Below are 122,282 nucleotides of genomic sequence, written 5' to 3' on the forward strand. Positions count from 1 at the left end.
ATCAACACCCCTATGTATTGATGTTATTACTCGCAACTATGACTCCTGAGATAATAATATGATACTTGCATTTTAGCTCAACAGGTCACCTCTATTTTTTAAAGCATGCTAGGAAGGAGAGTAATTTCGTTGCGGATTCTTGGGCTAAATATGGACACCAAGTCGGAATAGATTGTTGGTTCAACTCGGTACCTCATGTTGTACAAATGCCTTTTAATTTGACCGTATCTCTTTTTCGTCTGTAATTTTATCTTATTTAATTGAAAAAAATAACCCCTACGTAACTTTTCAAATTTTCATGGTAGGTGATAATTAGCAGTAATTATCATAATAAAAGAGTCTTACTGCGATGCAATTGAAATTGGGTTAAATCTCCCTCTTTCTTTTATTAGTGTTTGATTAAATTGGGACCCTCTCCCGACAAGCCCACTCAACTCAAGAGCGCGCGCATCCCCACTTTTGCCGCCACCACCACCACCACCACATCGGCGGGTGCTCCGTCACCGGCAATACGCTTTGGTGATACACAGATTTCAGGTATGGATCATTTCACATATTCGTCCCTTTAACCCGAGAATCAGGGATCAATTTGTTTCGAAATCCTTCTGCTTTAGCTTTATTTATCGATTTTGAGATTCTTGTAATGATCGAGAGGTCATAAGGTACGATATAACCCATTATGTTAATCCTTTTGAGATTGAGTTTTTTTTCACCAACAGTCCCTCAACTCTGGTGTACCTACCAATGTGATACCTCAACTCTTAATCGTACCAATGTGATACCCAGACTCTAGTATTGCTATCATTGAAGTACTTCCGTAAGTTTTTTTCAACTTCTCCGTCATCTTGGTGACGTGGCAAGTACGTGAGGCCCACAAAGAGGGTTAAAAGACAAAATTAACCCCATCTGAGAGGAGCAATGTTTTTCCCGCCCTTTACCTTGAGAAAGACACCCAACAATTCCAATTTTGGCGCCAATTTTCCCTACCTACTACTTAATTTGTGTCTCTTATCTAAACTAAAGAACTACCGCCAACCAGTCGACCACAATCTGATAAAACCTAGATCAATCTCATTTTTTATTTTTACCCTAGCACTTGTTAAACTAACAGAATAAATATAGAAATTTATATGGAACATCTCATTTCCACAATCTCATAAGAATATAGAAACACATAACTTAACGAAATTCAACTACATGTTTAAGTACCATTAGTTCTTACAAGCAAAAATCATGGCAGATCAACATAAAAGGTGGGAACTAATGGTACTTAAATATGTATTTGAATTTGCTGACGTTGGAGGATGGAGGTTACAAGCTTGCAGACGTTTCCGATGGGCTGTGCTCCGAGATACCAAGATAACAGAAAGCTCGGCTGACGAGCTCGCACACTGCAGAGAAAAAATAAACCCAGGAAAAACAGAGCAAAGCTCTGATACCAAGAGGAAATATATTGAATTTTCTTGATTGAATTACATACAACAATCATCTCTATATATACACCTATAAAGATTGCTCCACTATCATGGTGCTCCAATACCCGTTAGTGCTCATAATGATTCACGCCAACATTCATGAATCGAACGGCAGGAGTTCCCCCAGAGTTTAGGGAACCCGAACCTTCAACCACTAAGCCACTTTCCTTACCAAGCCACCTACAGCGATCGCGAAGTAATTAGTTTTCTCTGTTAATTTTGCTCTATCCCTAAGATTTGGGAATATAGCCCCATTCTACCCAAAAAAAAGTGTGATAAGTATCCAATGACGGCTACAATCTTTATCAGTTGAACTGTTTAAACATTGAATAATTGTGTTATTATTTTGAACATTTTGAAATTTTGATACTTGTGTGTTTGTCTGTTACCTCTGTCATATATAGATTAATCTACTGGAAGTATATGACCAGATGCTCAGATGGGTGTTTGGTGATTTCAGAATCCAGACTACTGGAAGATGAAAGTGCAAGACATCTTTTGTTCTATGGGTTTACAGTATTTTGATTTTTAGTTTCTTTATAAATTATGGTTACATGATCGATGGAAGTTGTCTTAACAGGAGAATATTGCTCAGAAGAAAGTGTATACAGCCCCCCTACTCAAATTATCAATAGGGCTAGAGATAATCCTTCAGCCTATATTCATGGAAAAATAATACGCATACGTAGATACACATATACATTGGGATGACTTAAATAAAACAAGTTTACTATCTACTGATGTATGGAGACTTGAGCATCAGCTGGCACATGTATTTTGTACGTTTTATGTTGCTGCGCCGCCTGCGCGCATTGCCATATTGATCCAGGTGACATTTGAGTGAATTGGCCACAACTGAGTTAATTGAGCAAATGCACTCCCAATGCCGCAACACATACATATTGTGCATGCATGAGCTACATATGGTGAGCATATTATCATCTATACTGATTTTTAATGAGATAAATTGAAATAAAATTTAAATTCAATATCAGCATTAGTGTCGTAGATCCGTACATGGATTTATGGAGTTGATCGGCCAATTTGTGGAGGCTTCTCTCCGGGCGGTGGGCTGCTTAATTCTTTCAGACGGCATGGATCTCCCCAATTTGTGGAGGCACCATGAACCTGCAGTCTTAACAATCAGGCCAGTAGTAACTAGAACCGTCCGAGACGCCAATAGCGTACGTGAGAATCACCTAGTGGTAGATTTTCTAATAACTTGATATCCTAGCTTAATGAACAAGGAAATTACAGTAGTTTCTGACTTGTTATGTCAAAGGGAAAGGGAGCACACACAGTAATGGAAATGGTGGGCATGTAGATAGATTAATTATAAGAGATCGATACCATAATGAGAGAAAATGAAAATGAGAGGATAGGGTTTGAAATACTAAACAGATAAAAGTGTTGGAGTAAGTAATATGCAATCACACAAATTCAATCACACAAAGACATGAGTTTGTTCACTACAGTGGAAACTAAAACAATTGGTAAAAATCACTACGGGACTTTAACGTAGTCTACACAACCATTTACTATGAATGAGTAGAGACTCTTCTGAGATCTCTTTACTAGCCAACTCGACTAACTTGAATCACAGAAACTATATTCTGAAACTCATTCAGAAGCCAGCATCTTCTTGCTGTAGGATTTTACGCACACCTGCATGGACAAATTAATTTCAATGAGATAATTATTTCTATGAATGAACACAGTTGACATCACATAACACTCATACACTATCACACCTATATATCTCAAGCATATAATCTAAAAGCTCACCTTTACTAGTCCATGCTAGTGCTATATATAAAGGGACTAAGACAAAGAGAATTAGATCTCATTTCATGCCACGAAACATGGATCGAACCAATCAAAGATAATTGATAGCACAATATATGGTATGATATAAACATAGACCGGGTCAGATATGGATTTAACAAAATAGCTTTTTTAAAACAGCAAATGACTCAACAATTGAAAATCAAATATGTGTAAAAGATAACTTTACCGAAACAAGATTTTTCTGATCAGATTAGAAAATCTATGTGGATTGAGAAACGCCAACATATGGGAGGAGATTTGTATAGGGACGCATATATTCAGTGGACAAAAAAAGAATCGGGGAACAGAGAGAGAGAGAGAGGCCCATTGGGCCTTAATAATAATATTAAAAATTGTGTCGCGTTCTCCTGTGATCAGAAACCCTAGCATGGTTATAACTTATAAACACCCCTCATCACTTCCGATTCTTTCTTCTCGATCTCTCGTGTAGGCACAGCCGCAACTTCAATCTAGCTAGTCAACAAATTATTCATCGCTCGATTCCTTGAACGGCAAGGTGGTCGATATTTTTCACCCGTCGATCAGGGACGGAAAGCTTCGTACGTTATTAGGGCTTGCTAGCAATATATTAAGGTTAGTTGATTGTTTTTGAATGACCTTAGAAAGCTATGAAGCTGTTAGAAGTAGCAATCTGGACAGATTTAGTAATCTTCCTGATGAAGTTGCCCATGAGATTATGTCTGTGCTCTCCTTCAAAGACCTCACTCGCGTCGGTTGCCTGTCCAAAAGATTCAAAAATCTTCAACTCTCAGCTCCGTTCATCTCTTTTGACGTGCATGAAGGCAAGAATGTAGGAAAGATGTTGGATTCTTTCAGCAAGTTCATGACCCAGCGCGGAGATAATAAGATACAAAAATTTGCATTCACATTATATGTCGGAGGTAGGACTTACAAAGCGTTCTACGAAAAATTATTGGAATTGCGCGCGTGGATTACTAGCGCTACGAGGTGTAACGTTGAGAAGCTTGAGCTTTCTAATAAGGTATATCCTTCGTGTGATGCATTGTTCTCTTTATCTTCTCTTTTTCTCTGTGAATCCTTGAGGTCTCTGGTTGTGCACGCGAACTGTGTGATAATTGGTGAAGTATCATCTTTCACTTCTATGTCTAATCTCGCATTCTTGAGCTTGGCAACTGTTTCAGTAATAGATGAGAGCTTCTGGAAGTGGATTTCATGTTGCTGCAAAAGCCTTCATACCTTGAGTCTTATGGATATTCATGGGTCAAAGAATATAATAATTGAAAGCTCGTCTTTGAAAACATTTTCCATCAATCTGTTTTGTGGCGACGGCGACTGCTGCAATATTAGCATCAGGGGTAACAGGCTTGAAAATATAACTATTGGTTGTACTTCTAAACAAGAATCAGTGCAAATTTATGCTCCAAATGTTAAAGGGTTCAATTGGAGCGGGACTTTTTCAAGTCACCAAAATTTTGGAGAAATGAGGTGCCTAAACGAGGGTAGGATTTCTTGCTATGGTGAAGTAACCAAGTCTGCTACCTTGGTTGATGTTTTATACAGCATGCGCTGGGTTAAAATTCTTGAAATTAATGACCGTACGATGAAGGTATGACATCCTAGCTAGACTTGATAGATTAAACATGAACTGAATTAGGATTTTTATTTAATCGAATGCAACTTTCATTAAGAAAAACAGGCTGAGCCGCGCCAGCCACCGAATTAGGATATCGTTGTAGTCATCTTTTTCTCTTGTTCTTTAACTTTGCAGGCTCTATCCAAAGATGGTTTCACGTTTGCCCCGTTATATGAAGTTCGTTGCTTAAAAATGACATGTCTCTTAACAGATGATCTAGTTCCTGGACTGATCTGTCTTCTCAAAAGAACACCTGGTTTGAGGTCTTTGTGCATATACTCTTACAGGGATACATGGACTACTGCTGCTCTATCCGATGTAAGTTGCGCGTTGCCCGTAGATATATATCTTTAGCTCTTTGGCATACGTACATGATACATCTTGCAATCAATTAATTCAATGAAAATATATTATAGCTAGCATTTGCAGAGTTGCAACTTATATGTGATATTCGAAGTTAAATTTGATCTTTTGGCATGATGCTTCACTTGTGTTTCAGTCTTCAAGATTCGATATGGAATGGTGGAAACTGCAAAAGCTTGCCATCGTCGATCACCTCAAAAATATAGCCATTCCTATGTGCAAAGGTTCTAGTGTTTTTGAATTTGCGAGGTATATACTCAAACAAGCTCTGAATTTGGAAAGGATGGACATCTTTTGTAATCCCAGTCAATATGATGGTGTAATGAAGTTACCAAATGAGATGATTTCCAATGGCACAGTAATCTTCCATCAAGTTCAGACAACCACTCAGTATTTCGAGATGATATCTAACACTGTGAAGCTTTTTTATAAGTAACATATATCAGTTCTTCAAGATTGGATCAGCTCATTTTCTTAAGTCTACCACTGAGGTACTGATGTAATGTCCGCCGGTATGATATCGATTCAGATCCTCTGCAGTTTTTAATTACTAGAGTGTGCTAAAATTAGATGAAATTTTGTAGAGATATCTTGAATAGCATATTTAAATATTGAATCGCTTATGGTGAAAAAATTTGACCGAAAAGTGTGCCAAAATTGGAACTTCACTCTGATTAGGAACTATATATATAGAGGAGCCTGCGGTATTGATAACTAATAGACTATGCATGAACTTTTGTATAAATGTTTATTTGAAACGCAAGGAGCTTTTGAGATTTTTTTTTTACTTTAATTACTCGGAAGAAAACATAATCCCAATTTATGGCTCAAAAGATTGATCGACCACCAATCGGCTTATCTTTGGTTCTCAAAAACGATGGTTGCCTTGCTCTAAGTTGGAGACAACTTTTGTTTTTTCTTGTTTTGTTCCATGCTTTTAGGTTGCTTTCTGCTCTCCTTAGTATATACAACTTGAGTGGAATGTAATTTGTTCCTCAAGCTTCTAATACTATTCTCTCCAACGCGCCGTCTCACGTGTAACTTAATTTTTAGATCTGCACGTGAAACAGTTTAGCCCACACTGTCAGATAAAACAAACCCAAGACCGGCCTCCAACATACACTTGGTGACAATCAAGTCGGAAACCTTCCGATGATAATAGAATAGAGCCCAATTCGGGCCCATGACAAAGTGACACCCAAATTCGGGCACATGACAAATTGGAGGCACGACTGAACATGGATCCGCTTTGATACAATGTTAAACAACGACAAGCGTGGCCCGTGGACCAACGGTACCGATAATGTTCCAACTTAGCCACCTCACAGGTGTTGGATTTAATCACAAAAGGCCTCGATACAATTGTGTATTATCCACTCATTTATAAGTTATATTTTATTTGTGTTCCAGGAGAATTAATATTCTACCATTGTGTGTGTGTTAGCCTTATTATGTTTTCTGTTAGAGATAGATTCGCAACTCTATAATAGATTAGGACATTGAATTCTACGGGATTGTGGTTATGTAATGCCTATATATAAATCTCATTATCAATCAATAAACAGTTACGTTATGTTCCATTACGTTGTTATTATTCTCGTTTTGTTCGTCCTCGAACACGTTATCAGCACTTTGCTCTAAAGTGTCTGAGCGACGAGGCCACCACCAGAAAATAATTCTTAACCCTGAAATCGTATGCTCCAGCAGCCCTCATTGCCGGAAAAATAGATCCAACCCGACAAGTAGTGGTCGGCAAAGAAACGAAAAAAAAACCCAAAATTGATCTTGTTCAGCGCACCCATAAATTTTCTTTGAGCACCCAAGCTCCTTCTCCGATAGCTTCATGGCCGCAGCTCCGTCTTCGTTGCATGATGCCGCGCCAAGCTTTCTGACCCAGCAAGTAGTGGTCGGCAAAGACTCGAAGTAACAGCCCAGACCGCCGCGATGGAAGTCCTCCATCGACGACCAAGCGCTGCAGTTTCCAACTGGCCTCGACCCGGTTTTTGCTCGACCCAACGCCGCCAAGTTCTGACGCCGGTTGTCCAACCCAACCAGTTTGTGGCATCGACGACGACCCAGCAGTGCCGCACAACCTCCTCTGTCATTCAACCCAGTCCTCCAAAGCTTCAAGCCCGACGACTCCTGATAGAGCGTTTTGTTAAAACGTCTATAATAAACCATGTAAAACATCATCGTTAGTATAGAATAAGCAGGGATCGTTCTTTCCGGGGAATTGAAGGGAACTCTAAACTTTTAGTGTTAACAAATAATGGGGGGTTTGAGATTGATTATTAACTACTAAAATAAAACCTAAATTATTATTTACATGATCGACTTCTCTTTAACAAACTTAAACCAAATTTACCATTACACCACATAATTACAAGTTCGAACCTATCATGCATTCTAATTCAACCAATTACATACTCTTTAGACACCAATACAATTAGAGCCTTAGGGGATCATCTAATCATGCAAGATTTCAATTAACATTTAGATTGACTTAGGGCCTAATCTAAATTTGCATGCAATCAAATTCAATAACACTTAGAGTATAAATCAAATTCAATTACATTTAAGCACCAAATCTTTGTTGGAGACATGTTTCATGTATGGCGTCACCCACCATGGTTTTACATGCAAATTTCCAGAATTTTTACCACTTTTAATCAACACAAACCGAACCTACTTAGGGCATGATTCGATTTGTGTCAATATGGTTGATGAATCTAGCACTCAAACACAATCTTAGGGACTACATCCAAGCACTAAATTCATATGCACATATCTGAAAATTATCTAAAAGTATGAGAAAGATGATTAGAACACAACAATATAAATATAAACTCATTAATTATAGGAAACCATTAATTTGGCAAAGAACCAAAAATCCAATAAAACAATCTGAAAATTTCGATTCTTAATACAAAACAATAATCTCACACAAACATCATACTACAATCTTCATAGACAAAGTATTGTAAAAAATCAAAAAGAAACAAACCCACGGAGAAGAGTTGCGAGAATCACACGTTGTATGAACCTTGAAAGTGTGTCTTCAATAGTGATTTCGGTGGAGATGGAATTGCTATATGGGGGAGGATGGCTTGCTGTTTTGATGAAAGATGTTTGAGGTAGTATTTTGGTAGAGTTTTGGCTCTTGAATGTAAATGAGAAGTGATGATATTTGAGAGGTGAAGCCATGTATATATAGAGGAAAGATGGAGGGTTTGAAATTCCTTCTTTCTTCCTGTAATAATGTCATGCTTTAATCCCTAAAACATGCCATGTTTTATTCCCTAAAACATGCCATGTTTTATGCCTTTAATGATCATCTTTTATTTAATTATTGCATGACTTGGCTCCATCTTTTTTTTTAATTATCTCTTCAATCCAATCTGAAAATAAGAAAATAAAATCATAAGTAAGAGATAATTAGTTTCAAAACCTAACAAGGATTCCTAGTCAAACTAGGAATATAAACCAATTATGCGTTTTAAACTCATGTAAGCACAAAAATGCATCCAATACTGCTCAAGACTCTTACTACGACTCAATGACTCAATAGTACAACAATAAGGGCTAAGCAAAGTACAAATTGAGGTAAAAACATGTTAAGAACGTCGCACAAAGTGCTCCTATCAACTCCAACGCCTTGCTCCCCATAAACCGCCGATCTGGTTTCCTCTGACGTTGAGCCCGGAATGACAGCACAGGTCCTCAAGCTTCCTCTACGACTACCTCGCCATGACCCAGCACGGTCGTCGTTTGACCCCTAGGGTCGCGGGCGCCCTAGACCGCCGCTACACTTGCTCAACTCCGACTTCGCCCCAGACTCAGCCTTTTGTCGTCGATCTAGAACTTAACCCGAACTTGTTGAGTCCGACCCGGCAAGAAGAATTCAGCCCAGCAGCCCATTCTGGGCCTACGGCCTGCCAAGCCCAATTGCCTATTTGGCCTACCTCTTTATTTTACTTTTCTTATTGATTTATTAAATCGTTTATTTGCACGTTTTCATTTTCTAACTATGTTTCACGTGCTTGCATAGGAAAAGTGATCACTTGTCATACTATGGTGATGACATTCATGCCGAGATGGATGATACTTTTATCATCTACACGCGATTTCGATCGTATCCTCACAAGATTTTTATGTCATCGGACGGAGATCAAAAATGAATTCATCAAGCAGCTTCCTACATGACGATCGATTTGCAAAACAATTTAATTATATGCGGTCTATTTGGCAAACCAACAAGTATGTTTTTCGTAAAGTTGCTGCTTTTGAACATATATATATAAATTATCAGGTGCTAATTCTTCATGTCTATTTTCCGGCCTTTCTTATAACGCCAATGAGACCAAAGAAGGATATGATTCCCCTCTTGGTCGATGTTTTTGTGTGACAGTCCTGGGGGAGTCACGTTATTATCTAAAGAGAAGAAATTGATTTCGTGTGGTCGCCTGAGTGCACCGTTGTTTTGGGTGCGATCATGAGAATCGCCGATATGCATCGATTATTTTGTGACCATATACATCACAGCCCTTCTAATTCTGGTTACATACTTGAATAGTTTCGATTATTCGAAACCTATACAACCATCATTTTTTATGGATGCGTCGCCATCGCGACTGTTATTTGAATGTTTGAGTTTTCTCAAACTCATGTTTATAAACGATAATTCCAAGGTCTACGTAGTTATTTATTTGAGTTGAAATCCATTACTCTGAAGCAGCACTATTTGCTGCAAAAGATCCAAAAAATAACACATTCTATAGGACACACTTAAAGTGATTCAATAACCGTCTATGATGTTGTATTACCAGAGTTGACCTTGATGCATGCTCTACATCCGAGAAACACATGTCATTTTTGACAACTATATCTATTGAGGGAACATTTTGAGATGGAAACATAACATTCTTCCATCCTCCAATAAGCAAAACATTCACGTGGTTTTTAAATTGGCTGCTTTTGGGTTACATGAGATCCCAATAGTACTACATTGTGAATTTGGACCTTAAAAGTTGGAAAACGGACCTCGTAACGTCAAAATTGACGTTGTTTTCCCGGTTACTATTCCGGTGTTTCCGGAACGTTTTCCGGCGTTTTGGCTGCCTTCCGGCCACTTGCCGGTGTCCCCTGTTGGACATGCAGCTCCGGCCTCCTTGCCGGCCTGTTTTCCGGCAATCGGCGCTGCCGGTTTCTGGCGATTTTTTCGGTATATTTCCCGCAGTTTTTACTATCATGTTTTCCCACTCCAAATTTCACCCGGTTTTGAGTTCTTTTGACATGATTTTCCGATTAATTTTCCAGTTTTCTCCAAGTCGGTTCATAGCTCAAACGATTTTATTATTATTGGTGACCACCCGTACCAATTAGATGGTTTTTACCACCCTAATTGGTTTTTATTCAACTGCTACAATACCATGTTTTTCCAACTCTTAAGTAGAAGAATGTAGTTCTATTTCTATGTGATACGCTTGATAGGATTGCAATTTGTTTCAATCTCCCCTCTTACAATATTCTACGGTGTATTGTCTAGAGAAGTTCACCGTGTCGTTGACTCTCTTAATTTTATTTTGAGAATGTCCCGCCATGAAATCGAGTGTCTTTCTAATTGCATAACCACCCACACTGTTCTACGACGCAGGTAGTTGTTTTACAGATCTCGTGCGGAGATTGTGTTTTATATCTTCGTGCCTTGTTAAGTTTTAAAGGCCATACATGACAATGATAAATTTTCATCTTGATATTTATGTTGAGAATGGAGAGGAATAAATCTGTCAGATTTCATTGACAGTAGCCTGCTTTGTTAGCATGCAGTCATAGCTTTGCTTGCCTGCAACAATAGATTTATGTAACTCAAGATTCTTTGAATCATGGGTTCGGTTTTATTGTCTTCTCGGTTTTAAAATGATCATTTTTGGTCATTTTGAATGAGATATGATTGTTAGAGTTCTTTGAAATTCACATGATCATATATTTTTCATGTTCACGAAGCGATTGGAGGACTACCTCACCCGTGCTCCACACGGTGAGACTGTGCCTATCCGTGCCAAGCTCGGTGAGGCCGAGCCTGCCCCTCTCGGCAGCTCTATGACATTCAGGCCGTCGGTGGCAGCATCCCCTCTTTCACAAGAGCTGTGATGCCTCTCGTGTTTTCTTATGCCTCCATGGAAATCTCTGATGTCCATCGCTTATTTTGGAAAGCTTGTTCTCTTGATAGATGTCAAGGAAGTCCTTATTTGCTATGGCTCTAACTGAGAACATTCCATTCTTACAAAGTATTTAAGGTGACATTAATGGACCCTACCCAACCGAATGCGGACATTTTTCGGTATTTTTATGGTATATGTTAAGAGCATCGACGCGTTGGTCACACGTCGCTTTACTATCCACAAGGATTGCTACATTTGCTAAGTTTTTAGCTATGATCATTAGACTAAGGGCTCACCACCCTTCCCATCCTTTCAAATCTATTTGATTGGATACCGTTGGAGATTTCACCTCCAAGACCTTTGATAATTTCGTTTTGCATGTCTACTGGGATTGTCGTTGAACATATTATTCCTCATGTTCATTCACTGGACGATCTAGCAGAGCTCAGACTTGGTTATGTGTACTAACCTACCGATCTTTGCATGGAGATATGTAATAAAGTTGCATGCAGCGACACTTATTCGCTTCAGACCCACAACTCACCAACCGTTTAGTGCGTACCAGATGGTCAATGAATACGATCCCAACGTTCTTTTCACTAACGCCTATTTGGTTGAGTTGCTTATGTACCTCTCTTGTAGTAATCTCAATGGGTCTATATGAAACGATTAAGTATTTTTTTTTTGTTCTGATTTATGAATCACCAACACTTGTTCGCTATTTCCAATCTACAACCGTGAATCTCTATCATGCGATATCCGCAGACGGTCAGTTTAATGAGATATACTTCCTGTCATTAGGGGGAGATATGGAATGTTCACATTCCGGTTTTAAGATCTCGCACTACTCAAAGTGAGCAAATGTGTAATGCATTATCAACCTCCAGAAAGTCAAAGATTCTATGCTCAATGACTTTACCGATATTGCGAAAGTGATAAGATCGCACATAAATGCTGTGATGTACCGGTAAGGTTGGAACTCTCAGAATATGGGAGAATTTCATATGACCTGGTCCTAGCACCGTTGGCACCATCCCTGATAGTGGGAAGGAAGCCGGCGATGGCACCATTGTACATTGTGGTGTTGTCTGTGCCCGTGGTATTGCACCACAAAACAAGGACGGAAAACATAAAGATTGACTAGTAAAGGTCATAGCTTTGATCTTGGCTCCTACCTAGATTATAGAAGACCATTATTCTCTAGAATCGAAACCAGAAAGAAGCGAGGTGCGTAGGCACAAGTATTTCGGCCATCATCAAGAGATATTCTCTAAATATGTGTTATGTTAGTCATTGTTCGTAAGTGTAATGAGAATGATGAAGTCATGCGATATTTGCAGGACTTGTGGCGCAGAGATTGTCGCATTATCCTATTATTTACTACGATGAGTTATATTCTCTCGTTATGGACATAATTATTTACCCCTACTTGATCAGTAGTAGTATCCATGGAAACTGATTTGCAGCATATGATAATGATTATAGCATATCTGTAAAGGGATCTTGACACATATATGAAAGTGCCAGAAGAACCTTAATTACTTGATTAAATGCCTCTAGATCACAGAGAGCTTATGTAATCAGATTGCGACGTTTGAGAGAACGTAGTACAATCGGTTGCAAGAACTTATACCCATATGTGTTCATATGAAAAATAATTATTAATTCTCTATTCCATATAAGTAAAGATGATGAAAAGACTCAATGAGCTATAGATTCATATATGTAGTGTTGTTGTGACACTATTACTTTCATTATGATGTGATCAACTATGCGCCTATGCATTGTTATTAGACTTGCGTTTCTTCTTTAACATGAGTTTAGTTCTACACTTAGTGAACCAACACAAATCCTATCCACACTAACGCTGCCAGCAGCTCCAGCAACTGGTAGCATAGAGGATGCGTACGGTTCTATCTCGGACCCAAATAAGTCCTTCATTGGTCAATTTCCCCATTCCTTTGTGAAAGACACATTGAATGTGACAAATCAGAATCTGTCCAGTTTCGTAGGTCAACTTCAACGGGACCTACATGACAGCTCGCTCAATTAAATATGATGCATTTTATACAATTGGAAGGTCTATGTGTCCATTTTCCAGGGACATCAACCATTTATTCATATCTATGATATTGAGTGAGTTATGGTCGTTTTAGCAAAGTATGACAGTTCTGTCCGGAAATTTGCAAATCAGTCAACTTCGACAGAGCACTGTGAACTGCTCCAATCGAATTAGGTTTTGAACTTTATGTCATTAGAACGCCACATGTGTCTAAATTCCAGAACATTTTACATTTTTCTGATACCTATTGTGATGAAGAAGTTATGGCCGTTTAACTGATTGAAGCTCATTCTACCTGAGAATTTGATTTTCATTGCAAACTCTTGTTTTGAGTTGTTATGCAATCTTGTTTCCTAAGATCTAAATTTGGCTATGTATGGCATGTATGATCTAAGGATGTATAGCTAGATTAATGATTAATCATTAGTCCAAGACTACTTTTGAGAAACATGTAATGAACATTGGATACATTGTTCTTTGTACTCCATGATTATGACACTAATCAGGGGAAGTTGTTTAGTAGACTTTAGGGGGAGTCTACCTCACATGATGCTATCAAATGTAGACGGTGCGTTGTGCTCTTTTTCCCTTCGATCAAGTTTTTGTTTTCACCCAAGAGGTTTTTACCGAGGTAACGATGTGTTCACCATGCAACCTAGGCATGCGACACAATGGGGAGTGTTCCAGGAGAATTACTATTATACCATTATGTGTGTCTTAGCTTTATTAGGTTTCTTGTTAGAGATAGATTCACATCTCTATAATAGATTATGACTCCGAATCCTACGGGATTGTGGTTATGTAATGCCTATATAGGCCACATTATCAATCAATAAACAGTTACGTTTTGTTCCATTACGTTGTTATTATTATCGTTTCGTTCTTCCTCGAACAATTTGCCAATTTTCAAATGTGAGATCTCTCATCTCTAAAAAAACTGATATGTATTATCAAACATGAGCAACAATTATCGGCAACTTCATATTTTCAAGCTTGAGAAACAATTGTATTTGCCGATCGATGTAGTTTTTGTGATGATCTCGATGTAGTTGCCGGATCCTTTAATTGTCACCTTTAGAAACCTTGTTCATACCATCATGTCAGCATTGTATAAAAAAGAATGCAAAGAGTGTCACGCCCTGAATTTTGAATGATAAAATTCAAAAACACGCACATAATAATTCGAATCAAACTCAAACAAACTCAAATACTTATTTTTACATTTTGTACAAAACTTGATCTATACAGTAAATGTAATAGTACAAAGAACTAGTTACAAGAAAATTCTCAAATTTCAAATGTTCTACCCTTGTCACTAGTTCCCCAAACTCACTCACCGCAAGCATAAACATCAACCTGCACAAATAACTGTATACCATGAATTAGTGCACCGAGTTGTAAACAACAAACCCGGTAAGTTATTGAAGCTCGTGTGAGTAAACTTGACTCAAGATTAACATGCTTATAAAATATAAGCAACAACTTTTAAATCCACATCACACACTCGCATAAAAATGCATGATAAAAGTTAGTGATTCATGCGTAAAAACATAGTTCAAGAACTCACATCAATATACAAAAAAATTAAGAAAACAAGAAAACCAACACTTGACTTGGAACAATGAAACCTCCATTTAAAAACCAAGATAATAACTCACATTGTTTTCTTTTAAAACACAATATTTATTTCTCAAAAGGGAAACTCATGACAAAATCATATCTTGGGAATTTAACAACTCAACAACCAACACAAACATAACACAATTAAATTCCCATTCATTAATACAACATACCGGAAGATACATTTTCTTCCATTCCAGTCTCTTCCTCTAGGGGTGTGCATTTCTTACCGGAAATGCGGTACTGCACCGTATCGCATCGGTTTAAATCGGATAGAGGACCGCACCATTTAATGTGGACTGGATTATGATTGTGAAAATACCAAACCGCTTATAAATGGACTGGATTAAGATTAGACATTTTTCAAACCGGATAAAAACCAAACCGCACCAGTTTAAAATAAATTATTATTTTTATTATATATTTAACAATAACATGTTAATATAGTAATACACCAATACCCTAATAGTAATACAAACTTATCTCTAAGTCTCTAAGCTGCAAGATTGTCTAGATCTATTCTAAATTGACTAAATTATATCTCTTTCTACCGCTTTGTCTTTCTTTCTCTCTTTGATTTTTATCTCATAATATATTTCAAAACTTGAAAGACATTATTATGTAGTATTATTCAAAGATTTGTGTCTTCAAAACTTGGTTAGTATTTTAGTTTATAAAATTATTAAGAGACTTGATGACTTTATTTATTTCAATTTATGTGGAAACAAATGGTTTATCTGATACAACACCGAAACCACATCAGAAATGTGGTTTAGCGGATATACGGTTTAATCAAATCGAATACTGGATCTGGTTTGCAAAATGACCAAACCATTTAAAGTGGGTTGGATTAGGTTTTGCCTCCAATCCGCACCGCACCGCACCGTGCACACCCTTACCTTCCTCCAGATTAATATATAAACACATTCAAGGATATAATATATAATATAGCAATGTATATATTATTATTATTATTACCATTGAGCATACATATATAAATAGACTATATCATATCAATATCAACATGCACAAATCAATTTCTTACTCAGCCATTAACCATAGTCTATAATCACCAAAACCTTCTAAAATCATTTTATTAAAATATCATTTTACTTACGTATGAACCATAGATGATCAAATTCACGTAATTTAAAACCAAAATAAATTTTTAGAATAATTTTTATAACTTAATGATACATAGACTATGGTAACAACTCAAATTAAATTTGTAACAAGTAAGGTTTACTCACCTTATCTCCCGCTTGCGTCTTCTACAACGCCAAGTAAAGCTCACCCACTTGCCCAATCAATCACCTAAGTAACATGGTCTCCACTTGTTGATAAATAAGCCAAATTAAATTCAACTAAACCGAACTCTCTCTAACAACTCCCTAAGCATTCGTCAACTCCCCAACTTACTAAACAAGTTAACAAGTTTTCAATGTTTAGATTCCGACCAAATCGAAAACTTCAAGAATCGCTCCAACCTTAACTCCACTTGCAACAATTTATTCTAACTCTCCGAAAATATAAATACGCACTAGAATCAATGTGTACAACATTACAGAACACAAAATCTACTCCAAACTAATCGAACACGCCATCGCAAATAGGCACATCCAACCACAAGTGGGCCCCACACACCAGCGATGACCTGAGCATTTGGGTCGGCTTCCCTACACCAAAATCTTCTCCGCAACCCTCCCAACAACTTCTTCAACTAGCAAAACAACCAAATCTAAAGTAATTAATCAGAATTTATCTTGCAAATTCGAAGTCCACGAAGTGAGATCTTCCTTCACACTCCTTGTCGAGGCGCTCAAAACCCAATAGGTTTCAAGCCGAGACGTTGTCGGAAATACCCACACATTCACCTTTGACAAAGGCAATAACTGTTGAGTTTTGCTTCACTATGTACACTTGTTTCCAAGGTGTGAGGCTGGTATATATAGAAAAATGAGTTTGCCAGCTTTCCAACGGTACCAACTATGTTCAATTCCATCGCTGGAGGCCAAGATATGGTCGGAAGAAGATTAGAGGTTAGTTTTAGGGGTTGTTGTGGGTTTTAGGAGAGAGAAATTGTTTGTCTTTGATATTTTTTTTTTATGTTTAGGGTTTCCCAATTTGTTTCTATTTATACCCCTTCCCAAATTGGAAGTCAACTTTATATTGACCATAACTTACATACGATCTCCAAATTACGAGTGTCACGTGTCTATGAACTCGTATCGATGAACTCTACGACTTTCATGAATGACGTTTTCTAAGAAAAATAACAAGTTAAAAGTCATCTCTTACCCCTCATTATAGCGTCTCAGAGTAGTTATTCGCTTGAACACCTTCAATTTCACTATCATACTATAAAATCGGACCACTACCAAATTAATAATATCCGAATAATACTTAGAAATTAATTATAAATTTCCGAGATATTACAAAGAGTGTCAATTGTATCATCGATTTCTCATCAATGTACGTAATTAGCAAGTGGATGTAGCTACAGTAGTTGCCAAATTGTTGCAAAAGGTGTTATAAAAATCAATGATATATTGCATACATAATTTAATAAGCTGAATTATAAATAATTATAAAACAGAAATGAAGAACACGAAAAGAAATTCAACAAAAATACCGAACGATTTGTGATGGAAGAACTAGTCTAGACGTGTGTAATACCACACTGTCCTTAAGACGTTTACGCCTCCTTTACTGGTGCAAGGATGCTTGGCGCTTGTCTCCTAGGATATAACGACTAAACAATTCTAGAAAGTTGCACTACTAACTAGAACCCTCAACGAACTCGAAAGGTACCTCTATCTATCACCAGAGAAGAACTAAGAACTTTGAGAGTGTGAGAGAAATGTGTTTCGAATGAGATTATTTTACAATGAAAGGATGGTGGCTATTTATACTGTGAGGATTTGCAATCAGCAAGAAATAAGATGGCGGTTATAGAAATCAAAAGATCATAACATATATGAGTTACATATGTTACAAACATTGATTTCAATTCTGTTATAATTCTCCATAACACACAATAACTCAGTTGTTACAAGAAGAATTTGAACAGTTAAGAGAATTTGAAAAGTCAAAACTGAATTTTCGGAAATGCAAAAAAATTCTGCGTTCCGACCCTCAATTCGGTGTTGCATTCGTGTCTGCAGGTCGCACGGGTTTCCCTTGCGACCTAGGATTTGCACCCCCTGCACGTGCACGAGAGGGTATAAGGGGGCTTACACACTTTACAATCCATACACAATGGATTCTATATAAAGGCTTTTCAACACTTCTCTTTTCCAATGTGGGACAATTACATTTCCCTCATTCTAAGTAGCCATCTTTGAGTGACAATTTCTTATTCACCCACAAACCAAATTACACAAACAAACATATGATTTTGTAGCCCTCATTATGGAGAACTCAAATCTATGTTCATCTTTGATTAATTATAAGTTTAACTTAATTTAATTAATCAATTAAAATTTGGTTTTAAATGGTTTTTCCAATCATTTTCCAACAAAAGGTTCATGGAATACAAGCAATACTTATCAGCAATTGCATGTTTTCCAGGTAAATTAAGTTGCTTGTAGAGTTGTACTTGCTGAAGGTCCTTTTTAGAAACCTCGTTCATGTGGATAGTTTATAAATTGGAATGAAAAGACTCAAAAGAGTCGCATTTGTATCAACTCGATCAAATGCCATACATGTTCCAGTAAGTACGTAATATTATTGTTAAATTGCTAGATTGTTTCTAAAGATTTTTGATCCATCGGGGTTAGTAAGATCTACATAAGATAGACTTGAGAATTCAATTGGCCGGTCAGAGTGATAAGCTTCACCGGGTGATGCAATTGTGTTTTATGTTTATTCAGTAGTTTCATTAATTAGCTGCTCCAAATGTTTGAAATTGTTTATATATAATTTGGTTGTTAGATGTTTTCTGAATTAGTGTTTGTATATTTTGGTGCAAGCAAATAAAAATTTGAAAAGAAATTCAACAAATATTTGAATCTCGAATCCGCCACTTGAACACATGGATCGATATTGATGTATTGTGTAATATTGTAGGTGCTCGATTTAGTATCCACTTGAGATGTGTAGAGGCTTCTTTGCGTTTAACATAAATGAATAGATTTAATAGTGCATCACATAAGTACCCTTTTTTCTGATAACTCGTATCTGGGATTTTGGAATCACTTCTGTTTCTTGATTCCTTGAACCACATAGGGATCGACAGCACTGCACATTTTCCCGCCAAAAGTTGGTAGGCATCTTGGGCTTTTGTTGCTTCAGTGGGCTTTTCGTTTTCGTGGGAGCAGATATCTCTCTCTCCTTCCTCGCGTGAGACTCAAGTTTCTTGTTCCACCGAGAAATCAGAAATGCTAAGAAGTATCGACGCGCCTTGAATTTCAATTTATCAGTTCAGATATCCGCATGGCCCCTAAGGGCTTTGGCTTAGCTTCAGGTCTCGCTCAGCAGGTTGGGATTTTACTGCCCCTTTTTTCTTTTTTGCATTGTTTAAACTTTTTGTTGAGACCTTGTTGGAAACCCATGAACTCGAAGCATAGTTTTGGCGTGGATGACTGTTAGTGTAGTAAGAAAACCCCATAATTCATATGATCCAATAATGTGGGATCAAGTAATTCAAGGTTTAGGGTTTGATGAGACCATTGGTGAATCTATGTTGTGAGTTTCTCATTTTTTAAGAGTTAAGAGTTAAGATCTATTGGAAATTTAAATTAAAGTTTCCAATCTATTTTTTACTTGACCCGTTGAAGTGCAACTTTTGTGTAGAGTTGTTTTCCTTTGGTTGTTTTAGGCTCCAGTAGACTTGAATGTTTGTGGGAATATGACAATATGCCGTGTTAATCATCCATAACTAATCATGGTTATTCGCTGATTTCAATCGAAACAATAGTATTTGATGTGCCCCCAAAAGTTTATAGTTCATGATCTTATGAACTTGAAGTGTTTACTTGTCTACTTGTATTAAATCTAAGTTTTTAGATTGGATACTGCACTGTGCATTACTAACCAACTACTCTGTCTAGTTCTCTTTGTTATGTTTTTCTAGTTGTCATGCTTGTTTAATAATGCACTCCCACAGGCACTTGTGATAAGATTTGCTCTCTTTTTTGTTTTGATATTGTTCGCTCATGAGTTGAACCTTTAATTCCCCTTTTCAATGATGTAATTTTAGTTTTAAATTTAAAATATAGCATCTGCGTTATAGTTGTTAGGATTGATAGGAAGTTAGTCTGGAAAATTCTGCACTCACTTTTTGGTTGTGTGTGTGTGTATATATATATATATATATATATATATATATATATATATATATTGTAACATCTCTTGGTCTTTTAACGTTGCAGGAGAATCACAAAACTTGTAGCACCATCCCAGTTCCAACGGTCCTGTAGGTTGTCTTAGAAATATAGTATCACTCCAATGGTGCGCAAGTATAAGCTCCGGCCAAGGCCAACTTCTAGAGTAGACAGATTTAGTGTCCTTCCAGATGAAGTTGCTCATCATATTCTTGCATTCCTCACATGTATAGATCTTGTTCGAGTGGGCACTGTTTCTAAAACATGTGTAACGACTCCAAAATTTCGAGCTTAAAAACTCAAAATTCTAAAGTCGTTAAACACAAAATAATCTCAAATAAATTAAAATCATTAAAGTGTAACAACGGATCAATTCTGAGTTCTCAATACAACTCAGACAACCAATTATTACAACCCAAATTATAATCCATACACAAAATGGAAATGTAATAATCCTCACAAATCACTCACAAATCACACAAATGAAATTACACAAATCCTCACACACGAATCCATGCTAAAGTCTCACCACCATTCCTGGACCATAAGTGAAGCTACTACGCCTCTCGGTTTCCTGCTCAAGGCATCAGCCACCACATTTGCCTTCCCCGGGTGGTACTCTAATGTGAAGTCATAGTCCTTGAGGAGTTCCATCCATCTCCTCTGCCTCATATTCAGCTCCTTCTGTGAGAACAAGTACTTCAAGCTCTTATGATCTGAAAAGAGTTGAAATTTCTCACCATACAAGTAATGTCTCCAAATCTTCAGGGCAAATACAACTGCCGCAAGCTCTAGATCGTGTGTCGGATAATTCTTCTCATGAATCTTCAACTGTCTCGAGCCATAAGCAACAACTCCTCCATGCTGCATCAACACACAACCCAAACCTTGGAGTGAAGCATCACTGTAAATGACATAACCACCACCACTAGAAGGAATCGTCAACACTGGAGCTGTGGTCAGTCTAGTCTTTAGTTTGCTGAATGCTTCCTCACATGCATCCGTCCACACGAACGGAGTATCTTTCTTGGTCAACTTGGTCAATGAAGATGCAATACTAGAAAACCCCTCGATAAACCTCCTGTAGTATCCTGCCAAACCGAGGAAACTACGTATCTCTGTAGGGTTCTTTGGACGACTCCAATTCTTTACTGCCTCCACCTTAGACGGGTCCACTAGTACTCCATATTTTGAGACCACATGACCAAGGAATTTGACCTCTTCTTTCCAGAACTCACACTTCTCTAGCTTGGCATACAGTCTCGCCTCCTTCAAGGTCTGCAACACTGTCCTCAGATGCACCACATGTTCTTCTTGTGTCTTGGAGTATATCAGAATGTCATCTACAAACACCACAACAAACTCATCCAAGTACGGGCTAAATACTTGGTTCATCAAACTCATAAAGACAGCTGGTGCATTCGTTAGACTAAATGGCATGACGACAAACTCATAATGTCCATACCGGGTCCTGAAGGCTGTCTTCGATATATCTTCTTCCTTCACTCTGAGTTGATGATAACCGGATCTCAAATCAATCTTAGAGAACACCGTAGCACCTTTGAGCTGATCGAACAAGTCATCAATCCTAGGTAAGGGATACCTATTCTTGATGGTCACCTTGTTCAGCTCTCTGTAGTCCACACACAACCGCAGAGAACCATCTTTCTTCTTTACGAACAAAACAGGTGCTCCCCAAGGTGAAACACTAGGTCTAATGAACCCTTGGTCTAATAGCTCATCGATCTGCACCTTCAGCTCCTTAAGTTCATTCTGCCCTATTCTATATGGCGCCTTTGACACAGGTGCTGTACCGGGTACTACATCAATGCAGAAATCTACCACTCTTCGAGGAGGTAGCCCCGGTATCTCTTGGAACACTTCACCAAACTCAGATACTACCACGATGTCTGCGATAGATACTTTCTGATCCACTGACTCCACATGTGCCAAAACTCCTGATCTCATGGCGTTATCCAACTTGAGATAACGATAACGAAACACTGGCTCTCCGGGTCTATGAAAGGACACTACCATGTCAAAACAATCAATCACAGCATGCTGTGGTCTCAACCAATCAATCCCCAAGATCACATCATAAGTGTGGTCCGGAATCACAATCAACGAAGCAGAGAACTCTCTACTTCCAATCAATATAGGACAAGCTTTGCAGATTGTCTCTAACTCAAGTGACACTCCAAGGGGTGAAGTGACACATAAGGCGTCCCCGAGAGGTGTAGGAATCAATCCTAGCATCTCCACTACTGAACTAGCAATGAATGAATGTGATGTTCCCGTATCAAACAACACTCTAGTAAGGTAGTCAAAAAGTGATAATGTACCTTCCATCCCTGTGTCTCGCTGACCCACTGCGAACACTCTAGCTTGGCCCGCTGGTAGCTGTCTCTGCGGCCGCTCCTGTCTACCCGGAAGTGGTCGGGTACAATCTCGAGCTATGTGTCCCACTTGCCCGCACCGGTGGCAGCCTGCTCTCTTCGGTTTCGGACATGCTGAGGCATAATGTCCCATCTCATTGCAGCTATAACACCTCACTGCTGCTAATGGTCTGACTGGTGCTGCTCTGATAGCTAGGGGTGGCGCCCTTGTCGGGGCCTGATAGTGGGGTCTTGGCCTCTTCCATGACCTATCCTTCGGCCCATGGTCTTGTACTCTTGTTTCAGCCCACGTAGATACTTCTGAGCTAAAGCAGTCGTACCCATAGGCCTGACATACCGATACAGCTGCGAGAATCGAGCATCATACTCTCTAATGGTCATGTCTCCCTTTACCAATGCCAGAAACTCCAACTCTAAGTCCTCCTGTACTGAGGCTGGAAAATACTTCTCTCGGAATATGGTGGTGAAACCTCCCCATGTGAATGTAGACACATCCACAGTCTGTCTCATGCTCTTCCACCAATCTAGAGCATCACCCTTGAGAAAGAATGTAGCTATCTTTCTCTTCTCAATCTCTGTGCACTCTATCATCTCAAAATAAGTCTCCATACCCTCGATCCAATGGTCAGCTACCATATGATCTAGTCCCCCATGAAATTTCGGAGCTGACAGTGCACTAATATCCTTGATCAGCTTCAACACTCGACCGTCATCTCTAACCGCAGGAGCTGGCTCATCCTGCTCCTCCTGCGGAGCAGCCTCCTCATAGAGGTTCTCCACGTTGCGGACTCGACCTGCGGCCCTACCTCGACCTCGGCCTACCTGCTCTACCTGTGGAACAGCCTCCTCATAAAGGTTCTCCACGTTGCGGACTCGGCCTGTGGTCCTACCTCGACCTCGGCCTCTCGCCCATCCTCGGCCCTGTCCTCGGCCCTTATCAGCGTTCATCACCTTCAAACAACAAAACACTTAGTCAATACTTGTGAAATCTCGAATTCAACTAAAACAGATTCAATAGGTATCAACATGAAATTTCAGGATAAGATGAATCATCGAAGTATCATCCCGATACTTCTCGGAGGACCAAACCATTAGGTATGGCTCCTAAAACACTCTCGCGTACCCGACGACATATCAATACCGAGGAGCATGTGATGGGAGCCCGCCTGCAGTCGGATCATCGCTCCCGGATGGTATTGATAATCGCCAAATACGCAACCTGGCTCTGATACCAACTGTAACGACCCCAAAATTTCGAGCTTAAAAACTCAAAATTCTAAAGTCGTTAAACACAAAATAATCTCAAATAAATTGAAATCATTAAAGTGTAACAGCGGATCAATTCTGAGTTCTCAATACAACTCAGACAACCAATTATTACAACCCAAATTATAATCCATACACAAAATGGAAATGTAATAATCCTCACAAATCACTCACAAATCACACAAATGAAATTACACAAATCCTCACACACGAATCCATGCTAAAGTCTCACCACAAGTAGGATACGAACGACTTCGAGCGTCTGTAGTCGTCACTCAACCTCCACTAATCAGCACATGCGGAATTATCCCCTATACCATCGAATTGGTGCACCGGGATTGTAAACACAAACCCGGTAAGCTTATAGCTCGTATGAGTAAAATCAAAATATAATTCGCATATCAAAATATACGAAAGATCACAAACAACAAATATAAATGCCCTCATGAGTCATTGGTCAGCCCATCTGGTCGACCAAAAGAAATATGAAATGAAACGCTCATGAGAAAATTAAGTAACCCTTCTGGTTACCCAATGCATTTATAATACGGGTACCAAGAACGCTGGTACACATCTGTTACCCCTCTCGTAATACACCGCTGATATTGGATAGCCACCCGCTACCCAACATCCAAAATAAACTGAGTACCCATGAGCAGATAACCACCCATTAACTCTCATGCAGTACTAAGGCAGACAGACTAGAGCTCTAACTGTATCGTAACTTTCGCCCGGCCAAAGGCTAGGTTTCGACTTGCCAAACACGTACAATAATCTCACATCATATTGTACCAAAAATCAGGTCCGAAGACAATTCACATTTTAACAATCTCAATGTTAAAAATCACGTACAATAATCTCACATCATATTGTACAATTCATTTCACACGCTCAATATAATCACAATAAAATCATAACAGTATAATATATAGCAAACTATATATATTCGTACTTATTTACCATTTATACAATATATATATAGTCCCCTATATCTTATACATGTCATATTTCACCACACATGCTCAATTCACAAACTTCCGTCATCGAAATGACTATTTTTTTAATGAATTAACAACAGTACGTAATTTAATGAACTATATATATATATATATGTACTTATTACCATTATACCGTATATATGTAGTCCACTAAATTATATACATGTTGTAATTCATTTGATAAACACACTTGCAAAAATGTTGAATCACCGCGAGGGTAGATTCGTAATTCAGTGAGATTTTACTCACCTTATCGACTTGAGCGTGATCCCACAATTTCCCGAAGATAATTCCTTTCCTTGATTTAACGATCACCTTAAAAAGATAAGAAAAGAATTTAAAATCGTTTCGTAACCTTTAAATGCCGAAACAGTAATAATCGGTTATTGTTCAGCAATTTTCGGTTTTACGAAGTTACTGTTCAGTGGTACTATTCACTGTTACTATTCCCGGATACTGTACAAATATGCAATTAATACGTATTTCTGTACGTATAAATATTATATACGTATTTCTGTACGTATAAATATCATATACATTTTTCTGTACGTATAAATATTATATACGTATTTCTGTACGTATAAATATTACTACGTATTTCTGTACGTATAAATATTACTACGTATTTCTGTACGTATAAATATTAATACGTATTTCTGTACGTATAAATATTAATACGTATTTCTGTATGTATAGATATTATATACGTATTTCTGTACGTATAAATATTAATACATATTTCTGTACGTATAGATATTATATACGTATTTCTGTACGTATAAATATTAATACGTATTTCTGTACGTATACGTACGATTTAAATGTAAATACAAATTCAGTAAATAAAATTTACTAAATTACCCTTTTACAAAATTATTTTTTTACATTTACTGAAAGTAATTTATATTTACATTTACCGAAGGTAAAATTTAATTACATTTACCGTAGTAAATAAAAATTACATTTACATTTACCGTACACAGTAAATTACCAAAATACCTTTCTGTCAAAACTGTTCCCACCGCCGCACGTGGCGGCGCGTGTGGCACACGCGCCACCTCCGGCGGCCGCGTGTGGGGCCCACGCGCCGAGGCTAACCACGGCGCGTATCACGCCACCGCCGCCTCCAAACTCTCCCCCTCCTCCTCCTCTACCTTCCTACGGCCTCCGACTACCCCTAGGCTATCCCTAGCCTCCTCACGCGCCGCCTCTAGGCGGCGGTAACTCCTCCTCCTCCCACACCTCCGATCTCCTCAATTCGATCCCAAAACTCCTTAACAATCACAATCAACCATCAAATACTACAAACCATACCTTAAATCGAAGCTAGAACCTCCGATCGACGTTGGGAAAAACTCGGATTGTCGGCGGAGCTTCGATTCCTCGGGGAGGATTCGAATCGAGCGATTTGGCCCCAAATCCGATGGAAAGGGGTGTGAAGGTGAGAATCGACGTCAAGCTAGCCTCCTCCTAGCCCTTGCGTTGCCGGAGCCGAGCGGCGACGAGTTGCAGGGGCTTTGTGACGTCGTGTAGGCCTCACGGCGGCAAGGAAGGCGACGTCGTGCTCGGGGTTTGGAGAGGAGAGCCGTGCGGTGCTCCTGGGCTAGGCGGTGTGGCTCACGGTGCGCCGGAGGCGAGGTCGCCGCTCGATCGTTTCGGAGGGGGAGGGAGAACTCGAGAGAAGAGAGAGAGAGAGAGAGTTCGAGGGAGAGAGCGGCGGAAATGAAAGGGTTTCCTGTTATGGAAACCCTAATAAAAAAAATTCCTTTTTATACTAGTTTTCAAATCGGAAACTAACTTCCGACGAGGATAACTTTTACGTACGATGTCCGTTTTGAACGCGTCACATACTCACGAACTCGTATCGACGAGCTCTACAACTTTCGTGAAGGAAGTTTTCGCGACCGATCGACTAAATAAAAGTCGATAAATTCGTACGGAAACGTAACGTTTTCTTATTAAACGTTCTCGGAACGTTTCCGTTTCCGTTTCGTAACGTTAGCAAACAAACAATTTCTTTTTTTAATTGAATTTCATAACTTTATAGAATTCAATTCAATTTTCAAATATCGTTTCAAAATCTAGGGTTATTACAACATGCAGGCGATTTTATCTATCAGTATCCTCATTGGAAATCAATCGATATGATCTTTATGCTAGAAGAAACCAAGAGGAGGTAAATCCTGTGAGTATAGATGATCTCTCTGCTAGAATAGATCAGAAGGAAGAAGAGTTGTTGGATTGTCTGGACAGATACTTTTCTAATCTTATGGATAATAGGATACAACATTTTAGTATCTACTGGAATTTCTATCGGAAGCCTTCTAATAAGCAGATTCAAGTAAATGAATGGATTCAAAATGCAATAAGGTGTGGTGTTGAAGTTCTCAAAATTGATTTCGGTGCAGTTCCCCCCTTGTTTGTGATGCCATCGTCTGTCTTTGTTTCTCAATCGTTGAGGTCTCTATTAGTGTGCTTGCATGGGGTGATTCTTCAAGCTCCTTCGTCATCTCTTTTATGCAACCTGCATTTCTTGAAGTTAAATAATATTAAAATAGTAGATGAGAGCGTTTTCAAATGGATATCATGTTCCTGCAAATACATTCAGGAGTTGGTACTTGATCAGATTACAGGGTTGCCAAAGATCACCATTGAAAGCTCATCTTTGAAATCATTCAAGGTTTCGAGTAAGGACCTCTTCCATCTCAACATCTTTGGTGAGAAAATCGAAGATATACATATAACATGGAGAAAACTTCATCCACCGCCTAGCACAAAATGTTTAAACATATCTGCTCCAAATCTTAAGAACTTGAAATGGGAAGGCAATTTGATGAATATCCAAAATCTTGGGAAATTCTAAGTTTGGAAAAAGCTTTGGTCTTTTTAGAGTCTGCTGTAAATGAATCTGAAAATGTATTTAAGGTTATTTGCAGCATCTGCAGAGCTAAAGTTCTTATTCTTAACGAATGGACCATTAAGGTAAAGGTACCTTGTTGGTTAGACTATCTGGCTTGATTTGCAATTGATCTGATTACTTTTCTACAATACTTCATAAACATGTTTCAATAATTGTGATGTTATTCTAGAAGTACTCTCTAGAGTAATGATACTGATCAATGATGTAGCCTTGTCGGCTGATATATAGAAACAATTTTTCTTTCTATATGCCATGTATGTAAATGGAGTTGAAAGCTCATACTTGTAGAATGTAGGAAATAATAGAGAGAGGGAGAGTGGGAAAGATTTATCTGCTGGATATATTAACAGATAGAGAGGGAGAGGTTTTTTTTTGCTGGAGATTTTAATCTGGATATGATGGTATAGGTTTTTAATTTTTAATCAAATTCGTTCATTCTTATTGCTCAGTTAAACAAGTCTGTTCTTATTGTTATAAACTATTCCTTTAAAAATTTTGCATGCAGGCTATGTCCACTTTGACAAGGGAACATATCATTCCCACACCTTTCAACGATCTTTGTTGCTTCAGTGTGGAAGTTAAGAACTTGAATGATGACATTGTTCCAGCAATGGTCTATCTACTTGGAGAAATGCTTAATCTGAATACTTTGCAAATACAGTGTACTGCTCGCACAGGTGTTGCCAATTCTCGAGTAAGTGAAGTTGTATTGCCTCTCAATTGCCCTCTTTTAAACATGTTTTTTGTGATATTATTCTGCAATCATTTGCATTTTGCTGATGCGTATTTCCTGGATAATATATTTTCTTCCATTAAACTTGTGGGTTGAGCAATTCAGGATCTGTAAATTCCCCTTTGTTGGTTCTTATGGTTTGTTTGACTTCACTTTATTCTGTTGCCTTTTCCGCTTCCAGTGTTCTGGGGTTGATGTGGAATTCTGGAAATTGCAAAACCTTGCTTTCATATACAGGCAGCTCAAGGAGGCAACGTTATGGCTTTCCAATGGATCCAATGGGATTGAATTGGCAAGGTATATCCTGGAGCAGGCTCAGAACTTGGAGAAAATGGTCATATATCATTTGTTTAAGGATTCTGATGCCGTAAGAGAGTTAAAAATCAAGATGATATCGGACGCCACAGTTGTCTGTCATGTCAGAAAGGATGAAAGATTAACCTCATTTCGTTTTATTTGTTAGTTATCATTGGCTTGTTGGAACTTCTTCTCAGATTATTTAAGTTACATTGTGCCATTTTTACTTATCTAGAGTGATAACTCTGATGTTTAGTGTACTTCTATTTTATAAATTTATCATATTTAGGTTCCCTCAGATATAACATTTTTTCGTAACATTCTCCTATTATGCTTTTGTTCAAAATAGTTGAATAAGAAATTATCTGGACAGGTGAAAAGTGTTTAACAGTGCATTATAAATATCCAAAGGGTATAGTTATGTATTTAATGTGGTGGTAAAATCACTTACTTCAACATGAAGGATTTTGATGATAAGTCATGGAAAGAGTATTCTTCTTGTAGAATGAAGAGAACAGAGCAAGTGTTTTGGAAATAAGTTCTTATTGAAAGCTTCTACTCTCTCTACACACAAACAACAAGATTACATAAGCTTATATAGGAACAAGACCCGACTCTAAGACTTCTTAACTTATCAGAAAACATTAAACACCCACTTCATGCTAATGAAGATGGATGGACTCATAACTGATGAAACTGAAAATACTGGGAACTAAAAGACTGTAACTGACAGCAGCATTATCCTAGAGAAAACAAAACAGCAAATTTGGTTTAATTAGCCAACATAGCCTCCCGTAAACCAAACTTGCTTTTGACACCCAACTTTGCAATATCTTCCTTGAAAACTTGTCCACCAAGAGCCTTAGTAAAGACATCAGCCATCTGATCATTTGTTCTGCAATACTTCACTTCAATAACTCCTTCTATCACCAGGTCCCTTAGAAAGTGATAACGCATACGAATGTGCTTTGTCTTCCCATGAAGAACAGGATCTTTTGCAACTGAAATGGTGGAACTATTGTCACAAAACAAAACTGTTGGACTGCTTTGCTTATGCTGCAAACTTTCCAGAACACCTCGCAGCCAAAGAACTTGACATCCTGCATTAGCACCTGCAATGTATTCTGCTTCAGTTGTTGAGAGTGCAACAATTGGTTGCTTCTTTGAACTCCATGAAATTGCACCACTTCCAAGACTAAAAACATAACCAGAAGTACTTTTACTATCATCGATACTTCCGGCTAAATCACTGTCAGTATAACCAACAAGATTCACTGGAACATTTGCTTGATAGAAAATACCATAATCAATAGTTCCAATGATATAACGCAGAATTCTTTTTGCAGCCTCCCAATGATTAGCATATGGTTTCTCCATGAACCTGCTCACCAAACTCACTGCATACATGATATCCGGCCTTGTCGCTGTTAAGTACATCAAATTTCCCACCAAACTCCGAAACATGGTGGAATTCACAGCTTTCCCTTCACCTTTTTTGCTCAATTTTACACCTGTAACACATGGGGTTGCTACTGAATTAGCATGCTCCATCTTGAACTTTTTAACAACCTCCTTTGCATAGCTTTCCTGGGAAATAAAAATGCCTTCCTTGGACTGCTGAACTTCAATTCCAAGAAAGTGATGTAATTCTCCCAAATCTGTCATCTCAAATTCCTCCATCATAGAAAGCTTAAATTCATGCAACATCTCCAAGCTATTTCCAGTAAAAATAAGGTCATCAACATAAAGACTTACAACCATAAAGCCTCCTTGTGAACTGCTCTTGACATAGAGAGTGTGTTCATATGGACATTTCTGAAAACCATGCTTCTCAAAGTAAGAATTGATGCGACTGTACCATGCCCGTGGTGATTGCTTCAGACCATATAATGCTTTCTTGAGCTTGTAAACTTTATCTTCTTCTCCTTCCTTGACAAAACCTGGAGGCTGCTCAACATAAACTTCTTCTTGAAGAGAACCATTCAAGAATGCAGACTTCACATCCATTTGGAACAGCTTCCATTTGTTATGAGCAGCAAGAGAAATCACCAAGCGTATGGTGTCAAGTCTGGAAACGGGAGCAAACACATCTCTGTAGTCTTCTCCTTCCTTTTGTTTGTACCCCTTTGCCACAAGTCTCGCCTTGTGCTTGTTGATAGACCCGTCTGGATTCATCTTTGTCTTGTACACCCATTTTACACCGATGGATTTCTTGTGTGGTGGCAAATCTGTGAGCTCCCAAGTCTGGTTCTTCTCAATAGCTTTTACTTCTTCCTCCATAGCTCTCTTCCACTTTTCATCTCTACAAGCTTCATCAAAGTAAACTGGATCCTCTCCAGCAAAGAATGCAAAATAAACAACATCATCTTGCAAACTTACTTGTTCTGTGGAGTCATAAAGATCTTGCATGCTTCTGAATTTCCGGGGAGGACTTTCAGTTGAGTCATCTTCACCAGATTCATTAGTATTGGATGTTCCACACTCATCTCCAAATGCTGGAAGGCTGGCTGTGTCTTTCTTTTCTTCATCAAAAACAACATACTCATCAAACAATACATCTCGGCTTATAATGATCCTCTCTGTCTCTGGATTGTACAGCTTGTAAGCCTTGCTCCGGTCACTATATCCAATGAAAATACACTTCTCTGACTTGTCTTCAAGCTTGTTTCTAATTTCTTTTGGAACATGGGCATATGCAATAGACCCGAAAACTCTTAGATGCTGCACATTTGGCTTCACTCCATACCAAGCTTCATGAGGCGTGCAATCTTTCAAGCATTTTGTTGGTGATCTGTTGATTAAATAGACTGCACATGACACTGCTTCTGCCCACAACTCCTTCTGCAAGTTCTTCCTTCTGAGCATGCACCTTACCATCTCCATTATAGTTCGATTTTTCCTCTCACTTACACCGTTTTGTTGAGGTGTATAGCGAGTTGTCAGCTGGTGCTTAATTCCATTATCTTTGCAAAACTTCTCAAACTCCTTGGACAGAAATTCTCCTCCACGATCAGTTCTCAAAACTTTGATTGATCGGCCAACAACATTCTCAGCTTCTGCTTTAAAATCTTTGAAGGCTTGGAATGCTTCTGATTTTTCTTTCAGAAAACATACCCAAACTTTCCTTGAGAAATCATCAATGAACGAAATAAAATACCTGCTACCTCCAAATGATGCAACCGGCATAGGACCGCAGAGATCGGAATGCACCAGTTCCAGTGGATATTTTGCTTGCCAAGAGGAGTGCTGCGGGAAAGGATTCTTGTGCTGCTTACCAATCTGACATTCTTCGCACACACCTTCTTCTTCAATGATCTGTGGTAGCCCTTCAACCATGTTTTTTGTTGCCAGCAGCTTCAAACTTCCATAATTCAAATGACCAAATCTGTCATGCCATAATCTGGAATTTTCTTTCTCACGACCAACAAAGCATGATAGATTTGTTGTTTCAAGCTTGAGAGGGAATAAATTATTTCCAGCCACTCCAATCTTTGCAATAAGCTGATCATTCTTTGATAAGAAACAAGCATAATCATGAAAGTGAATATCATACCCTCTCCTCAACAGATGCCCAGCACTTAGCAGATTGCTTTTCAAACCAGGAACATAATAAACATCTGACATCTTTTCAATGCTTCTAGCTTTTGATTTAAATGTTATTTCTCCAACTCCTTCTATTTTGTAAGCTTTAGCATCACCAATAGTTACTTCACCATGATCCACTAGTTTGAGAGTGGAGAAAAGATCTTTGTTACCTGTCATATGTTTGCTTGCTCCACTGTCAAGAAACCACAGCTCCTCCATGCAATTTCCATGACATGCTGCCACTAATAAAGTGTCTTGCTTATTGTTACCAATATTGCTTTCATGCACAAGACCAGCTCCGACTTGTTTCTCATCTCCATGCTTGCGCCAATAATTGTTCCTGCCATAATTTGGTCTGTAATAATGGGAGTCTCCATAACGTCCTCTTCCACGATAGTAGCCACGGCCTCTTCCTCTGCTTGAAAACGTAGTGTCTGCACTTCTGTCATCTTCATGTTGATTGCTTGATGAGCCTCTTCCAATTCCTTGAAAAATATTTCCTCTTCCATGAGAATTAAAACCACGTCCTCGTCCCCTTGCTCGACCAACTCCTCCATTCCAACGTTGAAATCTGTGACCTTGATTCCAATTGCCTCCCGTGGACATGACTTGGGACTTGAGTGCTTGATCAGGTTGAGAAGAGGCAGAGTTCCTCTTATTAATCTTGAATTCATGAGCTTCCAATCTTCCTTGCAGATCATCCAAACTGAGAGTAGACAAATCTGTTGACTCTTCAATAGCAGCTTCAACATAATCAAACTTCGGTGTCAAGCTCCGAAGAACTTTCTCAACCACCCTTGCATCTTCTAAAATCTCTCCATTTGATGCCATTTTGTTGACCACAGAATTCACTCTTGTGAAATACTCCCTGATGCTTTCTGTCTCCTTCATCTCCAGCTTTTCAAACTCTGATCTTAGAGTTTGAAGACGAACCATTTTCACCTTTTCTTTTCCTTTGTAGGCTGCATGAATGATGTCCCAGGCTTCCTTGGAGGTCTCGGCTTGAGCAATTCTTTCATACACAGACTCTTGAATTGTCTGGTAAATATAGAAGAGTGCCTTGCTATCCTTCTTTCGATTCTCCCTCAAAGCATTCCGTTGTTGTTGTGATAATACGCCTTCATTCTCCGGTTCGATATAACCTTCTTCGACAATGTTCCAAATCTCCAGGGACTTCAACAATACCTTGACATTCTTTGCTCTGATACCACAATGTAGAATGAAGAGAACAGAGCAAGTGTTTTGGAAATAAGTTCTTATTGAAAGCTTCTACTCTCTCTACACACAAACAGCAAGATTACATAAGCTTATATAGGAACAAGACCCGACTCTAAGACTTCTTAACTTATCAGAAAACATTAAACACCCACTTCATGCTAATGAAGATGGATGGACTCATAACTGATGAAACTGAAAATACTGGGAACTAAAAGACTGTAACTGACAGCAGCATTATCCTAGAGAAAACAAAACAGCAAATTTCACTTCTGGGCTAAGTTTACTTAGTATGAATTCTTAGTTATGAAGAAAATGTGGCTTTACTTGTAGAGTTGTAGGCTAAGTATTCTTAGGCATTAAGAATACTTGAAATTAGAAGAGTTCAAGTTGGAAACCACCTCTTCTTCCACTTGCCATTTGCACCTTTCTTATTCCAATGGCCACTCTGCAGGAAAATATTACTGAAAGTACTGTAGACAGGTTTAGTAATCTTCCAAATGAAATTGCTCATCATATTCTTTCCTCCCTCACCTTCAAAGATGCCACTCGGGTGGCCTGTGTTTCCAAAAGATGCCGAGGGCTTCATCTGTCATCTCCCTCGGTTAATTTTTGTGACTTTTCTGATGTGAACAATTTATCTTCATGTGAAGTACGAACAAGCTTGTTGGATTCTTTTGGTAGGTACTTGATTCAGCGTGGGGATCAGAAGATCCAGTGCTTTCGTTTCTCCTGGTGTGCACACTTTCAGGACATTTTTGATAATGAGGATGTATGCTACTGTGATGAAGGCCATTTACAACTGAGCTCGTGGATTGACATTGCAGTAAGGTGTGATGTTGAAGTTGTACAACTTACTTATCTTTCTCCATACTGGTTGGAGTTCCTTCCGTCTTCCCTCTTTATCTGTGAATCTTTGAAGTCCTTGATGGTGGATGTGAAGCGTTTCATTGGCGAACTGGCCCCCTCTTTATCTAATCTTGAATACTTGAAGTTGAGCAATGTGATTGTTGAAAAAGAGTTCTGGAAATGGTTTTCAGAATCCTGCAAATGCATTAAGGAATTACATCTTGACAGAGTTTCTGGAGCTGAGGATATTATCATTGACAGCACTTCGCTTGAATCGTTTAGATTTGATGAGTCTCTGTTTGGTGGGGATTGCCGCAATATCAACATCTCAGGTGATCGCCTAGAAAAATTGGTCATCAAGTGGGGTGGTCAACCGAAAACTTCGGTTAAGATCTCGGCTCCAAAACTTAAATATCTAGAGTGGTTTGGTAATTTTGCAAGTGAACAACAATTTGGAGAGCAAGTGGCTCACCTTTCTTCGTTTTTTGAAGTAAATCACTTGGCCTTATTTGATATACTTTGTATCATTCGTCGGGTTAAAGTTCTTATTATGAGTGATTCTATCCTGAAGGTATGTGACATGCACTGTTCTTATGAAATGTATTGAATTGATTTCTTTCTTCTTCTTCTTGTTCTTCTTTATAAAATCACATTGAATTTTACTATTCAGGCGTTTCTGAAAGAAGGTTTCATGTCTCCTCGATTAGATGGTGTTGGTTGCTTATCGCTTCAAAACCTTGTCTTGACTGATGACTTGGTTCCTGCTATGATCATGCTTCTTGGAGCAGTGCCCAACTTAGATTGGTTGTTTATTAAGTCGATGTCTACATTAGACTGTGATGAGTCAAATGTACGTACCAATTTTTGTTCGATTTTGCAATGTTTACTGTTATTGTTTGGTAATGATCAGTTGAATTGCTTTTTTTTTTCTTTTTTCCCAGTGTTCTGGATTTGATATGGAGTTTTGGAAACTGCAAAACCTTGATTTCATCAAGACGCTCAAGGAGTTTACCATAGATGTTTACCGGGGTTCTAATGTCCTTGAATTTGCCAAGTTTGTCCTTATACATGCTCACAAGTTGGAGAAGATGCTCATTTTTCACTTACCCAGTCAACGTGAAGATGTGATGGAGGAGATACAAAACAAGAACTCCAATGTCACAATTCGTTTTCGTCAGTTTGACTTGTTTAATCCATCTTCTTGGACCTCTTGGTAGTATGATTCCCAACGCCCATGCATGCATTTATGGTAATCCTATTTAAATAGTGTAAATGAGCCGAGTCGAACCGAATATTAGGTTGTTTATGTTTGACTTGTTTTCATTCAATCGAGCTCGAACTGGGTTAAAAATTTAATTTTTGTGCTTTATGTTCAAGCTTGGCTCTGTTTGAAAAAGCTCAAGTTGAGTTCAGACCTGCTCATTTTATTAGACGATGTCGAACTCAAATCGAGCCGGTTTATATCATATGAATTTAAAATTTTAAAACTAATAAATTAAAAAGAAAATTCAAATTCTAATGTCATAGCATTACACAAAAACATTTTTATTTATAATAAATTAAAAATAACAAATCAAAATTGTTATAAAAAGAAGTCTTTCAACTCTTTCGAACATATATAATATTTTTGCACACCTTTTTTTACATTTCACACACTCTTCTTTATTTAATGATTTCTTTTGTTCCCCTCATGTTTGTTTCCCACATTACCCCATCATAAGTGACTGTATGACTCCCTCATCTCTCCTCTTTTACCCAATCGGTCACTTTACTTTCCCAACTCTCTATCTCTCTTTGTAACTCGATAGATTAGAACCCAGACATATGGCTAAAATTTGGATATAGATGTTTAACTTTGTTTCATGATCTCCAGTACTGTAAATTTCAGTTCATTTCTCTTCAAGGTATGAACTTCTCGATTTGTCATGCCTTGACTTTGTTTGGTTAACTGGTTGTAGTCATACCCATTTTGGATTCTAGTGTTGATTATTCTGGGTTGTTCCTCTTTCAAACTAGTTCAAGACTTCTACTCATAAGTTCTTATTTACCTTTTAGTTGTTGCCACGACTCATTCACTCTGGCTAACCTCCTATGCTTTCCTAATAGATGAAGTAGATAACGACGACTGCAACACGCACACTAAACCATCCTATGACAACTTCGATTGATTATAATCCTAGTTAGTGTCCGTCGGCAGGTTCCTTGCATGCGGTAAACTAGATGACGCTGGAGGTGGTGGCGATGCGACCGGAGTTGTCGATGTGGTGGAGTTGGTAGTTCAGTGGTACAGAGGAGAAGGAGAAGTGGAGACACAGTAGAGTTGGTCGTTGGAGAAGTACTGGTATGGTGTTGGTTAGCGGTACATGACTAGTTGTAGGAGAGGTAGCTAGCGATGGACGACAAAGGGGGAGAAGAAGAGGTAGTTGGGGGTGGCGCCGTGGGAAACAAATACAATGAGAGAGGGGAAGGTTTTGACAAGGGTAATGTGGGAAACAAATATAAAAAGACCAAAAGAAATAATTATAAAAGAAGAGTGTGTGGAATGTAAAAAAGGGTGTGCAAGTTTCAGTACCATATTTTTAATATTATTTTTCATATAACAATTATACTTTATATATATTATAAAAGTTAATAAGTCAACCTTAATTAATAAACGAGCTGAGATTTTAACAAGTCCGAACTCGCTTGCGAGCTAAATGAATCGAACGAGCTGAAAACATATTGTTTTAGCTTTGCTTATTTTCAAGGTCGGGCTTAATATTGAGCTAAAACTCGGCTCATTTAACTTTACGAACTCGAGCCGAACGAGCTAAAAACGAGTCGAACACGAGCGGCTCGAGCCTATTTACAGCCCTAATGAGGCAGTCCACCAACCTTTATGTAGTTTTTATTTTCAAACTAAAAGAAAATTCCCCCTCTATTTTTTTAAAGAAATTAATTGTTACGAGAGTTCTGCGTTTTGTAGAATTGTTTAACTATGCAAGTTTAACATGTCTCCTCATCTGTAAAATTTTTAAATAGAACTTACAGAAAAACAAAGCATGAAGTTATTGACATACCATTATATCATTAATCTAAGATTAGACCTATAATGACTATTTTTATCAGTGGAGAAATATATATTTTTTCCATATCATATCATTTTTAAATATTTCCGGAACTAAAATTGAAGTCTTCTTCATCGTGATCTGACTAGAAAATACCATACTCTATTGTATCAAAGAGAACAGAGAAAAAAATCAGCATCACAAATTTTTAGCAATTTACAGAAACATCATCAGATTAAAAAAAAAAAAAGGAGGCAAATGACAAATATACTTTCCCGCCATAACTCAGCGGGCCTCTTCTTCGGCCCAGATTTAGTGGGCTACTTTCCCCTTCATTCATTTGTCTCCGGTTTCTCGACCCGACCTTGTTTAACGGGTCACGTCATTCTCTCCCATATATAACAAACTTCAGAAACCCCCAATTCGGCAGAATCAGGGTTCGTTCTGCTTCCATAGTCAACTCTTGATTCATCCATGGTGGTACGTAATTTTAAATCTCTTTTTTTTTTTTTTGCTTCAACTTAACCCAGATTATATAACCCCCCCAAAAAAGAAGAAGAAGCTGAATCCAGATTAGATCTATAACGATTCATATACTTGTAGTCATGGCGTTAAATTCTTACGCCCTATGTTTAGTGATTTTGGCCCCTCATTTCTATTACTATTGTAGGTTTAGATAGAAGCCAAGTTAATGGAACAGAATCCCAAGTCATTGACTACTGGAAGTTGTGAGGGTGAAGGACCCTGTACTGTGAATATGATAGATAGATTGAGTAATCTCCCCAAGGAGCTTATTCATCACATTCTTTCAAATGTTTTGATTGAAGACCTGGCTCAGTTAACCTGTGTCTCCAAACGATGGAGAGAGTTATGTTTGTCGTCCCCGTCGCTCGAATTCTGTGGATTCAAGGACTTGATGGATATGGCTTGTGAGCGTAGGTTGAAGTTGATGAATTCATTGGATAGGTTCTTGCTTAATCGTGGGGGTAATCAGATGAAGAGCTTTCTTTTATTTTGGGATGGTCACAATGACGAGGAGCTTGAAGAACCTTGCTTCTGTGTTAATGAGAGATTCCGAATAATGACCTGGATCCAGAATGCTGTGAGGTGTAAAGTCGAGAAGGTTCATCTGTTGGTCTATTTTTCTGGTTTCGACGACGATCCAATTGCATTTCCGTCTTGCGCATTTCGTTCGTCATCATTGAGGTCTTTAGTGGTTGAAATGCGGCGTACAGTTGTTAAAACACCCTCGTTCGATTTTTTCTCTAATCTCGAAAAGTTGGATTTGAGAGACGTTATTATACAGGATGAGGAGTTTTTCAAGTGGATTTCCTGTTCCTGCAAGTCCTTGAAGGATTTATCTCTAACAGAAATTCGTGAGATACATACAATTACTATTGAAAGCTCATCTTTGGAGAAATTTCATTTTCTTGATTATGCGGCTGATGAGACCTGCCACATCAACATCTCTGGTGAGAAACTTGAAGAAATAAATGTGGACTGCAATTATTCAAGTGGCACCGCTGTAGTAAAAATTGTTGCTCCAAATATCAAACATTTGCTTTTGGAGGGGAATGTTAAAAATTACATGAATCTGGGAGAATTGAAATGTTTGGAGCAAGCTGCTATACTTATGGAGCCTATAGTAGATGACTTTGACAAAGTAAATGAGGTTATTTCCAGTTTGCGCAGTGTTGAAGTTCTTGTTCTAAATGAAGCTACCATCAAGGTAAAATGAATTGAAAACTCTGAGATTGCATATCAACTCGGCCACTATACGCTTCTTACAATTTCACCATTACTTTCAATGCAATTCTACATTCATAATGGTCTCAGGTGGCAGGAATGAATGTGCATATTTATGCCTAAGTTTTGTTTTAGATTGGAACTAAAATGTCAAACATGATATAGGTTCGGTCTTGATTATGTTGCAGGCTGCATACAAGGAGGACCACATGCAAGCTCAGTTAGATAAGCTTTGGTACTTGCAAATGAATATTGGTAGCTTTACTGATGTTCTAGTTCCAGCAGTCGTCTGTGTTTTAAGAGGAACACCGGAGTTGTGTACTTTATACATTCGATATAAACCAACTTCACCCGACCCTAGTTCTAATGTAAGTTAAGTTTGTGTCACCCTCCATCTTATCGTATCTAGAGTCAGAAGCATATGGTTCGTGCTTTGAAGATATTGCAGTTTTCCCTTCTATTATCTATCTCGATTTAATTTCTCCTATCATTTATTGTATTTGGTGATTTAAAAGGTAAATATGAATCTGAGTTGCCTGTTGTCATCTTTTACAGACATCTGGGTTTGATATGGAGTACTGGAAGATGCAAAACCTGAAGTTTGTTTCTCAAGTTGAGAATGTTACCATAGAGCTTAGTGGGGGGTGTAATGGAATTGAGTTAGCAAGGTATATTCTTGAGCGTGCTGGGAGCCTGGAGAAAATGATCATTAGGTACTTCGCGGAGCATTCTAATGTTATAGGGAAGTTAAAAGAAAGTAAGATGATCTCCAGTCCCTCGCTTATTTTCGAGGAATATGAAAGGCCCTATAGATAGTTTTGACTTTCTGCTCATGCTATTTGAGACTAATTTTTCTTTTGTTCTTGTGTTTTTTTTAATATACTCCCAGTTTAATGTTTGCTTGATCCGGTTTGGAATTTATTGAATGAGTTTAAAGAATTTTGCCTGGTTCCAAGTTTTTGTGTGGATGATCAATTTTGGCTTTGGGTCTGTGGTGGCTCGGTTTGGAAGTCTGTTATGGTTGGTTTGGTGTTCATGATTAACTTTGCTATTTACAATGTAATGAATTGTCCAGAACCTCATTAAATTTTAAATCAAAAGTTCAAAACTAACCTCAGACATGTAAAATCAGCGGAGGATCAATATGCATGATAATAACTTGTTAAGGTTTAACCAGTATCCAAGTTGGTAAAAGTATATCCAGTGTCATGCCGACGTTAATTAGAGTTGAAATCTTAATATGTTATTGGTGGCTAAGAGAGAGGAGCGCTTGGACGAAATTGATTTACACAACTCATATGTAAATTGAACTTGGGACCTTAATATCTCTGTGCCAATAATCGTAACAGTGTCGTTCACTTTCAGAGTTTAAGGATGTGCTCTTTAGATCGGGACTGATAATCGTAGCAGAGTGCCGTTCATTTTCGGAGTTAAGGGATGTGCAGCACTCTAGAACGGGACCGATGATAATTGTAAAGTTCATCTTCGTTGGTTTTGATGTAATATTTCTTACTTGGTCCCAAGTTTTGACCCGAACCCATGTTTTAACGGGTCAAGTCAATCTGCCCCGGACGGATCACATATAAAATGCCCCTAACACCAGGGAGAAAGAAACGACCAAATTTTCGAAATAGGGTTTAGGAGGGAACCTTTCAGTCTCAATCCGTCAGATTGCAGGATCTGTACCAATGAAGATGGATCCCTTCAATTCCATTTCAGCTTCCGAATCCTCCTCCTTGCTACAGTAACCTTCATTTTCATTTCGCTACATAAATTCTGGTACGTGCTCCTACAACACTTCTTTGCTTTCACTCAGATTCTTAACGCATTGTGATTGATGATATCATTTATCTAAAATCCACACCCCATCATTTAGATTGCAGCAATAAAAATAAACGATAAGCATGATAGTGTGATTCAATTTTAATGGAAACCATGAGTGAGGTATTGGATAGTAGAAATGATGAGGTTGACATGTTCAGCAATCTTCCCAAGGAGATCCTTCATCACATTCTCTCTCGTCTTTCGATTCGCAACCTGGTTCGCTTCGGCTGTGTCCAAACCATGCAAGGAACTCACTCTGTCTACTCCATCAGTGATTATATGTAGATTTGGATCATTTCATCTGGAAGAGATGACGTGTGAGCTTCGGCTGAAGCTGGTGAATGCATTGGATAGGTTCTTGCTCAGCCGCGGGGATAATAAGATGCAAGAGTTTTATCTTGATTGGCAGGGTCATTATGAGGACGAGCTGGAGGAACCATGCTTTTGTATCAATGAGAGTTTCCGAATGATCACCTGGATCAAGAATGCGCTGAGGTGTAATGTCGAAAAGCTTAGTTGATATTGCAGATGAGGGTTTTTTCAAGTGGATTTCATGTTCGTGCAAGATCCTTAAGAAATTAACTCTTGCAAGAACTAAGGGGATATATATTATCACCATTGAGAGCTTTTCTTTGGATTATTTCTTGAGAAAATTAAGAATAAACCCAATATTAGAGGCACCCTTTTAAACTAAACTCACACCCATTTGTTTTTTTAAATCTACACCCAAATTGAATATTCCAACCTTCTATTTCTATAATTAACATTTTTATTTTTCTTAGTTTCACTTTTTTACCTTTTAGGTTGAAAAAGAAAATCATCTCTATAAAAGTAGCTACAACTAATAATCAATTTTCATTTCCTTAAATTTATCCTCGTTTTATGTTATGATATGAATACACACACACACATATGCTCATTACATAACTATTTCATTCCTAATACAAAATTACAATACTTACTCAACGAGGCCAATTGTTACTTCTCGTCTATATCTCCTAATGATAGTTAAAGAAAGATACATAGAGAAAAGAAAAATTTTGAATTCAAAGATATACTAAAGTGTTCCTCATTGCAAGGTATTCATTTTTTTCTTAAATTATTTTTGCCGTCCTTGTAGGTATATGTTCTTCATTTAATATATCTCTACACCAAGACATCAATCTAAAACGTAATCTCTTGATAAGATATTTAAAAACATATACAATTCAAGTATTTTACTTATACTCATATGTTATGTAATTTACCAAACTCCTAGAGATTAGGTATTTTATCAAACATCTTCTATTACGTAGATTTTTTAGAAAAGTATGGTGGAGTCATACAATCCTCTATGTTAGGTATGTTATTAGTATATATTTTACAAACTAATAAATTACCTATGATGTAGAATAATTTTGAATTCAAGAGAGAAATATTTAAGAAATTTCACTAAAATAGCAATCAACTTATTTAAATTTAGAAAATACACCAAAATTGCATGATTGTAGCGATATCAGTAATAAGACTAATAGAAATGTAGAAAATTAGGAACCTATAATTAAGATGTTAATAAAACGAGCTATAATTAGGGAATTCTAAAAGATTAATTTTTGTTAAAAATAGGTAAATTAGCGTGAGTAATTATATGTACTTATTCTTTATTCCAATGGCAATTTCTGTAATTTTAATAGAAAAAATGTATTATTATTAATCCTACATGATGACCTAATTAATATGTTTTGCTGAATTTTATAGGTGGGTCTAACTTAAAATGTGTCTACAAAATTGGGTGTAGAACGAAATACCCCTTATTTCTTTTACATTCATAATGACTTGTTAGACACCTGCCATATTAACATTTCTGGTGAGAAGCTTGAAGAAATACATATTGACTGCTGTTATTCACCTAGAAGTGGTGTGGTGAACATTATTGCTCCAAAAGTCAAATCTTTGTGGCTGGAAGGTTTATAAATAACCGGAATCTAGGTGACTTAAATTGTTTAAAAGAAGCCTCTATTCTTATGGAGCCTATAGAAGATGAGTTTGACAAAGTATATGAGGTTCTTTCCAGTATGTGCAGTGTGGAAGTTCTTGTTCTAAATGAAGCTATCATCATGGTAAAGTGAACCAACACTCCTGTCACCATGTATTAAGTTGACTTGTTCATGTTTCTTACAATCTTGCTGTGTTGTTTTTAAATGCGGTTATAGATAGATAATGGTTTCCCGGTCTAGAAAAAGTGTCCAGGTTTATGTTTAATGTATTGTGGAACGGAACAAAGTAAATTGAGAAACTTGATAAGGTGTGCCCTTATAACATCGCAGGCTGCTTACAGGGAAGAATGCATACAACCTCAATTAGTTGAACTTTGGCGTTTGCGAATAGATATTGATAACTTTACTGATGATATAGTCCCGGCAGTTGTCTCTCTCTTAAGAGGAACACCAAATTTGTGCACCTTATACATATCTTATGAACCAGCTTCACTTGACTCTAACGCTAATGTAAGTTAAGCTCTCTTTCTCATGCTCTTTAGATGACACACTTTTCCTTTTCTATAGTTAACACTGACTTCTGTGCTGCTTCTTCGTTACAGACATCTAGGTTTGATATGAAGTATTGGAAGAAGCAAAACCTTGATTTTATTTCTCAGGTTGAGGACGTTACTTTAGAGCTCAGTGCTGGGTCTAATGGAATTGAGTTTGCAAGGTACGTACTTAAGCATGGGAAGAGCCTGGAGAAAATGGTGATTAGGTATTAACCTGTGGATCTAGTGTAAAGAGGAAGTTAAAAAAAAGTTGCAAGATCTCCAATGCTTCGGTCACTTTTCAGAAATATAAACCAGTTTTTTGATATTATGCTGAGACGGAAGTGTAGGTGTTGATTAATGTTTCAAACCTTTTTTGAACCAGTGTAATGGTATTCTCTCATTGTTCACCGGCCATCGTGTGCTGCTGGCTAGCAGTGTTCGTTTTGCCTTGCGCTTTATTCGAAGTTATCTGATATGGTCGATGTTAATGACATAGAAAGAGTAACCACATAACTTGCTTTTCGATTCGATGTGTTGCAGAAGGACAATGATAATGATGCTGATGCTAATGACTCCAAAATGACTGATCCCGACTCTGTTCCTGTTGTGGTACCAACTATTGTGAAATTATGGAATAATTTCAAGGAGAAGAAAAATAAATTACTATCAAGTCCTACTAAGAATAATTAATATTCTGAGAGTTTGAAGCTCACCCATGTGGCTAATAGCCTTGCTTCCAAATCTTCTCCATCAAAAGTCAAGTTGCAGCCTAAAGTTCCTATGCAAGATGCTTCTAATGTAGGTGAACCTAGTGGCACAAAATCGGGAAAATTGCTCTAAAAAGTGAAGAAAGATTCATCATCCAAAAAACAAACTCATGTCTTTAAGAAGTTTTCCTTTGAGTGTGTGAGTTTTGGTAGTTTGGGTAGTGGATTTGATGCTAATTTTTGGCACTTACCTCTTGAGGAGTTTTATGTAGAAACTGGTAAGGATTCTTCTCTTGTTGTGGATTCTGACTCCTTTGCCGAAGATGTTTTTGCTGAAAATGACAAATTGAATTGTGATGATAATGTCTTCTCCTTGCTGAAAAAGCTGGTTTCACTGATTATAGAGTGGTTGAAGCTAGAGGTTTTTCTGGTGGACGTTGGCTAGTGTGGAATAAAAACAAAGTGCATAATTATTTTGTTGACGATAATTTTTCAGTCTATTTTAGTGTTTTTTCAACTCCCTGGTAAACCTAAATGGATGCTTACAGTGATTTATGCTATTCTTAATCATACCTCTCGAGCTTCTCTTTGGGTTTATTTGGATCAACTTATTGTTATTCATGATGTTCCTTGGATTCTGAAAGGTGATTTCAATGAGCTTATTTCATGTGCTGATAAAAGTAGTGGCTCTCTGACACGTAGATTTGGTGGCTTGAGAGATTTAATCAATAGAAATGTTGTGATGGATATGGGGTTCATTAGTTCTTGTTTTACTTGGAGTAACAATAGAATTAAAGAAAGACTTGACAAAGCTTTTTGTAATGTGTTTTGGAGAGCTGTTTTTAGTGAAGCCTTTGTTCAAAATCTTCCTAAAACTAGATTTGATCACTGTCCCATTTTGTTGCAGTTGAGTTCTAATAATTTTTTCAACCGTGCTGCTTGTCCTTTTCGGTTTCAAGCTATGTGGTTTTCCTATGAAAGCTATGTTGAGTTTATTTCTTCAACTTGGAATAACTTGTCTGGTGATTTCCATTCCAAGATGTGTTCTCTTTCAGCTGCTATGAGGAAATGGAATAAAGATGTCTTTGGTCATTTGTTCCAAAAAAAGAAGAAATTGCTTGCTAGAATTGGTGGAATCCAAAAGGGTTGTGAAAGATTAAGTAACCATTTTCTTGTTAATCTTGAAGCTGAGCTTATCCATGAGTATGAGCAAATTTTGAATCAGGAGAATATGTTCTGGAGGCAGAAGTCCATGAATTGCTGGTTACAGGGTGGGGACAGAAACATAAATTTTTTCATATTACTACTGTCGTTAGACAAAGAAGGAACAAAATTAAGGGTTTATTTAATAGCAATGGAATCTGGACCACTGTTGCTTCTTCCATGAAAAATATTGCTATTGATTTTTTCACTGATATTTTCTCTATGAATTCTCTTGATGATAACAAGTTCATTATTGTGAACCTTTTTCCTGAGCTTTAGCAGGAAGATCAGAATAAACTTTCTAATCATATTTCTCTATTGGCTGTGAAAGACGCTCTTTTCTCTATTGGTCATCTTAAGGCCCCTGATTATGATGGTTTTCCTGCAAGCTTTTATTAGCATCATTGGCAGTTGTATTCTGGTGATATTTACTCCATTGTTTGCAATGCTTTCATTTATGGTTGCATCCCTTATGGTCTTAATCATACCATTATCTCTCTAATTCCAAAAGTTGATGGTCCTCAACACATGGTTATTTTCAGGCCAATTAGTCTATGTTCTACCATCTATAAGGTCATCTCTAAACTCATTGTGACAAAGCTGAGATCTCTTATGATGAAGCTTATAAGTCCTAACCAGGTTAGTTATGTCCCTGGAAGACACATTTCAGATAATGTTATGATAGCTCATGAAATGTTGTTCAAGTTCAAGAAGTTTAATGGAATTATGGGTTTCTTAGCTTGGAATGTGGACTTATCTAAAGCTTATGATAGACTTAGTTGGAGTTTTATTGAGCATGTGCTTTGTGAAATTAAGCTTCCCTATATGCTAATCAAATTGATCATGAGCTGTGTTTCCTCTACTAGTTTTTAAAATCTGTTTTAATGGTCAACTCACTGGCTCTTTTAAGGCTCAAAGAGGAATTAGGTAGTGGGATCCTCTCTCTCCCTACCTTTTTGTGTTGTGCATGAAGAAGTTATCTCACCTAATTAAGTCTGCTGTTGATTCTGGGAGTTGGAAAACTATTAAAACTTCTCAATCTGGGCCGAGAATTTCTCATCTCTTTTTTACAGATGATTTGATGTTGTTTGTTGAGGCTTCCTCTATACAAACTTCTGTTTTAAAGAGCATTCTTTATACATTATGCTCTTTGTCTGGCCATGTTGTTAGTTATGAAAAATCTCTTATATTTTGCTCTCCCAACACTGATAGAAGGTTTGCTAATGATATTAGTAGGACTTGTGGCTCCCCCTTGACTGCTGATTTAGGAAAGTATCTTGGTATGCCTTTAGTTCATTCTCGAATCAACAAACATACTTATGATGGTTTGTTTGATAAAAGCTCAAGGTAGATTAGCTAGTTGGGAAAGTAAGACTCTTAGCCTTGCTGGTAAACTCACTTTGATCCAATCTGTTACTTCTGCCATCCCAATTTATGTTATGCAGACTACTAGATTTCCCATCAATTTTTGTGAGAAGATGGATAAGTTAAATCGAGATTTCCTATGGGGGACACTGAGGCTAAGAAGAAGGTTCACTTAGTCAATTGGGATGTTGGTTGTTAACCTAAGTCCATTGGGGGCCTTAGTATTAAGAAAACTTCTGAGATGAATCAAGCCATGTTGGCTAAGGTCAGTTGGAGATTTCTGCAAAAGGATGTTGGTCGGTGGGCTAATATGTTTCAAGAGAAATATTTAAAGGATATGGACATCACTGATCATGATTTTAGTGCTCCTTCTGATTGCTCTTCAGTTTGGAGAAGTATTTCTCATGGTGCCCATTTATTTAGGAAAAATCTTAAGTTGAGAGTGGGGAATGGTAAAAAGATTAATTTCTGGCATGATGTGTGGGTTGGTTCTCTACCTCTTATTGATTGTGCTCTTTCTTATGCTCCTATTGATCATAATGCCCTGGTTTGTGATTTCTGGTGTGATTATGGGTCGAATATTTAGCTTTTAAACTCTATGTTGCCTTCTTATGTTGTTCTTCAAATTGTTAATGTGCCAACTGGTTTTTGTTATGATGTTGTTGACCGACTTATTTGGGGGCCTACCTCTAATAACAGTTTCTTTATCAAGTCTGCTTACAACTCTCTTTTTGAGATAAATGGTACTCAAAACCCTCTGTGAAGATTTGTTTGGAAGGTGAGTTGTCCTCCCAAGCCGAAAACTTTTCTTTGGTCTGTGATTCACAAGAAAATTCTAACTAATGTTCAAAGAGCTAGAAGAAGGTTTACTACAAGTGCTACTTGTCATATTTGTAACTCTGCAGATGAAAGTCTCCTTCACCTCTTTAGAGACTGTTACAGATATAAGCCTATTTAGAATGATATGAGTCCTCCTGTTTCAATTGCTAATTCCTTTTTTTCTTGATTGGAATAGCTGGTTGGCGGCTTAGCTTCACTGCCATTTGAAAGTCTAGAATAACATTCAGTGATGCAATATTTTTGCCTTTGTTTGCTGGTTTATATGGAGGTGGAGAAACCAGTGTGTTTTTGATACCTCATTTATCATGCATGTTTACACTGCTAAAATCATCTGGGATTATGCTGAAGAGTGGAGTTGCTCTCTAAGCAAGGCTAAAGTGAGTTCTTTTTATAGTTATACTATGCTTTCATGGGCTAGGCCTCATGCTGGTTGGTATAAGTTGAATATTGATGGCACTAGAACTTCTAACTCAGGAAAAATTGGTGTTTGAGGGGTGATTAGAGATCAGCATGGGCATTGGATCATGGTTTTCAAATGAACTTGGGGATTGGGGAGATTTTAGATGTTGAGGCTTGTGGCTTATTTTTTTGTGTAAAACTCATTGTCAAGCATTACAATAGAAATGTTGAAATTGAGTGTGACTCTACCATTCTTATCCAACTTATGCAAATGGATAACACTTCTATGTATCCTCTTGGGTCACTGCTTGTTAGTTGTGCTTCTATGATTTCCAAACTACAGAACGTGAAACTCTCTCATATTTTTAGAGTGTAACATGGTTGCTGATGCCTTAGCCAAAAAGAGTATTTCTCATAAGTTGGAATTGATTGAGTTTGCTGATCCTCTGCACATGATGCGCATGCTTTCTTGAACGATCTAACCAGTGTTAATAGATGTAGGCGCACATGAGCTTGTTTTAATATTTAGTCTCTATATTTTTTGTTTCTGGACCTTTTTAAGTCTCTAACAAAAAAAAAATGATGTCAAACTTCTCGAAAGGTTTTAGTCATTGAAATCTCATTAATCCATTGTGGGCCGTCAAATCCACTATGGACCCGATATCGCCAGTTACCAAAACAGCGCAAATACGGGAGCATTTGAACTCCCTCAACCACCCTCAATTAAAAGTGAAAATCCTAGTGCTCTGCATCGCGAGGGAAAATGGGATTCCCTCAGATTCCAGAATCTAGGGCTATGAAGATGGGGCGCATCCACCTTGGGTAATCTTCAATTCTGTTGAATTCGGTACGTACTAGTATCACCTCCTCACTTGTCTTCGTTTTTGGTTAGGTTTTGAAATGAATTGTGAATTGTGAATTTTGAAGGTGGAAGAAGATTGTAGCTAGGTTGCAATTGAAAGGTTTTAGTAAATTGAGTTTAGCATCATGGCCCGGCAGGGTAAGAAAAGGGCTATTGCCGGAGGTTGTAGTGAGAGTAAGAGCATCATAGACAGACTTAGTGACCTTCCGGATCAGGTTGCCCATCACATTCTTTCGTTCCTTACTGTGACGGACTTGGTTCGAGCGTGTTGTGTGTCCAAAAGGTGTAGAGAGCTTTCTCTGTCGGCGCCGTCTTTGAATTTTGATGAGATTCCTGTCGGTTGTAGATCGACATGTTATAATAGGCTGCAGTTGATGACTTATTTGGAGAGGTTCTTGTTTCATCGTGGGGATAATAAGGTGAATTCGTTTCGTGTGAACTGGGAGAGGCACTATATGGATGAAGATGAAACTGTGTGCATATGTGCGAGTGAGCATTATCGACTCATTACGTGGATCAACAGTGCAGTGAGGTGTAATGTTGAAGAGCTTGACCTTAAGATGGTTTTGTATGATCCTGAGGAGGCGTTTTTTCCGTCTAGTGTCTTTCTCTGTGGGACTTTGAAGTCCCTAGTGGTGGACATGAATTTCACTATTCTTAGAACACCCTCGTTTGGTTTTTCTTCAAATCTCAAGAAGTTGCAGTTAAAAGAGGTTGTGATAGAGGATGAGCAGTTCTTCAAATGGATCTCGGTTTCCTGCAAGGTCATTCAGGAATTACATCTTCATGAAATTCGTGGAATTCGAACTATCAGCATTGAAAGCTCATCTTTGAGAAAATTCAAGTTTTTTGATGCATTCAACACCTACCATCTTAGCATATCGGGAGACAACCTTGAAAGCATAAATATAGGCTGGTATGTTGGATTACTCAACAGTTCTCTAAATATTTGTGCCCCAAATCTTAAGAGTTTGTGTTGGCACGGGCAGTTGATGAATCACCTATCTCTTGGAAGGTTCAGATGTTTGAGAACTGCTGTGCTTAATCTACGTCCTGAGGCAAATGAAGCAGACAAAATGTATGAGATTCTTTGCAGTTTAGGCAAGGTTATAGCTCTTTCCCTAGGTGAAGCAATCATCAAGGTAAAGAGAAAGCAGAACCTTTTAAGCTGATTTTGTTTTGTATTCTTTACTTTTCTTATGTTTATCTGGCATCAACTAGATTTTTTTTTGAAGTTAATCTGTAGTACGGCAACGTAAATGTTAGTTTATTTACATTTCTTATATTTTGGTGTTGTTGTATTATTGACTGCGTTTAACTATTTAAGTTGCATGGATAATCGTCACACCAACAACAATGTTTATTTATTCTTTTGCTCAGTTTAGTTGAAAATTAAAAAGTCAATTGACAAATAACATTTCAGGCTCCATTCAGTAAAGGATCCATGCGAGCTCCAATATCTGATATTCACTGGTTGAGTATGGATATTGGTCGCATGACTGATGAGTTGATTCCGGCAATAGTTTCTCTCTTCAGAGGGTTGCCTAATATCTTTATTCTTTCTGTACAATGTAAACCGCCTCTAAATGAACTTCATGCTAATGTAAGTCTTTCTTTCTCCCTCTCTCTCTCTCTCTCTCATTATAAACTTTGACTCGTGTAAAATTTGCACCTGACTTTCTTGTCATCATTTCCCTTTCCAGACATCTGGCTTTGATGTGGAATATTGGAAGCTGCAAAATCTTGCCGTTATTGATCATCTGATGATGGTCACATTAGACCTCTGCAATGACTCCAATGTAATTGATTTTGCCAGGTACATTCTTGAGTGCGCTCCGAATCTGCTGGAAATGGTTGTTATATATCCACCCCAGGATTCAGACACAGTCGTGAAGAAGTTAAAGGAAAGCAGAATGGTATCTGGTGCAAAAGTTGTCTATCGTGAAAAACAGATATGAGGATAAAGAACTCCTCCGACACTCTTCAAAAGTTATCTGTCACAACAATGAAAATTTAGCATCGCTGTTGAACAGATCCATGTTGCGTGTAAATTAGATATGCTATTTCTGTATGTTAATGGGCAATGTACCATGCGTACTGCTATATTTTCTGAATTTAAGTTCATGTACTCAGACCACTGGTTGCACATTTGATGAGGCCTTAGTTATCTTGAACATTGAAAATCATCTGTTCCATGTGTACTGCTATCTTTTCTTTTCTGCAAGTAAAATACTTAGTTTTGTAAAAGAGTAGCACAACGGAGCACTACACTCGCTATGTCAAGATTTTCGGGTCAGGCTATATTTGACGGGTCACAAATTTGGCCTATAAATAGCGATTTAAATAGGTGGAGCGCCAGACACACCCAAATTCAGAAGATTAGGGTTCTATGCGCTCTGCTTCGATCGGGTGCCGCCATATATCAAATTCCAGAGGGAGAGAGAAGCTTGCTAGCTGGGTAGGATGAATCTCTCGGTTACATGAACGGTACGCATTATTAAGATCACTTCTTGTCTTTCATTTCGGTTCAGTGTTGAAATTTGATGTAAGCTATTTTAGTTATCTAAAACACAGTAGAATTGTAGTGAAGGTACAATAGACTCATCTAATTGCTGAAACCGGATGGGTTGAAATATAAATATCAAAATCAAACTTATGTTGCAGAAGGGAAAAGATACAGTTAGTTAATATGGCAATGAGCCAAAGGCGTAAGTTGGGGGATGTTGCAAGTTGTGGTGACGATGAGAGTGGGATAGACAGATTAAGCGTTCTTCCGGATCATGTCGCACATCACATTCTTTCGTTCCTGGCTATTCCGGACATTTGTCGTGTTTGTTGTGCGTCCAAAAGGTGTGGGTAACTTTGTATGTCTGCTCCGTCGTTGAACTTTGATGAGTTTCCCTCGGAGATTACATCCGCCTGTTCTGGGCGGCTGATTTTGCTTTCTTATTTGGAGAGGTTCTTGTTTCATCGTGGGCATAATAAGATACAGTCGTTTCGTGTGCGTTGGGAAGGTCATGCTATTGACGAGAATGTGACACCGTGCATGTTTGATGATGAGCATTATCGATTGAACACGTGGATCCAAAATGCAGTACGGTGTAATGTTGAAGTGCTTGATCTTAGGACTACTCTGAATAATAATGAGGTGGTGTATTTGCCATCTTGCGTGTTTCTCTGTTCACCTTTGAGGTCTCTGGCGGTGGACATGACACCTATGGTCCTCAGAACTCCATCTTTTGCTTTTTCCTCCAATCTCAAGTTCCTGAAGCTGGAAAAGGTTTATATAGAAGGTGATGATTTTTTCAAATGGATCTCACATTCCTGCAAGTGCATTGAGGATTTACATCTTAGATACCTGGTTGGGATAGAACAGGTCACTATTTTTCGGTCATCTTTGAAAAGATTTAGTTTCGCTCGTGGCCCTCTGGATCAAGTGAACCATATTGATATCTCAAGTGAGAAACTTGTGGACTTTGATCTTTGCTGGACATTTGACTCACCTAGCAACAAATCCTTAAATATTGATGCCCCAAATCTTAAACGTATTAAATGGATTGGGAATTTGATGAAATACCCAAGCCTTGGAATATTAGAATGCTTAGAGAGAGCTATAGTTTTTCTGCAACCTGAAGTAGATGACTTGGACAAGTTACATGAAGTTCTTTGGAGTCTACGCAGGGCTCCAGCTCTTTTTCTGAATGATGTGGTCATTAAGGTAAACCAATTGAGACCTTTGAACTGTTATATATATATATATATTTGCAAAAGTTATGACTTTAAAATTGCATTACTTTTTCTATATCTAATACGTAATTTTTGGACTAAATACAAGTCAAAAGTTTTGATTTACAAACAAAACTTAAATATAAGAAGGAAAGGAAAGTTAAAAACATTTTTGACAACATTGCAGGCTTCATTGAGGAATGGATCTGCACCTGCTTCATTGTACGATACTTCTTGTTTGTGCATTTCCAGTATTGAAAGCTTTGTTGATGAGCTGGTCCCGGCGTTTGTCAGTTTTTAAAGAAGAACACCTAATTTGAGTGTGTTATACATAGATTCTAGTCCACCACAGAACCCACAATCTAATGTAAGTTGAAGGCTTTCCTCTCATTATCCATTAACCTCAGGAGTTTATTTATCATGCTTTTGAGATGATAATTTTGAGATTACAAAGATGTACTTTAATTCACATTGATTTCGTTTGTTTGTTTTTTTTTTTTGGGTTAGAATTGTTCAACTAATTTGCGCGTTGACCTTTTTACTCGTTCAGACATCTGGGTTTAATATGGATTACTGGAAGCTGCAAGACCTTGCTTTTGCAAATCAACTGGAGCATGTTACTATAAATCCTTGCTGTGGTTCTAATGCAGTTGAGTTGACAAAGTTTTTGCTCAAGTATGCTCCAAAGATGCTTAAAATGGATGTGGTCTGTTTGCCCGAAGATCTGAAGGGAGTTAGAAAGAAATTAAAAAAATCCCAAGATGGTTTCCAATGCTGTACTTGTTATCAAGAACAACTGAAAAAAAGGCACTAATAGACCCTTTTATTGTCATTTGATCAATGTTTTCATTTTCTGTTTAGAGCTTTATTTATGTTGTAATATGAATGTTGTTTGATCCATAGGCAATTATGTGGTCTCTGCTTTTCACGACTGATATTCCTTCTGCGTTTAGTACTAGTGCACAAGATGATTTTTACAACTGATTTTTTAAGCACTGGTTCTGCACTTGCAAAGGCAAGTCTGCATTAATCGATTTATCGGGGCAACTAGATAAATGGTTCTGCACTTGCAATGCTATTATTTCCATGTCGTAGATCTTGGTTGAAATTGTGCATTCTGCCAAATATAATTATCAGTCGTCGGGATCGGGGTTCAAAATAAAGCTTAACCATTGCTTAGCTTCTAACTTCAACCAACTTCAAGGTAAGATATCTTGATCCCATTATGGCTGTCTATATCCGTTGGCTATTGTTTCAGTATATTCATTTTCATCTGTAGATAATATATTGCTTATCAATCAAGTACTGCACGACGGTCTGGCACTATGAAAATACGCATCTATTAAAGCATAGTTTTAATTGTTCTGGAAAAAAAAATTCTTTAGAATGACATTTTAGAACTGGATCTCTGTGTATTTCAATACTTTTATTTAAAATTACTGCAGTATCAGGTGAAGTTAAGATCAAAATGTGTTGAAACCATGAAAAAAAGAAAACAAGAGTATGGTTTTTAATAGGACCCGAAAGCATGAAAAAGAATCGAAAATGGAATAGCATTGCTGCATGAAAGTATCCGAAGTCATTTCAATGACAACACAGCAGTTTATCATTATCAATCTCACAACCATTTACATACGGTTTGGCTTTAATAGACACAAAGCTGGGTGTAGTTGAATAACTGCATAAGGTGGTTATTTAGAGATATGAATGGTTACTTAGAGATATAAATGGATTGTTTATATATTTCTTATTCTGAATTATCTGTTTATTTTATAAGTTATTATTATATCATTCCTTCAGTCCCTATCCAGAGTGAAGCTTCACTCTGAAATTTCAGAGTGAAGTTCCAATTTTAGCACACTTTTCGGTCAAATTTTTTCACCATAAGCAATTCAATATTTATGTATGTTATTCAAAATCATCTCTACAAAGTTTCATCCAATTTGACAATGGTTTGAGATTTCAAAATTGAGATTTACACGAACGGTTCACGTTGAACAGTTTTAATACATTCATTGATTTAATCTAATTTCAATACCTTAAAGATGTCCGAATTATGTGAAATTTTGTAGAGATGATCTTGAATAGCATACCTAAATATTGAATCGCTTATGGTGAAAATATTTGATCGAAAAGAGTGTCAAAATTGGAACTTCACTCTGGATAGGGACTAATCATTCTTTATTTTATGAGTACTAAACTACTAATCTTTTTTAATCTTTCAAGGTTAAAATGGTACATTTTTTTAGAATTGGCTAGCAATCCATCTTCTGGTTATTAGAGTATAGATAAGAGACTTTTGCCAAGGTGTCTGTATAACTACAATAAAGTTTATTGTTATCAATCTCAGAATCATTTACATATTGTGTGTCTTTTTTTGTTTCTTTGACTATATTTTTTGGCTCTAATATGCATGTGAGTGATTCCAGCTGCAGATAATTGATGCCCTTTGGCAACAACGTGCAGGTTAACCAACTGGAAAAGAGATCGTGTGTGGGAAGTAGTTATTCCAGAAAATGTGGAGAAAAATTGTTGAATTCTTTTAGTTTTTATTTATTTATTTATGAAGTGACTATTTTATCCTTCATGAATATTTCATTTCAAAAGATTTTTTAATATTTCAGGGATATATTGGTAAAAATTTCTGTCACCAAAACAAACTTAGTTTGCTTTATTAATAGTCATTACACACATGCGGGTATGTGTAGGAGTTTTTTTTATTTTTTATTTTTATTTTTCATTTTGGTGGAGGAAAAATAAAATGTGAGATTGTAGGTAGTTATGAGGAAGTTATTCCCGAGTTTTTCAATATTTTCTTTTAAATTATAATTATTTTGTTATTTACCGTTATAATATTTATATATTAAAAACTGTTTTAAACTGTCATATAGTTTAAAATTATTTATGTAATTTCAAGTCGTGTTTTAGTTGACAAAGTGGATCCGGATGATTATAGTATAGATTAATAGTAAGATTAGACAACTAATTGGTCCCAAGTTTTGACCCGAACCCATGATTTAACGGGTCAAGTGATTCTGCCCCGGATGGATCACATATATAAAGTTATAAACTCCCCCAATCTAAAAGAACGAAAGAAAGAGACTCCCAAATTTCGAATATTAGGGCTCACTAGGCTCCTGGAGGGAACCTTTTGCTTCATCAAATTGCAGCGTCTGCACCAACGAAGATGGAGCTCGTCAATACCATTTCGGCTTGCGAGTCCTCGTTGTTGCTTAACTAATCTCCAATTTTCACTTTCGTTCGTGAATCGTGGTATGTAGTCGCATCACTGCTACTCCTGCTCCTTATCCAAATAATCTAATCTGAATGCATATGATTGATGTCATCTGTAATGTGAAACCCAATCCCATTCTTTGTAGTTTAATTTGCAGTAAAAATTGATAAGCGAGATAGTGTGGTTCAATTTGAATGGCAAACAAGCGTGAGTTAGTGGATAGTAGAAATGGTGAGGTTGACAGGTTCAGCTCTCTCCCGAGGAGATCCTTCATCCCATTCTCTCTCGTCTTTCGATTCGCGACCTGGTTCGCTTCGGCTGTGTGTCCAAACCATGCAATGAACTCACTCTGTCCACTCCGTCAGTGAGCTTTTGTAGATTTGGATTAATTGATGTGGACGTGATGACGTGTGAGCTTCGGCTGAAGCTGGTGAATGCATTGGATAGATTCTTGCTCAGTCGCGGGGATAATAAGATGCAAGATTTTGATCTTAATTGGCAGGGTCATTATGAGGACGAGCTGGAGGAACCGTGCTTTTGTGTCAATGAGAGTTTCCGAATGATCACCTGGATCAAGAATGCACTGATGTGTAATGTTGAAAATCTTAGTGTTAATATGACATTTTATGAGGGGGAAACTCTACAATTTCCGTCTTGTGTCTTTAGTTGTGCATCATTGAGGTCTCTAAGGTTGGAAATGACATTTGCTGCTGTTAAGGCACCCTCCTTTTCGTTCTCCTCTAATCTTGAGACCTTGGAATTGGCCGAAGTTGATATAGCAGACGAGGGTTTTTTCAAGTGGATTTCATGTTCATGAAACATCCTTATGAAATTAATTCTTGCAAGAATCAATGGTATAGATAATATTACCATCGAGAGCTTGTCTTTGGAATACTTTTTTTTTTTATATTCATTACGACTTGCTGGAAAACTGTCATCTAAACATTTCTGGTGAGAAGCTTGAAAAGATAGATATTAGCTGCCGTCATTCACCTGGAAGGCTACTGTTGAACATTATTGCTCCAAATGTTAAATCTTTGACTGACTTAACTTGTTTACAAGAAGCCTATATTCTTATGGAGCCTAAAGTAGATGAGTTTGACAAAGTATATGAGGTTCTTTCCAGGTTGTGCAGTGCGGAAGTTCTTGTTCTAAATGAAGCTACCATCAAGGTAAAATGAACCAGAATTCCTGTGGCTGTGTATTAAGTGGACTTGTTCAATGTTTCTTACAGTTTCACCGTTGTTTTTAAATGTGGTTATACATAAACACGGTCTCGAATAAGTGTTCATGTTAATGTTTCAATTTATGTGGAACAGAACGAATGTAAATTGACAAACATAATAAAGGCGTGCCTTTATAACATTGCAGGCTGCTTACAGGGAAGAACACGTGCAAGCTCAATCAGATGATATTTGTTGTTTACGAATAAATATTGGTAGCTTTACTGATGATCTAGTTCCAGCAGTAGTCTCGCTCTTAAGAGGAACACCAAATTTGTGCACGTTATATGTGTGTTATACACCAAGTTCACTTGACCTTAAAACTGATGTATGTTAAGCTTTCTTTCTCATGCTCTTTGGATGATGCACTTTTCCTTTTCTATAGTTAATACTGACTTGTGTTGCCTTCCTTTTCACAGGCATCTGGGTTTGATATGAAGTATTGGAAGAAACAAAACCTTGATTTTATTTCTCAGATTGAGGATGTTACTTTAGAGCTCAGTGCTGGGTCTAATGGAATTGAGTTTGCAAGGTATGTACTGAAGCATGCGACGAGCCTGGAGACAATGGTCATAAGGTATTTAACTGGTGGATCTAGTCTTAAGAGGAAATTAAAAAAAAATTGCATGATCACCAATGCCACGGTTACTTTTGAGAAATACGAAAGATCAGTTGACCTATGGGTATGGTAGTGTTTTTTTTCCTTATTCTTGATCACAATTATCTGATATGGATGATCTTCATGAGATAGACAGGATAACCACATAACTTGCTTTCCTACTCACTAGTCACTTATGTTTTGTTATAAAATCCTAATCAGCAAGGATTGCTCTGTCAGTAGTTACAAGTGGCCATGCTGTTGTGCACATTTTGTTTCTCCCATCATTTCAGGTAGAACCTTGTGTATGGATCACTAGATCAGACAAATTTTTGTTTGAACAATTTAGTTTACCTGCCATAGGGATAAAGCCAATTTCAGTCCATTTAGCATCCATTTTAAGTGTAACTTTTTAAAACTAGTCTGAGCATGGGGACAGTGTTGATTGTTGAAGTATTTTTGTCCTAAAAAAGCTAATTTAATTTAATTTTAATTTCTTTTTTAAGTTTCTTTTTATCCAGTATGTGTCTAGTTCTAATTCTTAAACAGGATGTCGATGAATATAAGACGCAGGAGGGTCTTAGGAAAAGTGTTGGTACAATGCTGTTGCATTATCTAGCAAAATAGTTTGTGTAACTTATATGTTTCTCCTGTCTTGCTTGAGCATCAACTTTGAAAGTTCACTATCAGGCACTTTCCAAAGATCGCTGTCATACCATTGAAAGTTTAACATTGATGACAGTCATTTTGCGTATTTATTAGATTTGTTACTTTTAGATATTAACCAGCAATGCTCCATCTATACTGTTATATCCTCCGGACTGGTTGCACATCCAAGTAGGCCTTTAGTTTTTTTTAGCAGAGTTGGCCTCACAAAGAACATGAGTGAAAGAGATTGCTTCAAAAGTAGCCGCAGGGTTCTTGATGTCGTTGATGAATGAGCCTCCAGGGGATTCTGAGATTTGTAGTGGCACATCTACATGACTAGCGATGAGTCTCCTTTAATGCAAACTCTGGTGAAATGAAGCTAAGGTGTGTATTCACACAATTAGTTACTAGAGACTGAGTCTCCTTTGTATTCACACAATTAGTTACTAGAGACTGAGTCTCCTTTGATGCAAACTTTGGTGAACTGAATCTCCTCTGCTTTTAGCAGGCTGTCCCTAAAAACTATTGCTGGTAATGGGAACATTTGCTTTCCTAATCTTTCTAGCACAAGTAACAATGGGACATCCGTCAAGCAAAACCAATAACAGTATATGCACCTCGCTTTCCTAAATACGACATTATTTCGTTTCTATTAGATCTGTCAACACAAAGTAGTAAGGTAAACACAACTTTTTTTTTTAATACGAAAGCTAAACACAACATTTACCACCGTTACTGATTGCTCAAAAAGGAGTGTCTCGAACGGGGCGGTCTGACCCAACCCATACTTAAACGGGTCAAGTAAATTTAGCCCATCAATCAACCAAAAGCCGCTATTCGGATTTAAATTTCACCCCCAAATTCTCAAGATTAGGGTTCTACGCGCTCTGCTTCAGCCACGGTGCCACCATTGATCAGAGTCCAGAGGAAAAGGGAAGCTTGCTCGCTGGGTAAGACGAAGCTCTCGGTTACGTGAATGGTACGCAGTTTCAAGATGTGATCTGGTCTTTTTCTTTTTATTCAGTGTTGACTCTTGGAATGAAATGTAGGATACTCTAGTTATGATCAATGTTTAGCTGTTAGAAATTTGTAGCGAGATTACAGTAGACTGATTTAGTTTCGGAATCTTGAAATATAAATTGAATCAAACACTTTGTTGCAGAAGGGAAAATATACAGTTGGTTAATAAGGAAATGAGCCAAAGGCGTAAGTTGGGGGATGTTGCAAGTTGTGGAGATGAAGGAGTTTGTGGTGAGACGGAGAGCGAGATAGACAGATTTAGCGATCTTCCGGATCAAGTTGCACATCACATTCTTTCCTTCCTGTCTGTGCTGTCTGTGCCGTACCCTTTTGTCGTTTCATGTGCGTTGGGAACGTCATGATATGGATGGAGATGCAACACCGTGCATCTGTGATAATGAGAATTATCGATTGAGCCCGTGGATCCAGAATGCAGTTCGGTGTAATGTTGAAGTGTTTGATCTAAAGATGACTTTTTATGCTAATGAGGTTAAAATTTTGCCATCATGTGTGTTTCTTTCTGCAACTTTGAGGTTTCTGGTGGTGGACGTGGAATATATGGTCCTCAGAACTCCATGTTTTGCCGTTTCCTCAAATCTGAAGTACCTCAAGCTGGAAAATGTTCATATACAAGATGAGGATTTTTTTCAAGTGGATCTCACATTCCTGCAAGTGCATGGAGGACCTACATCTTACTACATGGGATAGAACGCATCACCATTTTTGGGTCATCTTTGAAAAGGTTTAGTTTCCTTTGTGGCCCTCGGGATCATATTAGCCATATGCATATCTCAGGCAAGAAGCTTGTGGACTTAGATCTTTACTGGAAGTTTGATTCACCAAGCAACAAATCGTTAAATATTGATGCCCCAAATCTTAAATCTATCCACTGGATTGGGAATTTGATGGAATACCCAAACCTTGGAAAATTAGAATGCTTAGAGAAAGTTGCATTTGCTCTGCTCTCTGAAGTACATGACTTGGACACGATACATGAGGTTCTTTGGTGTTTACGCAGGGCTCCAGCTCTTTTTCTGAATGAAGTGGTCATTCAGAGACTTGATTGGGCTGGGAATTTGATTCACCTTGCAACAATTCGTTTTACGTTTCTGCTCCAAATCTTAAAACCTTGTATTGGGCTGGGAATTTGATGATTGACTCAAATATCAGAGAGCTAGTACGCTTAGAAAATGTTGGCTTTTATCTAGAGCCCGGAGATGAGTTTGACCGTGTACTAGAGGATCTCTTCAGTACTCCATCCAGGTCTAGCTTTCTTGTTCTAAACGAAAAAGCCATGAAGGTAAGAATAACCCTCCTATTATTTTTCTCCCTAGATATCTAATTTCTTCTAGTTAAAAAGATTAAATCTAACTAAAAATTTTGAGCCTTTTATTTTTGAATTGCAGGAACTGTATAAAGTAGGAGTTTTGCCATCTTTTGTTTGGTAGTATTTGCTATTTGGATCTGCATATTGGGAGCTTCAGCGATGACTTAGTCCCATCAATGGTGCATCTTTTCGTAGCAATGCCTAATTTGAGTACTTTATACATCAAGTCAACTCCCCTTCTACTCGACTCCGGACCTAATGTGAGTTTGTACTTGAGTAAGTGAGTTTTATGATGTATAATATACATTTTTGTCATTGGTAACTCTCCGAAAAGTTTCGGTCATCGGTAACTCCCCGATATGTATTGATTGATTAGCATGATGTCTTTTTTGTTTCTTTCCCAGACGTCCGGTTTCAAGGTGGAATACTGGGAGCAGCAAAAACTTGGTTTTATTTGTAAGCTTAAAGAGGTTACTATCGAGCTTTCCAATGGCTCTAATGGAATGGAGTTAGCAAGATATCTGCTCGAGCATGCAGAGTGTTTGGAGAAGATGGTCATAGTTTATCTACCCCACCAGTGTGATATTGTTATTTCTAGGGGAGCTTATTCAGTGCACTTGTATCAATTTAAATGAATGGTTAGATTTCATTAATTATACATTTTTATTATTAAAAAATTATTATTAAATATCAACAGTAAAGATGTAATGGTCCACTTGCACCTTGGTGCATTGAATAAGTTTCCCATTTCTATTTACAAAGTTGTTATCAAGGAAAGGGATGTAAATGAAAGCTGATATGATATGTCTCAAATCCAAACCTTAATAAATGTTGATGGATTCATTTTGGACTAGAAAAATAGGATCATTGTCTTTGGTAGTCTCTAGGAGTTCATGATATAAAGGAGTCAAGCGAACCACCCATTACTTTCTTTACTTCCTTTAAAAAAAAAAAACTGGGTCGTTAAGGACTGCAGGAAGTGTGACCAAAAGATGAACTATGTTTGCAATGAGATGAGAACCTCTAGTGTAGTACAATATATTTGCAAGGCATATTTTGCATTGAAAAGTCCAATTGAAGAGAAGGTCGTATCTTCAATGAAAGATTGTCTTCGGGAAAAGAAAAATAATTCCCTTTTCAAAATGTTGGTCTCAGCACAGATCGTTTGTATAATACCCCGAATTTTTGAGTTAAATTCGTATAATTTCTTTTAAATTATTAGGTTTGGTAATTTGAGTAAAAATAGTATTTCTAAGCCTTTTCGTCGATGTCTTTGCGAAATGAAACTGATTTCGGAAATTTAAGGTTGAAAAACATTACATTTTTAGTGGGTTGAGAGTTGACTTTTATTATGTTGCTCATCTCTGAAAATTTCCTTCACGAAAGTTGTAGAGCTCGTCGATACAAGTTGGCACACCTTAATCGGATGTCGTATGTGAAAGTTGTTAACGACAGAAGTTTAGTTTCCAATTTCTGAAAGATATAAAAGGAATTTTTGGGAAATCTTAATTTACCCAAAACAGAAGCCCCCCCCCCCCGCCCACAGCTTCTCTCTCTTCTCCCCCGACCCCGGTTTTTCCTAGAAACTTTCTCCAGCCCGGAACTCAGCTGTCCGGCCGCAGATCGGAGGGCCACCTGTGCCATTCTCTCCGCCTCTCCATTCTCTCTCGATTGAGCTACGGCGCGGAGCAGCAAGCTCGGCAGTCTCCACCATCGATCGGCGCGGAGCTTGCGACACTTCCTTCTACAGTCCCTCATACCTTTGATTCCAATCCCAAATGATTTAAAGCTCGAATCGAGCCATTTCGTCTCTGATCTTCAACTACCGATCCGAGATCTTGCGGCGATGATTCTGGTGGTCTCCGGCCGACTTGGGGCGAACTAAAGATTTGGTTACGATGTACTCCTCATGATCTTCATCTTTTATATTGGAAGTTTGTTGATTTGATGAAGTTTGGGCGGAGGTGGTGGTGGTGGTGGTGCGCGTGGACCTAGGTAATTACAATACATATACATGAATTGCTATATTATATAATGTTACTGTTTTTATTTAAATTATGAAATTTTATTGTTTGTGATTAAAGCGTATGGGACCGGAAGGGAGATAATGTACCTTCTAGTATAATGGATTATTGTGGTGACTTTATATATATTCATGTGCAAGAGTCGCTTGGTTGTAGTACATAAACACGCGTGAATTTTTACATTGTACGTGGTTTTAATATTGAGTCTTGTTAAAACATTTTCTGGTCTTCAGACGTTGTTGGCATTAAATCGGAACCAAGCCTTTGCCGGGTGTCGGTTATGATCAGTTAGAGCTCTAGTCTGTCTGTCGTTGTACTACATGAGAGGTAACAGATGGGTTGCCTGAGTCTCATGAGTACACATGTTTTAAATAATATTGGGTAACCAGATGTGCTGCCTAGTGTCTCATGAGTACACATATTTTAAAATAATATTAGATAACCAGATAGGCTGTCCAATCTCATGAGTTCACATGTCATAAAATGTTATTTGTTACATTTCTTTTCTTATATGACGTATGTTATAATGTTAGTTTACTCATACAGGTTGAAAAGCTTACTGAGTTTGTGTTTACAATCCTTGTACACCAAATTAATGGTGTATGAGATAGTTCTGCAGGTGGGGATTAGCAGACTCGGAGAGTTTATTCGGAGGATTACTGAGGGTTTCCTTCTTCGTTTGCTGTGAGGATTGAGTGAATATTACATTCCCAATTGTTTTAATATTTGAGTGTATAAACTTGTAATGTATTATTCAAGTCAACTGAGTCGTACTGTGAACTCAGTTTTGATATACTGTTGTTGTAAGATAATTTCATTATATTTAAAATTGTTTTAGAGATATCATGAATTCGAATTCGAACATTTATTATTCGAAATTTTGGGGTCGTAACACTTGAGGTACTAGTTCAGGAATGTACATACCTTTCATACATTACTCTTACAAACGACTTGCGAGATTACTCATCAAGGTCTATCATCTGTGGAAAAATGCAATACTTGTCTGGTTTTCTATAATTTCATCAAAATTAGTTGGTTGCTTGGTGTTTGTTTTTTCAGGTTCGGCTTTGTTAGAAATGCTTTACGTCGTCACCATCAAGCCACGAGCCCACGACCCCCATCGAGACATGCTGACCACTCAAAAATCTGAGCGGGTTTACTCTTCAAATTTTCCATCTTTCAGAAGGAATACTCGTTTTGCCATCAGAACGGTTTCTAACCGATGAGCAATAACCAGGACACGTACAGGACTTGTCCAAAGGTATAAAAGAAAATCCATCAAAATGAATCCCGGCAAGACATACTTGATTCTACGCTCCATTGCTGGCTTTTAAGTAGCAAACAGATCTACAAAAATGCTTGTACTACAATTAATAGTATCAAAAAATAACAAGATGCATGCCCCATACCGTGTGGTTTTCCATCAAACATTTGACAGCTTGTCTCACCAAAATCTCAGACCTGCCATCTAAAGCAGAAGTAGCTTCATCCAAAATCAATATCGAAGAATTATGATAGAGAGCCCTTGCAATAGCCAGTCTGCAATAGCAGAAGTTTGTTAGCAAAATCTTGGAGTACGTAATATCTTGTGAATTGACACTTGCAGTTTTGCACCATGAAAGTTCATTTCCCATGGATGGCCCTAGAAATTAAGCTACTAAAAAAAAGCTAAAATCAGGGTTTCCTCTCCTTTGCTTCTGACCTCCACTCAAGGTAGAGCCCCTGGGTCCTATATTGGTGTTGTATCCTTCTGGTTATGTACGATCATTTATGTTGCACAGACACACGGACACGGCGACATGACACGGCACAACATGACAAATCTCAAAAACTCATTTTTCGACATGGCTCCAACATGGTAAATAAAAATTATTTATATATATTTGTAAAATTCATCAATTGCATAACAATGTTTAATGTCAGACAATACTTTCGGTATAGCGAAAATCTTTTTCTTATGATCGTAAAATGTATGATAATTTCTCTTTATACAACTCAGAAAAGCTGACTTTTGCCTTCCCAATTTATTCTTCAGAGGATCCCACTTGATTTTCTAGTTTCTACAAGGTGAAAAGTTCCGAGAAGCAGCAAATAACTATATCAGGCCTACAGTACTTCTTTGCCTGCCTATATTCAGTAAGGTTCCCACTTGATATCTTACAAAATTAATACAGTTAAGACTTAAGAACCTTTCTAGTTATCTATTTTGACAATGCTCTTCGATGTTTCAGGGAGTCCTTCATTATTCTCCGATCTTTCTCCTTTGTACGATAACCCTGGAAAGGTTAGCTTTACATCCTTATTAATCTTTTGATATAGTTTAATTTATTGTTATTATGAAATAGAATGGTATTTTGCCCGTCATCAACTTTTGTTTGTATGTTTAATCTTCAAACTTAAAAAAAATTTGAATTACCTTACGGATAGGGAGATCTAGAGCCGTTGGCAGAGTTGAGGGAGAGAGAGAGAGAGAGAAGTTGCCGCCGTGACTAGAGAAGCCGCCGCCGTAACTAGAAGAGGAATCGCCGACCTGAGAGAGTAGCTGCGCTACTGAGAGTCCGAGACCAAAGAGTCGTCGTGACCAAAGATTGTGAGTTGCAACTGAGGAAGAACGACGAGAAAGAAAAGTCCCCTCTTTTAGATATTTAGGTTTTTTTTGTTTTTTGTTTTTTTTTTAAATTATCTAATTGATCATGTGGCGTGTCCATCGCCGACGTGGCATGTCGGTCAATGTATCATAAAATCAAAATTTTACGATACACCACATGACATGTTCGAGTGTCAGACACAGCGACACGCCTCCAATTGACATATTTGTACAACATATAGTGGCGGGTTCAGCCCAAAACTTACTTAGGCTGGAGACCATACAACAATTTTCACTCCAATTTTTTTTAATTATATATAGTGTTAATAGAAAAAGAAAAAATATATATATATTTATACATATATGTATATAATTAGATTTTTAATATGTATTTCTTCTACATAAACGTATTCTTCTTCTTAAATCATCAAAAATCTTCAAGTATGTGTCTTTTAATATTCTTACTACTCTATATAATTGTTACGAGTACAAAATCCGAGATATCTTGTTCACGCAACTTGTATCTCTCTGAACCAAATTACCTACACAAATCCGAGGTTAAGATCAAGGGGTAGTGGTATACCGGTCTATGACTCTCCGAAGCTTAAGTTAGAACTGAGTCAGGACTTGAGCTCACAGGTTACGGACTTAGAAATATGTTACCTGTTTTAGAAGATTTCTGGCCACTCTTATAGATGCATTGGGGGAAGTGTTGCTTCCCTTTCCCAATATGGGAGGTTGCTCATACAATATGTTTTTTTACTGCTCTTGTGAGTTATTTGGGTAGCGACGAGAACAACGCTTGAGCTAGAGGTGACATGACTTGTCCTGCCAGCTTAGTGCCCCCCCCCCCCGCGGGTTGGGCTTATTCCAGTAGGTCTGGTGGCCGGAACAAGGGGGAATCCCGCCGGAAATTATCTCATCCAGGAGAGGTGTTAACAATAATTAATATGAAAATGCAAGTATGAGCTATTTAGTTTCAACTTAATTAATTTGAGAAATAAATTTGTTATAGTAAATTTCTCATTGATATTCATTGACACTTATTTATATTTTTAAAGACTCATTGATGTCTACATTTTGCATGGTTATATGTTTGTAATAACATTTTTTTTTGCTTTCGGCCAAATTCAAGCCCACTCTGGCAACATAGACTGTAATATCCCAGAAATTTATAATCATTTTCTAATAATTGTTCGGAGATTTAGATTTTTGGTGATCTGATATATAGTACGAGGGAGAAAACGAAAGTGTTCGAGCGTTTATAATCAGAAACGTTACCGTGAGTAGTCAAGAGTTGAATTTTATCCGTTATGAATCTCAGAAAACTTCATTCATTAAAGTCGTAGGGTTCGTCAATACGAATTCGTGGACACGTGACACGCCTAAATAAGAGTTCGTATGAAGAAGTTACGAATCAAAATGTATTTGGATATTTTTAGAAAATAGTATAAATAGAGGAATTAAAGAGAAAAATAGGAGAAAAATCAAAAATTTGAATCAGTACTGTTCACTGATAATGTTCACCCGAAAATCAAGAAATTTCCTTCCGAGCGGCCGACTTTGGGCTGCCGGATCTCCGTCGTACGGCCACCATAGACCGGCGCACCGGTCTCGTTTGAAAGGTTGTTGCGTCCTCTGTCGATTGGTGGCAATGCCACCCGCCATCTCACCGTCGTGTGAGAACGGTGTAGCCCGGAAGTTCCCCCGAAAGTTCACAGTTCGCCGAATTTCACATCGCCGGATCTCCCTCCTCCAGCCACCAATCGGTGAGATTCTTGTCCCATTTTGAATGTCTCATTCCATACTACAAACCTTCTAAAAAAATTAACCCAAAATCTTTTTGTGCTAGGAGAATTGAAGAAAATAAATCATAGGTTTAAAATAGGGGTTTTCGGTTTTTGTTAAATTAAAATATTTAGACTTGGAATTGAACTTTGTGGTGAACTAGAAAGTTGTTAGGAATGTCATTTAGATTGTGGTGGTGAAATTTGGTGGTCATTAGTAGTGGTCGGGAAACGGTGGCAGCACATGAACAGTAACTGTGAACATTGTTCATGAACAGTGTTCTGTAAACAGTGAAACACAAACAGTGTTCTGTGAAACAGTATTTTATGAACAACATTTAGCTATAATGAAATCGTCACTTGATATTTTACGTATCGTTTTCTAAGAATTTTATCATGCTATTAGGTGACCGATGAAACGAGTGAGGGAATCGTTTTCGGTGTCGTGGAAGTTGCACGCAAGAAATAAGGTGAATAAACCTCACAATGATCATCATGATCGAAGTAGTGTTATAATTATTGAATTTAGTTTGAGTTGTTAACATAGTCATTGCATCACTAGCTTATAAAAATTGTTTTAAAAGTATGTTTTGATTTAAATTACGTGAACTTGATCATCTACAGTTCATGGGTAAAACGTTATTTTAATAAATAATTGTAAAAGGTTTTAGTGATTATGGACTATGGTGAATGTGATTAAATCTCACTATGACGAGTCTACCATTGGCGGTGACTCATATTTACGTTTTCTTTAAAAGATCGAACTATGACATGTATATAATATAGTGGGTTGTGTATGTGTATAAAATGGTAAATACGATACATATATATTGGTTGTTATATTATATATTGTTACGTTCTTATTTCCAAATGAGTTTGTATTGTGGCAACTATATTTATATTATTGAGCAAGAGTTGCTTGGTTGTTGTACAATAAACATGCGTTGATTGTTATATTGTACGTGGTTTTAACAACGAGTCTTATTAAAACGTTTTTTTTGTATTCGGACGTGTTGGCAGTAATCGGAACCAAACCTTGGCCGGGTGTCAGTTACGATCAGTTAGAGCTCTAGTCTGTATGTCGGTGTACTGCATGATGGGTAACATATGGGTTGCTTGGGTCTCATGAATACCCATATTTTTGAGTGATATTGGGTAACATATGGACTACCCAGTGTATGTCAATGTACTGCATGAGGGGTAACAGATTAGTACTTGGATCTCATGAGTACCCATGTTTTTACATGATTTTAGGTAACCAGATGGGTTGCCTAGTGCCTGTCGGTGTACTGCATGAGGGGTAACATATGGGTTGCCTGGGTCTCATGAGTACCCATATTTTTTTTAGTGATATTGGGTAACAGATGGGTACCTGGGTCTCATGAGTACCCATGTTTTTAAATGATTTTGGGTAACAGATGGGTTGCCCAGTGTCTAATGAGTACGTTTGTCTTTAAATGTTATTTGACATATTTCATTTGTGTGCGATGTATGTTACTGTTGGTTTATTTAGACGGGCTGAAAAGCTTACCGAGTTTGTGTTTACAATCCTTGTGCACTAATTCGATGGTGTAGGAGATAGTTCTGCAGGTGGGGATTAGCAGATTCAGAGGTATTACTTTAAAGATTTCTTTCTTCTGTTTGTGGTGAGGATTGAATTAATTTTACATTTTCATTGGTTATAATATTGAGGTATAAACTAGTTATATATTATTCAAGTCGACTGAGTCATGGGTTAGACTCAGTTTCGATATATTGTTATTATACGATGATTTCAATATATTTGAGATTATTTTAGAGTTTTCATGACTTCGAATTCGAATTTTTATCATTCAAAATTTCGGAAATATGACATAGACTATCATCAATTTATTTTCAAAGAAGAAAATCTCATTCTTTAAATGATTACATCAACATATCAGTGGTAGATAAAGAATCCCACTATTCTCGAACATCACTCTAGTTACAAGATTAGCCACTAGAACGAAAAGATATGAGCTAAGAAGACCCAACGGTGAATAAACTAGCAATTTCATGTGCTCACTCAATATATAAAATAGAAAACACATTGACCTGCCCACTATGGAGCCCTCGCTAGCAAGACACTCACCTAGTTTTTCACCATATTTATTGCCTGCCACACAATCAGGTTCCAAAATGATGGTTCCAATTCTGTTGGGCAGCACTAATGCACTATCTAGCCTTTTCATCACCGCAAGCAACTCAGATGCCAAGGGAGAAAACTCGATCATCAAATTGGATTTGGATGAAAATGATATGTTAGAAACCAGAACGGTGTCAAACTGTCGTTCACTTCTGCAGACTGGTACAGAAATAACTAGGTAACAATCCACTTTATTTTATAGTCACTAAAGGAGGCTTTTGTTAGCTCCACCCTTGTAGTTTTTCAATTTGTTCTACCAGAGTATATATATAGTTTCTATTCAGAGTTAAGATTCACTTTGAAATTACTGAGTGAATTTCATTATTTGATTCACTTTTCAGTTAAATTTTCACATCTCCACCGTATATATCGTAAAACATAATGTATAGATCAATCACTCATGTATAATTTTATACAATTTGATGATCATTAAGGCATTGAATCATTATTAAATCACTGAGCAAACCGAATCTGTTCAAAACTGAACCGTTCGTATAAATCACGATTCCGGAAGGCTAAACGATGATCAAATTGGATGAGACTTTACATGAGTGATCTATACATTATGATACGGTGGAGATGTGAAAATTTGATTGAAAAGTGAGTCAAATAACAAATTTTAGTCTTTAATTTTAAAGTGAACATTTACTTTGAATAAAGATTGATATTTATATATATATATATATATATATATATATATATATATATATTCTCAGGTAAGGAGGTCCGCACCAATGGATTTGGTGTGGATTTCCATTTTTTCACCACTTTTCGATTGAATTTCCTCATCTATACCGTTTAGTATCTAGATAATATTGTGTAGATCATCTCTGTAAAATTTCAGCCAATTTGGTAATCGTTAACGCCCTCAAAATTGCGTTTTTCTGTTAAAAACATGAACGGTTCATGTTTGATATAATTCAGTCTGTCCATTTGTTTTTCGATTTTGAGGGCCAAATTGGCTAAAATTTTACATAAATAATATACACAATATTATCTAAATACTAAGCAGTGGTAATGAGGAAATTCGATCGAAAAGTGGTAAAAAAAATAGAGATCCGCACTAAATCCATTGGTGCGGACCTCCTTACTTGAGAAAATCTGTATATATATATATATATATATATACATATACACACACAATCCATTTTAGGTGCGGACATCCGCACAGTGCGGATTCGCTCGTTCCAGCAACTAGTGACGAGCAACGACAACACGGAAAGTGTCAGCCGCACTCCCTCCTCCCGGCGCTCTTGTTTTTACCGGCTATAATCTCGAAAATCTTGCACATTTCAAGTTTTTCGGCATCTTCTAGAATTTTTGAGATTCCGACCACCGTAAGCCGGGGTTACAGCTCCGATCGGCACATATATAAGTGCTGGGAGGAGGAGGAGGAGGAGGAGAGCACGGCCGGCACCATCCGCGCATTGTTGCGCGTCGTAGGTCCCTTTTACATGCGAATTATTGCACTTGATAATCCTCCTATATATATATATATAGAGTTATAGACAATGGTTGCCGAACATAGTTTTCTAACAAAAGTTGGGAGAAGCTTTAGCCTATTCGATGGACTTTTCTGAGTGATGCATATGCACCTATAGAAAAAGCACCCTTGCAGTTATTTTTTAATGGTGCTCTCACATGGCTCCTCAAAAGCAGGCTCTAATAGCATCGTGGATTCACAAATCTATTCTACATTTATACCAAAAGAAGAGAAACCAAGTGATGCTGGATGTTGGATACTGTGTTTAAGAATCATTCACCACCAGATAGATCTGCGCAGACTTAGGGTCCTCTGTGCACTTCTTCGAGTAGGAGATTAAGTCAAGTTCAGCGGGGTACATCAGGTACGTAGCTAACTAGCTACGATCAAGATTTGTACTTCTCTAGTTTGGTTAAGCGTATTATACTACTGTGACACGAATGCAATCATGTTTTGATTTGATGTTTAACATCCCTTGTCTTGTAGTAAACTGATCGAGACTGCCAGCTTCTCTGTCAAAAAGAGTTGGTCAAGGGCTGCTGCAAGTTCTGAAGGTGAAGGAAGGAGGTTGTGCGGAGCGTGAAAATATGATAGGGACGTTCCTGGATAATTTTCCGGACCCAATTCTGCAGCACATCGTTTCTTTTCTTGCTATCGCTGACCTCACTCGTTTTGGCTGTGTTTCCAGAAAGTGTAGAGAACTCTATCTATCAAGTACATTTGTGAAGTTTGATGAAATCTCCTTGGCTAAATATACCTCCTCATGTTATAAGCGGATGAAGCTGTTGAGGTCTTTGGATAAGTTCTTGATTCATCGTGGGGAGACTAAGATGCACCAATTTTGTATTTGTTGGAAGCCCCGTGAGTACTTTCGCCACGAGAAACCATGCTTCTGTGGCTGCAATGTGAAGTCTCAAACGATGGCGTGGCACAATGCAGTAAGGTGTAACGTAGAAGTGCTTGGTCTTGAGATCTCTATATTTGAGGCTGATGCACCATTAGCATTTCCTAGTTGCATCTTTCTGTGTGAATCTTTCAGGTCTCTATCAGTGAACATGTACTGTAAGATCCAAACACCCTCATTCAATCTCTTCTCTAATCTCACGGACTTGGAGCTCACGGAGGTTCAAATAGAGCAGTCATTTTTCAAATGGATCTCACACTCCTGCAAATGCATTGAGGTATTGAATCTGATGATGTTTATGGGATAAAACATATCAACATTGAAAGCTCGTTTTTGAAATCATTTTGTTTTGAACGCGTTAATCAGACTAGCATTTGCCATCTCAAAATATCATGTGGGAAACTTGAAAAAATACTCATTGACTGGAGATTTGATTCACCTTGCAACAATTCGTTCTACGTTTCTGCTCCAAATCTTAAACCCTTGTATTGGACTGGGAATTTGATGATTGATTCAAATATCAGAGAGCTAGTATGCTTAGAAATGTTGGCTTTTATCTAGAACCTGGAGATGAGTTGGACCATGCATCAGAGGATATCTTCAGTACCTCATACAGGTCTAGCTTTCTAGTTCTAAACAAAAAAGCCATGAAGGTAAGAATAACCCTGCCATTATATTTCTCCCTAGCTATCTTATTTCATCTAATCTGTTTAAAAGATTAAATCTAACTGAAATTTTGGAGTCTTTTATATTTGAATTGCAGGAACTGTATAAGATAAGAATTTTGCCTACTTTGTTTGGTAGTATTTGCTATTTGCCTCTGCATATTGGGAGCTTCAGCAATGACTTGGTCCCATCAATGGTGCATCTTTTCGTAGCAATGCCTAATTTGAGTACTTTATACATCAAGTCAACTCCCCGGTCTCCCCCCTTCCTCGACTCCGAACCTAATGTGAGTTTGTACTTGAGTTTTAACATTCGGTCATCGGTAACTCCCCGATATGTATTGATTGATTAGCATGATGTCATTTTTTTTCCCCAGACGTCCGGTTTCAAGGTGGAATACTGGGAGCAGCAAAATCTTGGTTTTATTTGTAAGCTTAAAGAGGTTACTATCGAGCTTTCCAATGGCTCTAATGTAATGGAGTTAGCAAGATATCTGCTCGAGCATGCTCAGTGTTTGGAGAAGATGGTCATAGTTTATCCACCCCACCGGTGTGATATTGTTGTAAGGGATGTCAGATAGAAGCGACATCATTTCTAGTGGCAAACTTGTTTTCACGGAAAATGGATGTAAATGAAAGCTGATCTGATATGTATCATATCCAAACCTTAATAAATGTTGATGGATTCATTTTGGACCAAGTTATAGGATCATCGTCTTGCTAGTCTCTGGAGTTCATGGCTTCATGCTAAATAAAGGAGTCGAGCGAACCACGCCTTAGTTTCTTTACTTTCCTTAAAAAACATTAAAAAATAAATAAAAAACCTGGGTCATTGAGGACTTCAGGAGGTGTGACCAGAAGAACTATAATTGCAATGAGCTGAGAAACGCTAGTGTAGTACAATATATTTGCAAGCCATATTTGCATTGAAAACTCATCAATTGAAGAGAGGGTCTAAAATTCAATGCAAAGTAGTCTTTTGGGAAAAGAAAATTACGCCATTTCGAAATTTTAGTCTCAGCAGAGATTGCTGATGTATTAGCTCTGAAGTGTACATACCTTTCATACATTGCTCTTAGAAACGACTTGTGAAACTGCTCATCAAGCTCTATCATCTGTGGAAAAGTGTAATACTTGTCTGGCTTTCTATAGTATCATCAGAATTAGTTGGTTGCTTGATGCCTGTTTTGTCAGGTTCGGCTTTGATGGAAATGCTTTGATTGATGCCAAAAGTTGATTGATGGAAATGCTATGTCTTCACCATCAAGTCACGAGCCCCATCGAGACATGCTGACCACTCAAAAGATCTGAGTGGGTTAGCTCTTCAAGTTTTCCATCTTTCAACAGGAATACTCGTTTTGCCATCAAAACGGTTTCTAACCGATGAGCAATGACCAGGACCTGTCCAGAGGTAGGAAAATATATCAAAATGAAACCCTGCAAGACATACTTGATTCTACAGTCCATTGCTAAAAAGCTTTTATGAAGAAAACAGATCTAAAAAATTGATTGTACTACAATTGATATTATCAAAACATAAGACAGGATATTATCAGCCATACTGTGTGGTTTTCCATCAAACTTTCGACAGCTTGTCTCACCAGAATCTCCGACCTGCTATCTAATGCAGAAGTAGCTTCATCCAAAATCAATATCGAAGAATTATGATACAGAGCCCTTGCTATAGCCAGTCTGCAAAATCAGATGTTTGTTAGCGAAAGCATTTCCAGTTTTGCACCATTAAAGTTCATTTCCCATGGATGTCCCTAGCAATTAAGCTACTAATAAAAGCTAAAATCAGGGTTTCCTCACCTTTGCTTCTGACCTCCACTCAAAGTTGAGCCCCTGGGTCCTATGTTGGTGTTGTATCCTTCTGGAAGTTTCTTGATGAACTCATCTGCATTTGCAGTTCTTGCTGCAGCTTCTACCATTTCCATGTTAACATTTGTCATCAGATCCTTATATCCAATGTTCTCGGTAATGGTGCCTGAAAATAACGTCTAACACAAAAGTTACCAAGATTATAATATGAAGCAAAAGTAGTAGCTAGTATCACAGAACATTTGTTTACTTTTATAGGACACATTCCTGATTCATAATGCAGCTATTTAGTCTGTTTGCGCATCAGGAGTTAACTAGTGACCACATAACAAATTAACTCAGAACCATTTTTCATCCAAGTGAGTATCATACAAACGAGAAGTTTTTAGAATTCAGAATTTTTTCTCAACAAGGATTTAGATTTAGCATGAGTAATGATATTCAAATCTCAGCAGAATAATTTGCATAACAAAAACTCAAAACTACAAAAAGCACAAACATCCAAGTCCAACTGCTTAGATTTCGCTCAATATTAGGTGCACAGAAAGTAGATTTCGTGTTTGATCATGGGCAGTGGAGTTTATTGAATCTTTCTTAATCTGGAAAGAAAAATAATTCATACGTCACTCACTATCTCCTGAGAAACGAGGCCAATATGACTCCTCAAACTTGCCAACCTGAGGTTTTTAATATCATGGTTATCAATGAGTATCCGACCTACACACATGAGAATGTGAGTCAGATATTGGTCCATAATTAAATGAAAATTCAATTTCTAAACTTAACAACAAAAGGTTCAAGAAAATTTGCAGAAAACTCTCTCTCTCTCTCTCTCTCTCTCTCTATATATATATATATATATATATATATATATCTCGGAAATAATAAATAGCTAAAGGTATGGGAACTTGCGGGCTTAACTCTTGGCATAAAAGGTGGAATTGGAATTTCCCTGTTTTTCACTTTGTTTTTCTCTATTTTCTAGTCATATTAGTATATACCACAAAACACTCACCAGATAAAGGATCATAAAGCCGAAGAAGTAGTTTTATAAGGGTTGTCTTTCCACATCCCGAGGGTCCAACAAGAGCAAGTGTCTCTCCAGGTTTAATATGCAGATTCAATCCTTTCAGAATAGGAGGCACATTGTCTCCATATTTGAATGATACATCAGAAAATTTCACATCCCCAGTAACGCGGTTTAAATCAACAGCATTTGGATGCTCCATCATCTGTATAAGAAATTGACACATGACCAAGCAGCTTGAGTAGTACGGACAACCACTGAACAATCACAACAGAGTATAAGAAAAAAAGTAAATGAAGAAGAGAGAACAAACAAAACTAGCAATTATATTCAGCAAGAAAAAAATAACTGAAGAAGTGAGAACAGATCAGCAACTGTCTTTTAACTGAAAGGGTTGCACCATATATGGATACAAAATCTTGTATGTTAGGCATCAGTCGCATGACTACTATGGGTCTCTACATATTTATTATGAATCTATAGTGTGCATATATTCGGTAGGACTTCATGACATGCAAAGTTGTAGGGATTCATTAGTCAAGCTCAACCACAGATTTCTTGAAAATTAAATTTGTCATTCTACTGGAACAAAGTGTTTGGAGAATCAAAGAAATCTTATTTGCTGATCATGAGAAGAAACTAAAAAATGAGTAGTAAGATATTACTAGTAATGGAGCATTGAAATCATACAAGGGATACACTATTGAGAAACAGGATCACAAGTAAGATATCCTTTATTCCTCTTAAACTTCTATTACTATGCCTACTATTTGCTCTTTGATGTAAGTCCTTATATCAGAACAAGTATCAACCTAAGAATAAAGATACATGAATTTTGGAAAGAAGCATGTGTGCACACGTGCTTGTGCGTGGTAAAGATCAAAACATGGAGAAACCACGGATTTACTACTGATCTTAGAAAGAATTACCATTGATTTGAACCTGGTAAGGTCAAACAACCGTTCCACAGCTGGTTCTCCTTGCTTTAATTCATTGTATGCTTTTCCAACACCCTGCATTTACATTAGGATTGATAACTTTGACAGCTGCTACTGAACAGCAGAATGATAATAATTGCAGAATCAGACACGTAATTTAAGGAATTAATGGATAACTAGTGAAAAACAGGATAAACTAGTATGAAAATAGTGAAACAATTTACCTCACATAAAAGTAAGTTATCAGTATCTACTGGATTTTAAAATGGTGAGTTCAAGCGCACGAGATGAAGCTCAAGAGTGTTATTAAAACATCTGATAATTGTACACTAAAAAAGTCAAATAGAAGATGTATCATTAGAAGACAAAGAAAAAAAAGCATTAGATAGTATTACCTGAATTGGCTCGATCAGAAAAATCGATGATATTACATATGAAACTATGCTAGAGATATCGACTGAACCACCACAGAATACCATTGGGGCAATACACAGCATAGAAAGCCCTCCAAAATATATAATTTGTATGATCTGAGGAATAAGTGCCTTCATTTTCTTCTTTTCCAAACGCTCACAAAGGTCAGTGTGAGCAAGCTTCTGAAATCTAGTTTTCTCCCACAACTCTGCATTGCTTGCTTTCACAAAACAAATTGCAGGGAGGACCTACAATACAATCATATACAAGAAATCATTACAACCCGATATACAATGGACATAGAAAGTCCAGAACACACAACCACACCATTATATACTGTAATGTCAATGCAATACAAAAATTGCATAGGGATTTAACACGGTAAAACAAACCTCATTCAGATAAGCAGAGAGAGCAGCAGTGCTGAGCTGGGCCTTATTAGATATCATACGCAATTTCTCACCAAGATAAGCAATGACAAGAGCCATACAAGGAATCACCTAACAACCAACCAAAAGTAAAACCAAAATCACAAGAAAAAAAAAACCAAGCACACAACCATTGACTTCACACGACGACAAAACTCGCTCACCGCAGCTGATATCCCAGACAACATAGGACTAATAATCGCCATCTTCGCCGCCATAACCGATATCTGTAGAGCACTGGGTACAACAGTCTGTCATTACACGCAAAAACCAATCAAAAACCACACAACAAACACAAAACTGATCCAAACCAAAACACTCAAAACTCAACAAGAACACACATTGAGAACAGCATACACAGAATCCGCAACATCAGATGCCTCCGCAGTGATCCTATAAGCAACATCCCCAGTCTGTTTCGCCCCGGCTCCTTCAAAGAACCCCATATCCCTCTCCAGAACCTTCTCCCAAACATGAACCCGAACCTGGTACGCCGCATTCAATGCCGCCTCCCATAGAAACGCCTGCTGCCAATACACAGCCACCACCCTCGCCAGGACCAAAACCCCCAAAGCCAAGCCCTCATTTCGTAACATAATCAAGTCCAATCTTCCGATTTGCGCCGATAAATTTCCGATTTTGGGGACGATTTCGGAGAGGGAGTAGACGGAGACGAGGCTGCAGAGCCAGCCGAGAATGATGGGTCTTTTCTCGGACAGAATGAAGGGTTTGAGGGATGCGAGGGAGTTGAAGGGTGGAGAGTTTGCGAGGGGTTTTGGGGGTTGAGAATGGAGATGGGTGCAATTGAGGTGAGTTGAAATTGGGTATAGGGTTTTGGGTTTAAGGTAAAAAGAGAAGGATGGCGATGGAGGACGATGGATCAGAGAAAGAACCAACCTTTGAGCCATTTTCTTGAAGTTCTTTCCAGTTTGGGACTGAAAGTTCCCACCTTTATTTACTCCTACCAGCCAAAATAATAAAGCACAATGCTTGTTGGGCACTTTGATAGAGGGTAGTTTGGATATTTAACCCAGCATCCCAAATCCTATAAAACCCAATATTCTGTGCAGTTCTACACAGACATCAGCCCCAAATTATCAAAAGAAAATTAGAGTTCCTTGTGCTCTCTGCTTTTGAAAGCTCACAAATTGTTGGTTTCTGGAAGAAGGAAGATGGGTGTGGATCGACCCGTTTTGTGTTGTACATCGTTCTGTTGGTAAAAGCTTGAATTTTGTTGGGTACTTTATTTGTGGTGCGTGCTAGGATCAGCTTTATTTTGTGTTTAGTATTTTGATTCTGTGTTTGGATGAATGTGATTGATGTTATTGATTTCAAGTTCCAATTTTGTTTGAGTATAAACTGAGAACACACAAATATAGATTGATAAGAATGGAACCCAAGAGTAAGCTAATGGCTGTTGAGAAGTAGAGTATGAAAGATAGATTAAGTAGTCTTCCAGACGAAGTTGTGCATCACATTTTGTCTATTTCAAGCCCAACGAAATCTTCTATCCTTGAGACAGAGGACCTCGCCCTGTTTAGCTGTGTGTCGAGAAGATGCAGACAACTTGTGCTGTCAAATCCGAAGTTGCGTGTTGATGTATTTTCGGGTTATAAATCTACCTATAAAGAGCGATTACATTTGATGAATTCTGTGGATAGGCTGTTGGCTCATCACGGCGATAATAAGCTGCAGCTATGTGATATATATGGTATCAACACTGTTCAAATGAAGGGATATGCTTTCAGGATGAAGAGATATTTCGACTACTGACTTGGGTACACAATGTGCTAGTTAGGTGTAAGGTTGAGATACTAAATCTTTTTATCGAAGCGCAGTCAGTACCTAATTTTGACGAGTTACTAATGTTGCTGATCTGCATCTTTCATGCTGAATCCTTGAGGTCTCTGACGGTGGAGTTCCTTTGTAAAATTCAAAACCCTTCTATCGCCAGTTTTTCAAATCTCAAATTCCTAGAGTTGAGATTTGTTGCTATATTAGATGAGGGATTTTTTAAGTGGATCTCATGCTGCTGCAACTGCATTGAGGATAGATATATCGTATTTATGGACAAAAAAAGGTCACCATTCAGAGCTCTTCCTTGAAATCATTTCGCTTTGAATCTTCCTATTCTACATCCCATCTTCACATCTCAGGTGAGAAGCTCAAAAACTTTTTTATAGACTGGAAGTTTGTTTCTCCTGATATATCACTAAATATGCTTACTCCAAATCTAAAAAAAAATTAAATGTGTTAGGGATTTGATGACTCACCTCAATCTGGGAAAAGTTGTATGTCTGGAAGAAGCTGAGTTTCGTCTGCAGCCTAAAGTGGATGACTGGAACAACATATCTCAGGTTCTCTGCATCTTACGTGGGGCTAAGGCTGTTATTATGACTGAACAGCTCATTAAGGTAGAGTGAACTATATCCCTTTCAAAAATAAATGTTTTTTTTACTAATGCCAAAGCGTTGATGTTTTGCATTTTCTGTTAGTTTCTTGTTTTCTTTGATCTTTATTTCTTTCGTATCTGGTAACAGAGCTGATTTATGCTCCTTATTAATCTCTGTACTGTTTTAAACTTGTGTGATGGCATTTACGTGCTTTTAATATAATACATAAAAACACTTCCTACTATAGCTATTATGGAAATTCTCCTTTGCTTGCAGTTCCTTTTGATAAGAAAATGCAAAGTCATGCATGAGTTTTTTCTTCCAAAGAATAAGAAGAAATCCAGAAACTTGATATTACCTTTTCCATTAACACATTGCAATTTGGAGAATTCTGGAAGCTGCAAGACCCTGCTTTTTTCAATGAGCTTAAGGATTTTACAATAGAGCTTTCGGAAGGATCTAATGGAATCAAATTAGTGAGTTATGTTCTCGAGCATGCTCAGAATTTGGAGAAAATGGTCGTTGTGCACTTGCAAGAGCATTCTGGTGTTGAAAGGTTATCGAGTGAAACAAGATGATTTCAAATGCGGCACTTGTTTTTAAGAGCGTACCAAACTATACTGATCCATATCCATAGTGTATTTAAGTTGTCGTGCTCATATTTCTCCAAAGAAAGAGTTGCGCTACTATGGTATGCATAATTGCACATTACAGTAATGATTGTAAAATGACATGGAAATGCATCTGATCTTGTAGCTTCTTTGTTTTTATGTCTGCTTGTGATTATACAGTCCAGTAGTTGATAAGATGAAATGGAATATTTGGGGAGCAAATATTCACTCCGTTCCTTATTTGGTTCCTCCTCTGACCTCGGATAGTTGATGTTGTCATTTGTCAAATACTGAACCTCTAAACATACTTGCATTGCACCTCCAAGTTTGCTATGAGTAAGTGTTGAGTAAAATTGTGCACGTGAAAATGTCACCCAACATAATTTCACTCATATTCATGTAGTGAATAGAGTTTTAATTATTTCAGGTTTGACCCATTCAAAACAAAATGTATCTCTTCATTACAATTCTTTATTTGTAGGGAAATACCATTTGATTCCATTTATGAAGAAACCAAATATGGGGGATGTGGTAATTGTTTGTTTTTGCGGCTACACCCAGAAATTTGATTGGGTTGCCTACGTACCTTGAGAGATGGATCAAGCCACTCGTAGTTCAAGAGTTCCAATATGTGAATGACACATTGGAAGACTATGATTTTGGTGTAAATGAACATGTGAGTGATTCATTTGGGGCTGGCTGAATTTGACTTGCGGTGTCAGAGATTCTGTTCGGATTTGTGGGCGAATTTGACTGGTAGAGTCAAAGATTATGGTTGGACATGTGGTTGCATCCTACTGGGTTGCCAGATTGCATACGTACTCTTTTAGGGATCAAACTGATTGTAATTCATTGATGTGAACTTTCGGTTTTGTACTGACTTGTGAGTTCGACAGATATATGGCGAACTTGAATCTGTTAAGCGTATTTCTCTAGACACCCAATTTGGTAGAGTACTTACTGGGCTTTACAACAAGCCTCAAAATCTGGTGGACTGATTTCAGTGAACTTGCTTCCATTTCTTTCGTAGTAGGCCCAATTACCAATTTCATATCTGAACTTGCTCATGACTCTCCAAACAGCTTCTAGTAGTACTCCTCATTCCTCACTGTTGGAGGCTTGATTAATTGAAATTCTCATTCGGGTATTGATGACGAGGCTTCATAATTTTCAATGCAGGTTTTTTCAACGAGAGAGGTCAGCTCTGACTCGGGCTTTGTAAATTTAACACCATGGCAACTTCTTGCAATCAAAGCTTGTTTTGACAATGGGTTTTGAATTTGATTTTGAGCAGAAAATGTATGTGTGCTCATCATTAATCTTGTCTTTTTTCTTGAAAATGATCATTAATCTTGTCTTCATTCTTGTTCGTAACACTGATCGATGCTCATGTCTGGCACCCTTCTGATAGAGCGGTTTGTTAGAACGTCTATAAAATACCCTGTAAAATATCATCGTTAGTATAGAATAAGCAAGGATCGTTCAGTCCGGGGAATCAAAAGGGCCTCAACACTTATCATGTTATTGGGGGATTTGAGATTGATTATAAAACTACTACTTAAAATAAATCCTAAATTACTTATATACAATTGATCAACTATTCATCACATAACCAAAACACGAATTCTACTCAAGAAACATGTATAACACGTATAGAACAACATATAGGCAGCGACTTATTTCGATTATATCTAAGTCCATTTCAATTCCAATTCTAATTAGAGTCTGAAGCGGTTCATCTAATCGTTAAGACTTCTTAATTATTTAGAATCAATGAAGCGTTCAATCCTAAACATATGCTAAAGAGAGTTCAACATAACGAAGCGTACTGGTTAAACACAAAGTAGCATATAAGCACATTAAGTCGAATTTGAGACATGTAAGCAAGCATGGTGTCACTCATCTTGATTAAGCATGCAAATTCCTAGAACTATCACAACCCTAAACAAGTATCAATAATTGAAACACGAAGCGCATATTCAATCAAAGAATACTTTGGTGAATGAAATCGCAACCTTAGGAGAACCATGGCCTTGGCTTCCTCAAACATTGATTTAGATGTACAAATTCAAGGAATTAATTGAAATAAAACCTAAATTAATTTCGAAATCCTACTGCCCATAGATGCTACACATGACATACACACATATTTCATGAGTTCATGCAATCAAAACATAAAACCAAAGAAGTCTGAATTTATGTTCTTCATATATGAAACCGAAAATAACATCCAATGATTCATACAATGAATTCGAAATTTGCAGAAAATAAAAAGAAAGATTACAAGCCATGGATGAATCACACATTAAAAACCTTCTAGGATGAAGCAAGGATGAATTCGAATTGGTGGAGGAGGAAGATGAGCACAGTTTTGTGGTGATGGATGAAGGTTTTTTGGCTTGTAATTTTCTGGATATTTGGGCAGAATTTCGGCTTGGATTGTGAAAGAATGGAGATGCCAAATATCAAGGGAGGCCATGCCTTTTATAGAGGAATGAGGAGAGGAGGGGCTGCTAGGGTTTTGATTGGGCTGATCCATGTATGCACGGCTATGATCTTTTCTCTTTAATTAGATCGAATGGCTGCCCCTCTTTTTCTTGTAGAACAAGCTCTTATCTCCTTATTTCTCTAGGGTTACACGGCATGGGCTGGGCTCTCCTCTCATGGGCTGATTGCTAGGCACGGCAAAGACTTATTCTCCAAGGCTGAATTGGATAGCACGGCAAGACTCCTTAATTTCCTCAAAGATCATGCACGGCTTCTCCTCTTTTTCTTCCTTGAATTATCTCTTCAAATCTGACAATAAAAACCGAAATTAGTAAGAAGAGATAATCTATTTCGAAACTTATGTCTTAATCTAGACATTTGTTGTCTTAAAAAAAGACACATGTAATAGATGAGCTCAACTAGATTAGGAAAGTTTCTAATTTGCAAAAAGGAAACTTACTAGAACAAGAAAGTTCATTTAGGAAAATTTCGTAATAAGAGTTTGAGTTCAAGTAGGACTTTCCAATATGGTACGTTTCCTACTCTAACAAGGATTCCTAATGCAAACATGACTCTCAAGATATCGCCAATGCGACCAAAATGTAGAAAGACGAAGACTCCTAATTCAACTAGGTTTCCTAGTCCTATAAGGATTCCTACTCAAACTAGGACTCTAAACCAATTCTTCGTTTTTAACTCGTTTAAGCACAAAGACACATCCATAACCGTCCTAGACTCCTATTGTGACTCAATGACTCGATATTACAACAATAAGGATTAAGCAAAGTACAAATGGAGGTAAAAACATATTAAGAACGTAGCACAAAGTGCTCCTATCACCTTCTTATTGTGACACCATCTCATTTTTGCATGCGTAATTATCAAACTTTGGTTCTTATAAGCAAGAGTACGTACAGTACATCACCACTTGACCACCATTTCAAAAGCATCCATAATTAGCACAATTGACATTTGCTTCATTTGCCCTATTGTTAATTAAATTGAATCACCATCAAAGACTATTATTTCATTTGTTCTGAGAGTGTCCTTTCGTTATAATTAACAAATGGTTCCAGAGCTTTTGTGTCACCTCTATACAACTGTACAACCAAAATTTGCAAAAGACGATTTGAGATGGTGGTGTAAGGCCGTGAGAGGTAGTTGGCTAGAATCATTTTCAGAAACTTCGACAGCATACCGGCGCTTCCGTACATATTTTAGCATTAATATTAGATCGTTCATGAATGACCTTTTGTTCTAATGGTATTACAACAGCCAAAATTGCATTAAGACTTTGGTTATTCATAAACGGCCGTATTGTCTATTGCTTTGAACTAGGGACCTTGCATGAGGTTGTTCATGAACAGCCTAGAGTCTTCGAACTTTATAAGAGATGGTTATGCTCTTCTGGAATATTTGAAGGCGTTTGTGTTGCAGGGAGGCAGACTTCTTTTCTGTCATAAGCATCATCTAGACATTTCACATATAAATAAGAAAACCATGGATGCCACTACACCAAAGATATATATTAGTGACACCAAGTATGAAATAATTAAAGATAAAAGATCCGCCACATCTCTTAAGTACACAAATTTTACCAAGGAAAACAATAAAACTAGAACAACTAAGTCTTAGGCTAACATTTTGATAAAAAATATAACAGCCTGAAGCTAAAGTTAAGAACTTTAGTATCTAAAAACATGTGTCTTGATTACAAATAATCATATAAAGCACTATGAATTAAATCAATGATCATCTCTACCATCATGTTATTGTACAAATCTTTGCCTTCGCCACGGGGCGTGCCTCTGCGCTTGCTTAGATGCTGCTTGTGCCTCCGTAGATGGAACTTCATCTGGATCCTAAACAACTAGCACTGGATTTTTGATCAGTCGGTAGTAGGGTTCGAGATGGAGATTTAGTTAAATATGATGCGGGTATCCAGTCCCACCAGCATATGAGCTAGCACCTAACATCATCTAAAATCATGTATCTTCTCTCTCAGACATTTCTACAAACACCTACTAGGCATAAACCAGAAAGTTTCCTACAGAAAATTTAAAATCCCAAAACACCCAAATCACATAAGAAGCTTACAAAATCAAACATTCCCATATCCACTAAAAGAAGAATTGATTTCAGAATCATGGGTTTAGATGCTCCGATCATCACCGCTTTGAAGAAGACCAAGAAGACATGCAATGCTCCGACTTTGTACTTACGACCATGACATACACCAAGGCCATGGCTTCCACTCCAGCAGACATGAAGGAGTACCAGAATTCCTTCACCTGTACTTACGACGGTGACGCCAAGGCTTGGTAAGTTCATGAGGAAGTTTGTGCTACCTAAGGAGGGTTGGTAAGTTTTCACTATTTGCCTAGTAAGTTCTGAGTTTACTAATGTTGAGAATGATAGTATGCCTATCTATTATTAAGTATATTTTCCTAGTGAGATTCATCACTAAGGCATGAAACACCTTAATATTGATCAATTGGCATAAGACACTGATAGTTTCTAGGGTTTGCCTAAAATTTCTGGTAATGCATCTCGCATATATACACCTTGACGTATCGATATTGATACTTAATATTTCAATATTGCAATTTGCAAATACACTTCTCTAACATCAAAGATTCAAGCATAAGGGAAGAACATACATATTTGTATTTGTGTTCTTGATGAGTTCGTCTAAAACGTCTCCTTTAGCTCCAACCTCACAATCACCATGGAAGAAGTGACCAGTTGCAGGTAAGATATATAATTGTTTTTCAGGGAGACGTGGAGCAAAATAGTGCAAAAATGTAGATGTTTTATTTCATTTTCTATTTTTATATACATTAAAAATATTTATCTCTATTGAAAAAAAGATTGAAACAAACTTATTAGTCTCTATTAGTAATATTTTAGTATACTTGCGCTAAACGAACCTTTAAGCTCTAAAATTTTACCTCCAAAATCTTTAATTTGGCGATTAATCTTGTAGAGGGGATTGCTTTCGTCTCTATTACTATTAGAGACACAATTTAATTCATATCTATTATTATCAGAGACATACAATACAAAAGTGTCACTAATAAAAACAGTAGAGACGCTTTTATTAATTTCTCTCTAGGTTTTGTCTCTAAAGCATACATTTGGTGTAGTGTGCAGTCGTATACATGCAGTATTTCTTTTCCTTCCTCCGGTAGCAAAACTTGGACCTTGAATTTCTCTCTCTTTAATTTGTTCTCCTTTGGTGCTATCTAGGCCCTCCTCTCTTGCTTTGTGTCTAGGCCTCATCAAATAGCCATTGGGCCCTAGCTCGCCCTAAAGCCTGTCCTACCCGGTAGGACTGAAGCCCGGCCCGACCCTCCATTAAGGTGGGCCGGCCTGAGACTCTTTCGAATAGGATAGGGTTAGGGTCGAGAAAATGAAATCCGGCCCCGCCCTATTGAGCCCTATAGTGCCAAGCCCAGCCCGGCCCTAAAAGCCCGCCATATCCGGCCCTTTGAGGCCTCTTAATAATTAAGTTTTTAAATATGTTTCCCAAATTTTATATACAATACACCTTATTATGTTTTGTAATTGATTTTATATGCTTTATTTCTTCTGTCTTTTTGTTGTGAAAAACAATAATTGATTTTAAGTGATTTATAGAGTTACTATATAAATATAACTAATTAAACATATATTTATAAAAGTATAAAGTTGAATTTAATGTCTACATAAATGTAAAATATAAACATATAAATAAATAAAAAGTCTTGTACTACATGTTTCAACCAATATAAACAAAATCATGAGGTAAAAATCATATTAAATGTTTTTTGTTAAATAAAAAAAATGCCATTTTCAGCCCGTTTCGGCCCTATTTAGCCTTATCCGGAAGGCTGGCCCGACCCGCCCTCTTAGCCCTCAAGAAATGGGTCTTTAGGGCGGGTAAGGGTTTAAAAATCAGAGTCCTACCCCAGCCCGGCCCAACCCTACCCTAAGCCCTAAAATTTAGGGTAGAGCTTGGCCCAGCCCTGCCCATGATGAGGCCTATTTGTGTCAATAGCTTGTAAATATAGTGGAGTTTAGGATGAGGTGGAGTCGAAGATATCTCCCATTTGAATTTGAAATGTTTTGATATTCAACTTGACCAAGTTTGTAGGCCTCGGTGATGCATTCCTATGAAATCGATGGGTGGGATTTGAATTGATGATAGCTAGCTCAGCCTTGACCATTATCATAATTGAAAACTCCAACTAAACATCCTGGACGTTAATTTGCATGCATGCCTCTCCATTTTTGAATCATCTATGCACAAATTTTGCTCAAAGTTGATGCTTTTGAATTAAGATGCAAAATATCGGAAAAATCTAACATACGCTTATGTTAGAAAAATAATGATATATTTCATATTTAATTTAATAAACTGAATTATAAATAATTATAACACAACATTAAAATCTAATGACGAAGAACACGAAAGAAATTCAATATGAATTCAACCAGAAAACCAAACGATTGATGATTGAAGAACTAGTCAAGACGTGTGTGATACCACACTGTCCTTAAGACATTTACGCATCCTCTACCGGTGTAAGGATGTTTGGCGCTTGTCTCCCAGGATAAAACGACTAAACAAATCTAGGAAGTTGTACTACTAACTAGAACTCTCAACAAACTCGAAAAGTATCTCTTTCTATCACCAGTGAAAAACTAAGAACACTTTGAGAGAGTGAGAACTGATTATGTTTGGAATGATTTTATAATGAAAGGATGGTGGCTATTTATACAGTGAGGATTCGCAATCTGCAATGAATAAAATGGATGTTATAGGAAATCAAAAAATCATAACATACATGAGTTACATATGTTACAAGCAATGATTTCAATTTGTTACAAACTTCTCCATAACACACAATAACGTTTTCAGTTATAGTTGTTACAAAAAGAAGAATTTGAACAGTCAAGAGAAGTTGAAACGCCCAAAAAGAATTTTCGGAAATGCAAAAAGAATTTGCGTTCCGATCCTCAATTCAGTGTTGCATTCGTGTCCGCAGGTCGTACGGGCATACACGAATTTCCCTTGTGACCTAAGATTTGCACCCCCCCTACGCATGCGCGAGAGTATAAGAGGGTTTACATATTTTACAATTCATAAACAATGGATTCCATATAAAGCCTTTCCAACACTTCTCTTTTCAAATGTGGGACAAACATTTTTCCTCATTTTAAGTAGTCATCTTTGAGTGACAATTTCTTATTCACCAACTAACCAAATTACACAAACAAACATATGATATTTTAGCCCTCATTATGGAGAACTCAAATCTATGTTCATCTTTGATTAATTATAAGTTTAACTTAATTTAATTAATCAATTAAAATTTGGTTTTAAATGGTTTATTTAACCATTTTTCCAACAATTCTCCACATGAATGAAATTGGCCACCAAAGACTCGATAGAATTTGGTGATAGATTTTTCTACGGTTGAAATCTGCATAGGATATGTAGGTTTGACCATTTGAACATTCCCTTATGAAAGTATGCTTACTTTACCAACTAAATAGTAGACGCGATGTCTTTGAACTATTCGGCATTTGTGTAAATGATGACATACTTCACACATGAGTCTCCTTGGTACATTTCGGTTCTCTTTTTTGTACCATTTCAGTCATGGATCACACGCATGGTTCTGCAAGTAGTTTGATGTTATGCCCTCATTAACTCCCCTAGAAGCGGTCTCACTTCTCTCTTGCATAGGTGATCTCTTAATTAAAAGTAACCCACATTACTTTGTTTGGTTTTCCGACGCATAAGAATCATTAAAAGTTTTAGCTTAACCTAATTCTTACAGGTATCACTGTTTTCATCATAGGAATAGACTTGGGGAACTCCCCACAATGATCCGAACTAATCTCCACAATTTGGTTTTTCCTTTTGAACCTACATCTTGGGATCTCCAGTTAGCTAGGTTGGATATCCACTATAGTGATTTTTAATTTTCAATGGGCTTTAGTCCTATTCTCTTCGATGATTTTTCAACTAACTCTCTGTTTAACCCTTTGGTTAAAGGATCAATAATATTATCCTTAGACTTTACATAGTCTATAAAGATAACTTCAGTTGAGAGTAGTTGTCTAATGGTATTATGTTTTTGACAAATGTGTCTAGACTTACCATTATAGATCTTGCTATGTGCTCTGCTAATTGCAGATTGACTATCACATCGTATACCAATTGCAGACACATGTTTTGTCTATCTAGGAATGTCTTCTATAAACTGGCGTAGCAATTATGCTTCCTCCCCACTTTTGTCTAGTGCCAACTCAGACTCCATTGTGGATCTAGTTATAACCGTTTTCTTTGAGGACTTCCAAGACACGGTTGCGCCCCTAGCGTAAATAGATATCCGCTAGTAGACTGAGTCTTTCATGTCAGATATCTAGTTCGCATCAGTAAACCCTTCTATAACAAATTGGTATGATGTGTAGTGCAGTCCATAGGTACAAGTATACCTTAAGTATTTGAGTACTCTTCCAATTGCTTGCCAATACATAGCTCCAGGATTACTCGTGTACATACTTAACTTATGAACCGCATAAGCTAGATCTAGTCTTATACAACTTGTTAAGTACATTAGACTTCCAATTATTCTCGAGTACTCTAATTGAGAAACACTTTCACCTTTATTCTTGGATAAATGTAGATTCATATCTACAAAAGTTCTGACAATTCCAGAGCCTTCCTTGTCAAATTTCCCAAGAATATTGTCCACATAGTGTGTTTGATTCAACACAAGCCCTTCTGATGTTCTTGAAATTTTAATCACTAAAATAACATCAGCAAGTCCCAAGTCTTTCATATCAAATTTGGAATTCAACATGTCTTTAGTGAACTTGATCATCTTATCGTTGCTCCGAACGATAAGCATATCATCCACATACAGACATAGTATGACATATCCATTTTAATGTCTTTGACATATACACATTTATCATCTTCATTTATTCTGAACCCACTGGTGATCATGGCATTATCAAATTTTTCATGCCATTGTTTTGGCGCTTGTTTTAAGCCATATAATGACTTAACAAGTTTTCACACCTTCTTACTCTGAGAATGAGTAGAGAAACCTTCCGGCTGTTCCATGTAGATTTCTTCTTCTACATCTCCATTCAGGAAGGCCGTCTTTCATCCATTTGGTGTACTTCAAGTTTGCGCAATGCTGCAATTACAAGTACCATCCGTATGGAGGTTATTCTCGTCACAAGAGAATAAGTGTCAAAATAATCCAAACCTTCATTTTACCTATAGTCTTTAATAACAAGTCTAGCCTTGTATTTGTCTATTGACCCATCAGCTTTTAATATATTTTTGAAAATCCACTTGGAAGTCAAAGGCTTACAACCAGGTGGCAAAACCACTAATTCCCAAGTGTGATTTGCATGATGGAGTCAATCTCACTTTTGATTGCTTATTTTCACAGAGGACCATCAGTAGAGCTTACTGCCTCTTTGAAGGTACGGGGATCACCTTCAACTATATATGATAGGAAATAAGGTCCATAGGATTTTGTGATCCTTGCCCTTTTACTTCATCTGGGTTCAACCTCAGCCTCAGACTCAAATTCGGACTCCGACTCAGATTTTTGATCTTGAGCATCATCAGTTTCAGCTTGGTTATCTTCACGTGCCCGTTTAGAAGAATTAGATTCCTCTCTAGACTTCCATGGAAATATATTTTCAAAGAAAAATGCATTTCTCGATTCCATTATTGTATCCTTATGGATTTCAGGAATATTTGAATCGTGGACCAAGAATCGATAAGCTGAACTGTACGTTATGTGCATAACCAATAAAGATGCAATCAACCGTTTTAGGCCCATTCTTCACCTTTCTAGGTTTGGGAATTTTTCACTTTTGCCAAACATCCTCATACTCTTAAGTACTTGTAGGATGATTTTCTCCCTTTCCATAACTCATATGGAGTTTTCTTTTCTTTCTTTTTGGGCACCTTATTTAAAAGGTAATTTTCCGTGAGAATCGCGTCTCCCCACATGTTGGGTGACATCCCAGAACTGAGTAGCATAGCATTCATCATATCCTTTAAAGTACAATTTTTGCGTTCTGCTACATCATTGGATTGTGGTGAGTATGGAGCAGTCATCTGATGTATAATCCCATTTTGAGCACAAATCTCAGCAAATAGCGATTCATACTCACATTCTCGGTCACTTCTTAGTGCCTTAATTTTCCTGTTGAGTTGGTTTTAAACCTCGTATTTCTCTATAGCCTCACTTTTGCTTTTTAGCAAATACACATAACAATCTTTTGTGCTATCATCTATGAAGGTAATAAAGTATTTACTATTCCCTCTAGATCACGTTGATTTTAAATCACACACATCTGTATGAATCAGATCAAGGGGTTTACTGTTTCTTTCAACACTTTGGAAAGATGATCTAGTCAGTTTTGCCTCTACACAAGTTCACACTTATGCATGTTAATTGACATATATTATATTCTTCACTGCCATAAATTAAGAAGACTCATCCATATAGGTGAAAAAGCTAGTTTTATTTCTTTGACAATTGTCATTTTAAACAATCCACCACCTATGGCTTTATATCAATTTCAAACAAAACACATTTGTCAACACTGAGTTTTATACTCATAATGACTTTAGGAACATACATCAATTTATTCGATAATTTTAGTTCCATTCTACATATCAATAAAAAAAACTTGGCACCATAGCTCTAAGTCCTTTAGTCCCCAGTCATAATCACTGACTTCTTTCATGTTACCCTCTGATATCATGCAACAGGGGTTTATGTCAGCAACCTCTTGAGTGACGGCTTCAATCAGGTTTGTCTCATTTCTCTTATTTCTCTTTGGTTTGTTGCAGTCAACAGACTTGTGATCAGTCTTGTCACAGTTGTAGCACTTGCCTTCAAACCTTGGCTTCTTGGAGATGCCTCCTTTAAGCCCTAGCTTAGACCCTTAATACTTCCCTTTCTTGTTCTTGGAAGCTTGACCATGTTCCAACAAGTTTGTCTTGGTGGAGACGTCACTGATCCATGCCTTCATTTCTGATCCTCGGTTGTCTTCCTCAATGTGAAGCCTAACCTCCAGATCCTCCATGATCATTTCCTTTCGCTTGTGCTTCAGATAGTTCTTGAAGTCTTTCCAAGCAGGTGGTAACTTCTCAATAGCACTACAATGGTCATTTGATTCTATCTTTAGCGTTTTATTTGTTTCCAACCTAGCTTGCTCTTGGTGCGTTTCAGTTTTGTCTAATTTGGATTATATTATTTCCTGAACTAGCAATGAGAGTTTTGTTGTTTGTACATTTATACATATGACCGTTTGTGTATGAAGTATAATTGCCAGACTTTTAGTTCTAGTATGAAGTATTTAGTCTAAAATACATTTGAATACAGTTTTGACATAAAGAAACTCAATGATATATTCACTTTCAGGCGCTGTTCAAGGAGTTTCAATGCCATTACTAGAGAATGTTTGTTATTTGTGTATTCATATTGGGAGGAATGTGTAAGTTGAACACATTAATCATAGAGTCTGACCCATACTTCCGTCGTTCTAAAGCTGATGTAAGTAAAAGTAATTAGCTCTGTCCAGCTTCTTTTTCTGTTTTTTTTTCCCAAGAATATGAGTAACTTAGTCACACTTACGAAAACATTGCTCTTCATTTTGGCTAATTTTTATTCTGTCATATTATTTTGGAAATTTTGAATGATTTCCCTGTTGAAATGTTGTCTTTTCAGTGTCGTGGGTTTAATATGGAATACTGGAAGCTGCAAAACTCTAGTTATATTTCTCAGCTTAATGAGGTCATCATAGAGCTGTGCCATGGGTCTAATGGATTTGTGTTGGCTAAATATATCCTTGAACATGCTCAAAATTTGAATAGAAAAAAGCTTGTGCATTCACCACAGCAATGTATTGCTATTAGTAATTTTTTAAAAAGCAAGATGGCTTCCAACGTCACACTTGACTTTCAGGAAGATCAAAGACGAGGACCTCAGAAGCGAAGAGGAAGAAAGGTTCCCTGATGATCATAATGTAAAAGTGCTCGTTCACCAGAAAAAAAAGGGTTATACAGCTATGGTGGTGGTAGTTTTACAGGAACTGTCTTATCTTAGTGCAAAGAGGTCAACAAGAGCACTTTTCTGTTTCTTTTGCTTTATTGTGAAGTTGTGAACGATCTATCATTTCGGCATGCTGTTTTTAACTGCTGTTTTTTAGTTCCTACTCTCTTGTTGGTATTGTTTTGCTGTTTTGTTTACTTGAAAACCAATGTTTAGTGTGTTTGCGACTATAGTATGTCGATTTCATTACAATTTTAATCAAACTTTGATTTAGTTTTATCACAGAGGGTATGTGTACAGCTCCCATTTTCTATGCTTGTTGCATCAAGTGAACCAGAATTGTATAGAAAATGTATGTGCAGACCCATTTAGGCTCGCTCATTCTCCAACTAGCTACAACAAAGCCTCATACAGCATAATAAGTAGTTTAAATAGTCTTATGTTAGTCCAGGGAGGTCAACTAGGATAAATGGTCTCCTTCTCAATGTGACAATGTTTGGCGTTTTCTCTTGCTGGCATGCCGGTGCTGTTTTGTTTAATGAAAAACAACTGTTAGCTAGTATGTTCACAACTATAGTATTCCGTCCTAATTTACGGCTTCAATTGAATCATGCTATTAGTTTTATGACAAGATCTAAACTAAGCATGCGCTTGTTGTTGCAACTGTTAACTCTGCTGGTTGCAGCTGTACTTCTAGCTTTCACGAGAAGATATAGCGGAGAGCATACAGACAAAAAGAATCAAATGGTATGTATTTATATTAATTACTTGCTACTTACATCATGATCTGCTCTATATATAACCTAATAAACATTCCACAAATCTCACAAATCACGTCTGTGATTTCTATCGTAAATCACGTTAATATTCCCCTCAAGTTGGCACATACACATCAATCATGCCCAACTTACTAAGTGAGTCATAAAAGGCCTTCTTAGACACTCATTTTGTGAACATATCGGCAAGTTGTTCTTCTGTAGGAACTAAAGAAAAGCTAATGATTTTTGCGTCTAACTTCTCCTTTATAAAGTGACGATCAACCTCCACATGTTTTGTACGATCATGTTGCACAAGATTCTGTGAGATGTCAATAGCTGCCTTATTGTCACAGTACAGCTTCATAGCACACTTAGGTTTAATACCCAAGTCTTGTAGCAAATTTCTAAGCCATAACAATTCGCACACTCCCTGAACCATACCTCTATATTCTGCTTCAGCACTAGATCGAGCTACCACTTTTTGTTTCTTACTCTTCCATGTAACAAGATTACCCCCAACAAAGGTAAAGTACCCTGATGTAGATCTCTGATCTGTAATATTTCCAGCCCAGTCTGCATATGTGAAGCCACAAACCTCAAGGATATTATTGTGATTAGAGAACATTACTCATCTCCCTGAAGCTGACTTCAAGTACCTCAAAATCCTTACAACAACATTCATGTGGTCCATACTGTGATTATGTATGAACTGACTTACTACACTTACTGCATATGCAACATCTGGTCTGGTATGTGATAAATAAATTAGGAGTCCAACTAGCCTCTGATAACGAGGTTTTTCAGTAGGCACTTGATCTAGATACTTTGCTAATCGATGGTTCTGCTCAATAGGAGTATCAATGGGAGTGCAATCCAACATACGTGTCTCTGTTAGTAGATCAAGGATGTACTTCCTCTGACACAGATTGATACCATCACTTCCACGGGCTACCTCAATGCCCAAGAAGTACTTAAGTGTACATAGGTCATTCATCTCAAACTCGGTGGCTAGCTGTTTCTGTAATCTATCCACCTCAACAGTATCATTCTCAGTAACTATCATATCATCAACATATATAATTAGGGCTGTTACCTTCCCTTGTTGATGTTTGAGGAATAACGTGTGGTCTGAATTACTCTGTCTGTAGCCAATTTTTCTCATGAACTGTGAGAATCTTCCAAACCAAGCACGAGGTGACTGTTTAAGACCATACAAAGACTTTGTCAATATGCCTACAAAGTTACTTGGAGAAGCAGCCACATATCAAGGCGGAAGATCCATGTACACTTCTTTTGTTAGTTCTCCATGAAGGAATGCATTCTTAACATCAGTTTAAGTTAGCAGCAAAAGAGAACAATACCCGAATAATGTTTATCTTGGCAACAGGTGCAAATTTCTCATCATAGTCTATGCCATATGTCTGGGTAAACCCCTTTGCTACAAGGCGTGTTTTACACCCATCTGGATTATGTTTCACTGTAAACATCTAACGACATCCCACAACCTTCTTGCCATGTGGTGGAGATACAAGCTCCCAAGTATCGTTCTTTTGTAATGATTTCATCTCTTCCTCCATTGCTTTCCTCCATTTTGGATCTCCCAATGCATCCTGCACTTTGTTAGGTACTGATACAGTAGATAATTGATTCACAAATGACTCATATGACTTAGACAATCTTTTGGTTGATATAAAATTTGTCACAAGATACTTTGCTTTAGCCTGAATGGTAGGTTCATATTTTTTTGTTGGCTGACCTCGAGTAGACCTATTTGGCAAGACATATTGTCTAGTATGAGCCTCACTAGTATTAGTCCCAATAGAATGACTAACCTCAAATGAGTGATCTTTTGTACCAGGAAAGCATTGGTTAGGTGGATAAACAACAGTATGAGAGACATGAGGGGCAGTTGTGTTGTTATCTTCTAGGTCCTGATTCTCCGGAGTAACTATACCGGAATCATCCGGTGGTGCCTGTGTAGCTGACACATTGGTAATCTCAACGGAAACTGTCACCATATGTACTGGCTCACTTGTCTCCCCTCTCCATGATATAACTCTTTAAAATATGAATTCTCCCCCTGAAGAGCAGTATCAGAAGAGGTAAAATAACTCATGTCTTAAAAAAAGGTAACATCCATAGTGACATAATACTTCCTGGTAGGTGGATTATAGCACCAGTACTATTTCTGATGTCCTCCATATCCAAAAAATACACATTTAACTGCATGAGCATCCAACTTAGATCTCTGATGTTGTGGAAGATGGACAAAAGCAACACAACCGAAAACACAAGCAGAAAAAGTAAGAAAAGAGGGTAATGAGACATGAGATGCAAGCACCTCATATGGAAATTTTTCCTGAAGGACACGAGATACAAGACGATTAATGAGGTGGGCGAAAGTTATGACATCATTACCCCAAAGGTATTTAGGCATATGGGCACTAAAAAGAATACAACGAGCCATATTAAGTAAATGACGATTTTTCCTTTCAGAAATGCCATTCTGCTCAGGTGTATAAGGACATGTTGTTTGATGAACAGTCCCGTGTGTGTTAAAGAACGCTTGAAAGACATGATTCACATATTCCCCCCCCCCATTATCAGAACGAAGAACTCTAATTGTGACATTATATTAGATTTGGACAGTGGTATAGAAAGCTTGAAAAGCCGAAAAAACCTCAACTTTGGTTTTAAGAACAATCCATGAAAGGCGTGTGCAATCATCAATAAAGGACACATAATACCACATTCTGGACACATTAGACTCTTTAGAGGGTCTCCAAACATAAGAATGAATTAATTCAAAAGGAAGAGTACTTTTATTAGAAGTACTAGGGGAATAAGTAGACCGATGACTCTTGCCCAAAACACATGTCTCACAACGTAAAGAAGACTCATCCCACTAAAAAACAAAGTAGACATGGATTTTTTCATAATACTAAAAGATGGATGCCCTAAGCGACGATACCATAACCAAACTTCACTTAGCTTGTCAAAATGGAGATTAAAGCGGTTCGAGACTGTGCCCTTGGTTTCTCCCCCGCATATGTCTGATCCAGATGAAACAACCTACCCCTCAGATATCCCCGACCAATGAATTCCCCGGTGAGAAGATCCTGAAATATCACATACATAAGAAAAAAAATGTTACAGAACACTTAGCGTCAGTGTTCAATTGTGGGACAGAGAGCAAATGATGAGATAAAGCAAGTACATATAGCACATTGTGAAGCTCTATTGTGGGAGTAATACGAACTGATCCTGTCCCTAACACAGGGAATGCCTCACCATTAGCATTAGTAACATAGGGTACTGGTGGAGGAGACAATATGGTAAAATAAAATTTGTCATAAGTCATATGATCAAACGTACCAGAATCAATAATCCATGTATCAAAACCAACAAAGTTAGAAATATGTAAAGCCATACCAATTTTACCACGACCAGCTATTGCTCCTCCTGCTGTATAATGATCATGTCCAACTACACCATAGATATCTGGTTCCAGGATGAATTGAACAGCTACTTTCGCCTTGGGACGATAAATGGCCTTTTAGGCCTAAAATGTGAATACAACTTCCAACAGGTTGCACGAGCATGGTTAGTATCATGACAATAAGAGCAAGGAGGGCGGGGTTGATTCCCGAAGCATGTTGGTGGGCCTTGCTGATGAAGTGGAGCCGAATTGGCTAGCGGAAGCGATGGTGCTGGAGATCTAGCATGAACAATAAGGCTGGAAACTACAACTTGTGCCTGATGAAGACTCTCCTGCTGAGACTCATCCTTACGGATATATGTGAAAGCAGTGATTAGGCTAGGGGGTTCGATCTTTCTGAGCAATTCTCTTTTCGCACTGTTATGCTTGGCATCAAGACCTCTCAGGAAATGGTGAACTCGCTCAAGCTCCTTCTCTTTTTGGTACCAAACAATATCCTCCTGATGCTTGATCATACAAGGACGTTTCATATCAATCTCAGCCCAAATATTTTTTCAGTTTGGTGAAATATTGCGCCACTTGTTGCCCATCCTGTTGCATTGCCAAAGCTGTTCACATTAACTCATGAACCTATATGAAATCAGAGTTATTAGTAGATAAGTCTTCCAATGTTTGCCATATTGCCTGCGCAATGGTACATGCCTTGACCAGATCAACGATCTCGTCATTCATAGCATTCCACAAGACTGACATAACAAGACCATCATCGTCATCCCACTTAGTGTAGGCAACAATATCATCATTACTAGGAGCCGTAGTTACTCCGGTTACATGCCCCATCTTGTGCATGCCTCGAAGATGAGCGGTCATAATTCGCTTCCATTTACGGAAATTGGTTCTGTTGAGTTTGGCATCCCCAAATGAACCACTTTCAAAATTCTTGACAGATACTTCAAATTGTGGAACGTTATTGATCTGAGAACTTTCTATGTCGTCTCCAGAAGCCATTGAAAATCGAAAAAATCACAATTGATGCAGCGGAAACACAAAAAAACAGTTTTGAACCTGTCTTGGGTGCACCTGCACTGTCGGTGAACCTACACTGACAACCAAGACCACATAATTCGGGTCGGGTGGAACGCGGGCCGGATCGGGTCGAATGCGGGGCGGAAATTCGCTAAACTGCTCTTGAAAAAGGACAGCGGGCAGAGAGAATGTCTTGTGGAAGAACGGAGAGGAGAGAAGAGGAGAGGAGAGGAGGACGTCGTCGGAGGTGGAGCGCGACCGGGCAGAGAGAAACCACCAGAGAGGAGAGACCACCGGAGAGGAGAGACGTTGGTTGGTCGGAGCGGTGGGCAGAGGACATCAGGCAGAGGTGGGCTTCGTCGAGCGGAGAGCGCGACGTCGTCAGCGGTAGGCGTCGTCGGACGTGACCACCGGAGCGCAAAGGAGACAGCCGTAGCAGAGGGAAGTGGCGGAGATCCTCGTCGTTGAGCTACGTCCTCGTCGGATTCGGGTCGAGAACGTCTACGTCGCTACTCGTCGTCCTCGTCGGATACCTAGCTTTCACGACCTCCGTGCTTCTGTGGTGGCGGCGGCGGCGGCGGCAAGACAGACGGCGTCAACCCAAAAAACCCAAAAAAAAATCAAAGACTCGGCTCTGATACCAAATCAAATGGTATGTACTTATATTAATTACTTGCTACTTACATCATGATCTGCTCTATATATAACCTAATAAATATTCCACAAATCCCACAAATCACGTCCATAATTTCTGCCGTAAATCACCCTAACAAAAGGCATGCATACATCAAGCATTAGGCTGCAGACAATTTGAGCTTCCTCCGGATTCATTAAATTCAGTGCAGTAAAAAACTATAACAGTAGCGGTGAAAATAGTCGATGATTTCTTCCTGGTGAAGCAAATCTACATTTAAGAATTAACTTGCCGTCTTTAAACCAGTAAGGAGACTCATCGACCTCTAAAATGAGGTAATATCTTTTGTCCGGTTGTCCCTAACAGATTCAAGATGTACACTAGCTCTTGCTGCAGTTCAAGACAAGGAGCTTGATCAGCAGTAAGTTCGTGATAATGAATGGCACTTCGGCAGTACGGGACCATGGGCTGATATTATAACACCAGTATTTTTAAAGTAAAACAAGTAGGTAACCATGATTTAATGTGCACAGACACCAGAGAGACTAACAAAAGTTTATTGGACGAAACTAATAAACATATTTGAACTGAAACAGTATATATATACACATTCTTTCCTCTGATAGAGACCAGCTACCAGATAAGCAAAAGACGAGCAAAAATCAGAAACAAAAACCCCTCCTGTTCTTGGAACAAAAATTTCTGGATCAATAGATGGAGAGAGAAAACAGTTGCTCTTATTGATCCTTGGGAGGAGATACAGCAATCCCTGTAAAACGACTACTGATTCCATGATCCTGTATCCAGCAAGCATCTTCAAATGACTGATTAACTGGCAACTCGTCTACCTCTTTGCTTTTCAGTTCCCCCGTTCTGATCTTCCTGATAGACAACTGTGGCATTGGCAGCCATCTTGCTTTTCTTTAATGTCCATAAAGCATTAGATTGATGAGGTGAATGCACAATCATCATTTTGTTCAAATTCCGAGCATGCTCAAGGATATACCTCGCAAACACGCTTTCATTACATCTACTGCATAGCTCAATGGTTACTTCTCTAAGTCAATGAACAAAATCAAGACTTTGCACCTTCCAAAATCCCATGTTAAATCCAGAACACTGAAAGGCAAGAATTCAACAAGAAAATCAATTGAAAGTTGCAAACAAAGGAACCACTAAAATTAAGAATTTGCAAAATATATGAAAACAACACCTACCTTATTTCTCAACCTTGATCATTTTACAACAGTTCTAGAAATGATAATAAAGCAAAAAAAAAAAGTCATTAGACTTTCGCTTACATCAGTTTTTGGGTCAGAGAAGACGGGATCAGACTTTATGTTTAAGGTAGTCAAACTAGGTATTTTCCACCAAGAAGGAGAGCCATTGGCAGGACTAGGGTGTCGAGGAAACTTCCGATATGGATAGACAAGTAGCCAACATTTTCTAATGGTGCTAACATGGAACCTCCCTTGAACATAGCCTGCAAGTTATAGAAACACTATTTAAATAAAGGAGCAGAGTAAAGAGAAATCTGAGCTTGAAGACTTGTGTCGCATTACCATTGTGGTCTCTTTGTTTAGAATAAGAACTTCAACGCTGTGTACACTGCAAAGAATCTCAAACATGATACCGTCATCTGCTTCAGGTTCTAGAAAGAGCTCAGCTTTCGCTAAACAGGTCATTTTCCCCAGAGTTTGTTGAGCCAATAAATTGCCAGACCAGTTCAAATATTTTAAGTTCTGGAGCAAGTATCTTTAACGATTTGTTAGCAGAATGAAATCCCCAGTGGATAAATGTCTTCAAGCTTTTCTCAAGAGATGTTGAAATTTTGGGGTTGACGGGAATATGGATGGTGAAAACGAAATGATTTCAAAGAAGAGCTCTGAATGGTAACAGTTTTAGTTCCGGGAACATATTCAAGACTTAATTTCTCAAGGCATTTGCAGCAGCAAGAGATCCATTTGAAAAGCTGCTCATCGTGTATGTAAACATATTTTAACTTCAAAGATTCAAGATTAGAGAAGGATGTCAGTGAGGGTGCTTTAAAAATATAACTGCACATCTTAACTATTAGAGACCTCAGAGACCCACACTGGAAGACACAGATGGGAAAAGCAACAAGTCTCTCAGAGAATGTAACAATAATGAGCTAAGGACTTCAACGTTACACCTTACAGCACTGTGGACACATGTCATTATCCGAAATGGCTCATGCTTACTGCCTCCAATATCATTCCAACAGATTCGCAATCGTTTTAGCGCATTAACCCCTCGATGAACTAATAGGAACCTATCAAGAGAACTCAACATCTCTGATCGCTTACTCTCGTTATCAGGTGTTGACAAATTGGCAAGAGAAATCAAATCGAAATTCAAAAAAGGAGTTGAAAGATAAAACTCTCTGCACTTAGGAGAAACACAACCCAAACGAGTAAGATCGGTAATAGCAACAGAGGAAAGTATGTGATGAACTAGATGGTCCGGAAGGCTAGTTAATCTGTCTATCCTAGTCTCGCTAAAACCTCCAACTCCCCTCAACCTAGGCCTCTGTTCCATCTTTACACCGCACAAATGGCACAATCAACCACATTCACTTCCACATGCTTATATCACTCGAGGCTGCCATCAAACCCAATTTGTAAGAGACGCTGGTTTCAGTTCATACTAAAAGCTTCAAGCAAGGAAAATATGGAACTAGAGACACAAGTAAAGAAGTAGTGCGCGTACCACAGTTGAACCCATACAAACTTGAGCTTGCTTTGTCCTGTAGACGGATCAGGCGGTAGAGAGAGAGAGAGAGAGAGCTGAAAGTGATAGCATCGTAATCCATCAAGGAATTGAAACAAGGAAATTTAACATAGAAGGAATTGAAACAGGAAAGTAAAGGAAATTGAAAGTAGATAAATTAGATAACTTTGATATTCATTTTGATAAAATCCAGAAATGGAGGCAGACCAGCTTATATAGCTCTATCTACAGATAAGTCATAACCTACCTAATGACAGTATGACCCAACCCGAGTCCAATGACCAGCCCATCTAAGTAATTAACACACGAGCCCAAGATTGTATAGGGTTGTAGACTAATAGTCCTAAGATTCCTCCTCCCTTAAAATAAGGCATGTCCTCAGGCCTTGAACAAGAAATCAGCACATGAAAATTCGACAAAACTCCTCTTCGGTTGCAGTGCTTGAAGCATCCCCTGACCCATCTGCGTCAGCCATGTCTTCTGCACTTGAGTAGTCTGTTTAGGAATACAAATAAGAGTACGTCCTGCAGGCTGTTCTTGATGTAAGGCTGGTGTGATGAATAGCCCCCTCACTAGCTCTACAAAGCAAGTTGTCGTAGCCGAAAGTGACCTGATGTTTACTCTGCTGAGAACATAATCAGCGAGAGGTACATAAAGGGTAGAACAGGGGGACATCATGGTTCTCAGACTGGTTATACCGACAACAGATTCAAACATATGAAGAACAGTACACTTCAGTACAAAGAATTCCACTGCTGTACATTGAGCCTGGAAATTCTGAGCAATACTCAGAAGCAACGCGAAGAGCCTCCAGAGATAGATAAAGGCAGCCTGGAGTATCATATGCACTGGCTTCATAAACATAATGTTTGCTTTTGACACCACACATTGCGCCGACGATAAAATCAAGTGAAAATAAAGCACTCTGCATATTTGTCGTATCTTGGTCCAGGGAGGTGAACTATGGAAACTGGTCTATTTCTCAATTTTTGGCTTTCTGATGAAGTCTCGAATCTTTAAGCATGCTGTTTTTTACTGTTGTTTCCTCATACCAAGTCCCTTGCTGGCTTATCGTTGCTGTTTTGTTTAATTAAAACAATTATGTATTATGTTGACAACTATAGTATGAGTTTCATCACTTTGATAACATGATCTAAACTTGGCATGTGCTTGTTGCAACGCATATTGTTGCAATCATATTTACTTTCCTTCATGGAAAATAAACTATATTTACTGTGCTAGTCGAATCAATTTATTCAATTGTAGTGGAACTTTAAATTATAGAGAAAATGTACACTTAGAATAAAACAAAATAGTTGCGCAATTTCTATTTAAATTAATCATGTTAGTATAAATTGCAAATGTATGCACAACAATGATATCAATAATTCCGATTAAAAACATTGATATCAATAATGTATCTTCTGGTGTGTCAATTATCAATCTGACAATGTAGACCTCCCCCAGATCACAGGAAACTCAATTTATTTAATCTTCTGATAAACAACAGGAACACTTTGTCAGATTTCATAACCCATTCATGTATAATTGACAGAGAAAGGGACGCCCTTTACTAATCTACATCAGAAATCACTGCATGGGCAATTCAAAAGCATAAGAAAAAGAAGGTAACAGAAACAAACGGGGGAAAGGGGTGCAAACTTTCCACTGCTTTCTATATAATGGCTGGTTTCTGATGATCGGATTCGTTCATTTCTGTCTGAGTTTCTTGGTTATGGCGAAAATTGCCCCAATCAGAGCCACTATCACTCCTGAGACTATGATGGTTGTTTTCAGCGATTGTGCCGCTTCATTCTTCTCCTTCTTTTCCTTTTTCTTGTTGTCTTCAGCCTCCGCTCGTTGCTTTAAGAACAAACATGACAATGTGGTTAGCATTTCTGGTTGTGAAACTCCCTGATACATTTTTATTTATATTTGATTCTCAAAGAGCTTCAACATTCGATTCATCATTGTGAATTTGTAATACATGATTCAAATCTCTGCTTTCCCAGAGATCCTGTATGGATCAAACCTTTCAGCGAAACTGCCACGTAACATTTCTCATATGTTCCTGAACTGCATTTTTCATTTCTCTATGCACAAGGAAGGTTTCAACTCGACATACATTGGTAATCAATTTCTATTAGTTCATAGCTTCTGACCACAGATTGAGTTTTTAAGTTGCACAATTCAAGTTCATCATTCAGTTTTCGTTGTCTAGGTTGGAAAACAAGAAAGTTACCTTGATCTGCAAGGATGTAACTTCAGCCGCTTTGGGATCGACTTCAACACTCTTCTTTTTGCCTGGATTCAATTCAGCATCTGCATCACCCTCGGGATACTTTGAAGATGTCTCCTTCATTTTTGGGCTTGCCATTTTGAAACTGCAAAGGGAAATGAAAACAAAATGTCCTTCAATTTGGAAGAGTTCTAATTTTCTTGGCATAGAGGGTTGGGGAAAGAGAGATTAGAAACAAAAAGAGACATTATAAGGCTTGTCATAGGACACGTGTCCGCAATGTAGGATCTCAACCTGCAATGTTTGTTATATTTTTCTGGGTCTGAATTGCATCCTTGTCATCAACTACCAAAAATATTGGGTGACTTTTTCTCTAGGGCTATACAATCCACAATTAGAAACGTTAAAGACAGGTCCGTAGCCCATAGACTTCATTATTCTTACACCAAATCGACATTCCAACAATTTTTCTAATACACAGAAGTCCATGAAATACTTCAGATCAGAGTAACAATTCTCAGGAATGGCTGAATGCTTCTCACTAATACAAAATAGACTACGTACAGGCAGTGTGCAACTCGATGTATAATGTTGGATTTGCACCGACTATTGCAGGAAAATCGATTTGACAATAGTACTGCAATCATGTACATGATGCAGTAATATTTCGCAGGTTGTAAGCAAAATGAATAGCAACATATCCAGAGCTCACAACTCATTGGCCTGGATTCTCCCTTCCTGTGCTCTCTCAGTTCCTGGCTCCGAATCCACGAGGACTAGGCCTTGATGCCGAGTCACTAAATTTTGGTTCAGATCGTCGCTTACGCCTTGCAGTACCAGCTGGAGCCTGAGGCAGGAAAACAATGAAAAATTTATTAAGGCAGCCACATGGTTGTGCTATTCAAATATAGGCATGGGAAAACCAAAACTAAAATATGGCACCTTCTGATCAACTTTGAGGGCTTCCTCGAGATTGTTCAGTCCAGGTATAGAACCACCGCCTTCCATTGCACCCATAAGATTCTTCATACGAACCCTCATTTGGAAGAGTTGAGCAACAAGTTGGCTCACCTACGGTTCACATCATTCAGAACATAAGGTCTAATATAGTAGCAACTAGCAACATTATCTTTTATCTTTTAGTGAATACAACCTTTCTTTTTCAGGGCTAGGTCAAACATCAGGGAACTACTGTACATACCTGCTGCTCTGTTTTTCCAGATTCTTGAGCTATTCTTTTTCTCCTAACGGGAGATTCGGCCAACAATTCTGGGTTCTCCCTTTCCTCTGTAATCAAAGACGAGAATCAGAAAGAAAATGTAAGTCATAGTGCACCTGGAAGTTGCTTTAAGTATCATCACTATAAGTGAAGGCAAACAACATACCAGGTGTCATTGCTTCGATCATAGATTCCATTATCAATAAACTCTTTTCTGCCTCTCGAATTTGTGCAGGAGTAACCTGATTACATAGACATATACTAGTGAGTGCAAATTATGAAAAACCACCAAGTCTGACACTCGTAAAATAAAGTACAGAATGACCACAACAAGACTGGTCCTAAAACCACCCTTCTGCTACACCCAACAAAATAAGAGACAGAGCAGAGGGAAGAATGGAAAACAAGCGTCCATACCTTTCCCATACCAGGGATCATTCCAAGAACTCGAGTCATGGATCCCATACGTGCAACAGCACGAGTTTGCTTTAGGAAATCATTGAAGTCAAACTTTGTACTCATAATCTTCTTTTGCAATTCTTCAGCATCTTCTTGTTTCATCTAAATTGTAACAACTCAATTATGAATTGCTTACCGAAAATTTATAGGAATAAGAGAGATAAAGATAATATAAATAAAGGATGAAAATATACTTACAACTTCTTGTGCCTTTTCCACAAAAGAGAGAACGTCTCCCATTCCCAATATTCGTCCTGCCATGCGATCGGGGTAAAAAGGTTCAAGGTCCTCCATCCGCTCTCCTCGGCCAACAAGCTTAATTGGCTTTCCTGATACCTGTCATCATTATGTAAACAATTACATGAACATATTTACATCAATGTAACCAGCAAGTAAAGATGGTTCAATAGTCAAGTAAAAGAACTTCTACCAAGACACATGCCATTGTTATAGACAATAAGTGAAATAACTCAAATCGACAGCTATTTGAAGTTAGACAATGATAAAAGAATTCCCACTACTGAATTCATAAAGAACCATTTTATGTATTTTTTTCAATTACGTGAATTTATAAGCTGAACCACCCTAGTGACACAACTATTTATTGGCACGTCAAAATGCAATATTATGTACTCTGAATGCTAAAGAGGAATGCAACTGTTCTAAAGAGGAATGCAATATTATTTACACACTACAAATAATCTGCATAATCCAAATTTGGGAAGTGATGTTAGCATGACACTCTTAACTACTTATCAGTTAGTAACAGAGGTAAAATAGGTGAAAAGGTAAGTACTCAAGTTACTCCCCTCTATTTTTATAGCAAAAGCATCCCCATCTCAAGTTCTTAAGGGAAGAGAAAACAAGTATCTCTAGAGAAAAAAAGCACTTACTGTGGCTCCTAATGGGGGAAAAAAGAACAGTTATTGTGGGGACAGCTTGCTGGTTGCTAAAAAGTTCGGCCTCACGCTTATGAAATGAAATTGTATGTATAATACAGCTATATGGAGAAGAAGTCAAAGAATAAATGAAATATGAACGAAAAGTAAGGCAACAAGCAAACCTCTTTGACACTTAAAGCTGCTCCACCTCTAGAATCTCCATCTAGCTTTGTTAAAATAGCTCCAGTAATTCCTATCTCTACATTGAATGTTGTGACCAGGGCTGTAAAAACAAAGAAGGTAAGTCAGCCTACTTCTGAGAATATATACATGTATCACATAGCATACCAATATTTACTTTTTCGAAATATTATTGGAATCAGTTGTGTCTTTGAAAAAAAATGAAAATCAGTTATTTTATAAATTAGCCTGTGAATGGTCAACAATATGATAAAACGAATGTAGCCAGGAAACTCATAATTTCATCTGGCACATTTGAATAGGCTTCTCCAGTTCAAACATTAGATAGAGATAACAATTTCTATTAAGACTTGTGTTTTCATGACATTGCAGATGATAAATCACACTTTCTTCAATAAATCAGTAAATCAGTAAGAGATGTAACCCCAAATAAAAAGTCTATTAGAACAGAGTCAGATGTGCTTCTATTGCTTGTGTCTAATTTTGAAAAGAGTGACTCAAAAATAAATATTACGTGTAACAGGAAATTATAAAACGAAAAATATTGAACCCACACAAGATATATGTTAAATCACTTGAGTGTATATACCCGCAGCTTCCTGGCCAGTCATTGCATCCACAACAAGTAAGGTTTCGGTGGGGTTCAATACCCGCTTTACTTCTTTCAACTCATCCATCAATACTTTGTCTATCTATTGAACAGTAGAAAACATAAACCTCCAGCCAAAAAAAGATGTGAAGAAGTAAAGTTCTCATCGCATCATCTAAGAACTACCAAATAGTTTATATATCTAGAAAAGTTACCTGAAGCCTTCCAGCAGTATCCATTATTACTACATCTATGTTCTTCTTTTTGGCTTCCTTCAAACCTTCCTTAGCTATTTGTGAAGGTTTAGTGTCAGTCCCTGCTGTATATACAGGCACTTTTACCTGTCACAGGCTATAACATGAACATTAGAATGAACAGATCTAACAAATGACACTTTTGTTGACAATCAGAATGCAATACCTGTTCACCCAATATTACAAGTTGGTCAATAGCAGCAGGTCGGTACACATCACCAGCAACTAGCATACAACTCTTCCCCTGCGTTTGACATGTGTCATGGGATCAATAAAAGGAACCAAACAATGATAAAGGAAAACTATAACAAATGTAACTGTGATAGTAAAAAGTGATGCATGTGGGAAATGCACCTGTTTCTTAAGGTAATAAGCTAATTTTGCACAGACTGTCGTCTTCCCCACTCCTTGTAAACCAGCCAATAAAATAACACTGGGCTTGGATTTTGCAAAAGAAAGTTCAGATACCTCCCCTCCCATCAGTTTCACTAGCTCATCACGCACAATCTGAAAGGAGCAACAACCGAATGTCACAATTCATTAGAACTCAACACTCTTCAAAGACTACAAAGCATTTATCAACTACATAATTAATTAAGTTATCATCTGAAGAATCTAATCTAAGCTCTTTAACAGTTATATACAGTAGTCACTATTAACTGATGCTATTTCAGTTCTTTTGATCAGAAAATTGAAGCACCAATAAATTGAATAAAAATTATGGTAAGAACAAAAGAATATCAAAGACGAGTAAAGTCAACTGTTATGATGATGTAAATCATGAAGTTCTAGGTGGCCATTCTTTGTAATCAAGCCATTATATTGTTGATTAGGCAAGTTATCTACTTCCAATTTCTTTGTCACTCAGATAGTTGTTTCAACTGTACAGCACATGCAAGATTGCATGACAATAAACAAGCCTATCTATATCCAACCAAAGATAGAACTTTTCTCACTGGCCAAAGTAAAAAGAGCAAGACAATGCTGCATTCCAAGTTTCAACAGTCTTTGAAGTTACCTTGACCAGCTGCTGATCGGGTTTGACTCCACGAATAACGCCAACACCAACAGCCTGGTCACTGACAGCTTGCACAAACCTTCTCACAACAGGAAGACTCACCTATCAACAGTTCAACACACAACAAAATCAAAACGAACCATGGCAAACTTAAAAACTCAGAATGCCAAACACAACTCACATCAGCTTCCAAAAGCGCCCTCCTTATCTCCCTCATTGGCTCCACAATATTCTCCTTCGTCAAAACATCTGCACCACATTCACAGTAAAATGCATATAGTAAAAAATATATATCACATACACACTACAAGATAGAATTACACTGGAAAAAGATCCAACCTTCGCCCTTGAGCTTGTTCCAAGCCGATTCAAGGCCACTGGTCAACTGGCCAAACATTTCAGCTCTCACAACTCCTCGCAACTCTTTTCTACCGCTGGTAATATTCTTGGCATTCACCCAACCCCATAACTCTCTCTAAACAATATTCAGCAAAGAAATATTTCGATCTTTGAGTATAGAATAAAGTGAAAGCACCATAATTACTAAAGGGTTGGTTTGGGACTTACAGTGAACAAGTTTCGAGAAGAGAGGCGAGTGGGAGAGCGTGAAGAAGTCCATGAAGAAGAGCCGAACTTGGGACTCGTGGGTTTCCGGTTAGAATCGCAAAGATTTCTGGAGGTGGTGGAGAAATGGCGGGAAGACACGGTCGGGAAATGTACGGCCTCCATGACCGTTAAAGTGGTTTTCTCGGAGCAAAAAAGCTGATGATGGAGTTTGGTCTATCCTTTTATCCGCTTGAGATTTCTTAAATAGTTCGCGCCCCCACCAAAATCTCGTAGACCCTCATAGCACGTTTTTCTAATCTCTCACGGCTTGTGATATATACTAAAGTCCAAAACTACATTTAACTATTAAAGACTGTTTTTTTCATTTTTCTTTTTGAAAAAAAAATTGCGTAGGTCCTATTTTTTATTTGCACACTTGAAGAATTAAAATACATTATTTTAACCGTTCAAAACTTTAGTTTATCAATAAATATCATTACTGTAAAAGATAAATGTAAACAAAAATTATTTGCTCGGTATATTGTATCAAAAAAATTGAGGGGCTGATCATAAGACTACTAATTTTCACTATGATTGTTCATTTGTTTGATGCAATCGACCTAGAAAATGATTTTTGTTTACATTTATCTTTTACAATAATGATTTTTAGTAATAAACTAAAATTTTGAACGGTTAAGATCATATATTTCAATTCCTCAAGTGTGCAAATGAAAGAGATTTCAGACGCACACATACAAACTAAGTTGGACGCAAGTTTTTTTTTAATCATGACAGTTTAGATTAGGTTCTCAATCGATGTCTTTAGAAAGAGTCTTGGTGATTTTTTCCCTGAATACTATGTATAATGCAGCTCACAAATTAGCAACTACTATAAACTAAAAATACATTAGTCATGCTCTTTATACAGATTATCAAAGTGTAGAAACATGCCATTGACATCCATTGATGTTGTCATTGCTTGCTGCGAGTTGTTGAAGAATGAGTTGAGATTGTTGTCTTCTATTGATCACCAAACTTAAGCTTCTGAATGAACATAATAAATTGCTTGTGAATCTTGATGATAATAGGGACTCCAAACCTCTATTTATAGTTCTAGTTATAAGGAATCCTCCCATAAAGGTTATTCCTCATGGGATTAGAATGATTACTCCTAATGCATTACAGATTTAGACATTCTTGTTATCCTAACAATGGATTCATAATTGCGGTAACATATGCAGATTAAGAAAAACATACACTTTAAATAAAATGCAGCACTTTCATACCACAACATAAGCCTTGGCATTCCACATATGCTATTTAATCAAATAATGCAGTATATGAACAATCTGTATTACAAGAATATCATATACCAATTGGTCCAACTGAATGTTTCCAATGAAACTCAAGCATAATTGAAAACACAAATGATCTATAAAGCTTGAATTGTAATAACATGTTGAACTGTAAATCTATAAGATCATCTGATTTCAAGATAAAACAAAAACACAAGATATAGTAATAAACACAATCTCAATGAATTATCTCAAAATTTATTGATAATTCTAGTTCAATAAAAATACAAAATTTTAAAGAACTATTTGAACTAAAACATAAGAACTCAGAAAAACACAGACTTACATTTTATTTTGCTCTTTAACTAAATAGGCTCCCACTTAACTTAAGTACTCAAACTTGACAAAATTCCCATGTTCTTGGCTTGAAGACTGCTACTACTAATGCCTTGGTAAAATGGTTTGCAAGCTGCAATTCTGTGTTGATGCCTAAAACTCTAACTTATCCATGTTTCACCATTTGTCTCACATTGTAATACTTAAGATCAATATGTTTTGAATTATTTTTGATCTCTTATTGTTCTTGCTAAAGAACACAGCTGCTTCATTATCACACACAAAATCTCAAGTGCATTTGAAACTATATAACTCAATATATCAGTTTGCATCAAGAAGTTTCTAATTCATAAAGTTTCACACATCCCTTCATAGACTGCAATAAATTCAGCTTGCATTGTAGATGTAGTTATCAAGATTTGCTTCATGGTTTTCCAAGCAACTACACCACCTACAAGCACAAAAACATATCCATAGGTCGATTTCTTAGAACTTGGATAATTTCCTGCACAATCTAAATCAGTGTATCCAACAAGCTTTAATTCCTTAGCTTGTTTATACACTAGCATGTGGCCTTTAGTTCTCTGCAAATATCTAAGCACTTTCTTGCCAACTACCCAGTGCTCATGGCCTGGATTAGATTGATATCTAGATAAAATACCAACTGCAAAGGATAAATCTGGTCTAGTGCAAACTTGAGCATACATGAGACTACCAACAAACTTAGCATAAGGTTTACTCTCCATCTCAACTTTCTCTACATCACTCTTTGGACTCTGATTTTTAGTAAGCTTGTTACCTTTTGACATTGGAACTTCTCCTCCAACACAGGTCTCCATATTAAATCTCTTCAATACTTTAGAAATATAATTCTGTTGTGACAATCCTAGCACTCCATGTGCACTATCTCTTGATCTCGATTCCAAGTACATATGAAGCCTCTCGAAGTAGCAGTAATATGAAGTTGTTTAAAGAGACTAAGATCTTTCATGTCAAAATTATTTGACAGACTAGTCTTACTCTCTTTAAGCAACTTCATATTACTGGTAACCAGTAAAATATCATCAACATATAATACAAGAAAAATAAACAGACTTCCAACAGTTTTGAGATATTCACATTCATCTACCAAATTTTTTGTGAATCCAAAAGATGAGACCACATAATCAAACTTCTTATACCAATACTGCCTTGAAGCATGTTTAAGACCATAAATTGAATTCTTCAATTTGCAAACTAAATCTTCTTTTCTAGCTTCAAAAAAACCTTCTGGTTGCTTCATGTAGATAACTTCATCCAGTTCTCCATTCAAAAATGTTGTCTTCACGTCCATTTGATGCAGCTCCATATCAAACTGTGCAACAAGTGCCATGATGATCCTAAATGAATCCTTTGTAGAAACATGTGAGCAAGTCTCAGTGTAGTCAATTTTCTCCTTCTGTGTAAACCCCTTTGTAACCAATTTAGCTTTATGTCTCTCTATTTTTCCTTGTGCATCTCTTTTGATTTTAAACACCCACTTAGAACCTATAGGTTTCTGTTTAGGATCAGGTTTAACTAATTCTCATACTCCATTCTGTTTCATGGACTCTATCTCTACCTCCATAGCAATTTTCCAATCATTGCAGTGATCACTTTCAACAGCTTGATTAAAAGTAAATGGATCATTATCTTCACCAAAATCCATCTCAATGTGTTTAGTCTCTTGCAAATAAACAATGAAGTCTTTTCCAGTATGTGATTCTTCCATATAAGTTGGATTCTTGTTCTCTTAGATCTCCTAAGCTCAAGGTTTGGTTCTGCAGCTTGGTCTTGTTCTACTGATTGCGATATTGGTTAAACTTATGTTATTGGTTGATTCTGTACAGGTAAGTGCTCTAGCTCGTATAAATCTAGATCATGTTAAATGTTGCTATCATCATCTAGATCATTCTGCATATATGCATAATCATTTATATCTGCATTATCCTCAATGCCACCATCAACTACAATTTCCTCAAATTCTGAAGACAAGTCTTCAAAAACTGTATTGTGCACACTTTCATTTAAGAATTTAACTTGATGTGTTTCAAAAATTCTTGGTGTATGACTAGCTGAATAGAGCTTATAGCCCTTACATTTCTCAAGATAACCTATGAAGTAACAGCTAACAGTTTTAGGATCAAGTTTGTTGATTTCAGATTATAGATTCTAGCTTATGCAGGACAACCCCACACATGACAATGATGAAGATTTGGTTTTCTATCACACCACAACTCGAAATGTAGTATTGTCAACTGCCTTGGTGTTCTATTGCAAATATAATTTGCAGTCCTAAGTGCTTCACCCCATAAAAATCTAGATAAACTTATTGTGCACATCATACTTTTGACCATGTTCAGTTATGTCATATTCTTTCTCTCAGTCACGTCATTCTATTGAGGATTATATGGCATGATATATTGAGCTTTTATGCCTTGTTCCTAAAGAAACGGTGCAAAATGACCTTTCTTTTGTCCAGACTCAGTGTATCTACCATAAAATTCACCTCCTCTGTCAAACCTTACAGTCTTAATCTTTCTTTGTAGTTGTTTTTCTACCTCTCCCTTGTATATCTTAAAAGTTTTTAGAGCTAGTGACTTTTCAGAGAGTACATAAACATAACTGTATTTAGAATAATCATCTATGAAGGTGATGTAGTACATGTTTCCACAAAATTGTTTGAGTTCTAAAGGACCACTATGTATGAATTAATTCTAAAAGTGCATGGCTTATGTGTATAGTTTTCTTTCTCGTGTTGGTTATTTTCCCCTTAAAACATTCAATACAATTTTTTAAATCAGATAAATCATGTTCATTGAGGATATTGTTCTTCACTAAATTTTGCAGTTTCTCTTTTGATATGTGGCCTAATATTCTATGCCACAAGTATGCAGAATTCTCACTGGCTTTAGTTCTTTTAACACCAATTAAGGCATTACTGGATCTTTATGTGTCCTCAACAAGTAAAATCTCTTGTTGTGTAAGAGAACAATTTAACTGTAAATAATCTCCAATAATAGTTGCAGAACCAAGTCTTTCTGAATCTTTGAAAATAGAAGTTTCATTGATGTTCATGACAAAACTACAACCATTCTTTATTAAACGAGAAACTGAAACTAAATTTCTTCCCATGGAAAGTACATAGAACACATTAATCAAAACTAAATTTCTTCCTAATTCGAGATCTAATTCTAAGGTTCCAATAGCCTTGACTGCAACACGCATTCCATTTCCTACACACAAGTTCACTTCTTCACTTCTTGGGATTATCTTCCTTTGCAAACCCTGTAAAGAATTTATTATGTGTAAAGGACTGCCAGAATCTAAGCACAAGAACTTGGTGCTACATCAACTAAATTAATTTCTAAAGTAAAGACTATGTTAGACAACATACCATTTTTAATCACCCAGTTCTTGATGCTAGTGCAATCTTTCTTCATAAATCTAACTTTCTTGCATAAATAACATTTAAATTTGAATGGCTTGTTATCCCTAGCTGCAGAGTTTGAGGTTGAGTCTGATTTGGAGTTTTTGACAATGATTTTTTTTTTTCAGCTTACTGTGGAACTTCTTCTTCTTCTGGTTCTCAACCAAATTCACTGAGGTTGCAAGCTCTCTTTCTCTCTTAATTCTATCCTCTTCAACTGAACAGATGGCTATGAGCTCCTTAGTGACCACTTCTCCTTTTGGGTGTTGTAGCTAGTTCTCTAAGTTGACTGTATGAATTGGGAAAATGATGAAGTGTATGATGCACCACATAATCATCTGTATTTCCTATCTTGAGCTCCCTAAGTTAAGCATCAATATCAATAAGCTTCATGATATGCTCCCTAACATTGCCATTACCATCATATTTTGTATCCTGAAACTGCTTAGATAATCTCGCAGCCTCAGTTTTGTTACTCTCCTTAAACATGTCATGAATTGCATACAAAAGTTCTATGGCCGTTTCAGGTTCCTCTATGCTACCCCTTGCTGTATCAAACATGGTATTCCTAATCACATTCTTAGCCATACTGTTTGCCTTCCACCAGTCTTTGTGAGCCTTTTTCTTCTTCTTTGGTGCTCTTCTCAGTTACTTCATCAGACATTTCATCAGTTATGCAAAGGTCCATATTTTGGTTCATGGCTAGGTAAAAATCTACTTGGTTTTTCCACTTCTTATAGTTATGTCCGAGTAAAAGTTGGATGATGTTGAGGGTTCTTATAGTTTAATATTATGCAACACTTTTTAGCAGAACGCACACTATTTTGAAGTTTTTAATCAATAAGCCATTCAATTTAAATCTAAGTTATCCAAAGAAACCAAAAAACATCTTTAGACATAAATCTGATTTGTAAGCATCTGAATTTGAAAACAAATAAAATGCTTAATGTTATCTTTTTTTAGTTTAAAAACATTTAAGCACCTCTTTGGATGTTTTACTGAATTGTGTTCTTAGAAAAAAAGACACAAGTTTTTTAGATTTGTTAAACTGCATATTCCATACAAGAATCAGTTGAAAAAAGCTTTGGCACAATCTCAATAACCATTACAGAGAACACAAATCTTGTTTTATACCTATGAAAATCCTTTATGCAATAACTGAAGTTCTTGGTAGAATTTATATGCATGAAAATTGATAGAAACAGGCAGTATATTCACAAAACAGTCATATATGCATCATCAATTCCAAAACATCAAACAAATCCTAGTTTGTAAGTTTCATCAGCTCTATCACATGTCAACCACAAACCAATTCACTTATGTCCACTACTGGAGATGCTCTAGGGTTCTTGCATAAACAGTAATTGAAATAGAAAAATTTTCCAAAAAAACTCTTAACATTTTGCTTTCTTAATGATGTAATACCCCGAAAATTCATATCTAATTTCCAATGAGTTCCCGGATATTATTAAGTTGGTCATTGTCCAATTTTATTAGACGAGGATGAAAACGAAAGGGTTCGAAATATTAATTGTTCGGAAACGTTCAATTTGACGAGTCTAAGAGTTGACTTTTGACTCATTGGGTTTCTTAGAAAACTTCTTACATGAAAGTCGTAGAGCTCGTCACGAATTTGTGGACACGTGGCACGCCTAAATCGGAGTTCGTATGAAGAAGTTACGAATCAAAAGGTATTTGAACATTTTTGAAAAATAGTATAAATAGGGGAATTAAAGAGAAAAAGGGCGAGAAAAATCAGAAATTCGGATCGGTACTGTTCACGGGTACTTTTATTAAATTGAAGTGTTTAGGCTTATAATTAGACTTTGTGGTGAACTAGAAAGTTGTTAGGAATGTATTTAGATTGTGGTGGTGAAATTTGGTGGTCATTGGTGGTGTTCGGTGAACAGTGGCGCCGCATGAATAGTACTGGGAACAATGTTCATAAACAGATACGGTGAACAGTACTCTGTAAACAATCAATGTGAACAGTATTCTGTAAACAGTAAATACTGACAGTGTTTAGTAAAACAGTAAATATGAACATTGTTTAGTAAAATAGTACTTTTGAACAGTGTTTAGTAAAACATGAACAGTGTTTTATGAACAACATTTAACTGTACTGAAATCGTCACTTGATATTTTACGTATCATTTTATCATGTTATTAGGTGACCGACGAAACGAGTGAGGAAATTACTTTCAGTGTTGTGAAAGTTGCACGCAGAAAATCTCACAATAATCATCATGATCAAAGTAGTATTATAATTATTGAATTTAGTTGGTTGTCACCATAGTCGTTACATCACTAGTTTATAAAAAGTATTTTAAAAATATATTTTGGTTTAAATTACATGACTTGATCGTCTACGGTTCATGGGGTAAGTGAAACGCTATTTTAATAAATGATTTTGAAAAGTTTTTTGTGATTATGGACTATGGTGAATGTGAGTAAATCTCATTATGACGAGCCTACCCTTGGTGGTGACTCATATTTACGTTTTTTTTAAATATCGAACTATGACATGTATATAATATAGTGGGTTGTGTATGTGTATAAAATGGTAAATACGATACATATATATGAGTTACTATATTATATACTGTTACGTTCTTATTTCCAAATGAATTATACTATGGCAACTATATTTATTTTATTTGAGCAAGAGTCGCTAGTTGTAGTACAATAACATGGGTGGATTGTTATTGTACGTGGTTTTAACATTGAATTTTGTTAAAACGTTTTCTGTCTTCGACGTGTTTTTCTATCTTCGGACCAGTCTTCGGACGTGTTGGCATGTCGGAACCTAGCATTGGCCGGGCGAAAGTTACGATGCAGTTAAAGCTCTAGTCTGTCTGCCGGTGTACTGCATGAGAGGTAACAGATGGGGTAACAGATTATGAGTACTCATATTTTTGGGATATTGGGTGACATATGTGTTGCCCAATGCCCGGCGCATGAGGGGTAACAGATGAGTACATGGGTCTCATGAGTACCCGTATTATAAATGTAATTGGGTAAACATATGGGTTGCCCGATTTCTCATGAGCACTTATATTTTCAGATATTATTGGACAACCATATGCGCCGTCTTGTGACTCATGAGTACATTTATAATTGAATGTTTTTAGTATTTACTCTTGTATTAAACTATTAATATGCATGTTATATTGTTGTTTTACTCATACGAGCTGCAAAGCTTACCGGGTTTGGGTTTACAATCCCAGTGCACCTATTCGATGGTGTAGGGGATAGTTTTGCATGTGTGGATTAACAGAATTAGAGAGCTTTTGCTGAAGATTGTCGAAGATTTCTTTCTGCTGTTTGTGGTGAGGATTGAGTGAATTTTATATTTCCATTGGTTGTGTATTATTCTAGTCGACTGAGTCATGATGTGGACTCAATTTTGATACACTGTTATGATAAGATGATTTCAATATATTTGAGATTGTTTTAGAGTTTTCATGGCTTCGAATTCTAATTTTTATCATTCGAAATTCGGGGTCGTGACAGGGGGTACCATAGCGTAGGTTGCGTATTTGGCGATTTATCAATATCATCCAGGAGCGATGGCCCGACTGCAACGGATTCCCATCACATGCTCTTCGGTATTGATATGTCACTGGGTACGCAAGAGTGTTAGGAGCCACAACTGAAGGTTTGGTCCTCTAAATAGAAGTGTTGTGATGATACTTCGATGATTCATCTTTCCTCTAAATATCTTGATTAATAGCGGGACACGGGAGTGGAATGTACCTTATCTATTTTGGCTACCTTGCTAGAGTGTTGTTTAATACGAGAGCATCACACTCTGTTATTGCTAGTTCGGTAGTGGAGGTGTTAGGGTTGATTCATGTAACGACCCTAAAATTTCGAGCCTAAAAACTCAAAATTTCAAAGTCGTTAGAACACCAAAAAAAACAATCTCAAAGAAATTGAAATCATTTAACGTGCACAGCGGATCATCTCTGAGTTCCAAATACAACTCAGTCAAACCGATTATTACAAACCAAATTTATAATTCGACATTTCAATATGATGGAAAATGTAATAATCCTCACGAACTCTCACAAAGCTTACAAATAAATTCACTCAAATTCTCACACAAATCCACGCCAGAAATCTCACCACGAACAGGATACGAACGACTTCGAATCTCCGGAGTCGCCACTCAATCTCCGCTAATCAGTACCTGCGGAATTATCCCCTACACCATTGAATTGGTGCACCGGGATTGTAAACACAAACCCGGTAAGCTTATAGCTCGTATGAGTAAAATGACAATACAGTTCGCATATCAATATATACGAAAAATCACAATCAACAATATAAATGCCCTCATGAGTCAATGGACGGCCCATCTGGTTGTCCCAAAGAAATATGAAATAAAAACGCTCATGAGAAATTAAGTAACCCTTCTGGTTACTTAAATGCATTTATAATACGGGTACCAAGAACGCTGGTACACATCTGTTACCCCTCTCGTAATACACCGCTGATATTGGATAGCCACCCGCTACCCAACATCCAAAACAATCTGAGTACCCATGAGCAGATAACCACCCGTTACCTCACATGCAGTACTGCGCTGATATTGGGTAACCACCCGCTACCCAACATCCAAAACAATCTGAGTACTCATGAGTAGATAACCACCTGTTACCTCACATGAAGTACTATGGCTGACAGACTAGAGCTCTAACTGTATCGTAACTTTCGCCCGGCCAAGGCTAGGTTCTGACTTGCCAAACATGTACAATAATCTCACATCATATTGTACTAAATCACATCCAAAGACAAATTAACTTTTTAACAAACTCAATGTTAAACTCACATACAATAATCACACATCATATTGTACGTTTCAAAATTATGCTCGATATAATCGCAATAAAACTCATAACAGTATATTATATAGAAAACTATATATATTCGTACTTATTTACCATTTATACAATATATATATAGTTTACTATATCCTATACATGTCATATTTCACAAACACATGCTCAATACACAATTTCTCGTCATTGAAATGACCTTTTCTAATGAATTTAATAACAGTACATAACATAATGAACTATATATATATATACACTTATTACCATTTATACAGTATATATGTAGTCCACTATATTGTATACATGTTCGTAATTCATTATTAAATACCCTTGCAAAATATTGAATCACCGCGAGGGTAGATTCGTAATTACGTGAGATTTTACTCACCTTATCGACTCGAGCGTAATTCCACAATTCCTGATGATAATTCCTTTCCTCGATTTAACGATCACCTTGAAAAGATAAGAAAAGAATTTAGAATAGTTTCGTAAACCTTTAAATGCCGAAACAGTAATAATCGGTTACTGTTCAGCAATTTTCGGTTTTACGAAGTTACTGTTCAGTGTTACTGTTCACTGTTACTATTCACGGTTACTGTACAAATATACAATTAATACGTATTTCTGTACGTATAAATATTATATACGTATTTCTGTACGTATAAATACTATATACATATTTCTGTACGTATAAATATTTTTATACGTATTTCTGTACGTATAAATATTATATACGTATTTCTGTACGTATAATACTATATACATATTTCTGTACGTATAAATATTATATACGTATTTCTGTACGTATAAATATTAATACGTATTTCTGTACGTATAAATATTATATACATATTTCTGTACGTATAAATATTAATACGTATTTCTGTACGTATACGTACTATTTAAATGTAAATACAATCTCAGTAAATAAAATTTACTAATTACCCTTTACAAATCACTTTTTACATTTACTGAAAGTAATTTTTATTTACATTTACCGAAGGTAAAATTTAATTACATTTACCGTAGTATATAAAAATTACATTTACATTTACCGTACACAGTAAATTACCAAAATACTCTTCTGTCAAAACTGTTCACACCGCCGGCAGGCGGCGCGTGGGGCTCACTCGCCGACGCCACTAACGGCGCGTGTCACGCCACCGCCGTGCCCAAACTCTCCCCCTCCTCCTCCTCTACCTTTCTACGGCCTCCGACTACCCCTAGGCTATCCCTAGCCTCCTCACGCGCCGCCTCTAGGCGGCGGTATCTCCTCCTTTTCCTCCTCCGCTCCCCCTCCTCCGATCTACTTCAAAACTTCCCCAAAACATTCACAATTACATCAACAAGCAATCCAACAATCGAACTAACCAAAACCCTTACCTAAAACACGATTTGAAGTCGTTGAAGTTCCTTGGTTGGTTCGGACCGCCTGCGTTTGCATCCGAGACACGCCGAGCCTCACGGCGTCGCTGGTGACCGCGCCTTGCTCGTGGGGAGGTCGCGTCGTGGTGGTGAGGTCGCAGCTGCCGGCGGTGAGGAACGACGCTCGGAGGAGAAGGGAGGGACTCGGAGGGAAGAGGGAACCGAGAGAGAGAGAGAGAGAGAGAGAGAAAGAGGGAGGCGGGGTGAGTGAGAACGAAAGGGTTTCCAATTATGGGAACCCTAGCAAAAAAAACTTCCTTTTATACCCCCTCCCAAAATCGGAAACTAACTTCCGTCGTTAATAACATTTACGTACGTCGTCCGATTAGAACGCGTCACATATCCCCGAACTCGTATCGACGAGTTCTATAACTTTCGTGAAGAACGTTTTAGCAACCGAGCGAGGAAATAAAAGTCGATAAATTCGTTCGGAAACGTAACGTTTTCTTATTAAACGTTCTCGGAACGTTTCCGTTTCCGTTTCGTAACGTTTGCAAACAAATCAATTTCATCTAAACTGAAATTCATGTCTTTATAGAGCTCAATTCAATTCAAATAATGTATTGAAATTTAGGGTTATTACAATTCCTACATCTCTTGGAAGCTTTTCATGTGTCACTTCACCTCTTAGAGTGTCTCTCGAGCTTGAGACAATCTGCAAGGCTTGTCCTTTTGTGATTGCGGGTAGAGAATTCTCAGCTTCCTTGATAGTGATTCCAGACCACACCTATGATGTGATCTTAGGAATTGATTGGTTGAGGCCACAACATTCTTTGATCGATTGCTTTGACATGGTAGTGTTTCCATAGTCACGGGGAGCCAGTTTTCGTTGTCGTTGCCTCAAGTCGGATTATGTCATGAGAGCAGTAGTCTTGGCACGGGGAGTAACCTATGGGTTCTGTTTGCTGTGCGGCTTGCTCCAACAAGGGCATCTTCTCGTCAGACTGGTGCGAAAGTTTGGGTCGATCGGCAACAAGGAGGTTTATGGTGGTGATGCGCTAGCTATGAGGGGGAGACCGTGGCGGTGTTCGATCTTGATTGATCATCGATTGGGGTGGTTCCTCCCGGCACGCTCTGATGTAAATCTCAAAGGAGTGGTTTCTATCCTTAATTATCGTCGCAACTGACGGAGTTGCAGGTGTTGGTCACTGGTTTCTGATAAGGTGGTGATGGCAACGGAATAGAGGTGCGGTGAGCAAGATACGTGGGGAGCTTTACTGGGTCGGCCCTTGGGCGGTCTGCATGTCGTGGTTGTTGGGTATGCTGGGCCTAGGCATTTCTTAAGCCTGGGTTCAGTCTTTTATTTTTGTTTGTTCCTATTTTTGTTTTTCTTTTGTCCCTCATATGTCGTTAGGTAGGGTTTGGTCGTGTCGTTGAGTGCACATGTTTATGGTGCATGTCATTTGCAGAGATTCTTTAAAAGTCGGTTCTTTTCTGTGTGTCAATATAATAGGGAGATTGTCTCTGCAAATATGTCAAAGGTTTTGATATGTGATGTTATTTGAGCAATTCTGTTCTTGAGATTGGCAGTGAGTTTGTTATCGACTACTTTTGGAATCGGTTTTTTATTGGTTCGGGATTGGGTCTTCTTGGTTCATGTCTATTGTTTTTACGGTAGTTATGTGTCTAGCTTTATTGGTCGAACGGAGTGTGGAGCTTAGTTCAACCACCGAGTGTTCCTCTATTGTAATCTCTTTTTTTTGTGACTCTTCCACTAAGGGATCCCTTTTTGGGGTCTTTAAAGGAATAGCTCATTCACCAACTTTCGATTACATTTTCACATCTCCACCATTCAAATTTTAGGGTCTAATGTGTAGATCATCTTTGTAAAATTTCAGCCAAAATGGTGATCATTAAGGTTTTGGTGAAAGCAATGGACGAACCAAATCTGTTAAACCTGAACCGTTCATGCTTATAAGTTTAAATCTCAGTTTTAAATGCTTTAAACACCTCAATTTTGGCTGAAAGTTTACAGAGATGATCTACACATTAGTATTTAAATGTTGAACGGTGGAGATGTTAAAATTTGATTTAGAAGTTGGTCAAGGGCCATATATATATATATTTCATTTTCTCAAAAAAAAAAAAAAGAGTACAAGCCTGTCTATATCTAACCA

At 37.5% G+C, this 122,282-nt stretch overlaps 5 protein-coding genes and 6 pseudogenes across 8 annotated transcripts; 7 read left to right on the forward strand and 4 right to left on the reverse strand.

The window, feature by feature from the left end:
• The first annotated feature begins 38,192 nt into the window (after positions 1-38,192).
• LOC126799606 (putative F-box/FBD/LRR-repeat protein At1g78760) lies at positions 38,193-40,441 on the forward strand. Its single transcript, XM_050526845.1, has 4 exons — positions 38,193-38,233; positions 38,424-39,482; positions 39,688-39,867; positions 40,055-40,441. The coding sequence occupies exons 2-4, from the start codon at positions 38,445-38,447 to the stop codon at positions 40,313-40,315; spliced, it is 1,479 nt and encodes a 492-aa protein (XP_050382802.1). The 5' UTR covers positions 38,193-38,233; positions 38,424-38,444; the 3' UTR covers positions 40,316-40,441.
• A 993-nt stretch (positions 40,442-41,434) lies between these two features.
• On the forward strand, positions 41,435-47,696 carry LOC126796873 (uncharacterized; annotated as a pseudogene).
• Positions 47,697-49,012: 1,316 nt separating this feature from the next.
• On the forward strand, positions 49,013-51,387 carry LOC126798615 (F-box/LRR-repeat protein At5g02910-like). Of its 2 annotated transcripts, none has more exons than XM_050525624.1 (4): positions 49,013-49,196; positions 49,277-50,353; positions 50,635-50,814; positions 50,915-51,387. In XM_050525624.1, the coding sequence occupies exons 2-4, from the start codon at positions 49,337-49,339 to the stop codon at positions 51,167-51,169; spliced, it is 1,452 nt and encodes a 483-aa protein (XP_050381581.1). In that variant the 5' UTR covers positions 49,013-49,196; positions 49,277-49,336; the 3' UTR covers positions 51,170-51,387. The 2 variants fall into 2 exon arrangements, with proteins under 2 accessions (XP_050381581.1, XP_050381582.1); XM_050525625.1 differs by having other exon boundaries at positions 49,014-49,171; positions 49,242-50,353.
• A 204-nt stretch (positions 51,388-51,591) lies between these two features.
• On the forward strand, positions 51,592-53,872 carry LOC126798614 (putative F-box/FBD/LRR-repeat protein At1g78760; annotated as a pseudogene).
• Positions 53,873-56,075: 2,203 nt separating this feature from the next.
• LOC126798617 (uncharacterized) lies at positions 56,076-59,254 on the forward strand (annotated as a pseudogene).
• A 583-nt stretch (positions 59,255-59,837) lies between these two features.
• On the forward strand, positions 59,838-61,623 carry LOC126796874 (putative F-box/FBD/LRR-repeat protein At5g22610; annotated as a pseudogene).
• A 7,920-nt stretch (positions 61,624-69,543) lies between these two features.
• LOC126796875 (uncharacterized) lies at positions 69,544-73,250 on the forward strand (annotated as a pseudogene).
• Positions 73,251-73,497: 247 nt separating this feature from the next.
• LOC126797550 (ABC transporter B family member 29, chloroplastic) lies at positions 73,498-78,221 on the reverse strand. The gene is made up of 10 exons (XM_050524194.1): positions 77,572-78,221; positions 77,395-77,481; positions 77,195-77,302; positions 76,784-77,050; positions 76,380-76,463; positions 75,439-75,655; positions 75,055-75,140; positions 74,415-74,602; positions 74,165-74,294; positions 73,498-74,003 (listed from the first exon to the last, which is right to left on the reverse strand). Exons 1-10 carry the CDS (start codon positions 78,136-78,138, stop codon positions 73,866-73,868), a joined length of 1,872 nt encoding a protein of 623 aa, XP_050380151.1. The 5' UTR covers positions 78,139-78,221; the 3' UTR covers positions 73,498-73,865.
• Positions 78,222-99,491: 21,270 nt separating this feature from the next.
• On the reverse strand, positions 99,492-101,457 carry LOC126796876 (putative F-box/FBD/LRR-repeat protein At4g03220; annotated as a pseudogene).
• Positions 101,458-102,880: 1,423 nt separating this feature from the next.
• LOC126797973 (signal recognition particle 54 kDa protein, chloroplastic) lies at positions 102,881-109,085 on the reverse strand. Of its 3 annotated transcripts, none has more exons than XM_050524770.1 (17): positions 108,842-109,085; positions 108,614-108,749; positions 108,456-108,523; positions 108,275-108,376; positions 107,611-107,763; positions 107,423-107,500; positions 107,218-107,343; positions 107,003-107,105; positions 106,395-106,495; positions 105,530-105,667; positions 105,290-105,433; positions 105,039-105,114; positions 104,855-104,940; positions 104,596-104,724; positions 103,948-104,500; positions 103,657-103,798; positions 102,881-103,277 (listed from the first exon to the last, which is right to left on the reverse strand). In XM_050524770.1, the coding sequence occupies exons 1-15, from the start codon at positions 109,001-109,003 to the stop codon at positions 104,402-104,404; spliced, it is 1,701 nt and encodes a 566-aa protein (XP_050380727.1). In that variant the 5' UTR covers positions 109,004-109,085; the 3' UTR covers positions 102,881-103,277; positions 103,657-103,798; positions 103,948-104,401. The 3 variants fall into 3 exon arrangements, with proteins under 3 accessions (XP_050380727.1, XP_050380728.1, XP_050380726.1); XM_050524771.1 differs by having other exon boundaries at positions 103,900-104,500; XM_050524769.1 differs by having other exon boundaries at positions 103,657-104,500.
• A 1,713-nt stretch (positions 109,086-110,798) lies between these two features.
• LOC126796877 (secreted RxLR effector protein 161-like) lies at positions 110,799-111,290 on the reverse strand. The gene has a single exon (XM_050523590.1). It carries the CDS (start codon positions 111,288-111,290, stop codon positions 110,799-110,801), a length of 492 nt encoding a protein of 163 aa, XP_050379547.1.
• Between the last annotated feature and the right edge of the window lie 10,992 nt (positions 111,291-122,282).

The sequence above is a fragment of the Argentina anserina genome, chromosome 6, assembly GCF_933775445.1.
Source record: "Argentina anserina chromosome 6, drPotAnse1.1, whole genome shotgun sequence".
In the NCBI taxonomy this organism is placed as follows: Eukaryota; Viridiplantae; Streptophyta; class Magnoliopsida; order Rosales; family Rosaceae; genus Argentina; species Argentina anserina.

Bases quoted from the DNA above. Each gene is read 5' to 3' on its own strand.
- LOC126799606 (XM_050526845.1), top strand. From the start codon at position 38,445: ATGGAACAGAATCCCAAGTCATTGACTACTGGAAGTTGTGAGGGTGAA. The intron at 39,483-39,687 runs GTAAAATGAATT...ATTATGTTGCAG, and splicing joins TAAATGAAGCTACCATCAAG to GCTGCATACAAGGAGGACCA. The intron at 39,868-40,054 runs GTAAGTTAAGTT...CATCTTTTACAG, and splicing joins CACCCGACCCTAGTTCTAAT to ACATCTGGGTTTGATATGGA.
- LOC126798615 (XM_050525624.1), top strand. From the start codon at position 49,337: ATGGCCCGGCAGGGTAAGAAAAGGGCTATTGCCGGAGGTTGTAGTGAG. The intron at 50,354-50,634 runs GTAAAGAGAAAG...ATAACATTTCAG, and splicing joins TAGGTGAAGCAATCATCAAG to GCTCCATTCAGTAAAGGATC. The intron at 50,815-50,914 runs GTAAGTCTTTCT...TTCCCTTTCCAG, and splicing joins TAAATGAACTTCATGCTAAT to ACATCTGGCTTTGATGTGGA.
- LOC126797550 (XM_050524194.1), bottom strand. From the start codon at position 78,138: ATGGCTCAAAGGTTGGTTCTTTCTCTGATCCATCGTCCTCCATCGCCA. The intron at 75,656-76,379 runs GTAATTCTTTCT...TTTCTTATACAG, and splicing joins TTACCAGGTTCAAATCAATG to ATGATGGAGCATCCAAATGC. The intron at 74,004-74,164 runs GTATGGCTGATA...ACCTCTGGACAG, and splicing joins GTTTGATGGAAAACCACACA to GTCCTGGTCATTGCTCATCG.
- LOC126797973 (XM_050524770.1), bottom strand. From the start codon at position 109,003: ATGGAGGCCGTACATTTCCCGACCGTGTCTTCCCGCCATTTCTCCACC. The intron at 108,524-108,613 runs GTTGGATCTTTT...AATGTGGTGCAG, and splicing joins GAACAAGCTCAAGGGCGAAG to ATGTTTTGACGAAGGAGAAT. The intron at 105,434-105,529 runs GTAAGTATATTT...GTTACAATTTAG, and splicing joins TGGAAAAGGCACAAGAAGTT to ATGAAACAAGAAGATGCTGA.
- LOC126796877 (XM_050523590.1), bottom strand. From the start codon at position 111,290: ATGGAGACCTGTGTTGGAGGAGAAGTTCCAATGTCAAAAGGTAACAAG.